The sequence below is a fragment of the Pholis gunnellus genome (genome assembly GCF_910591455.1).
Source record: "Pholis gunnellus genome assembly, chromosome: 14".
Taxonomy (NCBI): Eukaryota; Metazoa; Chordata; class Actinopteri; order Perciformes; family Pholidae; genus Pholis; species Pholis gunnellus.
The window spans coordinates 13299415-13429414 of NC_136541.1; the positions used below are offsets into that span (position 1 = coordinate 13299415).

General features: G+C 42.7%; 14 protein-coding genes across 16 annotated transcripts in view; 10 read left to right on the forward strand and 4 right to left on the reverse strand.

The window, feature by feature from the left end:
• LOC306706717 (calsyntenin-2-like) overlaps nucleotides 1-5341 on the reverse strand; it is a gene marked incomplete at both ends in the record, with an annotated part of 120730 nt that extends 115389 nt beyond the window's left edge. The window contains one exon of the mRNA XM_079173880.1: nucleotides 5269-5341. Coding sequence (XP_079030006.1) covers nucleotides 5269-5341 — 73 coding nt within the window. The remainder of the gene's footprint in view (nucleotides 1-5268) is intronic.
• Nucleotides 5342-8647: 3306 nt separating this feature from the next.
• nmnat3 (nicotinamide nucleotide adenylyltransferase 3) lies at nucleotides 8648-15592 on the forward strand. The gene is made up of 5 exons (XM_079173808.1): nucleotides 8648-8670; nucleotides 10052-10197; nucleotides 12354-12537; nucleotides 13847-13932; nucleotides 14940-15592. The coding sequence occupies exons 2-5, from the start codon at nucleotides 10086-10088 to the stop codon at nucleotides 15344-15346; spliced, it is 789 nt and encodes a 262-aa protein (XP_079029934.1). The 5' UTR covers nucleotides 8648-8670; nucleotides 10052-10085; the 3' UTR covers nucleotides 15347-15592.
• A 1557-nt stretch (nucleotides 15593-17149) lies between these two features.
• rbp1.1 (retinol binding protein 1, cellular, tandem duplicate 1) lies at nucleotides 17150-19635 on the forward strand (the record flags this gene model as incomplete). Its single annotated transcript, XM_079173936.1, has 4 exons — nucleotides 17150-17222; nucleotides 17644-17822; nucleotides 18451-18552; nucleotides 19585-19635. 4 exons carry the CDS (start codon nucleotides 17150-17152, stop codon nucleotides 19633-19635), a joined length of 405 nt encoding a protein of 134 aa, XP_079030062.1.
• A 2178-nt stretch (nucleotides 19636-21813) lies between these two features.
• On the forward strand, nucleotides 21814-23797 carry rbp2b (retinol binding protein 2b, cellular). Its single transcript, XM_079173935.1, has 4 exons — nucleotides 21814-21942; nucleotides 22458-22636; nucleotides 23273-23374; nucleotides 23525-23797. Exons 1-4 carry the CDS (start codon nucleotides 21870-21872, stop codon nucleotides 23576-23578), a joined length of 408 nt encoding a protein of 135 aa, XP_079030061.1. The 5' UTR covers nucleotides 21814-21869; the 3' UTR covers nucleotides 23579-23797.
• A 1288-nt stretch (nucleotides 23798-25085) lies between these two features.
• Nucleotides 25086-32318, forward strand: copb2 (COPI coat complex subunit beta 2). Of its 2 annotated transcripts, none has more exons than XM_079173457.1 (22): nucleotides 25086-25189; nucleotides 25667-25804; nucleotides 25915-26001; nucleotides 26287-26413; nucleotides 26577-26725; nucleotides 26943-27089; nucleotides 27326-27425; nucleotides 27525-27667; nucleotides 27885-28084; nucleotides 28270-28380; nucleotides 28475-28563; nucleotides 28660-28766; nucleotides 28892-29035; nucleotides 29232-29362; nucleotides 29607-29814; nucleotides 29940-30050; nucleotides 30246-30460; nucleotides 30543-30681; nucleotides 30888-31025; nucleotides 31128-31205; nucleotides 31360-31560; nucleotides 31858-32318. In XM_079173457.1, the coding sequence occupies exons 1-22, from the start codon at nucleotides 25187-25189 to the stop codon at nucleotides 31951-31953; spliced, it is 2862 nt and encodes a 953-aa protein (XP_079029583.1). In that variant the 5' UTR covers nucleotides 25086-25186; the 3' UTR covers nucleotides 31954-32318. The 2 variants fall into 2 exon arrangements, with proteins under 2 accessions (XP_079029583.1, XP_079029584.1); XM_079173458.1 differs by having other exon boundaries at nucleotides 31363-31560.
• Nucleotides 32319-34926: 2608 nt separating this feature from the next.
• LOC306706669 (segment polarity protein dishevelled homolog DVL-3-like) lies at nucleotides 34927-47825 on the forward strand. The gene is made up of 15 exons (XM_079173822.1): nucleotides 34927-35467; nucleotides 37159-37228; nucleotides 39595-39710; nucleotides 40363-40475; nucleotides 40835-40970; nucleotides 41622-41712; nucleotides 41829-41898; nucleotides 42126-42265; nucleotides 42789-42865; nucleotides 42996-43063; nucleotides 43155-43304; nucleotides 44326-44457; nucleotides 44745-44912; nucleotides 45027-45230; nucleotides 46550-47825. The coding sequence occupies exons 1-15, from the start codon at nucleotides 35307-35309 to the stop codon at nucleotides 46903-46905; spliced, it is 2052 nt and encodes a 683-aa protein (XP_079029948.1). The 5' UTR covers nucleotides 34927-35306; the 3' UTR covers nucleotides 46906-47825.
• A 764-nt stretch (nucleotides 47826-48589) lies between these two features.
• On the forward strand, nucleotides 48590-57986 carry LOC306706280 (AP-2 complex subunit mu-A). The gene is made up of 11 exons (XM_079173282.1): nucleotides 48590-48741; nucleotides 50137-50258; nucleotides 53316-53581; nucleotides 53760-53860; nucleotides 54134-54269; nucleotides 54474-54618; nucleotides 55453-55572; nucleotides 55801-55936; nucleotides 56112-56209; nucleotides 56401-56512; nucleotides 56863-57986. The coding sequence occupies exons 2-11, from the start codon at nucleotides 50185-50187 to the stop codon at nucleotides 56995-56997; spliced, it is 1323 nt and encodes a 440-aa protein (XP_079029408.1). The 5' UTR covers nucleotides 48590-48741; nucleotides 50137-50184; the 3' UTR covers nucleotides 56998-57986.
• A 264-nt stretch (nucleotides 57987-58250) lies between these two features.
• On the reverse strand, nucleotides 58251-65972 carry pcyt1aa (phosphate cytidylyltransferase 1A, choline a). Its single transcript, XM_079173095.1, has 9 exons — nucleotides 65638-65972; nucleotides 63361-63474; nucleotides 62948-63044; nucleotides 62616-62732; nucleotides 62366-62517; nucleotides 62074-62152; nucleotides 61703-61845; nucleotides 61387-61575; nucleotides 58251-60589 (listed from the first exon to the last, which is right to left on the reverse strand). Exons 2-9 carry the CDS (start codon nucleotides 63472-63474, stop codon nucleotides 60368-60370), a joined length of 1113 nt encoding a protein of 370 aa, XP_079029221.1. The 5' UTR covers nucleotides 65638-65972; the 3' UTR covers nucleotides 58251-60367.
• Nucleotides 65973-70275: 4303 nt separating this feature from the next.
• On the forward strand, nucleotides 70276-71914 carry LOC306706074 (uncharacterized protein; the record flags this gene model as incomplete). Its single annotated transcript, XM_079172984.1, has 4 exons — nucleotides 70276-70330; nucleotides 70536-70580; nucleotides 70991-71139; nucleotides 71249-71914. The coding sequence occupies 4 exons, from the start codon at nucleotides 70276-70278 to the stop codon at nucleotides 71912-71914; spliced, it is 915 nt and encodes a 304-aa protein (XP_079029110.1).
• Nucleotides 71915-72636: 722 nt separating this feature from the next.
• Nucleotides 72637-81309, forward strand: LOC306706427 (dynein, cytoplasmic 1, intermediate chain 2a-like). 2 transcript variants are annotated; one of them, XM_079173506.1, is made up of 16 exons: nucleotides 72637-72751; nucleotides 74683-74791; nucleotides 74882-75014; nucleotides 75483-75567; nucleotides 76229-76356; nucleotides 76457-76546; nucleotides 76774-76936; nucleotides 77036-77135; nucleotides 77260-77385; nucleotides 77601-77747; nucleotides 77914-78027; nucleotides 78120-78253; nucleotides 78392-78536; nucleotides 78639-78779; nucleotides 79009-79134; nucleotides 79248-81309. In XM_079173506.1, exons 2-16 carry the CDS (start codon nucleotides 74684-74686, stop codon nucleotides 79347-79349), a joined length of 1842 nt encoding a protein of 613 aa, XP_079029632.1. In that variant the 5' UTR covers nucleotides 72637-72751; nucleotide 74683; the 3' UTR covers nucleotides 79350-81309. The 2 variants fall into 2 exon arrangements, with proteins under 2 accessions (XP_079029632.1, XP_079029633.1); XM_079173507.1 differs by lacking the exons at nucleotides 72637-72751; nucleotides 74683-74791; nucleotides 74882-75014; nucleotides 75483-75567 and adding an exon at nucleotides 75955-76013.
• LOC306706428 (electrogenic aspartate/glutamate antiporter SLC25A12, mitochondrial-like) lies at nucleotides 80649-89340 on the reverse strand. The gene is given in 19 exon segments (XM_079173508.1): nucleotides 80649-81633; nucleotides 82040-82130; nucleotides 82224-82382; nucleotides 82608-82746; nucleotides 82939-83079; nucleotides 83550-83630; nucleotides 83957-84009; nucleotides 84182-84340; nucleotides 84460-84541; nucleotides 84645-84729; nucleotides 84835-84928; nucleotides 85086-85224; nucleotides 85993-86139; nucleotides 86292-86422; nucleotides 86425-86430; nucleotides 86707-86822; nucleotides 87179-87324; nucleotides 88570-88623; nucleotides 89287-89340. Coding segments are annotated over 19 exon segments (2043 nt in total). The 5' UTR covers nucleotides 89299-89340; the 3' UTR covers nucleotides 80649-81425.
• A 2407-nt stretch (nucleotides 89341-91747) lies between these two features.
• Nucleotides 91748-95876, forward strand: metap1d (methionyl aminopeptidase type 1D (mitochondrial)). Its single transcript, XM_079173051.1, has 10 exons — nucleotides 91748-91796; nucleotides 92395-92552; nucleotides 92648-92797; nucleotides 92880-93028; nucleotides 93701-93743; nucleotides 93828-93991; nucleotides 94083-94180; nucleotides 94542-94589; nucleotides 94676-94754; nucleotides 95013-95876. The coding sequence occupies exons 1-10, from the start codon at nucleotides 91754-91756 to the stop codon at nucleotides 95095-95097; spliced, it is 1017 nt and encodes a 338-aa protein (XP_079029177.1). The 5' UTR covers nucleotides 91748-91753; the 3' UTR covers nucleotides 95098-95876.
• A 10599-nt stretch (nucleotides 95877-106475) lies between these two features.
• Nucleotides 106476-119418, forward strand: LOC306706802 (integrin alpha-6-like). Its single transcript, XM_079174024.1, has 26 exons — nucleotides 106476-106719; nucleotides 111584-111711; nucleotides 111835-111914; nucleotides 112704-112965; nucleotides 113303-113434; nucleotides 113579-113786; nucleotides 113892-114085; nucleotides 114213-114310; nucleotides 114583-114707; nucleotides 114795-114884; nucleotides 114995-115056; nucleotides 115213-115376; nucleotides 115459-115599; nucleotides 115706-115818; nucleotides 115910-116063; nucleotides 116174-116257; nucleotides 116344-116423; nucleotides 116604-116678; nucleotides 116776-116878; nucleotides 117042-117212; nucleotides 117398-117496; nucleotides 117596-117706; nucleotides 118054-118149; nucleotides 118390-118515; nucleotides 118657-118737; nucleotides 119289-119418. The coding sequence occupies exons 1-25, from the start codon at nucleotides 106544-106546 to the stop codon at nucleotides 118720-118722; spliced, it is 3138 nt and encodes a 1045-aa protein (XP_079030150.1). The 5' UTR covers nucleotides 106476-106543; the 3' UTR covers nucleotides 118723-118737; nucleotides 119289-119418.
• Nucleotides 119419-120246: 828 nt separating this feature from the next.
• LOC306705775 (uncharacterized protein) lies at nucleotides 120247-129367 on the reverse strand (the record flags this gene model as incomplete). The annotated part of the gene is made up of 17 exons (XM_079172622.1): nucleotides 120247-120914; nucleotides 121614-121805; nucleotides 122267-122465; nucleotides 122607-122669; nucleotides 122883-123109; nucleotides 123202-123332; nucleotides 123598-123667; nucleotides 123756-123852; nucleotides 123976-124104; nucleotides 124319-124419; nucleotides 124859-124912; nucleotides 125144-125281; nucleotides 125379-125469; nucleotides 126180-126284; nucleotides 126359-126479; nucleotides 126809-126941; nucleotides 127574-129367. 17 exons carry the CDS (start codon nucleotides 129365-129367, stop codon nucleotides 120681-120683), a joined length of 3879 nt encoding a protein of 1292 aa, XP_079028748.1. The 3' UTR covers nucleotides 120247-120680.
• Between the last annotated feature and the right edge of the window lie 633 nt (nucleotides 129368-130000).

Here is a 130000-nt window from a genome sequence, read left to right on the forward strand (position 1 = left end):
GTGAGCAAAACCTCACACACTCGCTTTCTTGTCTGTTTTACAAACACACACACACACACACACACACACACACACACACACACACACACACACACACACACACACACGCACTTACACACACACACAGGTATGTTCATTCTCCTCTCAAGATATTCGTTTGTTGTGATTTGTTTTTCAATTTCCTTGTAGGCAAAGTATTAGAAAACTTAAAAGAATTCCCTTTGGCATGACTTTGCTGCAGGACCTGTGATGTTACACTCTGTAGTTTCACTTTGTAGCTTACCTCTCCAATATTCACGCAAACCTGTGGATGTTAAACATCTCCAGAATCATACCTCGTGACGGAAAAGTACATGGCTCTTTCATGATTGCTAGTTGACGGAATCAGAAGCAATGACAAAATATAAAGCCATTTCAAAGTGCATGTGAGGCTTTGGACTGCATAAGAGACTCACACAGGACAACTTGAAAGGGAGACGGAGTTGACTCAATGTGTGAGTGTGTGTATCTGTGAGTGTTTCATATCGTTGGCCGGGATTGAACACACGCTACAGTGTTAACACATTTCATTAGGTGTACAAATACACAGGCTAATAAGTTTGTATTGGAATTATAATTAAAACAGAGTGCGGTGGTGCATGTCTTCATAACTTCAGGCTTTATTGTGAGTCGCAACAGAGCACGGCCTACTGTTTAATAAAAGGATCGCTGGGCCTGTGCACATAGAGACCATAGATAACATTTCAATGACACCAGCTCTTGCTGCTGAACATTGCTCTATTCAGCCAAAGAACGACTGAGGACAAGCTGTTGTAAAAAATGTGAATGCTTATCTGAAGACTAAATAAATACCTCACAAGAAAAAAAGATTCCACTAACTACATGGAAGTTCAAGGGTACTCAGCCTCCTCCTTATTTGCCCTTGGATCGGCTCTTGCTGGCAACGCTAAGGCTATTTTTCAATGTTTTTGCATAATGTCAGTGAGAGCAAACGACGCTAAAACAAAAGAATCATTTGGCCTGATTTGATTTAGTTTTAGAAAAAGAGAGATTTTTAAGACAAGATGAGGAAATGTATAAGATTATACCTCGAACAATCACACTATTTAATAATCAAGAAAATCATCAGATGATTTATCATCAGAATCAATTTGCCATAACTTGTTTCATGTTTCCTTGGGCCTCACGCTCAAAACCCAAGGCTAAGAATATTTAGTAAATGAAGCCTTTCGTCAGTGAAAGAAATACCATTACCTGCACCCTGTTCTTTAAACATGGCTTAACTCATTCGGACTGTTCAGTCAGGAAGCGGCACAAACCTTACGACTGAGTAAATACACGAGACAACGCACTGAGCGACCGGCCAGTAACGACTGGAGTTCTGGCAGCAGACGACCTCGCAAATCCTGCAAAAAATGTCAATTGTTGTGTGTTCTTGAACCAAAACAAACATGGACGACAACTGGCAGCATTTGCGCACAACACAAGCGATGTTATCGGTCGCCGAAATCAGTCGCAAATAACAAACCTGTCTAAAACCATCTTTACGTCAAGAACTGGCGGCGACTGGATTCCCAGACCACAACAGACCAGCCCAGCTTGGTCCAATATTGTTGGGTTACATCAAATAACGTATTCATTAAATGTCTAACATTTTCTTACTGAACTGTGGACATGTTATTCATCCAGCACATGATTAGACCCTCTTTCTGATGGTAAATTGTGGGCAAGGAGGAGCTGAGCGAATCAATGTCAGAGTCACAAAAGCCAGAAATGTAGTAGTCGATACCGACAACAATGAAATTCCACATAACAATTCGATACCACCATAAAAAACTAAAGTAAAACAATAACTACCATGTACTTCTACATACATTCCCTTGTTACCATTTGCAACTCCCATTAACGTTAACTAGCTCTTGTCCTGCCGATTCAAACATGGATCTGTTGTTCACAATGGAGCATTGTCAGAGAACACTATTGGTGGTGGGCAACCATGTCATATAATGTGATATCTGTTTAAATAAAAGTGCTTGAGCCATCTCATGTGGCTTTGTCTTCTGAACAGTTAGCCATATGGTCCGTATGGCCCAGCCGTATATCTATCTTATTCTTTCTGTCCCATTCTCTCTGTTTCTAACTCCACATGCACAGCATGACTCTCCTTTTTTCTCTCTCTCTCTCTCCTCTAAAGCACCACTTCAGTCATTTAATGACAAGCTGCCACCTGGCGAAGGGGAAAATATGTCCGTCTTTATTAAGAAGTTTGAAAAAAAGTGTTCACTCAGACAGTTTTAAAAGTACAGGAGTGTCCGAGCGCGTGAATGTGTGTCGACGCATCAGTGAGAGAACAGGGCAGTGTGTGTGTGTGTGTGTGTGTGTGTGTGTGTGTGTGTGTGTGTGTGTCTGAGGGCGTCTTTCAGAAGTCAGCACTGCATGCAATGTTTATCCACCACATATGGAGCGGTGCTGACCAGAAAGCCCCACCGGGGCCATTGGACCAGCTGGTGTGATACTGGCAACCCCACACACAAAAACCCTCTCTCTCTCTCTCTCTCCCTCTCTCTCTCTCTCCCATAAACACAACAACCACACTCATTCTCTCATCGCCACACATACATCATCCTATGACAGCCCTTCCATTTCGCTCCTCTCCTCCACCTTACGCCTCATCAGACATATTATAATTAGCCGTGCTGAGTAATTAACATCCAAATTAGGACACTCATTTGCATATATGCCCTCATTTGCATATACTTTCAGCAGCACACAGACCTGACATTCCTCCAAACACACACTTATAAATGCCAGTACAAAGCAAGGGTACACAGTCAGTTTCAACACACTTGCCTAAATATCACAACTCATGGACACACCTATTTTTACTTATAGCAAACATGTTCTTTCTCTCCTTTTTGAGGCATTAGAGAACAAAAACTGGGGGTAGTAAAGGAGAGAGAAGGTTTGGAGGTGGAGAAACATTGAGAAAAGGTACAACGGGAGTAAAAGAAAGAGAAAATGTGGACAGGCTGGGAGAGAATACAAATGGGTTTGAGGAGGGCGTCGGTAGCAGAGGTACCCGGGATAGAGTGAGGATGTGACACTCTCCAGATGAGAAAATTCAAAGTAAGACAAAAAAGAAGACCGCCTCAACATTTACACAACTCACTTAAGCCCATAAAACTTTGGAATTGAATCCAAGGGCGGTGGAGAGAGTAAGAGCAGCAGCTCTGGACATCAGAAGGAAGGCTGCTCGAGCTTGGAAAAAGTAGTGAGAAGGAGAATGACGAAACACAGACAAACAAACAGTGAGAGAGTCAAAGGAAGAGAGAGAGAGAGAGAGAGACGAGAAACAGGGAGAAAAATACAGCTGAGGAAAGGAAGAAAATAGAAAAGGGAGTGAATGACAGTAAAGAGGAAAAGGGCGACAAGACGAGCAGAGCAGTTTCCACATTGTTTCAGGCATTGTTTCACCAGTCATTGCATAGAAGAGGAAAACCTGAGTTATGCTTCCACGTTCCATATCGCTTTCACGATTTATGTTCCGGTGAGGATAATGCAGCTAGACGGCTCTGTTGAAAAGAGCCCCATAAATCTGATCTTGTTTTTCTCCCTTTCTTTCTCTTTCAGCACCCCTCAAATCCTCTCAGTCTGTGTCATTTGGTATTCATGCTCTGGTCTATTTCCTGACTTCTTATGTAAAGGTTTTCAGCAGCAAGCCTTTGTCTCATGTATATACAGTACTGTGTATTCTGCTGAGCTCGTAAATGCAAAATCTACGCAAATGAAAAAACTCACTCTCTGTGTCTCTCTCTTATACATGCAGCTGCCTTAATATATTCCTTATCAAATGTTAAGAGGAAATGGCTTAATTTGAGAAAACAAAGGCTTATAAAATCTTACGAAATTATAATGATTTCATTAAAGGCATTATATAAAATGTTTGGCAACATGACATTTGGCCTCCAGACCAGATTACTGAACTGTGTGTGTGTGTGTGTGTGTGTGTGTGTACTGATATATATCTTCAGATATATATATATCCACATTCACCTTTTATTAAATGAGTGTCTCTACAGCAAACCTAGTTAACCTTCCCTCTGGCTCGCGGCCATATAGAGGTCTTTATATAAACAAGGAAAATAATGATAATGTTTGGTTGAGCACAGACAGACAGTCATCCCCGCGTTCTCACCCCAGAGACCCAATTAATACCACTGTAACCGCCGCTGCCCTTCATAGACAACGGCATGTGTGTGTGTGTGTGTGTGTGGGTGAGAGAGAGAGAGAGAGAGAGAGGCACATGTGAGAATATCACAGGGTAAGAATGTAACTGATTGCACCGCCCTGACCGTGCATGCCCTCCCTGAGTACTAATCGATTATCATAGTTAGAAATCATCTTCAGATCACTGGCTAACCAGCCAATCATGACAAGCAACAGAACTGCTGATATACTCAATAAATGTTGTGTTTATGGTGTTAATCATTTTTAAAAGCAACCTGGCATGTAAGGTTGCCTCCAAGACACAATGTTATGAGAAGAAGAGTTTCCCAGCAACCTCAAAGGGTTACATAAATGTGCTAAATAGCAATTATGATAGTATGTTCAGAATTATGTTTACCAGCAGAGCTGAATCGATTAGTCCGAATTTGTTAACAAGTCTTTTTTTTTTAATCTAACATACATACCATTCCCTATAGGTTTCTGATTTGTAAGTATTTGCTGCGTTTCGTTGTCTTATGTAACGTTAATGTATACATTGAATATATTTAGGATAAAACACGCCGTTATATTGGGTTATAAGAAATTATAATGGGTGATTTTCACTCTTGCCTACTACTGGGCAAATGATTAATCGATAATTAAAATACCCCCCCCCCCCCCCCCCCCCCCCCCCCCCCCCCCCACACACACACACACACACACACACACACACACACACACACGCAAAATAGGCTGCAACTTCCCACCAAACTGAACACCTGTCCCGTTCATTGCCCTGCCTGCCATTACATGAACTTTGAGTAACTAGTCAATAGTTGGCAAGAAAAAAAAAATGCATTAAGTGACTGAATATTCAGCAGAACTTATTAGAGAAAGCCAAATCGCCATACGTAAATGGTGACGAAGTTGCAGGACGGACGCTTGCTGCTTTCCTTGCCTAACGTTACTTGTGCAACTCAAAAGCGAAACAGCGATCAGACATTTCGAAGGCAAAATTTATATTATTTTTTTCCATCTTTTTCTTTCTCATGTTCCTCTTACCTTTTCCGCCGAGAGCGCCGGAGTGGCCCAAAATGAGCCAAAACAGCAAAAAAGGGAGACCAAGTATCTGCATGTTTGTCGAGCAGTGTGGGTGATGTCTCTCCGTCCTCTCCTCTTCCGAAATCCTGGATCACCTCCCAAGCGCGCAAGGATGTTTTCAACTGGTCGGTCGCGGGAGGGATAGTGGAAAGGTAAAGAGACAGTCATGGGCACTGTGGCCAGAGAGAGAGAGACACGCTGACGTTTAAACAGCGTCAATGGAACAAAGTTTCCGGTTTTTTTGTATTCAAAATAAAACACAATCAATTGTTAATCTTGAATAATGTCAAATACAGGTATCAAAACAAGGAAATATTTATAAACAGTCACAATTTTAATTTTCTAAAATGTATTTTCACACTCGAATGATTATGGGTGCTCTAAAAAAAGGTTTCCCCCAAGAATGACAAATTGTACACATTTATTTTGAAGAATAAAAGCGTACTTTCTGGGCAAAATATGCCTTTGTTGGGCGAGCTTGACGTAGCTGTTAATGAGACAGAAGGGGCTTGTGATAGAGAGGAGGGGATATGAGGAGGGGATCTGTCCGAGATGAGTGCGAGTGTGAATGTGTTGGTAGTTTGGTGTTGAGAGAGGAAGGGATTGGCTTGGACACGCAAGCAGAGGGCTGCTGTAACCGAGAATGTGCAGTCAGTGATTACATTCCTCAAGAATACAGCTACAGTTATTCAATCGATTCAATAAACCCTAAACTATGGCAAGGGATGCACCAGGCGCTTACCACAATCCCAGAAAATAAAGCAAAGGGTGATTTTCTTATGGGAGCTAGAGGATCACACAGGAAACATTAATTCTCTTGTGATTCACGCTTTACAACACATGAAACAGCTTTCAAATCAGTGTTTTCCAACCTTTGGCTTGCAATCCCTTAAAATTAAAGCAATGTCTGAAGAGGTTAAATTACAGTAATTCACAAGAGAAAAAAAGCAAAGACTATTCATCTCTTCATTATTTTGCGAACTAACATTTGTTTGAAATTTACTCATTATCATAATAATAAAAGATATAAGATTACATGATTACATTTGATTCTAGAATTTATGGAAAGCTCAGATTGTGTTTAATTTTACTTTAACTTCAGGGTCAAAGCAGCTCCTATAAAAGCTCCTGGATAATGTCGACCAATTCATATTCTTTACATAAAAGAAATATCAAATGACTTATGTGTATTGTGAAAGAGCTACACTGATGTCTGCTGATGTCCACTTGCTGGCAATTTTAGTATTTAGATTTTAGACTCAGCGACCAATTTGCATCCTTGACGCACATCCTCCATTCATGTCCGGTTTAAGTTAGGCTACATTTGGAAAACTGTAAAACAAAACACTTTAATTAAGAAGATGAACTGTGTATTTTTATTTTCTTACAGCGATACTCCTTTCATATTCAATTGAAGCAGCTGCTGCTGTGATGTTTTCCAGCTGTATCCTCCTAACAAGAGGCTGAGCAGCGCAGCCATACTCCCCACCGCAGATTTTAGTCTTTCAGTTTTCCCCCTGTGGCAGATTCACTGGTTTTCTGAAACGGCCGTATGTTCTTCAATTATTTTCCCATGCTTCTTTGTGTGTTGGGTGTGGGTGTGTGATCTGGGGATTAGAGAGAGAGAGAGAGAGAGAGGGGGAGAGAGAGAGAGAGGGCAGACCTCAAGTGAGTTAAGAGGATAACAAAGACAGAACAGACAAATACACACACACACACACTTGCAGACAAACACATGCAGGACCACATTAACGTGCGCACACAGTGACTAACACACACACATACTCCCAATTGGCTGTTTCCATGGGTAGTGCCAGCTAAGTTACAGCAGAGTAGTGACGGAAGAAAAGATTGTCCTTCTACCAAAGCCATCAGCTCAGCAATCATTCAGGACAGGTGACATACGGAGATATTCACTGTGGCATCACTGCTTGTTCTGTTTTTGACAAGTACACATCTTACTCTCAACATTTCCCACAAATGTGTCGGCTGTCTGCTTTTTTGACTTTCCACTTTTTCCAGCATCCGTATTCTCCAAAGTCCAAAACGTGTTTCGACTGATAAGTTACTCAACAGGTTATATCTGCTAAATTGTTGTTGTTAATAACAAATAGATGATTAATCCTCCCTCCTAAGAACTTTAATTTTGCCAAAAAATCTAGCAAAGAAATTACAAATGTTAACCCTGAAATAGTTGAAGCAGTATATGTGAACATGAAAATGTACAGTAGACGTAGTTGTCACACCAGTCTCACGTTTTATACTCAAAATGAACATCCGAGTTACATGCTACAGTATATTACCTCCCTAAACAATGCAAAGGAGACAATGTTCCTCCATCCCCAGAAAATAAATCTATGAGCTCTTCTCTTGTCTATCTGCACTAACTCTGGTGTGGCATCACATATTATTGGGTAAGACTAGCTCCTCTCTAGTGGTATGGAGGTAGTTGTGGATTTTAACTGATACAGACTGAGCAGTAGAATCAATAACAAGTTTTAGCCCTGAAATATAACAGTATTTGACTTCACATAGACAGAACGAGGCATGCATGCACAAATTTGTTTTGTACCTTAAAGTCTTAAGGAATAAAGGAATGTTATAATGAACCAAGGCCTCTGTAACCCATAGTTCATTGACGGGTTCAACTCTGACAATAACTGCACTTACAATACTATTAAATATGTGAAAAGGGGTGTTTGTGCATGCATACCCGGTATGCACGCATGTGCAATTCTTGCAGCCATAACTGTATTCACAGTTTACTGTATTTTCTAGTGGTGTCTACTAATGGTCTCTGAAATGAAATAGCACTTACTTGAACCATCGCATTCTTTCAATGTTATCCATGTACCTCTGCGACAAAGAAGAGTTATTGGAAAAGCCAATTGCCGTACAACCAGACAGTCAATTAGTGTTCAACAAAGTCGCTCCTTTCCATCTGACAAGCAGTGAGCAACAATGGAATGAAAGGTTACCAGGAGCAGATATAGCTGTTTGACGTTGCACTGCTGTAAAGGTCAGCTTATATGATTACAGAAGGTTTGTTATGAGAAGACGGTGTCCTTATCCACAGAGGCACAAGAACGTATCGAAATTCTGTACAACAATGGAATCCTGGTCGCAAATAAATAGCTAACGCGTGACAACAATGTCGGGCTATTCACTGCGTGTAATTTAAAAGACTTGTGCAGTGTATTTCAGCACCACGGAAAGCTCCGTCACTTTGCTCAGAACGCCCTTCTTCCACCAGGGGTCGCACTTCAGTCCGTTTTTCTCTGCGGAACTATCGAGCAACAGCCTCTCAGAACGGGGGAGTGAAAAGAGTGTGACACACTTACCAAACAGTCATGTGAAACGAAGGTAAACCTGCTATTTGTCATTCCTACCTTTGACCGTTGTGTGTTTGATTATATGACCGTTACGATGTACGACTTTTCAGCGTAATGTATCCGTTCACTTGGATGTGGGGCGTTCGCTTTGCACGTAGTTTGGTCTGCTAGGCTAATTAATGTTAGCTTCCAGTTCAATGGCAAGGCTCCGTTGACTGAGCGATGTGTTTGAGCTGTCCTCTGACTGGAATTGCGCTGTAACAGCTCCCTGAAACCACAGCAACCCATAGTTTACGTAAGTTAGGCGTCAAAGCAAAACAAGCGAGGGTCTCTTTCTCTGTTGCACATAGCATGCACCTGTCACAACCCTAGAGCAGAGAATGAACTAGTTTCACACAGGAACTTTGTGATTTTAAGTCACCAAAGAGAGTGAACACCGTGCACGTGCAACACTGCTTTTAGTATTGTCAGTTTGCGGTGTTGTCACACAAGGATAAAACTTAAAAAAAGCTTTTCTATGCAGTTTATTTAATGTCTGCCTTACACCGTTTGTATACAGTAGATGAGCAATGTTGCGAACAAATATACAAAATGTATTTTTGTTGACAACATTTTGAACAAGGAGCTCTTAAAAAATAAATTTCAACTAACACATTAAAGTGACACCATAGCATGAGACGTAAAGAGGACTTTAAATAAAAAACAAGGTATAGTAATAGACGTGGAAATCCAGCACACATCAAATATATTTAGTGGAAACATACAATCTGGTGGTTACATGACAGGGCTTTATGATGTGAATAGTATATCTAGTTGTCTCATAGGAAGACATCACTATAATAAATAGTTTTAAGGCATTATACAGTGTACGTCAAGTTAACCAGTTAGGTATCCAGCAGGCAAAGGATTGCTGGATACCTGCCAGAAAGGCTGGTTACAATAAACCATATTTCCAACTAATGTGTGTACAGTAGTTAATTTCCCTCTAGCCTCATGTCATGTTCGCATAAAAACAGGTGGTTCCCCTCCTCTGGTGTCTGACTACAGCAAAATGCCATCAGATGTATTCTTGCCAGGTTTCTAACTGCTTTGAGTGTCTCAATGATGAATGAGCAGAGGGTGCCGATGCGGTGGCACCTATAGAAACGCCTCTCTCATACATCGTAAGGTGCTTTGTGATTTAAAAACTCCCACCAAATGACAAATAGCTTGATGGAGTAAATGCAACTAAAGCAAAACTCTGCAAAATGACGTGTAGATGTGTGAGCTAAAGTTTTTCTGCACAGTGTCCTGCAGAAAGTTCTTGAAGAGGACACACTCTAATGCCCGGCCTTCTTCAGTCTTCTCACCTTTGCGTCCCATCCTCCGACTCCCCACAATGTTAATTACTCTTTCTTTTGCTCCCCCCAAAGGTTCTCTGACTGTGGTGCGAGGGGTAAACCAAAGATGGCCAGCCGCCGTGTTCCACTAGTCTTGCTCGCCTGCGGCTCCTTTAATCCCATCACCAACCAGCACATGAGGCTGTTTGAGCTGGCCAGAGACCACATGCACAGCACAGGTCAGATCCAGACATTAGCCATAAAAGAACACATTTGGTGGCATCGGGCCCATTGTAATGTCTCTATTCCATAATATCTTGATTATTACATCTCTTAATGAATTTGCCTGCCCGGTTGTAGACATGTAGTGAATTACTGTAAAGGAAAACGGGGCTTCTTCGTCTGTGAATAGCTATTTAGTATTTATAACCACACTTATTCCTGACTAGTCAGAACATAAGAATTAGGAATCATAAGACCTGATTTATTATTTTTAATTTATTTATTGACACCTTCATTATACGGTTTATCAAAACATGCCACCGTGATGGATTATGTTTTGTTTTACTAGAAACATGAATACACTCCTATTAAAATGAAATAGAATAGACATAAATAAATATGAAATAAACCAGCTTGTTCGTATACCGTATATTACTGCTGGAAGTTTCATTACATCATGTTTTATTTTTAAAACATGATTTGGGGCATGTGACATACATTTGCATAATTAGTCAATGGCAAAAAATACAAAAGTGTTCCAGGACATTTCAAACTGTAAACTTACATCATCATGCTCGCATTGTTTTGAAGCTGAAGCTGAGGCTAGTGGTCGCAAAATGTGCACGCATAGCGAATAGAAACCTGTTAATTAAAACCATTTATTATTTATCTAAATTTGATATAATAAAGTAGCCGGCTGGACTTAATGAGTAGTGGGCTGTTTGGTCGGCAGCCGGCACTTATGGAAAGCTCGGATTGTGTTTAATTTGACTTTAACTTCAGGGTCAAAGCAGCTCCTATAAAAAGTCCTGGATAATATCGACCACTTCATATTCCTTATATTAAAAAATGATCAAATTGCTTATTTCTATTGCAAGACAGGTATCTCGAAGGGATGAACCTGCAGAACTAGAAAGCTTTTTAGACTCTCGCTCATTGTTTTTCTTTTATGGTCCACAAGTTTATGGGTTCCCCACTTTCATCAGCCTTGTTACCAGCAGCAGCAGGCAGCTGTTTACAACCAACAGGCCTCGATAAACCTTCTGTCTGTGATCTATCCAGCACCAGACAGCAGACTTACAAAGTTAGAGACTAGCTGGGGAAGAAAGTTGAGCGCCTAGCAAGTTAAAGATGCAGATATTTGTCTCAGGAGTTGGTTCAAAGGAGAATAAGGTTGCCATACACAAGCTCTAAATGAATGCTAAATGTCTTCCTGATGTGACAGTCGTCTATTTTCTAGCACATTAACCGTAACAACTCTAAAAACAATAAGAGGGCTTTGTGTTTCAGCTTGTTGGGTAGCCCTTCTGTGGCCCAAATATCAATTAATGCAGCTTTAAACCCCCCACGTTCTTGTCTGTTTGAACAACAGACAACAAGAAATCAATAAAATCATTTCATTGATCGTTTACAAGTATAAAAATGATTATATATGTCTTTTTTTTATGATTTTGAAGGGCACTCCTTGTTCTCAGTCACCCTAAGCTGTGTTATTTCCATGTGATGCCATGCCATGTAACAACCATGTCAGCACACAGGTCCTCTTTCTATAAACCATATAAACCCATTTACCTCCAAAGCTGCACTGCATTAGAGTTTGTGGCCCGATCGCATTATTATACTGGTCCTAAGTCAGCTCTATTCAGAGTGCAGCATTTCAGAGGGCAGGAACCTAAGTAATGCTCTTACACTTTGACCCCTGACCTATAAGACATCAGCTGACTTGTTTTAGGGTAACCATCAGAAAATCACTGAAAGCTGCATACAAGAGCTGTTTTTATTCTCCTGTGAGTGTTTGTGCAACAGTTGCAAATACATCTGTTTTAAACTTTCTTTTCTTTATTAATTCAGTTTGCTTGTGTTCCCTCGTAACAGTTTGAATTTTCAAACTTTTTGTCTAACTCTCGTTGCTTAAGGCAGTTTCTAAACCCTTGAAATCGCTCACACAGTGAAATGAAATGCTCCATGATGCGATCAAGCGCCTTCATCACCCTGTTTTTAAAAAGATCAATTGTAGCAATTGCCTTCAAATGTGAGATCTGACGGGGGCGCTAATAATATTAACATCAGGATCTCAGAGATTTACTTAATCTTCTGATTTATATTCCATTTCTGTATCGGCTATCATGACCCAGAAAAAAAAAACTCTGTTAATCTTCTTCTCTCCCTTCAGGCCAGTACCAGGTGGTGGGTGGCATCGTGTCTCCAGTGAGTGACGGCTATGGGAAGCAAGGCCTGGTACTGGCTAAGCACCGAATTGCTATGGCAAAGCTGGCGCTCCGGAGCTCTAACTGGGTCACGGTTGATGAATGGGAGAGCCAGCAGCCAGACTGGACGGAGACTGCGGTCACCATGAGGTATTTAAAAAAAAAAAGGGTTGAAGCAACATTATTGCTTCTTTTGAAAAAGAAGGTTTCCATGCAAGATCATGTTAGAGACCATAGGGTGCTTTCAGCTTTTGGGCTGACACTGAAGGTACATTTTGTGTGCAGCTCGTCAAAGTATTGGGACCTTAATACCGAAAGGTTTCCTGTACCTTCATTTTGTTTCTGTTGACAGAACCAAGCACATCTTGTCCCAGTTCATATCCCACTCAGTAGCTGCTGTTGGTTTTCATTAGCTTTTAGTTTTACAGTCTGTTGTTACATCCTTTTTCATTCTCGGCGGCCGTAAAAGACAAATGTTTTTTCTTTGCTGACATGGCCTAGTTTTTACCGGAGCACCGGCCGAGCTCACATGGACGTGCTCTCCTCTGCTGCTCCTCTGCCCGCACTTCTTAATGCCAACTTCAACTGCTTGTGCAACCGTGTGTTGCCAGGTTCTGGTCTCTTTGGGGCTGCCAGACTAGACTGGAACCATGGCAGGACTGGGTTATGGATGAGGTGAAATCAGGGGCACCTGCTGTTAAATTCCCACAGAGTGGGAAAGGCTGTCTGGGACATGAGTACGAGTGAAGAGCGGCAGGCATAGGTGATTAGAATATGGTATGTCCAGGAATATTGGCCCACAACATATTGCAGTTTATTCTGCAGGAGTATGAAATGTATTTGCAGCTGGGCTTTGTCAAGGATTTGGCCAAAGGAAATTAATGTTTTAATGGAAAAAGTGTACTTTGCACTGTATGCCATGTGTTTATACACAACCTAGGCTTTTTACACTTGTATCATTGAACTTCTTCCATTTCATTCACTCTCCTTCTTCCCCGCTTTGCATTCCTCACAAATCCCCTCATGAGTATTTGCGCAACATGGGTGCTGATCAAGGTATGAAGTAGGCTGTTGTTATCCAGAGGCTGTGAGCAGGCCACGTCACAAGTCCTCTCTCACACACACACTCACACACACACACACACATGCAAATGACCTGGAACACTTTTTAAGAAGCTTTACTTACTTACTTAGTTTCCGTGATTAATCGATATTTCTCTTTTCCTAATCCGGTTCAGTTTGATGAGGCTTTATTGGCATGATGTTTGGATTAAATAACATGTTGGCTATGCTCATGCATGAACAGAGGAAATAATGAATTACGCAACTAGCTACTGGTGACAACAGAAGTTAAAGGGGGAGGATTACTAAAAATCAAAATAAGGAACAGTCAGTGTATGACCATTTCTTAAATTATAGAAATGTATTGTAAGTCTCTCTCTCATATCTTTGGTCGCAGGTATCATTATGGGCGTATTCTGAAGGAGTATGAGCAGAGCACAGGAACGCACAACGACTCCAGTGGAAACACCGTTGCCCTCTCAAGTAAGAACCTCTAACTGTTGGGAACTTGGGATCATTCAGAAACCCTTTGACTGTACTCAGGAATGCCATCTCTCTCATTTTGGGATGGCATGCGGTGTCGGTTGGTCAGTCCCCCATTTTGGTCCAAATATAATTAAAAAAATTATTCAAGTGAAGTGATTATCTCAACAACTGTTTGATTAACTTCCGTGACATTTTGTTCAGACATTCATTGTCCCCAGAGGATGAATCGTTCCTTCGGTGATCCCCTGACTTTTTCTTTAGCGCCACCAGCAGGTTAAAGGTTGTCTAGTACATTTTATTTATAATCAAAGATCTGCTAAACTAATGACACAGACTCAGCCTCAGACTCGCATTGTGTCAAGTGTTAAATAGCAAATATTAGCATTCAGACATGCTAAACTAAGATGGTGGACAGGGTAAACCTCATAAAACACACCGTCACCGGGTCACAAAATGCATACATGTAACATTTGTATTATTGGCATGTTAACATGCTAACTTTAGTGCAAGTACACTTGCACTAAAGGCTCTCTTCCATTGTTAAGTGCTTGATTTATCTTCAGCATATTACTCCATCACGCCTTTAACAAGCCCTCTAACAATGTTAGGGTTAAGGCTTTGCATCAATCCCTACTATTGTGCCTGTGCTTAGCACGTGCAGAGTGCTAGTGCAAAGCCTAACTGTGCTCTGTGGTCCTGAGTAAATGTGGTTCAAGAGTATTAGGGAGAGGTTTAATACTGTGAAGACTTTCAAATCCTGTCCAAGGATATTTGTTTGAGCCCTTCTGCATAAAGATCTGCGGTCGGCTGTGAGATCTACCAAAAATGAATCGGATAAAATTTGTATTTTTGAAACAACATAAAAGTTTTAGTTTCTCAAAATACATCATATCGAGCTGTAGCTCTGGCCCCTCACTGCATATCAACATATCTCTTCTCTTAATATTCAAAAATAGGATTAAGCAGTCGTCCTCCTTACTATCTTACTCCGCCTCTCCCCTCAGGCTCCTGTCCCCAGTTAAAGCTTCTGTGTGGAGCTGATTTCCTGGAAACCTTCAAGATCCCTGGCCTGTGGCAGGACGACCACGTGGAGGAGGTGGTCGCACATTTCGGCCTCGTCTGCGTCAGTCGAGGGGGGCTTGAGCCCGAGCGAGCCGTGCACGTGTCGGACACGCTCTCGCGCCACCGTGGAAACATTTTCCTTGTGAGGGAATGGGTGAGGAACGAGACGAGCGCCACAGAGGTCCGCCGGGCTCTGAGACGGGATCTGAGTGTGAAGTACCTGATCCCAGACTCTGTGATAGAATATATTCACCAGCACAACCTCTACACACAGGACAGCGAGAGGATAAATAAGGGCACAGTGCTCAGGCCGCTCGTCAAACAGGCTGTGGAGAGTCTGGATGACTGATGGGTGGACTGCTGCAGCTTAGAGCTGAACATTCACTCACAGATTGGTGCTTCTCTTCAGCGACTGGAAGCTCTCTTAACCTCCACTGAACTGCAGTGTGATAGAGGTTTGCACAACCTGAACACATACAGTTACGCTTGGAGTGTTGCAAATACTGAGCCTCATCTTTGTGTCACAGTGTCGATGAATATTTGTTCGCTAAAAGTTTTCATCCTTTTGTAGATTTGCACATTTCACATCATTGCAGAGCTGGATGAATGGAAATAAATATCCTGTATATTTGAAAATGAATTTGTCTGAGCGGTGTTTTTCCCTTGTTGCTGTCTAAATGTATGAAATAATAACCATGACCAGGATTTTACAATGAATGAGTTCAAGTCATCCCAACAACCCAAATTCCACCTGCAGAGACAAAGAAAGGAAATTACACAATAATCCTGGACTTTTTATCGTTTATCTGTTCTTGACACAGTTTACCAACCTTTTATTAAAACTGAAACATTTATTGTCTGACGTTAAGATATTTTAGAAAGTAAGAACTAAAGACCTTCAAAACCGAATCCTATGAGCAAATAATTGATTATATTTTCAGAAAGCAGCCAAAAATGAAATCATAGTTCAAGGTGCAAATATCCATTAATATGTTCAGGAGTTGTCGTGTTTTGAAAAAATTATTATTATTATTATTATAAAATGCTAACAATCTAAGAATCAGCCCGAACATTAGCGCCATGTGTGTTTGTGTGAGTAGATCGTATGTACTAGTTGGTGTTCATCCTCATCGCTAGGCTACCAGAACGCCACATTTGCACGTTTTTAATTGTAGAAATCTAAACTGGATCCTCTCTTGTGAAGATCATTGTTGGTGTCCCTGCTCTGCAGCAGCCTCTCAACAGCATTCCATTGTGGATCTGTTCATTTTCCCCATTATCATCCACACACACTGTCTGTGAGCCTCTATTTCATCCACCAAAGGATTTAAAGTAATCCTGACAGTTGCTCAGCTACAGGAGGTGTTTTCTCACTGAGGCCAGTGGCTGGAAGCGCCGCTGTGACTGATACTGACTAGCTGTGTGTGTGTGTGTGTGTGTGTGTGTGTGTGTGTGTGTGTGTGTGTGTGTGTGTGTGTGTGTGTGTGTGTGTGTGTGTGTGTGTGTGTGTGTGTGTGTGTGTGTGTGTGTGTGTGTGTCTTTGTCTGTGTCCCAGTCAGTAAAGGATTTAGACAGTGGGTTTGCTGCAAAAGAGAGATTATCAAATTAATTGAGTTATCCAGGCGAAACAAAAGATATGACAGTCCTGTTGTGCGACATTTAATTTTTCCTGCCAGATCATTTTAAGCTCAGGTGATTCTGCTTTTGTACTGTGCATATTATCCACACTTTGTGGTCCACTCTAGGGTGATTGTTGATGGCCCAGCATCATAATTATAACATGATTAAAATAACGTCAGAACCAGGCCAAATCTGCCACACGTAGAACTCCATATGAATGCACCTGTGTCAATTAATAAAGGAAGTGTATTCATCCTAATCCCGTATAGGCAGAGTAAGCCCTCTCCAACATAAGGCTATTCTACATTATGTATGCATGCCAGCATACAATATGTAGGAAAAGCATGGGGAGGCTTGAGCGGTTACGTGGAGTCGACCGAGGGAGGGAAGTGGGAGGTAATCGGATTAAAGTGAATTTGGTTCAAATTGGGGCTTTTGACAGCAGGTTCCGCACTCTGGCACAAGTAGCCGTCAACAGCGGACCTCTTCATCACTCACTGAGAGTTAGGAAAGCAACAGAGCAACCGCCAACATGCCAGCTGATCTGAACGGATATTGGAAAATGACTTCCAGTGATAACTTCGAGGAGTACCTGAAGGCTCTTGGTGAGTTTGTAGCAGGCGATAGTGGAGGACAGGCCTTGGGAAGGTAAAGGCTTTGGGGGGGATGACATATCATCATTAGAGCTCTCAATAGCAGCAAAAGTTGGCATTAATACCTGGAAATAATCCTCTACTATTTATAACAAACTCTAATATTTGAACTCCTGTGCAGTGATTGCAGCGAGAATGTTGTTTCATGTCTCACATTGTATCAGTACTATAATGAGAGGAGACCGAATTTGCTGTGATACTTATTGTTAGGAATATCAGCTATTTTAAACATTTTATCAAAACATATAAGCTTGATGGAAAAATATCATACAAACACTGCTGTATCTAACCGTTTGTAAATCTGTACATACATACATATGTCTGAAACTTTCTTCGCATTCATTTTCCACCTTCCTCTGTGTACCTGTTGCAGATGTCAATGTTGCCATCAGGAAAATCGCCACCTTGTTGAAGCCAGACAAGGACATCTCCCACGTTGGGGACCACATAGTCATCAAGACCCTCAGCACCTTCAAAAACTACAACATGGACTTCCATGTGGGCAAAGAGTTTGAGGAGGATCTGTCTGGAGTGGATGACAGGAAATGCATGGTGAGTATTTGCAGCCAGTGTCTCCAGGGGGGATTTAAATGAATGTACACATGATGTGATACTGTTTCAAACTTTTGAGAAACCTGTTAAACCTTCCCGATCTCCCATTGGTGTAAGTGTATATCTAACTTTTCTCCGTGGCAGCCCACCGTACTCAATGAGCATATAGTGTGGTCGGATTTTATACAAAACTTTCCTCAAACTTTTCACGCTTGTGTCAATGAATTGATGTAATGAAGAGCAGTGTCAAAATACTGCAGGAAAATAAGTGGGAGAGGCAGAGAACTACGTCAAGACTTTTTGAATCAGATTGCGTCCATGAATACTGAATAGGATCAAAGATTATATGTGGTCCCCCTTTAAAACGCCTTTTTTGTATGTTGATAGGCTGATTATAGATAAGCTATAAGCTGGAGGGGGACTGAGAGAAAAGGGTCACGTGTGACTGTATGTGCATATTTATGTCAGAATCATTGTTTTTAATAGGGTTGATGGAAGACTGAGCCTCTCACTCAGCATATATGTTTATATCCATATGTTCATGCATCCGCATTGTTAGATTTGAATAAATCCCGCACCTTCATGTATTATAAACCCACCGTCTCCCTGACCTGTGACCTCATGCCAGACCACCATCGCCTGGGAGGGAGACAAGCTGGTGTGTGTGCAGAAGGGAGAGATTGAAGGAAGAGGCTGGACCCACTGGGTGAACGGAGATGAGCTTCATCTGGTAAGAAAACATCAGCTCCTGCCATGAATATTAATGCATGCAATTTGGACATTTTAATCCAAATCCAAATTGCCTCTCAGCACTGTATGTGTGCTGTATTTTTTATGTGTAACTCTTGAATTGGCCCACCAGCTCTGGCAGCACTAACATTAGACTGCGTGAGGTGTATGTGTATGTAACTCATTCACTGCCAAGTAAATCATACTGTTTCTGCATAAGGAACTTCCTCTAAAGATACTGTTTTTAAGGGAAAAAATCTGACTTATATATGTTGGTTCTCAAGTGTCTGGTACTGCATTTACTTGTCAACGCCATGAACTGAGACCCACAGTACATAGCGCATAGCAATAACAGCCACCGCCATGTTATTATCTTGACTTTTCCAATCTAATTTCCATTAGAATAACTTCAATCACTTTTGTTTAAAAATCCACTCTGTGAAGTTCAAAGTGCGGCCCAGTGTGGCCTGTAATGAATCCATTAGCATCTGAAAAGATTTTAAAAGTAATGACTAGCACATTACCATTTTCATTAGCTCAGCATGATCAGATTTCCCTCTGTGTGATTACTGCTCTCAAAGCTAAGCAAAAATAATCTACCAAATTATTTGGTTGCAAATGATGCCGACAGATGTTTTCAATCAGCGGCCATGAAATTCGTTATTAGTTTGAAAATTCCACGAGCTGAAAGAGGGTTTGAATGTGAAGCAACAGTGGCCTCTGGTGGCAGAAAATACTTTGCAAGGTGGATGCTAGAAAATGTTCCACAAAAACTGTACCTGGCTTCTAGCGTGCCCTAAATGATAAAACATGTTAGCCATTCAATGTCTCCATGCATCCTTTACTAATGATTGACCCATCCTCAGGCCCTGCCACCCATATTTACTGTTGCTAAGTCAGACAAATTGTTATCTGACATTGTAGGCTATAATCTAGGGGAGACAGTAGGGATAAACCTCTGTCATCCGCCTGGTCATTCCCATTAGTCAAAATTAAAATCTAATAAATCCAAAATGTCTTTCGTTCTCTGCAGGAGCTGAGAGCTGCAGGAGTTGTTTGCCTGCAGATTTTCAAGAAGACCTAAGATGGCTTTTATTGAACGAGGCGGTGCCCCCTACTGACATCGGCTTACAGAGAGACACCAGACACATCCCACGCCTCTGACATACCATCCAACCCCGCTTTGGTCCATTCATACATCTCTCCATATGTCCGTCTACCCAATGTGTTTATTGTTATAAATGTAATTTATATTCCACCAAGACTGTTACCATCGTCTGCAGAAGCCAGTTGGCAGGGCAGTGTGTATATCATGTAACATCAACAAATGCAATACTGTGTATCTGTGTCAGGGTGGGAGCTCCTTTGATTAACAAGTTTAGATGTGTTGGACGCATGCACACTACTACTGTAGGTGTAGCTGATCTGATAGGTAAACCACATTGATAACGCGCTGACATGAGCAGTGGGAAGGCAGTGAAGACAAGAGAGCAGTGAGTTAATCCCATTTTAGTTCTCTGAATGACAATGCTGTGGATGGAAAAAGCTGAAAATCTGAGTGTGTTTGAAGGCTTTAAATTACTACTACTGATGCTTTGTCTCCCGAATGGATATCAGATATGATGTGTGTATTTATCCCTCCCAGCTCCTTTGAATGTGCCATTTATAGTAAAATCAATCAATAAATTTTTCTTTTTCTGAGCGGTTAAACCTGCAATTTCATTTGTTAATCAGACTTGTTGGAAAGAGGAAATGATGTGTTCGGCAGCTCAGTCACACAAACAGACAAAGCATTAAAATGGTTGGTTGCTGTTTACTGAAGTTTCACAGGCCAACAGATCAGCTGTTTGAAGCTCCTTTTATCTGAAAACGCCTTTCCAGACACAGCTTTTAAAAAATCCAAGGGGCCTCTACTTGAGAATTTCAGTGAGTGAAGTGAAGCCCGCGGAGCTCCGGCCAAACATCTTGAGCCACGCTGTGCTCTGAATCAGCTAATCTGTCAGCTCACTTTGTGCATTTCCATGAAGCCTACCAATTGGGAAGTCGGCATTAACTGTCCAACTTACTTGCTCATTCTTTGCCACTGGTGCTGCTGCTCGCCCTGCTGTTCAGCCTCCCGCCGGTGCCTACCTGCAGGCTCTGTTTATTTATGTTATTGATCTCTCCCTGCTCTTGCTCTGAGTGGTTCAGAAAAATTATGGACTCAGGGAGGGGTTGAAACAGAGTCGTGGCGCCAGGGCGAAATCTGCTTTTGCATTTATTCTTAATGAAAACGTTTCTACTAAGTGCAAGGGTGGTCTGCAACTCAACTCTTATTTGGATCAGCAATCAACAGGCAAACAGCTCAATACAGGAGAGGATTTTTGAACCACTGCTTAATTTTGAAATCCCCCTTTGGTCAAAGTGCTGTGCAGAATGGTTTATTAGCAGAATTGACACATGGGAGACACATTGACCTGCTGAAGGAGGAACACTTCTCTGTGCTCACAGAGAATGGAAGGCGAAGTAGGAGACATCTTGTGTCCAGTCGTAAAAGTTGTATGTCCTGGTTGATTTGGAAACACCTGTGGTCACTGGTGGTAATACGAAACATTTTATAACACAAGTCCCTGAGCTCCTTCAGATAGGACCTGTTTATCGATCACTGGGAGTACAAGATGCCCTTTGAGCAGTTGCATGCATGGTTTCCTGTCAATCTCTTGTGCATATATCGGAACGGCGGACTCCGCCACTGACAATGCAAAGTTTTTTCAGAAAGGGACAAGGAGAGGATAATTTCGAACTAGTTAATTAAACTTTTTTGAGGAAATCCACAACAGAAATTATTATTCAGAGCAGACTTTGTAGACGTATAAATGAAGTCCAAAATTAGTCACAAATGCTGAGCTTTTAAAACCTCAAAACCTGTTGAACTTTATTGACCTTCATGCTAAAAGTTTGTGTATTCTGAACAAATAAAGAGCACACACTGTGGGCAGATGTTGCAAAATAGCTTCTCCTGTCTGTACATTGACCATCTTTGCAGTATCTGCATATGTGTGTGTGTGTGTGTGTGTGTGTGTACGTGTGTGTGAGTGGGGGGCAACCTCCTCCAATGACTGTGTAAAGGCTGAAAGAAAAGGGTGAATCTTCCCCCTCCCCCCTTCAAAACAAATTGCCCCTGCCAATCCCCTTCAAGCTATAAACTCACTTATCAATAGTTGTCTGCCCTCATGCCCTCTGACGTATATATAAGCAGATGGACACTGCACCTGCACCTTTCCCCTCCATACACTGTCTAAAGTCTACACACACACATCAGCGTCACCAGCTGCCACCATGCCTGCAAACTTCAGTGGGAAATGGATACTGGAAACCAATGACAAATTTGAGGAGTATTTGAAAGCGTTGAGTAAGAAACTTTTAATTTTGGTGGGCTTCATTTGGCATGAGATGTTATGTGTTAAACTAGTGTTTCAAGGTGATGTTACAGGTTGGAAATGCTGCACAAGTATAACAAACACACAATTTCTAATTTTTTGTTAAGAGTGTTCGTGTTATTTTTAAATCCAATCTGTAGCTAATGCAAACATGTTTTTTTCGGGCAATTATTTCGCCACAGATTATTTCGCATACAACAACTATGATGCCAAATACTAAAATGATTCAGATTAAAAAATAAATAAACATACATATCTTCATGTAACATTATTCATGGTCACGAGGTCTTGATTTCTGTATCATGGACAGAAATCCAGACCTTAACTAACTTGGGACAAACACAGAAGTGAGGGAATTCTCCACATTACTTTATCTATTCCTGTAAAAAATTAAATGTATATGTGTGTGTGTGTGTATATATATATATATACTAGAATCTAGCTGTTCTGAAAAGGTGTTATAATCAAGTCTCTATTCTGGCCCTAGATATTGACTTTGCCACAAGGAAAATTGCTATCTCCCTATCTCAGACCAAAGTGGTAACCCAAGATGGAGACAAGTTTAACTTCAAAACGCTGAGCACCTTCAGGAATTATGAGCTCGCCTTCACTGTAGGGGTTGAGTTTGATGAGCACACCAAAGGACTAGACAACAGAAACATCAAGGTGGGTTGATCTCTCATATATAAAGTCCTTAAAGTGAAGAGAGTCAGTCTACACCTTAAGCCTCTCATAATATCCCTGACATCTAATGACTTTGTTGCACCAAATGACATGACAACGGTACACCTGATACCTGCAGGCATTTAGCCATTCCCTTTTCATTATCAAGCCATTACTATTTTCTTATAGTAAAAAAGATTTGTTTTTAATTAAATTCATCAAATAACTGGAGGTATCATGGGAAAAAAACAAAGCATTTTATTTTCCATAAGCCAGTAAAATATATTAAACTGTTTTTTTGATGATAGTGTTCAGTTATAATTTCTCCACAGAGGCCCACTGACATTTAGTACATTTCCTTGCCAAAAGAAGAGCAACTATAATAGGTCTACACTAGAAGCTGGTTCTATTCAATGCTAATTGAACTTCAAGATGAAAGTAATCCTAATTTGGTGAGTCTTCATAAACCTTCAGGTTAGAAAAGTGAGCCTGGTAAAAGTAGTCATGTAAGAGGTGAAAGCAGGGATTTTTTGTGAGGAAATTATCTGACATGGTTTAGGTAAAAGATACTTTAAATGTGCATTAGATAATGACTTACGTCCGTTTGTTAATGAATGTACTACATGTGGTGTCTTGTAGTGTCTGGTGACCTGGGAGGGGGACAAGCTGGTGTGCACTCAGAAAGGAGAGAAGGCCAACCGTGGCTGGAAACACTGGATCGAAGGAGAAAAACTCTACCTGGTGGGTTGACAGTATCTGTCATGATAGTTGGATTTGTATTTAAATATTTGAACCAGAACATGGGCTGATGGATAAAGAGAGGAATGTGTTAGAACACTGTTATTGATTTGCTCGTGTTTTTTATAATGACCTCTTTATTTCCTCCCATAGGAGCTGACGTGTGAAGATGTAGTTTGTGTCCAGATGTTCAAGAGAAAAGAATAAAAGGCAAATGTATGTTTTTATTTTCATTTACTGTTTGCTCCACAATAACATGTTTTCCCAAACATAAGACATATGAACAAAATGTTGTGTAGGAATAAACATGGTACTTTATTCAACTTCAAATGTGTGTTTACAATGGGTCTAACATCAGGAGAGAATGAAAGGATTCCCTTATACAAGGTGGCTGCTGAACAGCCAAACTAATATTAAACTCATGAACTGACTAATGAACTGACTAATGAACTGACTTTTGGAAGAGTTGTAACTTCACATTGTTCTATCTGCTACACATTACATTGAACACATCTTACAGTGTACTACAGAGGGGTATATTATAAACTAAAGGTTAAACTGCCATCTGCTGGGGAAACATGGTAGTATCTTGGGGGTGAGATGAGATTATATTATAAATATTATTATTACGTTATATATAACAATAGAACAAAAAGATCTAAGCCTCAGATATTACAACTTTCAACTTCAAGTAGTGTGAGACTTTCTGTGTCTGGAAAAGTTGATACAACTGATGATTATGATTATAGAATACTATTACTGATAAACAAACTCAATAAACAAACGCGATAATTGAAAGCGACACAGGTAATGATTGTGTTTATTCTAAAGTTAATTTCTAAATGGTTCAATTAAAGTCATGGCTTGTAAGGAAACTAGTTGGTAGATCAGAATCAGAATCAGAATCAGCTTTATTGGCGTACGCATATGGAATTTGACTACGGTTTTCACATTTATCTCAACGTACATACATAGAATATACAAATAAACAAGAAAAATACAAAAACAAGGACATTAAAGACAACAAATTAGAACAGAGAAACTAAGCATAACAACTATGTACAATATAAAGATGGTTAAGTATATTCAATAATTCCCTCCCCTCTTTACTCGCTATCATCAGTTTGACTGTCCACTTACAGGTATACTACATAGATGTTTTGTAAAGGACTGAATGACAGACATTTGTAATCAGGCCAATTGTGCTTTGATACCGCACAGTCGGGTTATAATATGGCCTAATTAATGCATGTGTATATTGTTTTTTTGTTTTTCTTCTTACAAGAAAGCCTTCTTACTCATGATTAACAACACTTAATATGTGTTGGTATCTGTAGCTATAATGACAAAAAAAGTTAAGAGAAAGGGAAGAAAAAAAGAGAAAGAACATCTTTCAACAAAATCAAGGCCATGTCAGGGATCTCAGTCATCTAGTGCCATTAATGGAATTCAATCAATTAAAGTAAAAATATGAATTTGATGTGCCACCAAGGTTCTATTGCTCAGTACATCTCAGACAAGTGCGAAGTAGAGCAAATTAGTAATATGAAATGATCACGGTATAATGGCACCGCAAAGTCATATAGCAAACCATGCAGGTTTGTTTCCTGTCACCGTGACACCCATCAGACCCATCGACTGCCGAGCAGACCTTCATGTCACGTCACCACTTCCAGAGCACAACTCACGCGAGATTGAAATTGAGGAAGTTCCACGTCAGTAGTGCTCTGTTCACCAGTCGTAGCAGCCGGACCCCTATTGTAACTGCTCCCATCTCCTTTAACTGATTTTATTGTGACAACACGGGGATAAAACATGGTAAGAGACATTTAATATAGTCCCCAGCATGTTTCGTTTCCGTACAGGTCATCGGCGTGTTCTTGTTCATGTTTAAAAGGACAGTGGAATTGTCAAATAGAAATGTATCATTGTAAATAGCTTAGCGGCTAACTAGCTTGAGCTAGCAGGATAACTTGTGGCTAACTGCTATTTATATTGTTAAACAACGGTTGTTTGTAAGCTTAAGTTATATGTGGTTGCATTTGTTTTGAGTCAGTTGTCGAATTAATTTTGATGGGGTGTAGCTATACATTTAGGATGATTGGAATCATTGAAATATATATATGGCTTAATGTTAACATGCTAACGGTTATTTGGCTACCTGTCATTATTGTGAGCCTTTACTCGGAAGCTACCGAGTATCATCAGCTAAATGACCCTGTAATGGCACTCGTGTTGAGAGTTTGAACGGCGGAGGAACAAGGAAAAGACCCAGATGTCCTCTTGTGTTTTCAGCCTCTGAGGCTGGACATCAAGCGGAGGCTGACAGCTCGGTCCGACCGAGTGAAGAGTGTGGACCTTCACCCAACCGAGCCATGGATGCTTGCCAGTCTGTACAACGGCAGTGTCTGTGTGTGGAACCACGAAACACAGGTGGGATCACTGATCGATGGGCCACCCATACAAAGCTGCATAACGAAACTCGGATTAACACTAAGTATGATGATGTTGCACACTGATTCAGCACTATTCTTTGTTTCCAGACTCTCGTCAAGACCTTTGAAGTATGTGACCTCCCGGTCAGAGCCTCTAAGTTTGTGGCAAGGAAGAACTGGGTCATTACGGGAGCGGTGAGTTTCATGACTCTGACAGTTGTCATCCTTAACACCAGCAGTTATACAAGCTAGTAGTATAAACATGAGAGTGTGAGTTTAACTGGTGTGGTATGTATGTTGTGTGGGCATGTGCAGTAAACCCTTGAGCAGTGGTGTCACATCAGTGTTTTACATCTGGTGGTTTTGTGTTACATTTGTTGTTTATATCGGAATTTATTTTACTCTTGTCTATCTATGTGTTCATTAACTTAATGAGCAGTGTATTCAGCTAATATTCCAATTGTTTTTCTCCCTGAGCAGGATGACATGCAGATCCGAGTGTTCAACTACAACACCTTGGAGCGTGTCCACATGTTTGAGGCCCACTCTGACTACATCCGTTGCATCGCCGTCCATCCGACCCAGCCCTATATCCTCACCAGCAGTGGTAAGCCCATACAACTTATATATATATATATATATATATCATATATTGATGGGTAGCATCCTCTTCTGACATAATGATTAAAAAACTCAAAGGTCTCTTTATACCACTGTCCTCCAATGCATTTGTTTTGAGTGCACACGAGCATGAATGTATTTCTGTGCAGATGACATGTTGATCAAGCTGTGGGACTGGGAGAAGAAGTGGTCATGCAGCCAGGTGTTCGAGGGCCACACTCACTATGTCATGCAGATTGTCATCAACCCCAAGGACAACAACCAGTTTGCCAGTGCCTCCCTGGACAGGACGATTAAGGTAGGGGCCGCTTGCTGATGTCTTTTCTGCTGCTAATTTGATCTTGTCCTTGGGACCGTGGGACACCCAGATCCTTCTGCCTTACAGAGATATAATTACTATAAATTTAGCACATTCTTGCCTTTTAATTATAGACATATCATTATGATGTACTTATAATTAAAGGTCTTTGAAGTGCATTCATTGATTTTCTGCTATGTCCTCTGGATTGTTTCAGGTTTGGCAGCTAGGCTCGTCATCTCCCAATTTTACTCTGGAGGGTCATGAGAAAGGGGTCAATTGTATTGACTACTATAGTGGAGGAGACAAGCCCTACCTCATCTCAGGGGCTGATGACCGCCAAGTAAAGATCTGGGACTACCAGGTAAAAAGAAAAACGTCATTCACGAGAAGGTGAAAGTAAGCCACAGAACATGAATCATGGAACTAAAAAAGTGGAACATCTTTCCCTTTCTTACATTATAAAAAATAAACAATTATAACTTGCTGAAAGAGTTGAATGCATATTTCCATCATTGATCAGCTACATCATTTCTGTGAGCATCCTTTAACATTGTGTCTATATATACATGTTTAACTTTCTTCCTCTGTGTGTTGTAGAACAAGACCTGTGTCCAGACTCTGGAGGGCCACGCCCAGAACGTCTCCTGTGTCAGCTTCCACCCCGAGCTGCCCATCATCATCACTGGATCAGAGGACGGTGAGCAGGAATCACACTCATCCTCAACTCTGTGCGAAAACACCCCCACAATGCATCTCACCTCATGGCCTGATTGATCATTGCTTTATGCAACTTTAGGTACGGTGCGTATCTGGCACTCAAGCACTTACCGCCTGGAGAGTACTCTGAACTATGGCATGGAGAGAGTGTGGTGTGTGTGCGGCCTCAGAGGCTCCAACAATGTGGCGCTGGGCTACGATGAAGGCAGCATCATTATCAAGGTGAGCAGAAGAGAGGGATTCTTACAAATGTTGAAGAAGTGTTGAAAATAAACTCTTATTATATGCCCTTACATACTGCTAAATAGTAATATAGAAGAAAAATGAGTTTTGCAGGAAAAAAAACAAGTGGCTTACAAAGGAAGTGTATCTTTAAAGACATCAAGATGAATTATATTGTGTACACAATCAAATATCTCTGTCGATGTCCGCTGTGTAGGTGGGTCGGGAGGAGCCAGCGATGTCTATGGATGCGAACGGAAAAATCATCTGGGCTAAACACAGTGAGGTACAGCAAGCCAACCTGAAGGCCATGGGGGACGCTGAGATCAAGGACGGAGAGAGGCTGCCGTTGGCTGTCAAAGACATGGGAAGCTGTGAGATTTACCCCCAAACTATTCAGCACAACCCTAATGGAAGGTATGCATACACTCAACCCGGGTCCTTTGGCTGGTTATGAGTATTTCAGAACCAGGCAAACATGAGCACCCCCACCACCGTTATGAAAGTGAAGGATCTTTGAATATGTTTATTTTTGTCTCCCACATTACAGGTGAATTTGAAATAATGTTTGTCACTCGTTTATGCATTTTTGTGTGCACCAGGTTTGTTGTGGTGTGCGGAGATGGAGAGTATATCATCTATACTGCCATGGCTTTGAGGAACAAGAGCTTCGGCTCAGCACAGGAGTTTGCCTGGGCACACGACTCATCTGAGTAAGTATGCTGTTGGAAATAGGTGCGATACTTCCCTGCTGTACACCTCTGTATCAGAGAGTTAACGGCTACACGTTTTTTTTTTCTGTAACAGATATGCCATCAGAGAAAGCAACAGTATTGTGAAAATCTTCAAAAATTTCAAAGAAAAGAAATCTTTTAAGCCTGACTTTGGAGCTGAAGGTAATGTGAACATTGTTATATAGTAAACTGGTGGTTTTTGAAGTGGATGGTTCCCACTGTCTTCCTCACTGGACGTGTTCCCATTCTTCCCTGCAGGGATCTATGGAGGTTTCTTGCTTGGGGTGAGGTCAGTGAATGGCCTGGCATTTTATGACTGGGAGAACACCGAGCTGGTCCGCCGCATTGAGATCCAGCCCAAACACGTAAGACTTGTATACAAAAATGTCAATAATTTATAAAAGGCCTAGAAGGGCTCTTGTCCAGTCATGTTAGTAACTCTGTTTCTTTCTCATTCTCCCTTTTCTCCTCTTTTTCATAATCAACCCAGATCTTCTGGTCAGACTCTGGTGAACTGGTCTGCATCGCTACAGAGGAGTCCTTTTTCATTCTGCGCTATATGTCAGAGAAAGTAGCTGCTTCTCAAGAGAACAATGAAGGAGTGACCGAGGATGGTATTGAAGATGCCTTTGAGGTGGGTGCTTTTAACCTTCAGTGATAAAAAAATACTCCTAAGTCTTAATCAATCTGGGTTGTACCCACAGAGTTCTATCCCATAGCATAGCTTCAACTCAATGCTTTATATTCAGAGTGAAGGAGTGTTTTCTTCACTTTAAACTATACCTTACATTCACCACCTTTTTGTGTGATTTTATTTATTTTATGTCCAGGTCCAGGGAGAAATCCAGGAGATAGTGAAGACTGGACTTTGGGTAGGAGACTGCTTCATCTACACCAGCTCCGTGAACAGACTCAACTACTATGTAGGAGGAGAGATCGTCACGATTGCTCACCTCGACAGGTACAAATACAGACGGTTTAGCTTGAATTTAAGTAGTAAGTAATAAAATGTAATACCTGCCTCTTAAAAGACACTGCGTGTATCTCTCAAGCTACTTGTAAACTTTATGCTCATAAGAATAATACGGTACATTTATCACAGTTGCATAGAATGTCTAGAAAGATAACGGCTAAGCTGTAAATGTTTATTTCATTGCTGTTAAGGATGCTGAATCTTTCATGCCAACTGCTTTCTCTCCCTGCAGAACCATGTACCTGCTGGGTTACATCCCAAAAGACGACCGTCTGTACCTTGGAGACAAGGAGCTCAACATTGTGAGCTACTCCCTGCTGGTCTCCGTCCTGGAGTACCAGACTGCCGTCATGAGGAGGGACTTTGGAATGGCTGACAAGGTGCTTCCCACAATCCCTAAAGAGCAGCGGACCAGGGTCGCACATTTCCTGGAGAAACAGGTAAGGAAATGCATTAGGAGTCTATTTCCTTATTTAATTCAAGTCAGTTTAATTGCAATACATATTTCTTAATAGCAGTCTGTGCTTGTAAGATGCTAATGGGTTTTGTTTGTTTGTCTCTTCAGGGCTTCAAGCAGCAGGCGCTGGCTGTGTCCACAGACTCGGAACACCGGTTTGAGCTGGCGTTGCAGCTGGGAGAGTTGAAGATCGCCTACCAGCTGGCTGTGGAGGCAGAGGTAGGAGCAGAGTAGTTGCCTCTTGAAACTCAGTCGAGCTCTATGACGTATCACAAGGCGAGAGCCTTCTTAAAAACATTACCACACAATTCACAATGGCTCACAACAGTTTGGCTACTGCTGTCATTTCATGCCATCACTGGTCAGGTTCTCTGTCCAGTACGTTTCTGAAATTTGTCATTTTGACCCCTGCAGTCGGAGCAGAAGTGGAAGCAGCTAGCGGAGCTGGCTATCAGTAAGTGCCAATTCGGCCTGGCCCAGGAGTGCCTGCACCACGCTCAGGATTACGGTGGCCTGCTGCTCCTCGCAACAGCCTCCGGTAACGCTACAATGGTGGGCAAGCTGGCTGAGGGGGCAGAGAAAGACGGCAAGAACAACGTGGCCTTCATGACCTACTTCCTTCAGGGGAAGTGAGTACCAGATGAGTGTGACATTGGTGGACACATTACAGAATAGATATGTGTTGTTCTACATATCGTCTTTTCTCCACAGTCTGGATCAGTGTTTGGAGCTTCTGATCAGAACAAACCGACTGCCCGAAGCTGCCTTCCTGGCTCGCACCTACCTGCCCAGTCAGGTGTCCCGTGTGGTCAAATTATGGAGGGAGAACCTGGCTAAAGTCAACACGAAGGTCAGTTCTGTTATCACGATTATCGTTTATTTGAAGAAATATTGACACAGCAAAGAACTTTAAAACTAGGCTCAAGAAAACAATCGGCACCAATCTAGGTGTCGAAAAAATAGGATTTACATGAACAGGATTTTAGATTCTTAAGAGTTCAAATACCTGGATATTTCCTCTTGACCGTGACACATTGTACTGGCCCGTCATTACAGGCGGCCGAGTCTCTAGCAGACCCCACAGAGTACGAGAATCTGTTCCCCGGGCTGAAAGAAGCCTTTGCAGCTGAGCATTACCTCCGAGAGTCCTGCTTGGGCACCTCTAGGCCTGCCAAAGATTATCCTCTCGTCACGGTGAGTTGCACAAGTTTTAAATTGACAAATGAGGTTGTGGGCCGACAATATTTCTAAAGCTTTATCTCAATCCTATCTCCTCCTATTTTACACATTTTTCAGCTCAATGAAGACAGGAATATTCTTGAGGAGGCTCAGGGATACGAGCCCAAAGGAACCTTCATTCCTACTGTCGCCAAGGTTTGTCTGCAGTATCCAATGTTTTCTTTTGAGCCAACTTTTTTTTTTTATGTAATAGTTATCAGTCAAAATGGGATTTTACAAAAGGTTCACTACAAACTAGAGGAACCAATGGGCAGTAATACTCAAACTTTATTTGACTCCCTTTTTCCAGCAGACACAGAACAGTGAGGAGTCAGTGGCAGTCACTCCAGTCGCTGCAGCAGTAGCAGCTGTGACATCTTCACAGCCTGAACCTGCTGCTCCTCCAGCAGCGGACAAAGAAGAAGAAGAAGAGGAGGAGGAGGAGGAAGAAGAGGAAGAGGAGGAGGAGGAGGAGGAAGAAGAGGAGGAAATCCCTGAGTCACAAAAAGAGGTTGGTCTTGTATTTTTTCTCTTTCTATCATTGTTTGTTTCTCACAATTAAAAAAATATATTGATCATACGATGGTTACTGCTATTTAATCCAAATAAATTAATGCTCAATCCAATATTGTTTTAGTGATTAAAATAGAAAAACATTTGGCAGTTGTGTTAATGTATTTTTCATATAAGAAATACAGTTCCCAAGTGTTTCACATCAAATCTAAAAAGAAACGGGATTGAGGGATAAAATATGAATAAATAAATAATTCTAATTGAAAGAAATGATCCTTTGTGTGTCTTTATGTAGATTCTGGATGAGCTGGAAGTGGACCTGGACAACATGGAGCTGGAAGACATCGACACCACAGACGTGAACCTTGATGATGACTTTCTGGATGACTGAGACCTGACACCACTCTGTCACCCCGCACTCTTCAGAGCTTATTTAAAGAAAACAAAAGAAAGAGACCAAACTCCCTTTCCCCCTTTTTTGTATTTGTACGTAAAAATATTATATTGTCATGTCCGCCTACTGCAGTGGCAGGATTTAAGTAGATGATGAAGGTGGAGATGATATCGGTAATGTTTTATTCTCAGAAGAGCAGTAGACACATATTCAGACTTTCCTCCATTTTGTACACCACGTATTGATTGTTTGAGAAACTTTCACTAACTGTCCATTGAGTGATACGGTATATTTACGCTTTGCTTTGTGTTGTCTGTAATGGCAAATCAAAATACATTCAGTCCAATAAACTTCGGTTGCTGTACATATTCCCATTTGACTTGAGTGTTCTGTACGAGATGGAAAAACACGGTGATACCAGTCTCATAGGTTCAATATGTAGCCGTGGGACCGATCCTTTTGATTAAAGGGGAATAAATGTAACATCTTCCAGTTAACAGGATGTTAACATGTTACTAGTTGTGTCATGCCATCCACCTAATGTTACTAGTTATAGCTGCATGGACAGAAATGTATCTGCAGACATGAATTAGTTTGGTAATATGTGCAATTTAGTCAATTGTTGTGACAGCAACAATAACTACAACAGGATTTTCCAACCAGCGGTTATAACATTAATGACGTGGAGATAGAAGCGCTGTCTGTCCCGACCTGTAGACTTGTAGGCCTACGATACTGAAGGCCTTTCCTTTACACTGGTGACTCTGTACAGCCATCTGCAGCTATGTTTTATCATGTTTATGGGAATTGACATGAAATGTAATATTACATTAATTTTTTTTGACACTTCAATCCACATTCCATCTGCTGTGTATTTTTATATCTTTGCTGTTCCAATACTGTTTTTGGTCTGACACTATCAGTCATATACTGTGTATTTAAGTCCCTTTTGTACCCTTTGTAATTGTGTCTATTGTTCTTCAGGAGTAATAGAAGTGTTCAGTTATTAACATTTATTGAAGTTTGTTTTCATTACCGTTAGAGAAATGCAAGATTATCACTTCGTTACAGTCGGTGACTTTTAATAGCTTTGATTAGTTACACTGACATTCTGTGACTGTTCTTCCTTTTTGTGGGGTTCACCAGAGCTTTGTGTACATTATATAGCCCAAACCTGAATGCTCTGCTACACCAAATTGTGAGAAAACGGAAAATCCAGAAAAAGTATTTCCTATATTTTAAATACAAAATACATGTATTGTATTTGGTTACATTTTCTGGCACCAGTATTTTATTTTAATACATTTATTTGAGGGGTATTTTGTATTTTGTATCAAAATCCATTTTGATGTATTTTTGCCCATCTCTGACCACAGGCTGTAATGCTAATGCTAATGCTGTATTTGTATCCACAGTGGTCATAAAAGAGTCCACGCTTCTTACTGATGTTCAGTACAGCTTAATGTACAAACAACAAAAAAACATTATTTTACTACATACATGTAAAGTATATTTTTTCCTTGAAAGTGACAAAAATGTGGGTAATATGGATTGAAGTGTCAAAAAAAAAGAATGTAATACTACATTTTCATGTCAATTCCCATAAACATGATAAAACGTAATTGCAACAAAACAGCGATCCAAACTGAAAAGCTTTCTATAATGATAGAGTTCACAGTGCTTTGCTTATGATAGGAAATTAACTGCTAAGCAGAGCTATCACATCCCAATTTGACGGTAAAACTTGGCTGTGTCTCACATTCAGGTATGTACAAGCTAATCTGGGAATCCGCGAAGAAACAGCATACCAGGGGCATTTGTATGCTTGGTCCAGGTTCATACACTGTAGGGCAAAAAATTACTTGGACTGCTGACAACGACCCGTTTTGTATTTCAGTCGGTAACAGGAAGCTGTGATTATGCTCACAAATTAGATTGGTTTGACAGGCTTCCCCCTCTCCACACGACACCAGTGCCTGTTTAAACATTGCTGGTGAAGATTTAACAAGACCTATGAACAAAGTAAACCAATATTAATACAAGTCAACAGCTGTTTGTTTTTCTATGTTTGTCATACAGGTCGCCACGTTCTTAATTTAGTTTGAAGTGATATCTATGAAGTCAGTGCATTTTATGAGTATGCCTTCTGTGACATTACCCTCAACCCACCCCAGGAATTTAAAAAAAAAAAGTTGAGCAGCCAAATTCATGTATGTTGATTAATCACACTTAGTTCACTTCAAAAGTGTGTAAACATCCTTGAAAAGTAGCATCAGCTCTGGATAAAATTGTCAATCAGCAAGTTCCCTTTTTTCCATCAAAAGTGTCCCTGAAACTGATTCCTAAGATGGCACATGCTGTTGAGGGTGAACCATTTATTTGTCAGCTTGTGTAATTGTTTTTGCACAAATACCAAAATGAGCTGCGTTTGTCTGCACTTGCCGTTGCAAGAAAGCTGAAAAAAGACTGAAACGTCAGCCTGAATACCTGAAGATGTCGTAATAAGATAATACCTGTGTGGGTCTACCAACTGTATTTGTCTTGGATGTGCCTCCTACATTTCAGTGACAATTCCATTTTTAAGATGCTATTGTGTAAATCTAAATATTGAAAATAATAAATTACTGAAGACACTCAACCCAAATTCTACAAGGAATTGTAGAATTCTGTGACCAGAGTGTGTATAGAAGAAAGGAAGGAACATTAGTTTTTTAAAACTATTCCCGAGCCTTTAATCCCACATCATAAAATATCCTGTCCCTAAGAAGTGTGGCCCCTCTGACTGTAGGGGCCTAATGTCCCTGTCCGTGTGACCGCCTCTGTCGGCTCATGCACTGCGGTGACTTTACAGGGAATTCATGTCCAACGCTGTCACTCTCCTCCTCTCCTGTGGATGGCGCCCGTCCTAGACAGGCTTGGACGATTTTGAGCAGTTTCGTGTGCAACAAAGTACTGAGCTTGGCAGCTAGCGAGAAGGAAAAACCCCGACCCTTCACAGACTGTTTATCTTTACTGCGTTTTCAAACTGTTTTTCATTTATTTCTAAGCTTTTATCGGCACATTGGAAGTTGGATACAAACGGGAACTAACGCAATTCAAACCTTCGGACGTTGGTAGGAAGCTTTGTGGAAGAGCAAGGTGCTTCTTCTTCTTCTTTTTTTATAGAGGCAGGCATACGGTTAGCTAGCTGCCGTGGAGAAGAGAACCAGGGCTACGCAGCGAGTAACGTTAGGTCAACAAGGGAGAGCCGGGACCACCACCATCGCCACGGGGAGTCGGGGCCCGAGAGGGAGCCTGCCAGGCCCGCGGCTTGATGCACCCTGCCTGCTTCGCCTTAGCCGCAGTCCGAGATGGGGGAGACCAAAATTATCTACCACCTCGACGACCAAGAGACGCCGTATCTGGTGAAACTGTCGGTGCCGGCGGACAAAGTCACTCTAGCGGACTTCAAAAATGTCCTCAAGAAACCAAATTACAAATTCTTCTTCAAATCTATGGATGATGACTTCGGGTAACTTGTTTTAAAGGGTTTATTGTGTTTAACATGGGACCAGCGCAACACCCCCCCCCTCCTCAGTTTTTTTTTTGTTTTACGTTAGTGCAGCTAGATTTACGTTAACTTAGTTGTTACTTCTCTCCGCTGGCTTGCCGTCAGCTTTAACGTTACCTGGCTGCCGATCGTTAGCTAGCTTCTTGCATTGCAGTTCCTTTGTTAGCTAGCTTAGCTGCTAGCGACGAGCTCGCGGCGTTAGCGGATCTGTTCAGCGTCCCGACCCCGTTTGTTTACATTGCTCGTGTGGCTAGCCTGTGCCTCGACATTGTGTGACCAAGTTTGGTCTTTGTCAGTTTCACGAACCCCAGTGAAAGTCCCAACTGGCATGTAAAGGGATCTTAGGTAAAGTGGTCACAGGGGTAGTTGATAACACTGATAATAACCGTTTAATGCTGTCAGTGGGTGGTTAGTGTATGGTACTTTTCTGCTAATGTCAGGATGTAAACGGCCAGTTTCAGTTAGTCGGTGAGTCCAGCAGGCCCCCGCTGTTGTTGTCTATTAGCCTGAGGAATGCAGAGTTGGACACAGGAATGCCCTGTTCATCACCCTGGCAGCTTTATGAGCACGTCCTTTTGTGTTAAAACATAAGTGGAAAAGTAGACGTTTTATGTTCCTCCAGACAGTGCCTTCTACAGAGCTAAAAGAGGGGGTACTATTTAATAGAAAAGATCAGCCAGACTTCCAAAGTTGTTTTTGGCTAAACTCAAACTAGGGTGGGGCAAGAACTTCTTAACATTTGCAAGTGGGGAAGACCCTCAGCTATTCATGCTGTGAAGAGGGAAGGGTTATTCTGTAAATAGACTTTACTCCAAACGGTGGTAGAGATGGACCAACCGGTCAGACTGGAATAGAGACCGGTGCACATATTTACCAAGACTGTCTCACTGACCATCACTATTCACTCTGGTCTGAAAGGCACCGCTAACCATCACCGGTCATCTGAGGCACTGGTTAATAAATGCATGCCTGGTTTGTTCTTGGTTCTTTCAAGCAAACAGTCTGTTGAAGAATGATTAACTGGAAAAGTTTGCAAAAAAAAAAAAAAAAATCCAGTTGGAATTGGTTAAAAACACACAGGAAGAACCATGTTTGTACAGGAAATATTTTTTATGTTTTGTTAATTTCAGTGCCAGCAGCTTTTCCTTTTTTTGTATCAGGCTTTGATGTATAGACAGACACTTCTTTTATATATAATGCCTGAACAAATTGCCTTCCTTTGACGTGACTGTCCTCCTGAGATTTTGTTAAGCAGTGCTAAAGTGTACGGTAACATGTTGCTCGTATGCTTTCCTTGATTCCTCAACTTGTTTATATATTACCATCAGGTTAATGCTGACATCAGCAACAACGTATGAAGGAACAAGTTATCTTTGCAGAAAGGTTTAGGGGATGCATTTGAGTTGTTGACCTGCCTTTATTACACAATAATCAGCTCTGACATTTTACCGTGGCATTAGGCAATATTGTAAATCTCTGGCTGGATGTGTGTAACAACAGTGTACAGAGTGGACCATTAAATCAGCTTTGGTTTTCCCAGTTGTCAGTCCGTCCTGACAGAAGTGTTGCCCACCCCCTGCCTCGTGTTTATTGCCCCGAGAGTGCTATTGTGTTGGTTACGGTTTACTGAAACCTCTTTGTTCTCTTTACAGGGTGGTAAAGGAGGAAATATCTGACGACAACGCTAAACTGCCCTGTTTTAATGGACGTGTGGTGTCATGGGTAGGTTCGAAATGGGATTCATTTTCATTCAATTTGTCATTTTCTGGTTTGTTGTTGTTATGCACTTGTCTGCGTTGTCTGTATTTGTGTGGTTAAGTGGCTGCGTGGCAACTGTTTGCGTGCGTGTATAACAATGAATCCCATCTGTTGGCCAGTGACCACGTTGATACTTGGTCTCTAGGGAGATGCCCCATTCGTCTGGGTGATAATATCATTACCATATAATGACCCCACGAGCAACAGACACATGCAAACACTCTTTTTATCTCCTTGTGTGTTTAAAGCACCTTGAGAGAAAGTGAGCTGCAATCATTTTAAAGTAATTTCATATAAGTCCTCACCTATGCTAGTAACGGCACGCAACACATGCCTACTTGCATACATGTACTTGCGTGCAGTATCTCATTTAGAGGCTCTGAGCAGTAATTCTCCTGTCTCCACAACACAAGAGACATCTGGTGCTGCTTCTCCATTCCTCTCCCCTCCACTTTGAAATTAGGTTAAAACAAGTGAAATCACAGGATAGGCAACAAATAGCCCATAACAAAGAGCCCCACTGCAAGTCCTCTAATAAGAAGATTGAGTCCCACAAGCTGGGGGAAATACAGTTGAGAGAGTGCTCTGGTTATTGATGTGAACGGCTAATGCATTTGGTTAATTTACTACAGTGTGGTTATAATTAGGTTTTATTTGAGAGTCATCAACACAGGGTTATCATTAGATGTTTGAGTTCCCTCTGTTGTGGTGATTTTCATTCCACTATGTGAAGTTTGGTTGACTGGTTCAAAGCGCGTGTGTGTGTGTGTGTGTGTGTGTGTGTGTGTGTGTGTGTGTGTGTGTGTGTGTGTGTGTGTGTGTGTGTGTGTGTGTGTGTGTGTGTGTGTGTGTGTGTGTGTGTGTGTGTGTGTGTGTGTGTGTGTGTGTGTGTGTGTGTTGAAATGTTCCATGTACAATGAAACGTTATCTCTGCTGCAGTGTGTCCATTTGTTTGTCTCCACCGTTCATCTGTTGTTTCAACGATGTGATTGATTGTTCTCTGGGGTCCAAGGGCCTGGCTCACTATCGTCACATCATCACCCTCAATCTGGCCTGTTGTACGTTACAGTCAGCTGACAACCAGATTTTGTCTATCACATTATTATCAACTGTCCTGCAGTAACTACACTTCTGCCCTTCCTGCACACCAACATGTTTTCCCTATAACCTGAAAAAAATAAATGGAACAAACACAATTAATGTATAAACTGGATAAAAGGCTACCTCTATGTCCGGACAAGTCAAAACAGTTGCTTTGGTGTAGCAATTAAAATGCAACATTTCATGGCTCTAGCTTCTCAAATGTGATTTTATTTCTCTTTGATGGACAGTCTAGTAAATCAAACATCTTTGTGTTTTGCCTTTGGCCGGACAAAAAGAATAGATATTTGCAGATATTCCGGGGCACTTTTTTACAATCATCTGACTTTTCATAGTCCAAATCATTTATTATTTATGAAAACAAACATGAATTAACCTGCCCTAATGTGTGTTATGGCCAAACACAATGGATAAAGTAGACAATGTGTAATTAACATGATGGATGTGGTGACGCTGACATGACATAACCTGGGCATGCTGCGTATACAATTGAAATGAACCAGTGAACTCCACTTCAAACGTCTGTTTTCTTTTCTGCTCATTACACTGAAGAAACAGTGTACTTGTTCAAATAGTAAAGAAGAATTATAGTCATAGCTGTGACATAAACAGCAAGCAAATGTGAGCTTCTTACCCAACTGTGTAGGCTGCTAATAGTGGGGACAGTTTCCCACTGATCTAATGTCAGCTTTACGCTTGTTCATGCTTGCATATCATACAAGTATACGCTTCATTTCTAATATGGACAAGATCCAAGATGCCAAAGAATACAGATCTATGGCAGAATGTCGAAAAAGATATCGAATGAGCCGGACTAATATTCGCTGGAATGTGCTACAAGTAAAAGAGAAGACGGTGGTAGTGTTGAAGGCCGAATATTCTAATGTTAAAATCTATTGCTCATGTAATCTCCCCTGAAAACTCGGTCATGGTCCATCGGATCCCACTCTTTACACACTTTGGTTACTTGGGCAACACTGTCGGGTAGACAAATAACAACTCAGCAGGAAATTAGTCGACAACAAATAGATTTCTACATTAGTCCCTAAAGGTCCATAATGACTGCCGAGGCCTTTAGGCAGTGACGATATACCACCCAGTGCTTGAACATGGTGTAGTGTAAACACACTCCGGCGTGGGTCTGCTGCCCACTTGTCTTTCAGTGTTTTCTTTCCCCTGAGTGTTTGTCTCAGTCCTCTGACTGACCTGACTCTCTCGCCTGTTGACAGTTGGTCTCTGGAGACGGGGCCCACACAGATGCCGGCTCCGTGGCAGACAGTACAGAGGCGGCTCTGCCTTTGGAGAGGACCGGGGGCATCGGAGATTCCAGACCACCCTCTTATCAGTCAGTATATTCAGAGAGTGTGTGTGTGTGTGTGTGTGTGTGAGAGAGAAAGATGCCATGCATACTTTATGTTTGGCTCTGTGCGTGAATGAGCCCTGTGTATCCTAATAACAACGGTAACGGAGGAAATGGCAAATTTGAGAAAGTATGACATCTTGTGACTGCCCAGGAGGAAATCAAATCTACCTGTTTTTTTTCTTTTACCCTTTTATCATCAGATTATCTTCATTCTGGAATGTAGAGCACTGGTGTCTGTTATTCATGCTTCCTGTTGCCAGTCTTTTAGTTGTTGAATATGTTTCCTAAAACGTGTATTTTTCACATTTGTAAGCGCAGTCTGGTTCGTCTGCAAATAAAGCAAAGTGTGTAGAAGACACATGATAGAAGTGAAAAAGAAACCAGACTGAAATAAGTCAAGCAATGCAACAATTCCCACCAAATATTCAACCTCACAATGCAACCCTAACTACACTGAGTGAGCGAAGGCTTTATACTCAACGCAGTTTGTAATGTGTTTATAACAAGAAGCGTTTGATACAAACATTTGTTTAAGTTGCTGTTAAATGAGCTCAACGTTCTGGATAATGACGTAGTGTGATTCTCTCTCTTTTTAACACCAACTCTGACATCTGTGCACCGTCTCTGTCTGAAGTGGGGTAGCAGCCAGCGGTCGGGACAGTCTGGACAATGACACGGAGACCGGCTCCATCGTGTCGCAAAGGAGAGAGCGGGAGAAGCCGCGACGGAAACACACTAACGACCACGGTCAGAGAGATGTCCGCCTCCTAGTGTTTTATCTTTTTCTCATCGTACTGCATTGTATCTCACAACTCACCGATGTATCTATCTATCTTATCTGGTGGGGGGAAATTCAAGGGTTTTACCGTGCACGGAGTGGTTTGCATCAGTAAAACGTGTTGCCACAAATGAAAAGCTTTGACTTGAACTTTCATTAGATACTGATCAATAAGGAACACGCAGGGTGGAAGAGTTATTTTGTGACAAGTTTAGATAAGCCTAAAGAGAAGAATCTGACACGCTAAGCCCTTATCTTTTGAAACATATGTATATTTTCATGTCGTGTATACATGCGTCATCCTGACCCTAAGGCTGTCCCACTGCAGGTGGAAGGCAGAACGGCTACTCGTCGCGTTCGATTGGACGCGGGGGCCCCGAATACGACAGCTGCTCGTCCTTCATGAGCAGCGAGCTGGAGTCTACTTCCTGTTTTGACTCAGAAGATGACGACGCAACCAGCAGGTCAGACGTTCTGTGTAGCCGTCCAGCTTGTTGTTCAGTTCCCAGTGAGAAAAAGAAATCCTTTTGGCTCGAGCAATGTGTCTGCAATTACATATGATGGGTTTTGGCAGAGATTAGCACAGTCTAATTGTCTGGTGGTTTTTGTGGTTACCCCCCCCCCCCCCCCCCCCCCCCTTCGGGTTCTCCTCCAGGAGTCGTTGAAATATCTGCAACCCACTTTAAAGACTCTGCTGTTCTCAGTCTTAAGGCATCTACCAGGATGTTTATTTCCCCCCTGTTGATGCAGATCTGGAGAACAGCTTCGTCAGTATATGTGATTCTCTCCAACACAGAAAGACATTTCTGGATATTGATGCCACTGATAATACATCTGTCAGGATATAACTTGTAAATGATGTGGGTTGGATGCCGTCGTACAGTTAAAGCTGTTCCTGACTCCCGGCAAGCACCACTTTCATCATGGAAACGGGGTTTAAAGGGCTTTTTATTGATGTAGGTAACATTGAATTTGATGCTTAGACCAGTTAAATGGGGGAAACTGTCTCTACAGTTTCTCGACAGGTATTTGTAGCGATACATATTTGGTCATATAGTACAACCCTTTCCATGTGTGTGATTAGCCTCTAAAACAATTAGTTTTCTTGTGTTCAGATTTAGCAGCTCCACAGAGCAGAGCTCCTCTCGTCTAATGAGACGACACCGACGCCGCCGACGGAAACCCAAGGCCTCAAACATCGACAGGGTGAGACGGCACACTTGGGACGTACAGGACTGCACATTCACCCCAGTTTGTGACTTTTGATTCGTCTTCTCATATTTGATGTCTTTCCTCCTAATTTCCATCATTCGTCTCTCCAGTCTTCGTCGTTCAGCAGCATCACGGACTCCACCATGTCTCTGAACATCATCACTGTCACTCTCAACATGGGTAAGTCACACAGAATGCAACTAGATTTGTCGGGATGAATAGAGAGTGCATTTCTTCAGAATAACGCCTCCTTTTATAGTCACACCCTTGGCCCGAGTTAAAACATTTCTTTCACAAGATGGGGAAATATGCAAATGTAGGTGATTACTTCCATATTGATGACCTCTGTCTTTACTTCTTCCACTTCCCTCTTTAATACACATTGTCTGTTCCTCTCCTTTTCACAGAGAAGTACAACTTTCTGGGCATCAGTATTGTGGGTCAGAGTAATGAGAGGGGAGATGGAGGAATCTACATTGGCTCTATCATGAAGGGAGGAGCTGTGGCTGCAGATGGACGTATAGAGCCCGGGGACATGCTGTTGCAGGTGTGTGTCTGTATGTATGTGTGTGTGAAAGACAAAGAGAGAGCGAGCGACAGGTGTGTGTCTGTGCATGCCTGTAGATCCATGTTGTTTTTTGTGTTTATTGCTAGCGCCACCTGCCCGACATTTTTTTACTCAGATGGATAAAAAAACATACTGCATGTGTTAGTATATTGTTACCATTCCTCTTTTCCCATCAGTCTTCTTCCCACGTATGATGTCATTTCAATCACATTATCCTAATCTGAATAAGCGTCTTATTCTAGATGTGTCAGTCAGCTGTGTTTATGGCTTTAATGATCATTTTACATGTTTACTATTTGCAAAGCCACGTCCATATTTGAATGTGGTTGTGTCGTGAGAATCATTGGAATAACTGTAACTCTGTGAACGTTTTATACCTCGTTCTATGGGAATATAGCATGTTGGTGAACTCAAGCCTGTCCTTTGTTCACATTATGATGTTACAATTGTATGTTTACAACCTTTGAGAGATTGTCTTTCTGTCTTTTTTTTATCGCCGTAGGTGAACGACATAAACTTCGAGAACATGAGCAATGACGATGCGGTTCGAGTACTGAGGGACATCGTGCACAAACCAGGGTAAGACACCACACATGATACACGCGTATGGCACACAGAATATAGACAGAAGATGCAAAACATGACTGAATTCTAGTAAAGTTGAATCTGAGACCATTCTTTGTGTGTCTGTTTTTTTTTTTTTGAGCAGTCCCATTACTCTGACCGTGGCCAAGTGCTGGGACCCAAACCCTCGGGGTTGCTTTGCTCTCCCCAGAAGTGAGTATTTGTCTCCTCTTATCCCCATTTGTCCTTTTCATTTCAAAGAATGAATACATGCGAACTGCTTATCCTACGTTTAATTCAACAGGTGAGCCAATCCGGCCCATTGACCCAGCTGCGTGGGTGTCCCACACGGCGGCCATGACCGGGGTCTACCCTGCGTATGGCATGAGCCCTTCTATGAGCACCGTCACCTCCACCAGCTCCTCCATCAGCAGCTCGATCCCCGAGACTGAACGTGAGTCACATGACCCGCTGCAGCTGCCTGTTATTGCTTCTTATCAAGGCACTGTTAGTCAAAACAGCTTACATCCCACCATAACTCTTAGTCACAGTTTTTGAAGTTGCAATGCACGTATTCTGCCGTTTTATGTTTTCTCTTGGCTTTTTGTTGGATACGGTTGACTGTTCAATCTACTATGATAGGAGGCATTAAGTCCTCCAGCACATTCAGGATTTTACTTTATGATCATTCCGCTCTCATTCTGGAGCCCCCACCCTCTGTCCTCCAAAAAGTGCAGCTGTATCAGTATCTTCCTCAGACGTGTTAGTAAATCTGTGTTAAGCGTGGCCCTGCCCTCTCACTGCATTCCTGCGACTACTCTCCGTTCCAGCTTTTACTGTGCACAGCTTCCATCTGCTCAATAACTCTTGTCAAAACTGAGCCATAACTCACGACTTTCATCTTCCCTGTAATCTTTGGAAGAGCGGGGATGTTTCCTCTTTTCTCTCAGGAGAAACAGCTTTCCTCTCTCGACACACTTTCTTGACCAAAATGATATCATTCACGTTTCTGGAGATTCCCCCCCCCCCCCCCCCCCCCCCCCCCCCCCCCCCCCCCCAAGTGATCACATGTTTGTTTATTTCTGGCTACAATTTCTGGTTTACTGTTGCATTTTTTATATACTCTGCATAATGGGCCAACTGTATTGGTGCCAGAAGTTATTTAAAGTGTTCTATGGAGGACATTTCATTTATTATGATCAGGCTTTTGTTTTGTGAAGACCAGTTCAGTTGTAGTCCAATTCAAACAAAGATCCAGCCTCCTCAGTCTGATTCATGATCGATCGCATTACAGTCCAGACCACAGGAAACCAAATATTATCCCGGGCAAATTCAAACAGAAGAAAATTTTTTTGGAATTGTCAGAGATACAGTAACGGCACGCAGCTGTGCTCTCTTTAATTTAGTAGGAAACGCAACAAAATACACCAGCAGTTTTGAGCTCCCGTGATAACGTGTCTTCTGATCTTTCTCAGGATTCGATGACTTCCACCTCTCCATCCACAGCGATATGGCAACGGTTGCGAAGGCCATGGCCTGCCCAGAGTCGGGTCTGGAGGTGCGGGACAGGATGTGGCTCAAGATCACCATCGCGAATGCCTTTATCGGTATGTCTGTCAAAGCAGAGGGGCGTGATCACTGAAAACCTCTCATAGCAATTTTCTTTTATTGCTCCAAGTTGCACATCACAGCAGCAGTATCTTCTTCATTTCATCCAGAAAAAAAATGTGGCTTTGTTGCTGACGAAAACAGTTCAAGAGCACCTGTGGACGGATAAATGTCACATAAATATAGATGATTCAAATCATCTTGGATATAATTCTATATCATTAAATAGTCACTGAATGAGAGGAGCAGAAACTGTACCTAAAGTGTGTGTCTTTTGTGTCCTCAGGTTCTGATGTGGTGGACTGGCTCTTCCATCACGTGGAAGGGTTCTCAGATCGCAGAGAGGCCCGCAAATACGCCAGCAACCTGCTGAAGGCCGGCTACATCCGGCACACCGTCAACAAGATCACCTTCTCTGAACAGTGCTACTACGTCTTTGGAGACCTCTGCGGCAGTAAGTGGCTGCTCGGATCTGCTTTGAGTGTTGGCATTAAAAGCAAGTCTCCATCTATAGGTGGGGTGGTACTGTGGAAGTCTAAATCACTTCTTCTTTCTCTCTCTCTCTCAGACATGACCCATCTGTCTCTCCATGAACACGATGGTTCCAGCGGGGGTGCCTCAGACCAGGACACTGTCCCCCCTCTGCCTCACCCCGGGGCAGCGCCCTGGCCCATGACTATGCCCTACCAGTTCCCCATTCTACACCCATACGACATGCAACAGCCCTTCCATGGTGGACCAGGCGCTGGCAGTGCAGGAAGCCAGCACAGCGGTGAGTGCCGTTAGAACATACTGACTCCACCCGTATGGAAGAGCAAGCGGTGGGGTATTGGTGGAAAACTACAGGAATGCCATATTAATGTTGTACCACCTCCTATAGACTTGAAATGTGTCCGTTTTCAGTTTGCTTCTTCACAAAGATGATGAAAAATAATCACAATATCCAGTGTCCAATTCCTGGAGATTCATCTTCTCCATCATCCATGTGCATGCTGCAAGCACCATGTTGCACAGTATGTTGCCAAAACATATCTTAAGTATGACGCTTCCGGCAGAGCTCACAGGAGGCTAACACAGAAACAGTAAAAAGATGTTACAGTCTGTAACTGACATGAATTCATGCTAGCTACCGCTGCATTTCTTGTAATGGTGCAAACTACAAAGTGTCACTTTGCACAGATAAATTTAACGTTAAACATTTTGCTGTGTTTAACATCTGGTTTGAGGTCTTATCCAAAAAGGAAAATCAACATAAACTTGATCGCTGCACTTTCTTTTCAGCTCTAGGTCCAGTGCATGTTTCGATTAGCTTACTTCAAAGACATGAAGGGAAGAACCTAGTTCTTTCAAGAGTGAAAAACATTCCACCCACCAGCTCCAAAGCTGCCGGGTTTACATGTTTGTTTTGTGTATTTAACATGTGTAGAAATAGAAAACCAGACATTGTGGTTTTAGGAACAGTTTGCTTACGCAATGAATATATTTACTGACCAACAACAGCTGGACCCACTTTCTGCAAAAACATCTTAGATGTCCCGTCCTCATTTATTTGGTTGCACACCAACATTGAATGTACTGCTAATGGTTAACCAGGTTACAAGATACAACGTGGATTTTGTAGTTGCTATCCGGTTATTTTATTGCTTTTTATTCTCTAGCCTTCACAGTTGGTGCTCAGCTAGTCCCGTCTAAAAGACACAGAGAAATAACATGTACCTTTGCATCTGTCTTTGGAATGTTCCTTTAAGCATAGAAGCAGTTATGTTTTTGAATTTGTCAGTCTGAAGAACTCTCCTCTAAAGCGAGCAGCCTGTTTGTGGTAATAAAATGAAAACATGTAATTGCCTTCAGTAATGGCTGAGCTCTCTGGCCTGTGAAAGGCAGTGGATGCTCCATTCGCATGTCTACATTAGTCATGCAGCTCTCCTGAGAGTCTCCCACAAACTGGGTCACGTCTGCCTGCGTCACTTCACTGGCACCCAGATGGGAGTGAGTGGCTCAAATAGGTCACTCGGATTGAATTAACAAAACGTGCTGTTGGTGTGTTTTTTAACGCTTGGATACTAATCATATCTTCTACTCCATCCACAGGAAGCAGCGGCTCCAACTGCAGTAAAAACGAGGGGCGGAAGTCCGGCGGCAGTGGCAGCGAAACCGAGGTCAGGAGCCACCGAGCTCCAAGTGAGCGCTCGGTGGCTCCCCCTAGTGAACGAAGCATCCGTAGCTCTGTCAGCCACCGCAGTGCCAACTCCCACTCGATAGCCTACAGTCCGGGGCTCGTCTATGGCCCCCCCGGCCTGCCCCCCCAGCCCCCGCTGTCGACCGCCGCACCCGGCGCCCCACCAGGCAGAGAGCTCACCTCTGTGCCCCCCGAGCTCACCGCCTCGCGCCAGTCCCTGCGCATGGCGGTGGGCAATGCCGGGGAATTCTTTGTTGATGTGATGTAACACAGGTGTCGTAGGCCAATAACAAAGTAGCAGATGGGGCTTTATCTGAGAAGGACAGCATGACAGGATACGGGGGAGGGAAGATTGCAACAAAAAACCAACAACCAAGGCCTTGATTCCACTCTCCTAAAAGCAGAAATGGAACCAACCCTGTTGTGTCTGTTGAGAGAAAATGTTCCTCCTTCTTTGTGCTTTTCTTCCTCGTAGTACTAGTGGCCATACTTTCTTCAGTGAAGAAACCCCCCCCTCGCTCAAGACGGAACCAAAGCGCCTTTTCTCGGTTTCCGCTCCTCGGTGGGGCAGAGTTTGCATAAGGACAAAGAGCAAAGAGAGGGAGTGAGACGGTGTAAATGGACAACTGGGGGAAGATGACGCAGCATTTTTCTACACGGATGTTTTTCATTTGTTCTTCTCTTCGCTCTACCTCCCTTATCTTAACACTCTCTGTCCTCCCCCTCCGCTGTTCACATCAAAACTGAGAGCAAGAAGCCTCTTTCCTTCCTTCTGTTCTTTCAATTCCAACTCACTGACCTCTTAACAAGAAAAAAAAAAATAACCTGAAATGAACACTAACTGTTAACCTTATTCAGACTTTTTAAATGTTTGCTTGACTTAAGAGAGAAAGAAATGGAACAAATGTGTATGTAGTGCAAGAGAGAGACAGTCCTTCTTACTGTAAGAATGCATTTGATTTATTATATATGTAGTTGGTCACAACTAGTTTCATTTTTAAACGCTAAACAGGAGCATCCAGCTTCAAGAGTCATTTTTACAATACATAACTGCATTTTCATCTGTTGACCAGAGCATTTTCAGACTCTGTCTTGTGATAATGTATAGTGGGGAAACAAATTCTTACCATGTCTTTCACACTACTCTTTTATCAAGGAAAAAAATGTCTTTTTATTTATAAATATAGTTTTATGACTTAACATTGCTGCTGTGTGTTGTGTTTTTATTTGAGCGTGTGCATGGGTTTGTGAAGCCATCGTTTGCAATTTCGGGTTTATTTCTTTTTGTTTGTTTTTTCATGGTCCGTGGGGTCATGTTTGCATTTAAAGGCAGTGGAATTCAGACTGTCCAAGATCAGGAATGTGAAGGTTAGGCAATCTGCTGCACAGATGTGTGTGTGTGTGTGTGTGTGTGTGCGCAAGAGATCAGCCTGTGTTCATTTAGATTTGCTTCACAACTGAATGACCTTATGCAAAAATGTCCCCTGTGGTTTGGGGGGAGACTCTTGTAGAGAGGTGGTTTGATTCAACTTGGACAAAAAAAGTAGAGTTGGATCAGATGGACCCTGCATGGCAGAATAAAAAAAGACCACCCACACAACCATTTTCTTTAAAGAAAAACAAATTTCCTGTTTCCTAATTCCATTCAGTGAAGGTGTGAGTTAAAGAACAGCTGTCCGGGGAGCTAAAGAGGAATATACCGCTGTGTTACTCAAGAACATTTAACGAAGCAAGTTGAATACATGCCAACCCGGTCAATTTTATAAAAGGGACTATCCCACCGTGCTTGCCCTGTACAACGTTAGTTATCACAAACATAACCATTAATGAACTACCATAGAAGAAATAATTGACCCGTTGGCTTTACAGCTTATCATAACATGGCCTGGGTGCGGTTTACACATCGCTCCAGCCGCGCCTTTTCCTGTCACAGCGGAACGGCTGTGCGTAAGGACGGCGGGTCAGCTGACAGCTACCAGAGGAAGAGGGGGAAGGAGCGGAATTAGCGGGTGTGTGAACCGGGAACCTACTGGATCTTGACATAAAACTAGACCCGAGTCCAAACGCGGAGCATCACACTGGTGGCGTTCGTGAGAGAACTAGGGTAAGTTCACCAAGGTCGAGACGAGTACATGTTTCTCGTCAAAAATGATCAAATGTATCCCGAGAACCGTTTCGGAAAGCCGGCGCAAACTGTTACAATCGGTGGGCGATACTAGCATTAGCAACGTTAGCTGCCGCTGCGTCAGCTAACGTCAAGCTAGCAGCGGAAAGTTGTATCACGAACTAGAGACGGGTTTTCTCCTACAAAATAAAAGCATACAGTTTGTAATTTCTGCAATTTATAAACGATTTGCTGTTATTGGGGACGGTCCGTGCTCTAATTTTAAATGTGTAAATTGTCTAATTATTATCGTAAGTGTTGCATGTTAAATGGACGTCAAACGGTCTGCTTTTTATTTTCTCCGGAAGTCGGTGTAACATCTCGCACGACTCGACGCCAGTTGGCTGGACATCGCCGTCAGCTAGCCTGCTATCTTAAGCTAAATTAGCTAGCTACCTCTCACTCGGTCTATTCTCCATCACTCTGATCTTAGCTGAAGGTCGAGCCTCCATCAATGTTATCGCCACTAACGGTCCTTCTTAAAAGTGTTTCAAGCCAACATGTTACTAACCAGTCGAGGAAAATATGAAAAATGTATGAACGTTAGGACATGGCCCGAGTGAGCAGACATCTTGACTTCGGCCAATAAAAGGGCGATTTAACTCGCTCCGGTCTTGTGCACGGTGTATGCGGTCACGACCCGGATAAATTGTTTTAGTGCTCTTGAACGTATGCTTGTGTGGTACACTTCCTCTGGGCACCGTGTGTATTCGAGTTGTCTGGCCTCTGTCTTCGAGGAATTTGAAGCACGTCCTTCATCCCCTGGTTTCCAGAAGCTTCATTTTTGAATGAGAGGAAATTGCTATGATTTGTTTGTCTAAGACAGCAGCACCGCCTCTAAATGAATTATGCTGTCTTTAGGTTTTAATCTGACTTTGGATTTCATGCTTTAGTCCAACCAGATCCAGGCTGCACCTCGTAGTAAAGTGCAACCCAGCGAGAACAGATTTGTAGCTGGCTACTTGATGGTGTGCTGCTTCAACCTGGGGGCTGCTAATCTGCTGCTAATCTTACTATGGAAGGAAACCAGGATTTCACTGTGGTGAGGGTGCTGGTAGTGGAGTCTCTTCAGCCTGTATTGGAGTGATTTTTCTCTGTGTATGCACATGCACGTAACAAAAATGAGTCACCACAGTGGGGCAGCTGCAGGGTATATTCAATTGGCAATAGAGTGGTGTGTGTGTGCGCGTGAGAAAGGGAGTCGGAGAAAGCGGATGTGAAGGACAAGCGCTTCCCTGTGCTGGTGGTCACTCTCTCACTGCCTTCACTTCTCTATCACCCCTTCTTCTTTTTTGCTTTCCCTGTTTCCTTCCTGCTATCTCGTGCTCTTCTCAGGCGGGGTTTGGTTTCACCATGGCCAGCTGGGACTGAGAAGCAGCCACAATGATCGGAGGATTGTTCATCTACAACCACAAGGGGGAGGTCCTCATCTCCCGGGTCTACCGAGATGACATCGGGTACGTTTCACTGAAGCAACGCTGCAACACTGCTTAGTTATGAGGAACCTCATGTCAGTGAGAGGGGCCTGATCCAACAGGGGGGGGGGGGGGGGGGGGGATTAATTCTGAAGGGATGAGAGGGGATTTTGTCCCTCTTCCTGGCTAAGTAGTTTACATTTGTCTGTTTAGTCATCTCCTGTAAAATGTGTTCAAAAAATAGCTAAACCAGGGTTATGTTTAGGACAAGGTTACCAGCCCGTCGACGAAGAACACAGGTTAGTATGATATAGAATAAATTGTATTTATTTACAGATACCAAAACATGAAGCGATGATGCAATTATTCTCCCAATAAATAAATAATAAAACGCACAATACAAAAGTACCATTATACACAACCTGCTCATTCAATATGTTTCATGTTATATGAGGTAATGATGCTGTTCACTTTCATTCGTGCTTATCGAACCACACCTTCTCCTTTATGTAAAAGATTAGGTGCAGAGGATTGTTTTTATCTGTCCCATATGGAAATGAGATGCTGATAGAAAGCACCTCTTTCTTCTCCATAAAGAAAATCCTATTCCTAGGGTTGGCATGGATGGATCCGGAATGAATCATTGCCTGGTTGGGAAAAAAACAAGTTAAAATAGCTTAAAAATAATAAATCAGGAGTTAAAACTGATGAGGCTTGAGTGTTTGGTAAAGAGGAAGTTGTTCCCGCTGCCTAAGACTAAACAAAGCTTTAATAGACTACATACTGTGACGATCTGACTTTTACACTGTGTCTGTCTTCCTTTCCTCTTCCTTGTTTGTTTTTTGTTTTTGACACATTGTTAATGTGATTCACTTTTAACGGACATACCAGGCCTCCATGCTTACACCCTCTTATCACATCCTGTTTCGTGTGAACCACATTCAGGGATTGAGTCGAGTACAGACACCAGGCCAGGGCCTTGTAGATGTGCACAGTGAGGGTTGGCAAGGTGCAGAGAGGGCACAATCAGTTATGGTCACCGCAGCAGCAGCAGCAGCAGCAGTGCTGGGGTCAGTAGGTTGTTTGTGCAGACCCTTAAGGCATTTCTAATCCTTTAACATCTTGCTGTAGTTATCGTAAGGATAGAGGCACAGAGGAGATAGTGGATAAGCACAGAAACAGAATGGTATGTTTAACACGTTTCGTCAGCAGACTGAGCCACTAAGATGCCATTTAATACTCTATCTTGTCAGCAATGTAAATGTGGTTGCTTTTTATTTCTTTTCAGCAGTAGCACAACTGCTGTGCGGCTGCTTTCCTCTCTGTTGCTGCAGCAGCACAGAGTAAACCAGACGTATTGTGTCGTTGCGGTGTCTGTGCCGTAATGTTGTGTCGACATCCATGGCCTCACCTGTTTTATATTGCAACAGATATAGATTCAAGAGCATTATAGTGCTGCTGACTTGTTCCCAACGTATTCAGTCCCAATGATGGCGTCGTAATAAACACCATGTTACTCACTCTGTCTGTGTACATGATGCACGAAAATGTCTTTGTGCATTTTTGTCTCTTTCCTCTCCTCTTTTACTTCATCCTTTTTTCCCCTCTCTATCCTCTGTATCACCATTTTCCTCCATCTGTCCATCTTGGCCCCTGTAGGAATAGGTAAGAGATGCTCCAGCCTATCAAGCATGCCCCCCCCCCCCCCCCCCCCCCCCCCCTCTCATGGCCACCGATCAATGACCCCCCCCACTGAAACCCCCGACTGCATGCCCATCGATTCCACAGGTCAACGTCCCGATACTTCCTCTAAGCATGAGTCACCTGTCATGACGTTTACAGTGGTGAATACGCCACCCGATACTGAGATCCAACAGACGGAGCCGCTACATTCAGCCACTACCGGAGTCCTTCCATGAGTCCCGGTGCTCACAAACAGCCCCACTAGAGCCTCAGCATGTAGTCTTGAGCATGGGGTATGATGGTTAGTTCAGTCCTTTTGATCCTCGGATTCCTCTCCGGTCTTTCGTAAAGAAGTTGAGAGACTGTATCGGTCATTCTAGGTTCATTTTACTGGGTGTGTTTTGTAGAGGTGGGTCTTGAATTGGGTAATATCTGCTGCAGTCAACTAGGAGTTTGGGTGTGGTGAAAATGTTGATGTTTATTACAATTCAAAGAAAAATAATTTTTGGAAGGTGTTAATACTTGCAGGCAGACATCATGGCAGCCTCTTAGACCGACATTAATGTATTATTCTTTGTTCTCATTCAAAAGTTGACGCATTGAATTCCTCAACTTGCAGATGTTGACATTTTGATGTAGAAACTATCTTTTAAACGTATGCGAGTTCAACCAAGAAGGCTGCCACCTGTATGTCTCTAGTCCATTTAAAACTGGAGCAATCAGTAAGAGGGCGGCTACATGTTTAACCCGCAGGCTTGGTTCGTTTTAACATTAATAATATTAAGATAAAAGTAGTCTTGAATATCTCTAAGATCGACAGTTTGGACCTCTCGGAGTTCTCAGGAGGATTTAGTGTTCCTGTGAGAACACGCTGCATCCTCTGCCCTGTTATTCATAAATCCACATGAATCAGGGCACTACGGTGTTCTTTAAGGTAAACATGATCAAAACTGAGTATAAATGTAGCCTGTCAAACGTTTTATAAACAAAAATAGCCTATCTTGAATCACATTTGGACAATACATTGTCGCACCTTATTTTTGTTCCCATGGAGTCCATGTAATTATGACGCTGTATGCTGGGTGTCCCTCTCCCTCCTGGTAATTATCCCCATTTACACAAAACAGCACTCATTGTCTCGTCTAAACGCACCAACTCAAGGTGTCCTCCTCCAATCGTTTTGATAATGGCTCATTCCCTGACATGGGTGGATATGCTGTTGAGGTCTGAAGGGGTTATTTACTCTGAGTCCAGTGCAGAACTGGACATCAAACTTCAAAGCAAATATTTCCCCAGGGTGGGAGAGTGTTGACAGTCTCACTGTTGTGTAAAATCCTGAAACGATTCTCTCAACTCCCGACTCAAACGTCCGCCTCTCTGTGTCTCTCCCCCTCCCCCTCCCCTCCCCCCTCTCAGGCGTAACGCGGTGGACGCGTTCCGCGTGAACGTGATTCACGCCCGGCAGCAGGTTCGATCCCCGGTGACCAACATTGCCCGAACCAGCTTCTTCCACGTCAAGCGCTCCAACATCTGGTTGGCGGCGGTCACCAAGCAAAATGTCAACGCCGCCATGGTGTTCGAGTTCCTTTACAAGATGTGCGACGTCATGACGGCCTACTTTGGCAAGATCAGCGAGGAGAACATCAAGAACAACTTTGTACTCATCTACGAGCTGCTGGATGGTAAAAAAAGATGAGAATTGACATTATATATATTAAAGAGATATTAATAGTGATGCTTTTTTGTGTTTGTCCTCCCAGTGAAAGTTGTATTAATATAATATCTCACTCAGTGGACTCTCTGTTTTTTCTCTTGCCCGTCTTATCACTCACCGGCGGTTATCTGTTTGTGTTCACACAGAGATCTTGGACTTTGGATACCCCCAGAACTCAGAGACTGGAGCTCTGAAGACCTTCATCACCCAGCAGGGCATTAAGGGACAGGTCAGTGAGTTTAGTCTCGTACTAGAACCGCCATGAAGGTTGGAATGCCGGCATTTTGGCATCATCGTCTAAATTGAACTGGTAAACATGTTTCTGTTTTTCTCTCCTTGTTTCCCCTGAACTCTGATCTTGGACTCTTCCTAATTCAGCACCAGGTAATAACCAACGATCCATCTGCTCCACGTATGGAGCCCTGTAGCGCTAATGATCCCTCCTCATCGCCCTCGTTCCATTTGTCAGCCGTCTCCTCTTTGTTGGTAGTGATACAGTTTCTCTCTCCCTGCCTGCCAGACAAAAGAGGAGCAGTCTCAGATCACCAGCCAGGTGACGGGGCAGATCGGCTGGCGTCGCGAAGGCATCAAGTATCGCCGCAATGAGCTGTTCCTGGACGTGCTGGAGAGCGTCAACCTGCTCATGTCCCCACAAGGTCCGTTTATAAGGCCTCGCCTTTGTGAATATGGGTTTGGAGGGAGCTTCAGATGGAGAAAATTGTTTTTCTCAGCTAAGAATATTTAGAAGGCCAGACCTTTTTTTTTTTAAATTTATTTATTTATTTTTTTGTCTTGTGTTTTTAAGTCCCCGAAACAACAAAATAGAGATAAATATGATTCTTATTTCCCGTCGTGTCCAGGCCAGGTCCTCAGTGCCCACGTGTCGGGCCGAGTAGTGATGAAGAGCTACCTGAGCGGAATGCCGGAGTGCAAATTCGGCATGAACGACAAGATTGTCATCGACAAGCAGGGCAAGGGAGCCACAACTGAAGACGCAGGGAAGAGGTGAGTGAGCCAACAAGCAGACGGCACGTTGAATATCTGAAACCATATTCTGATAAGCAATTCTGATTCTTTGAGTATGGTGCTTTTTTTTTTAATATTCTTTCCATCTTGGAAACCCTTGACAGTGAAAATTCATTGTTGAGTGAAACTTTAAGAAGACCACCTTGTCTGTTAGCCCCTTGTCTTTGTTATGAGTGTTGTCTTGCTGTTTTACAACAAGGCGGGCTGTGCAATTTATTTTTTGATTTTTCTTTCCTTTGGATGCATCTCTCCTTTCTTTCCCTCTCTTTCTTTTCTATGTGCTGTACCTCAGTGATTTAGGGGGAGGAAGGTACTGTACTGACAAGTGTCCTCACCTTCTGCCACCTCCACACACACACACACACACACACACACACACACACACACACACACACACACACACACACACACACACACACACCTGTCTTGTCTAAGCCCTTCAGCACATTAAGAATCATCTCATTGCACAAATCAAACAATACCTCGTTAACGCTTCAGTGTTGTGTCCTTATTTTGTGGAATGGTTAGTTTTGTTTTATTACCCCATCTAACATCTAACAGGGACTGTGATTTGTGTTACTGCAACTTCCACCAGGTTTTAATGTCTTGATACTAGCAGTCGTGTTCCCATGTGTACTTCTTTGTTTTAAATTATGGTCATTAATTGAGGGAGAGTAATGGTTTTATCTTTTGGAGGATTGGTATCATAATCATTAGATATAGTTTAATAGTGATAAACAAGTCAACTAATGTTCCATCGTCTCTCTTTTTTGTGTGTGTGTGTGTGTGTCTGATGTATTTTTCTCCCGGCAGTGGGAAGCAGTCCATAGCCATCGACGACTGCACTTTCCACCAGTGTGTGCGTCTCAGTAAGTTTGACTCGGAGCGCAGCATCAGCTTCATCCCCCCCGATGGAGAGTATGAGCTCATGAGGTCAGTGGATGGATTTTTATTTTTATTATTATTAAATTGTCCAGATAAGAGGGGGAGGTCACAGGCCATGAGTGAGACTGATATTTAAAGTAACATATGCTAGTTTGTGTCCTCATGGTATTTTGAGAAAGGCACCGAAACAACCGAAGGAAATCCTTTTATGAAACCAAAATAATTTTGTAACATGAAGCACTTTTCTCCTCTCCTCCTTTTTTCTTTTTTTTTCAGGTATCGCACCACTAAAGACATCATCCTGCCGTTTCGAGTAATTCCTCTTGTCCGGGAGGTTGGGCGCACCAAACTGGAGGTTAAGGTGGTCATCAAGTCCAACTTCAAACCCTCGCTGCTGGCCCAAAAGATCGAGGTGAGCTCTTATCAAAGTCCAGATGCTAATGAATGCTAACAACCCTTAGCAGCACACAGAGCTACATTTCTACTCACAGCGCAAACATGAACAAATGTGATCGGCGATTGACGCGTGACGTTTGATTGCCGTAATGTGTTAAACGTTTTGCTCCTCTTCGTTATCCACTCCTCAGGTGCGTATCCCGACACCCCTCAACACGAGCGGCGTGCAGGTGATTTGTATGAAGGGAAAAGCCAAGTACAAGGCCAGTGAGAACGCCATAGTATGGAAGTGAGTAGTGACCCTACCCACATAAGATCCAACCAAACTCTCCGTGTCCGGTTAATGATTAACAGCTGCTCTTTGGTGTCTGTTTGTTTACCCGTTGTGTACTTCTCGTGAGAGTTTTTAAAATTGGGTTTGTTGTTGCTGAAACCTGTACAACACTTACAAAGCTTGTGCGTGTGTTTGTGTGTTTATAGGATCAAACGCATGGCTGGGATGAAGGAGTCTCAGATCAGCGCTGAGATCGAGCTGCTGCCGACCAACGATAAGAAGAAATGGGCCAGGCCTCCCATCTCTATGAACTTTGAGGTCAGAACACATAATGTGTCGAATTTGAAACTGAAGTTGTTGAACAGTTTTGATAATTAGGCTTTAATGCCTGATTTAAATATGAGAGATTCGTATTTGCTTACTGCATCGCTGAATTTTGTACTTAGGGAGTTGGCAACCAAACGGATGGACTATGCAATAAATGTAATCCCAGTACCATTCATGCAAATCACAACCTGCTTACTGTTACCTAACACAGACACACACACACACTTCCTGCTCAGAGCTCACTTGATGATCACGCCCAGAGTAAGAACCAGCGACCTGTGTGGCCTACAGCTCCCAGCATGCCCAGGCACGTCTTAGCCTCTCTCTTCTCTCCTCTGCAGGTTCCCTTTGCTCCCTCTGGTCTGAAGGTGCGCTACTTGAAGGTCTTTGAGTCCAAGCTCAACTACAGTGACCATGACGTCATCAAATGGGTGCGGTACATCGGCCGCTCCGGCATCTACGAAACGCGCTGCTAAAGTTTCGCCCACTCCAGGCAGCGCAGTGACCACTTTTCCTCCCGTCGATCCTGTTAACATCCTTTTTTCCTTCTCCTGCCCCGCCCCCTACTTTGTCTCTCTTGTCCCCCGCAATCCTTATAGCTTCTCTCATACACCCACCCCCACCCATCTCCACCCTCACCCCTTCCTAACTAAGTGTTGGAGATTGAATTACATCGTTTAAAAAATACATTTAAAAAAAAAAAGTAAATATGATATGATGCACAGATATATGCAAAATGTGAACCATTGTATCGTATATATCTCGTAGTGATGAGTAAACCTGTAAACCAAACTGGTGTCTGAAAGCAAAGAGACGAGTGAGGCAGATGGGGACCAGGGGGAGAGGACTGGAGACGCTCTCTCGTGTTTAAGTGTTATTATTCCACTATCTACTCTCCAGTCACTTTAGAAGTCCCACAAGTCCTAGAGGTGATCCCTTGTAAGATGATTTGTAGCTGTTGTGGTTTAAATGAATCCCGATATTGTTCTTGTGAATGAACCTCTGTCTCGGTAGAGTCTGCCCCTTTCAAATTGAGATGTCCGATTCTGTGTTGTGGACTCAAACGTCCCGACTGAAAGTCTCTTCTGGGTAGTTAGAAAGCAGAAGGAGTTGATAGTGACCGAAGCTGTTTTTTTGTATTTTCTGGAGTGTATTGGTTCTTCCCCTTGCTGTTTTTTTTCCACTGCTAGTTTTACCAGCATCCGGCGAGTAACGTTAAAGCATAGAGGTCTGACCATCATCCCTATAAGCTAGTTTGTGACCCAATCTTCCTGTTTCTGAAGCACCGAGATCAACTCTGCCACACTGTTTTGGTTGAAAGATGCTTTTGGGGGGATTGTGACAGTGGGAGTGTGTTTGCAGTGAGGTGAAGTCTCCCCCTGGTGTTTGCCTCGTCACTGTCTGCTTCTTCATGTTTGTAGCCCTGGTGACCGTTCTGTCCAATAAAATCTGACTATGTAACCAAGCACGCCTCCCCTCTGTGTGTGTTTTCTTTCCTGATGTCTGAAATAAGGGAGGGGCTGGTGTAGGAACAACAGATTTGGGGCGATATTGGTTACAGCATAGCTCCGGTTAGTCCAGTTTTCATCCTGTCAACTCATTTGAGAAACATTGGCTCACCACCACTTTTTTTTTTTTTTTCACATTTTTAAGGGAAACAAAGCTGATTTGAATAAACTCAGAATATGTAATCCAGGAAATCAATTCCATAAAACCACAGGAGACAAAATAATTGGTCAAATGCTTTGGCCAACATGTTTTAATACATTGTTCCTGTCTTGCCCTTCCTCTACATCCAGGACATTAAACAAAATAAGCCCAAAGAGTAAAATAACATGATTAAAACGCTGTTAAAAACATTTACATTTGTATCTAGCAGTAGTGGCTGTTATTGGCCTCGTGGACATGCTCTGACCGAGACGCTCACGCTGATTCCACAAGAATCGAGACGAGGGTTCCCAAAAGTAGCTTAGCACCAAAATCTCGGCTGGATTTGTGAACTTTTAATAGAAGTAGGAATTGATAGCCGCGTGCAAACCTTTGAGTTGCTTCCACCAATCTTAAATCTGATTTCCGTGCACAAGAATAGAGGCGGTCTGTGTGACTGCAGCAGAAATTGATTTAAGTTGATTTTGGGAAACCAAGCCTAGAACAGATCAACCCAACATCTATATTAGTCATCACGACAGTATTGCATTACATCTTCAGATCACCTGTGATGTTGACATTTTCCGGTAACATAGGAGACACAACACATGCATTAATCACTGGAGATGCAGGACGCACACGCACACGCACACGCACACACACACACACACAAAGAGGCTGGAAAATCTCATCTTCGACCCAGTCGCATTGCTTCAGTGCTGCAACAACGGTTCAGAAAGGAAAAGTTAATGCTCGTACTTTGTGCTCATCTCAGGAATCAGTTGAGGGAAAGAGGAGGTAGCTACATGAACTTTGATCTGACACAGAAACCTAAGCCCCTCCCACCACCGCGTGACACACTCCAGTCTGACAAAAGGCATCTTTAAACTGATGTTGGAAAAACACCCCAGAAGCCCCGAATGTTTTGGACGGCCTTGTGTATCCCACCACGTACGTGTGCTACTAACGACGAGGCCATGATCAGAAAAGTGTGCTTATGACTTCAACTAAACAAAAGATGTCATTTGTTATGAGGATTGGGGCATTGGTACAGTTCTCAGGTCTGCTTTCATGTATGAAAACATCTTACTTTGTAAAGTTTTCACACGGATCAGATGAAAGTTATTACTTCCCTACAGGCCCAGGTGATCTGCATTAGAAAAAGAATCATATCTATGTATATACTTATATATAACTTGCTCATGTTGATTCATTGCTCAAGGGGTCAACGCACCTCTAAACAAAGTAGAATAATAATATCTGTACAGAGGATGAAAGGAAAGATGAAATCTACAAAAATAAGTAGCAACTACATCAACATTTAAATGCGTCCAGTTATAACTAGTCTTCTAAAGACCGATTCTTGTCAGCAGACAAAAAAACAACTTTAAAAATGAAATTTACGACTAAATACAGTAAAGTCAAAGCTGAATCTGTCTACAGATGGTTGACAGAAGACATGTGAGCATGCTGACGTAAGAGCTGGCAAGCAAAAACATCACATGCACACACACGCACGCACACACACACACACACGCACACGCACACACGCACGCACACACACACAGTTAGGGGGAAAAGTTGCTGTTTAGAAGACTCAGAACACTCGACTCTCAGGTTCAGCTCAGATTTGACATAATCTGGAATTTCCCCGTTAATGAAAAAAAAAAAAAGGTTTTGTTGTTAGCATAATCAGAATATGCTCCACATGAGCCGACCATTTAAATGTCCAGTTTTTCAGACCTGCTCTGAAAAACGTCCCCCGGAGATGTTCAACAGCGTCTCCGGCACTAGATGTGCCGTTCCAGTGAACTCTAAACCTGCGAGCCCTCCCGCTAAAGCATGACAAACACAACCCCCTACCTCACTACGACGCCTACCTTAAGAACACCGTCACAGATGGAGCAGTAACCCTCGCAAACATTCCTAAGTGACAGTGAGTGACTATTGAACTCGACATCAGAAGCGATAAATGAGACTTTTACTGACCATTGCACAAAAACAGGAAAACAAGGACAAAACTGGCAGTTAAAAACAAATGCCGTGCACAAAACCGCCTGTTAACGTGACACTGAAGTGTTTAAAAAAAAAAAGTAAAATCTTAAAGAAAAAGAAATGGAAGCAGGAGCTCGATGAGAAACCGCTCAGGTATCTAGTAGCGACTGTGGCCCCGACCACGGCGAAGGATTCGAACGCGCTCTAGTTTTCGTCTTCTTCTTCGTCGTCGTCCTCGCTGATGAGGTACCCGCGGGCCCCGCTGTGGTGGGGGGGAGGCGAGGGAGGCGGGGAGGTCTTGGTGAAGAAGGGGAGACGGAAGGTGGGAGAGGGGGAGCGCTCCTCGCGGGTGGGGCTGCTGTTGGGGCTCTGTCTCGGGCTGATGGCCTGGAGCATGCGGCCCTTCCCTTCCTTCAGCATGTGCTTCTGTGGATGTGACACAGAAACACAAAGAGATCGTCCGTTATACCAACCGAGCATACAAGCGGTTCAATGCCAGCAGGAGGCGGGAACACGGGATGGATTAAGGACTAAAAACCTGCCGTCAGAAGGCAACGGTTCTGTGTCTATACACTATTTGGTTTGTGATGATTTTATATTCATTTTTGACTTTGTCCTTTATAATTTAGCAACATTATATAAGACAGACTAACTATATAAGTATGATAAGTATATTTCCCAAAATGTCAAACTATTCCTTTAAGGAGTTTGAATGTATGAATAGAATAAGACAAACAACATGTTGGGTCATTGGCATGAAATCTTATCTTAGTAGAAGTTACAGTTACGTGCACAGTGCTTGGCGTGTTCTGTGAACATACTAAAGGTTTTTAGGTCGATGAATGTTGTTCATACTTTATGCAGTCAGTGGTTCAGGTCATACCAGTACAGAGTATGCCTCAAGCTGTGGCTGTGAGGTCAAGTTCACGTCCTTTATGTTTCAAGAGCTTAAAAAAAAGTAATTCTGGGCACTTCTGTCATTTTAAAATGTATATTAAACGTAAAGCAGTATAGTTGTTTACTAAAATAATGAAGGCTTTCCAAAACGTGTATTTATTACCATCAAAGAAACATAATAGCAAAATGATCAGGTGTGCCTTAGTATGTTATTACGTGTCACTGAGTTGATAAAAGTCTTCCTTCTCCCAGCACATCAACAGTGTTCTCAGTCCCACTGCCGGATTAAACGGTTAATAGAGACCAAACTAAACCAACATCCTCACCAGAGCTCCCTCGGGGCCAAACATCTGCAGGAAGTTGCCAATGAACTCCCTGGATTTCTCCTCCCACTTCTGGATGAGGTCGATGCTCTTCTCCTCCACCTTCTGGACGAACTCTTTGCTCTTCTCCTCCACGTCGCGTACCTTCTTCTTCACCTTGTCCACGCGCTCCTGCAGGTGGTACTTCTTCTCCTGATGAAGAGCGGACACGGCAAAGGTGTGTAACTGCCACATATTCAACAGAAATGACACGCAAGCGACTGCCTTCACATCTCATGCTCCGACCCTCACACCGTTAAACCGAAGCAGAGTTTCGTACATTAATGAAGCTGACGTTGAGTTCCTTCGCTGTGTATCCTCTCTGCAGATTGCGTCTGACGTACACGTCGTAGTCACGCACTATGCGTGTGATGATGTCGGAGGTGGAGATGCCCTCTGTCCGCTGGGTGGGAGCGAACATACCTGTGGAGGGCAGAGGGGGATGAAAAGGTGGACCAGATACAGATGTATCAATAGTTAGCCCTTCCTTTATATGCGTGTCTGCATGCATGGATTCATGTTCTTTATACTGCACAAGGTTTGAGCAAACTATTACACAGTAGCAGTAAATTACAGTAGTAGTAAATAATGAACTGTATCCTGCAATTACTTGCTTACCACACCACCACCTTTGGTTACTTTGCCACTCACCAGCTTCCTTGATGTGCTTGTAGACGTCATCACTGCCTGCAGAGCTGTACGGGATGTCGTCATGGGCCACGAAGTCAATCTGGAGAGGTCATCACAACACACATCAACACAGCAGATTCACGTCTACAAATTGTGCAAAATACACAAAGAAATAGCAGGCGAAAGGTGACAGAGGATCAGGGGTAGTTTTTGGTCTCACAGCTCAAGATGTCAATGAATGAAACAGACCGAGTGTCTCTATTTGTGTCGTTTTGTCTTTTAACTCAGCTGTTTCTCAGTCTCGTCCACTCACGCGATGTTTTTTGAGGAACTCGGGCGATAGCGTCCAGGGGGCGTTTCGCACCACTTCATCAACATAGCGGCAATGTCTGATGGCGTCGTATCGCTCGTCCTCATTCATCACCGTGAAGCCCTTGTATTTGTGGGTCAGGTCATCGCTGCACACTTTGAATAGTCAAAAAGAAAATACAGACATTATTGTTTGAAATTGTTTAAAGCTGATAAGGGGTGTGCTGTTGTGAGACAGACATTCACAGACTTACCTCCTACGATGAGGTGTGTATTTGGGAAGAGGCATTTAGCCTGCATGAGTGCTCTGGCGTGACCCGAGTGGAAAACATCAAAGATGCCGTCTGCATACACCCGCACCGGTCTGTTAGCTGCACAGAGAGAGACGAGACATATTTATTCTGGACAGAGACGAGACATATTTATTCTGGACAGAGTGAGTCAAAAATGGCACTTGTTTGTTCAGATGTACTCTGTGACTGAGAAGAAGCTTACCGATAAAGAAACAGAAAAGCAGAATGTGTAAGAAATATGAGAGGAAAGAAAAGAAAGACATCAACGGGCAGACTGGAAGAATGGGACTCACGCTGTGTTCCCCTCTTAGCCTCCTCCATGCTGACTCTCTCGTAGGGTTTACCGTCCGGCACCAGCTCATCTGCGAAAGGTGCAGGGTGCTTCAATCCCTAGAGGACCCAAGATTTTAGAGATCAAGGAAGCGTTCTCATCTATTCATACAAAAAGTTTTAGGACGTACACCATAGTTTTCCCTGGTTGGATGAAATAGAATTGTGTTGCACGGCGGATTACTTTTTTTTTTTAAGCAAACATAAGGTCTGACACACAGCAGATAAAAGTTCTGCGGAGAAAACTTAACTTTTCACCCTGCAGTTGATAAATCAAGCCATGCATTCATATAGAAAACAGCGCATGCACGGAGCCTTCAGGAACAGCTGGACAAACACGCTGCTCAATGGCGGCCAAAGAACACAGCTGACTCACCACAGTACATCTGGGGATTTTCACAAGCCTCTCTCCCTCCTCGGTCTCCCGGTTGGAGCTCTCTCTTCTCCTTTTTCTGGACAGCAGCATTTCGCTGGAGCTTTGGGCCTCCATCTGTGTCAAATGCCAAGACAAATGCAATGAAACACAGTCGCATACTTCACATACAGCACGCACTGCTTGGATTAGAAAGGGACACACAGATACCAATAACAGAGGGAGAACACAGTGTGTGCCTCCGCTCAATGAACCAGGAAGCATTGTATCAATAAATAGCGGCTTTCACTGACACACATGAAGGTCAAGTGGAGAATAAAATAGCCTGTTCCCTCAACATAGAACGTGTTGTTCCTAAACAGAGAAAATCAAACATGTCGAGTCTTCTGTGATTCTGCTGATATTCCCACAAATCAAGAGTCATGGAGATAAAGTTTGGCATCAGGAGATCCTTCACCACAGTCAGCAGTCCACCACATGTGGGCAAACTTGTTCTGTAGACCACATAACAGTCCGCCGGATGACTTTCCAGTGACTTCACACACTGGTTTATTTAAGGCTACTTTGCCGTTTAGTGAATCGTGTTTTGAAGAAAAAGTTTTGAGGAAGATCGTATGTATAGAATGTCAACAAACTCAACATCCTGGGTGTCTGTTCTAGATATCATAATGAAGGGTTGAAAATAACCTTAATCTGCTGATTATTTTCTCAATTACTCTGTGAATCTTTTAGTCTATAAAGAAAAATCTGAAAACAGTAAAAAAAAAAAAAATAATTAGCCCAAGGTCATTGTCTTGAAATAACTTGTTTTGTCCAAATAACACTCAAAACCCAACGATATTTTATATGACTTAAATGATAAATTATGCATCAAAATAGTTGCAGATTTGACAATTTTCTTGCAATTTCTGACAACCTACACAGAACCAAATAAACCTGGAAGACTCTAAGTTCAACAGCCGGAGTTAATCCAGTCAATAACTGTCCTTTGTATCCTGGTAGAACAGGACTGAGATCTAAAATAGTCTTTTAATTTTAACATGACATTAAGTTCTCTAAACAAAGTTTCAAACACCTTCAAAGACCTCTTCCACAATGATGATGGGACATCCACCCTATCAGGTATTTGGTGCAACAATAGCAACTCCTGTTGATATCCAATCACAAGGGCTCCTGTGTTATTGGTTAAGACTCTCTGACTCATTCCACACATTCCATCACGCTACCAAAAAATGAAGCCACAGTTCACCAGGGAGGGGTTCATCATTTTGACATGTTTAGCCTTGTCACTTCTTTAACTTGCTATTACGACTTAATAACCCTTGGCTGGACTGTTGCTGCGGTTCAATTACGAAAGAGTGACTCAGATGTAGCAGTACACATTCTCACAGACCTGATCCAACAGCTGAGAGTGAGAAGCCCTGCAGGGCTCTCACACAGTGACAGAGAAGATTTACATGACCAGCACATGTGATCATAACTGAACAGGCTGCTATAAAAAGAAAGCAACAACGACATGCAGTGCCAAGCCTCAACCACATGCTTTGCTACAGAGGTCCATGATAGCCCCTGCAAACTTATTTAGTAAGGAAAAGAGATTTTTTTTTTAAGTGAATAAGACTTATATTTACAGTAGGCACCTGTGACCAGGGCTATGACTACTACATATGTTGAGAAGGTGGAATTAGAGATTGGCATTTTTCTTGATAAAAGAATCAAATGGTTCATCGATGATCAAAACAGCTCTAAGATTACTCACTCTTAGCTGTATATATTGCCATTGCTTGGCACAACAGTGTGGACATGGAGCTCCATTAAAAAGTCAATGTTGTAATCTGTTATTGTACTTTCAGAAAAGTAAAAATGCAGAAATCAACTGTCAATTTTGCATAAGGGCCACTGGAATCCGGGCTCCTGATGGTTCCCGGACCACAGATTGAAAACCACAGGCTTCAACTGCGTTTCACACAATGTTCCCGATGCCTGGCTTCTCGCTTCTGTTAATATGTCACTTAACTTACCGTCACACAGTGATGCCAGAAGTGAACTTGAGTTAGCATGATACACACACGGATCCTTAAACTAATGACAGTTAGTTGTTTTACTCATAGAATGAACTAAGTTGCGCTGGTGCCACCGGTTGTGCAGCTTCTGTCAAATCCTGGCTTACTGGACGCTTTCGCCTATTACACAAAATCTTAAAATCAATATGCTAACTACCCCCAATAGCAATGTTAGCTTACGTTTAACAACTTTAGGTTACTGCTTAACGTTACTTACTGTTCACTCTTTTGTCCGGAATGCTGCTTTGCTGGAGTGGGCGGCTTCGTACTGCAGGTTAGCTAACTAACAGCAAAAAAAAAAAAGCTAGCTGACGCTGCTACTGTCGGATGCTAGGTAGCAAGCTAGCTGTAAAGCTAGTCGGCTTGTTAGCTAACTTTAGCCGTTAGCTCGCTGGTTAGCTGACACCAGCAATAACGATAAATACGTTACGAACAACCCTGTGGGTCCGACTCACTGAGGCTCCTTGTGTTATTGGCCGAACATACCACTATGTGAAGGACAGAAAAAGTATCAGCAGTGACAGCTTGTACTACAACGCTGACAGGTCAACAACCCAGGAACTACAAAACTTCGACATCCTTAAAGGAACTGATATAACGAGTCGGACATTTCCGGTGTTGTCTCGCGCTGCCACCTAGTGAACAGTGGAGGTTCTGTATGCTGCAGAAGGACCTTCAGTCTATGTGAAGGACACAAATACAATGTCCTTCGTTTAATAATCAAGTAACGGATGCTACTAAGGTAGTTATCGAATAAAATGAGACATGCAGTCTGTTTATGGATAATCCAAATCTCTCGTGTAGCCTTTAAACCATTTTTGAAAATGTACACATTCCTCACACATTCAAATAGGTACCGTGCAAAAATGGTACACCACTATAGGCTACAGTCATTTTAGTTTAGAAATAGGATGCTTTGATCTATGTTTTCTTTTGTGTAAGCAGAGCTATTGCACCATTTATTTAATTGTTTTATTTTTTCCCATGAATATGATCATTTATGCCTGTACTTTTCCTGAAATGGCCTGTAATACAGTTTTTGAAATATATATTTAAAGCACTTATGTAGATTTTAGCATGTTTTTTTAAAAATCTGTAACTGTTGCGCACTTAAGACAAGTGATTCTATAAATACAAATCTATACAGCCTTGATTATAAGAATGATTTTTCCTTATTTGTTGAATTTAAATGGATTTTTATTAGGATTTTATGTAATGGGTCATGCATATGTTTTACCCTTTTTGCTATGAAACCTCTAAATAAAATCTGATGTGAACAATTACCTTCAGATGTCACATAATTAGTTAAATTAAGTTCACCTGTGTGCGATCAAAATCTGATTAGGCATTAATCAGATAGGCAACAAAGAGACCAAAGATAACCCTGAAGGAGATGGACAGCTCCACTGCAGAGTTTGGAGTATCTGTCCTGTAGGACCGCTTTAAGCCGCACACTCCACAGAGTTGGGCTTTTTGGAAAAGTTGCCAGAAAAATAGTAATTTCTTGAAGGAATATAGTTTGGTGTTCCCCACATGTATTTTGGGGAAATCCAAACGTGTTGTCTTACTTTTTTTCGTCTGTCTTTCTTTTGTGGTGCCATATTTGTTATCGTGTTATAATGGTGGATTTTATGGTGCTCTGTGGCATGTTCCTGATAAATACTGAAATTACGTGAGATTGTGTGCAATCTCACGTAATTGAGGCGGGCTTTATTTAACTAATTATGAGATTTCTGAAAATTGGTGGCACCAGATCTTGTTTAGGGCCTGCATAAAAGGGTGTGAATACTTACGCATGCACCACTTTTCTTTTTTTAGAAAATGTAAACAATTATTTGGCCACATGGGGGAAGCAACACACCGGCTAGATCATCAACACTCGCACGTTAGAAACAGTAGCTGTAAAAGTAACAAGAGCAAAAGGAGAAAGGGCCACATGTGTTTTGTTTTTAATTAAACGACACTATTCCAGCTTTTGATTCAGTTAATTAGAATAACATTTTACAGTTTGATATCAAGTTTTCTCTAACTGATTCACTTCGTAGCCATAACAGTAAAACACTGACCATTTATTTGCAGAATGAGTTTTTTGATACTTACATCATTTTTATTAAGTGAATTATTTTCTTTTTTTTCTTCCTTTCTTCTGCAGCAAGCAAGAGAGGAGTTTCATTTAAATATCTGCAATGTTACAAGATTTTAGAAGAGGAAAGCGGAGCACTGACCTTTAACGTGCATGGTGGTAATCTGGTTAAGGCGCAGAGGAAGTGAAGCTGTGGAATGAAGGGTCAAGAGCTGAACACATTACTCTCGAGCTGATCCTCTCGTGTCCTGCAGAGAGCTCCAGGACAAGGTGTAATTTCACTCGAAGATCATAAGGGCACACATTAAAATAATTGATACCCTGGAGGTGGTGGTAAAGTTGTGCAACAAAATCTGCTGTACTTTGCAGTTATGCAACTATTCTGTGGTCCTCTTCGTTATCAGTTTGACTTGAAATGAAGAACAGATAATAATAATGTGATTCACTGCTATTAAGAAGTGTTTAATGCCAATTAGGAGAATAACTTCTGTTTAAATGTGTTGTGATAGAGGATCTAACCCAGATGTTAGATCCTTGCAACATATTTTAATTTTTCCATCACAAAACAATGTAGGTAATATTTACAATCTCATTCAACATTGTAAACCCTGTGTAACATGCACTGTTTTATCATTTCTTTTTAATTCTTCAGGGAGTTTATCTCATCAGTTTACTTTGAAATTTCCAGATGGTTCATCCAGATAAACTTGATCCTACAAATGGCTCAAATTGTTTGTGAAATATTGGCAATATATGGAAATAATATGCAAGCGTTACTCTGACAAGACAGCAACAATATTGAAAGAAAATGTCAGATTCTTGGGGGCATTACATGTTGTTGTTTGTTTGCCCTGTTTACTTTTTTGAAACGAGTTGATTTATTTTGTGAGGCGGCTGTTTGTCTCAGCATACAGGTCAAATAAATGTATATCATTTCAAAGTAACAGGTACCCTTACCCTTCCATTTTTGACATGTGTACAGCGCAATTACAGTATGATCTTCACCATTAGCCACCTGGCAGAGCTGCTATAGACTCCCTGTCTCTTCTTGCACTCTTTGATCGTCGCCTCACCTGCTGGTTTGAAGGATAGCACTTGCTTCACTGTTGAAATGACAAACACAGAGCAGGCATGCAAACCCCCGAGGAAAATGAAAATGAAGGAAGTTAAGATAACCTGAGAATGTGATGAAGCAAAATCAGTCGGCTGACTGATTCACTCTGTCTTTGATTCAGTCAAAGGGCTTTAGACCTGATTTGACAGAGCATTTGGTCGGCTGAAACAAACACACGCAGAAAGCTTCTCATGGGTTACATCATCATTTACTACTATCAGCAAACCCCTAATGTTCACACTTATAATAATGTGTGGTTTTTTATACAACATGGGATTTCACAGGCCTCGCCACTATATATTCTGGATCACATCTAATTGTTCTACACTTGAACCAAAACTGACTGTTTCAACACATTTATTGAAACAGTAACTTTATAACTTATTTTGTGCATTTTTGTGTATTTGTGCTATCTAGCAATTCAGCAATATGTCTATCAATGTGGAAACTAATATAAGTGGCGTTTTGAGAACTCTAAACAACAGTTTCCCAGGCAGTGTTACTTGGTGACTTGGTGTTTGGACAAGCTATAGCCCATAATTCTTGCATATTTCTTGGGTGACTTAAACAGCAGTTGACTGCGCTCGCCCCCTATTTTTTGACTGGCCAAAGTTAAAAGGACGTATCCAGCTGTTTTGGGACGGAGGGTTAATTTTTACCTTCCAGGCATGTTTTGTCAAGAATTTGGCTACGATGTAACGATGTGTGTCGCCATGTTTAGCAAATTGGGTCCATAAAACAAAACAGAAAATGTTGTGTGTTTGTTTGACAGCTATAGATTTAGGAAAACATAATGCTTTTGAATGTGTGGCGGGGTTTTAGGGGGGAAATGAGGGAACCAACAACGCCACCTGGGGAATTACACCTCAGGAAATATAAGCTTAACAATTCTAAAAACCAATATCTTAAGGAATGCATAACTTCCACCTCCACTGATGACTTCATCAAGGACTATGACTCCAGACACTGGACTGCCTGTGCCACCAGTAGGAGCCCTGCTGTCACAGCACAGCACCTATTTTGTTTGAAGTTGGCCTTTTATCTCTGGCTCATGCTCAGTGTCCTAATGAGCTCTTCCACGTCTCAACAGAAAATGCACGAGGGGGTGGAGTTAGGACTTCTTGCAGCTCAGTGGCCAATGGAAAGGCCCCAGTATTAACGACAGTATTTATGAACAGTTATGTTGTGCAGCAGATTAGATCTGGACTGGGGAGATGCAACAACAGGTGAGTCGTTTTCTTATTCACTCTAGTAGTCAAGTTTAAAAGTAGAGCTATACATATAAGGCAACCTTTGCTTTGCAATGTTTATGTTGTGTTGTAAATGCCCACTGAGAATAATGTTAAGCCAAATTCTCTGACAAATGTTTAAAAGAGAATCTTTGTGATTGGTAAATGAAGATCAGACGGCTACTATAATTAAACCAAAAAAACATGGAAGATCTAATAGTAACGTTACAGGAGATTGTATCTTATTTGTAGGTACATTTTTTTGCTTTTCAGCAGCTGTCTTCATCTGGTGGATACTTTTGAGTGTCACACTTTCAATATGCATTTGCTTGCATATACTTATTTAATAGGCTTTTGTGAATAACAGCATGCGACAGAATGCAAAACAATCTAGGTTTTTTCTTGATATTGCAATTGCAGATGTCCAGGATGATTTCCCAGGTGTCCCTGTTGAGGACGCTTTGCTACGTGCTGTTAATGGCAGGTTTGTCTAAATAAAATGCATGAAATGATTCTTCTTTACGTAGGAGTTAAAACCACACCAGTAAAAAGTTGAATTGTATCTGTTGATAGCACTGTTCATATAGTCACAAGTCGAGCGTCCCTTTAATTGCTGTGTATTGCTTTGCGGAGTGAAGTGTTTCCTTGTTTATGGTGTCGAATACTGTATATTCTCTGCCTCCCTCCAGGTTTTCTAGAAGCGGCATCTCTGATGAAAGTAAAGAATCCTGGAGGTAATTAATCCACCACTTTCTTGCAGATTATAATCATGTTGTGATCCAAGTCTATTTTTGTATTAAAGTTATTATTTAAGTTTACTGAACTCAATATATAAGTGAATGTACCTACAATTATGAAGTTTAAATGAAACCATTTCTGAAAGGATACTGGCACTCTGCTTTTAATACTATTATACCGGCAGTAACTTTCTTCATACAAATAATTGTTATCCTGTAAACTGTGCAAATAATCAATAATACTTGAACTTATATTTCTATAGGATTTTAAATGGCCCTGTTGATCCTAAGATTTGAAAACCTTACATACATTTTTTCAATGATTACTAACATAATGCCTTGCAAATTGGAATTTAAATTGCAATTCTTTCCCCCCTTATAATTCCTGATTTTGTGTTCTTCCACAGGGAATCCAGTTAACATCGGCTCTGATCAGGCACATGATTTCTTTGCCAATTCTCGACCCAAGAGGAACATTGATCCAAAGTGGTACAGAGGCACGCCTGATTTCCAGTCCTACTACCGCTTCTACAACAGTATCGGACACATTGAAGGAGTAAGTTGAGGTTGATTTCAGATTCTTATATAAATGGTTGTACTTGTATTACACTATTCAGCTGAAAGAAACTTGTTTTCATTTCCTCTCTGATATGTTTCTCTATCAGCTCTATGAGATCGACAGGATCAGAATGTTGTATCAGCAGATGCGTCACTTGGAGGTAACCTATGGCCCAGATGCCTCCAGTTACCAAAATGTAATGGGTGTGCTGACTACCACCGCACCACCAACTACTACCACTCAGCCCCCTCCACCACCAACCACCCCTGCCCCTACACCAGACCCTCTGGAGAATGCTCAGAGGATCTATCTGTGTAACCCCAAAGACCCACTGTGCAAACCTCAGATCGTCTACCTGCCAACAGGGGCTGTTGCAGTGCTGTGTGACCCACGAGTCAACCCTGCCTGCAGGCCCAAAACGGAGGAGGAGATAAAAGCTGTTACTCCTCTCCAACCACCCCCAGCTCCTCTGGCTCCCAAAAAGTCTGTGCAAACTCCCCCTCCTCCGACTGTCAAAGGTATGGAGTATGACTGTGATCCATACTGGGACCCTGACTGCCTCATCGATCACCCTCCCCGCCCCATCCAGGAAACATCTGCACCAGAGGCACCCGCTGAAGAGAAAGTGGAGAAAGAGGAAGTAGCAGAAGCCAAGGAAAGTGTTACTGAAGAACCAGCCATCCAGAAAAGCCCTTACTTCGACCCTTATGATTTCAAACGTGAACTTTACGACCCCTTGCTTTATGCCGATCCAGCTCCTGAACCACAGTAAAAACAAATAAATACCGTAGAAATGATGGCCTTCCATACAGTGTAAGACTACAATATTAAATCTCAAGACCAAACCAGGGCAGGACTGTGAGCAAATCCACTTTAAAAACAAAGCTTAATATTAATATCATGCAAATCATCAAATGTTGTACAGGACAGACATGTAGACAATGCCTTCACTGTGTTCACAGTTTTCCACATGACAACCCACACTGACTGATTTGTATGAGTGTTCATAAGAAATGCAGAAAAACTTTTGTATGGAATAAAAACATAGAAAAATAATAATAAAAAATGATTGACAAATGTTAATAAATATGTGTGGTTTTTTTAATAGTTTGGACTAAACAACCAAACAGTATGTAAAGTAGCTAAAATTGTCTCAATTTCAGGAAGCTACAACATTAAAATGCTGCTTACATGTTAATCGGCAGGTATAATAATCATATATTATAATCGTTCTTTTTTAATTTAAGACTCTGGAATTGGACATTCTACTTCTACTTTTATTTCAATACCTTTATACGTAATTTATTGATTTTGTGGCAGTGATAATTTTAGTTAAATAAAGGTTCTGAATACTTCTTTCACTACTGCTGCCAACAAACTGAAATTCTTCAGGAAAATATCGCGTCCGCCAGTAGGGAGCAGTAATGTTCTACTTTAACAGTTGTGCGGCCAACCACCGAAGAAGAAGACCGCAGCGGCGTTAATTAGCTAACTGCCTCTCTTCCAGCATCATCAGTCTCCACCATCACTTCTCTTCTCTTCAGGCTTAACGCACGCGAAACAGGATTCTGTTGTCATCTATCTACGTAAATCTAATATCTGATACCAGGTATTTGATCACGCCTTCATAACCGTGTTGTTTTTATACGTGTCAGTAAACGGGACAGTACGGCAGAGACGCTCGGGCGTTGGTCTGCGATGCTACCGTTATATTCGCTCATTGTGACAGTAGGCCCTACTGGCTGCCATGGAGATTAGCATGCTAACACAGCTAAACTACACGTCTGTGCCGACAGTGTAGCCGTTAATTAGATTATAATAATGTTCGAGCCAGAAGGAAGCCTCCGTAACATAACGCATTCAGTAAATACGCGATTTGTGATGAATAAACAAACGATGAAATGGACACAATAGCGAGTTTACATTGTTATCTGCAGATTTGTGAGGGCGGTTGTTGGTGTTGGAGCATCTCGGTTGTCCAGCTGGACACTCCCGATACAAACACATCATAATACGATCAGCGTTAGGTCATGAATGTGACCTGATGATGAATGATTATTTTAGCTGGTGTATCTACATGCTGTGTATGAATAAAGCCACACCAACACTAAAACGCTGCTAGCTCTGACTTTTAACATTTGTGTAAGAGTGTAATGTACTAATAATATTTATTTGTAAACATAACCGGGGTATTTTATAATTACCTAGCCTTTACAGATTTAGTATGTATATTTTGGGGGAATAATCCACCCTCTCAGTCGTTTCATTTCATCAGGAGAAAACAGATAAAGGGAACCTTGTTATGAACAGCTGGCTGGTGTTCACATGTCACCAGTATGACCGGCCCAGGGCTAACGGGTAATTGATGCAGCACTGATACGTTACTAATGCAAACAACACAATCTGGATATTGCTGCACTGAAATGTGTAGTTTGCACCCTGGAAAAGCTGAATTACTGGTGCTAATGTTTCATGAATTACTTTGAATGTATCTGTCTCACTCAGCTCAGCATCCACCTTTTTGAAGTGTTTTTTTTTTTTACCAACTTTGCCTCAGTCTAGAATAAGCAAGCCATGGTACTTGAAGACAGGTACCCATCATTATTTTATTTATCAATATGTCTATTAATCATTTTGTCCAAAATCGCATTACCTGTTGCAACACTCCAATACTCATGTCATACTTAGTCTACTACCATGTTTACTACCATGACAATCTTCAGCTTTGAGAAGCTTAGAATATTTGGTATTCTTTGCTTGAAAAATGACTAAACCGTTGATCGATAATCAAAACAGCTGACAATTTGTTTCATCAATTTATCAACGAATCATTTCCGCTCTAAAATAGATCTGCAGTGTAGTTTTGAAGCGTTTGCAATTAGACCGTCTTGGTCTGAACCGTCTCGGTGCTCAGGGTTCATACATAAATTAGTGTTGGTTGGTAGATGCACCTCAGTGCTCACATGAACTAACAGGGCAATTAGGAGTGATGAAATCCTTATACTAAGATCATAATAATGTCCCTGAAAAGAGATTTCCTTTCGCCTTCACACAAGGTCATTTTTAAGTCACAGTACAGGATGTACAGACTCTGTGTTACTCAGGGTGATGTCTGATGTTGTTCACACTGAAGCTTTCACTCTGGTCCTCCACTTGAATGTCAGTCTCCGGTCTCCCTGCTTAGCCTAAACATTAGGGCTGAAGTGATGAGTCAACGATTAGTTGTTTGATAACTGATTAATCAATTAAGTTTTTTTTTTTTTTTTTATGGTTCCAGCGGATAACTTGCTGCTTTTTTTGTCTGTAATAATAGTCATCTCACTACCAATATTTGACTACCTTATTTAGTTGCAGTCCTACTAGACACGCTGTGAGCCTAGTATTTCATTTGCTGATATTTAGTTGAGGATCCTGGACAGGGCTCATTATCAGTGAAGCAAATTACTCATAAGAATTCAAAGAGAGAGAAAAAAAAAGGGTTTGAAGTATTTCTTGAAGAGTCTCTATGTCGCCCTGTAACATCCTCTCGTCCTCCTGCAGTATGTCTGACAAGAGCGAGCTGAAGGCTGAACTGGAGAGGAAGAAGCAACGGATCGCCCAGATTCGAGAGGAGAAGAAGAGAAAAGAGGAGGAGAAGAAAAAGAAGGACGTAAGTGGTAGAAACCCGAGCTTCAACTAGAGTCACTTGAAGAACCTGCTTGGCTGCTGCTTTGTGTTTAGCCCGTTCTGTACTCTGTAGGGAGACTCCAAGCGAGGAGCTGAGGCGGGTGGTGGGTCCTCGGGTGGTCATGAAGACTCTGACCTGGAGAGGAAGAGGAGGGAGGCGGAGGCGCTGCTGCAGAGTGTCGGCATCACCCCTGACATACACCACGGTAAACACACGATGTCTGCATGCTTCTATTGCTACCTTTCACCCCCACTTACCTGCCACTGATTTCTGGTTTGCTTGTTGCAGTTGCAGTGTTTATAAAAGTCCCGTCTAACTTTGTGGTCTGGCTTGGTTTCTGTCACTGCCCCCACCCCCCCACCCTCCCCACCCCCCTCACACAATATCTATGTTTCTGCATGACACCTAAAACCTGCCTGCCATTTATTTTCATTCTCTCTTCTCTCCCCTCTGTGTGTCCTTTTTTGTTTTGTTTTGTCCTCCTTACTGCATGCAAACTCACTCCCTCACTCACTCCCTCACTCACTCGCTCCCTCACACACTTCTTCCATACCTTACTCCCTCACTCCCTCCCTCCCTCACTCACTCATCCATTCATTGACTTACAAACACACACTCACAGCTCAGCCCCTGAGGGTAGTAACAGAAGATACGTGTCTGTTTCACTACCTAGTCCCCGCCCCCATGTCTCCCTCCAACAAATCAGTGGGCAGCGATGCAGGAAGCCAAGATTCTGGGGATGGAAACGCAGGACCAAGGTCTGTGTATGTGCCAGTGTGTGTATGAATATGAGAGACGGAGATAGAGATTGGTTGTTTAAGGTCATTTTAATGTCATTTTGGGTTGTACCTGCATGCCAAGTGTGTGTGTATCAACATGTTGAATATACTTGATGAGTTCTGACCTCCTCTCCTCTTTGCCTTTTCACCGGCACGCTGACATTTCTCAATTAACACGCACTTCGTTCTTCTTCTCTCTCTCTCTCTGTCGTTCCTCTTCTCTGTGTTCTGTCTTTCACATTTCTTAATTGGCTTACCTTTCTGCCTGTCCTTTTGCGTTTGGTTTCATCCTCTTGTTTTCCTTTTTCTTTCTGTCTGTCCCGTCTTCCTCTGACTAACACCGTCTGGTGGTTTGGCTGTAGGACATTGCATTGGGACCCTGACCCCTCTACTCTGCAACTGCACTCCGACTCTGAGCTGATGGGGTACTGCTCCTCCTCTCTCCTTTAGCTTGTCTTCCGACTTTATTCAGTTTGCGTGGTTTCACCTTAGATTTGTCTAAATGTGTTAGTATTATGTCTGTACATCGTTATTTATGTCTCTACATGTACAATTTTCATTCCGTTCTGCCTTGCATTGCAAACCTTTGTATGCGTGACCTTATTTCCACCATGGTGTGTGTGTGTGTGTGTGTGTGTAGACGTGGAGCCGTGAGGCTGGGCATGTCCAAATTGACCCAGGTCGACTTTGCCCCGAAGGAATTAGTAGCCTACTCCAAAGAAACACAGACGCCCACCGAGGCCCTGACGCACACCGATCAAAAAGCAGGTAAACGGACATATACACCAAAAAAGAGTGTTGTCCCAACTTTATACCTTGGTTTAATCAACCTTCAATAAGAACTAAATCAAATCTGTTTGTTGTCCAGATGAGGAGGAGGATGAGGAGATAACTGCTCCCCCAAATGCAGAGGATGCCCAGGAGGACAAAGGTGAACATGGCGATCAGCAAGACGAGGGTAAGTTTGTAACACGTAAACTCTCAAAGTGTGCGCTGGTTCTTGATGACATCTTAATTATTAATACCTATAACTGTGGCAGGAAATCCACTGTGCTTCATTAATGCTGATTAATAGGGAAAAAAAACAGTCATTTCTATCCATCCAGCAACATGTTACCGGTAACCAAGCACTTTTCTTCTATTTATTTTCTCCTATCTTTGTTGAACTCTCATTCGTGTGTACAGACACTCCCAAAGAGCTGACAGAAGAAGAGAAGCTGCAAGTCCTGCACTCCGAGGAATTCCTCTCATTTTTCGAACGAGGCAGCAGAATCGTGGAGAGAGCTCTTGCTGAGCATGTGGACGTCTGCTTCGACTACAGCGGCAGAGACCTCGAGGACAAGGAAGGGTGAGGCACATATAAAGTAAAGTAAATAAATAGTTAAGATAGAAGTTTAATGATGGACAGGCAGACTTGATAATAATTCTTTGTTATTGCCCCTCGCAGTGATTTGCAAGCAGGTGCAAAGCTGGTTCTCAACAGACAGTTTGCAGATGAGCGCTGGACTAAAAACAGAGTGGTCACCTGTCTCGACTGGTCACCTCAGGTGGGTTGTATTTGTTATTGATCCCCACAGAGAAATTCATCCTATTACAAGTCCAAACCTGCACACCTGGCAGAGGGTCAGTGACAGAAGACTCCTATGTAGATTAATGCTGTGTTCCTCTCAGTATCCAGAGCTGCTGGTGGCCTCGTATAACAACAATGAGGATGCTCCCCATGAGCCGGATGGAGTGGCACTGGTCTGGAACCTGAAGTACAAGAAGAACACACCCGAGTACATCTTCCACTGCCAGGTAAGGAAGTAATTCACCATGAAAACAGTATCGTTAAGAGAGGTCACATGGGGCGCCTGCGTAGCCCTGTGGTTACAGTGCATGTTACCGCAATGTGCCAGGTTCAATTCCAGACTTCAAGAGTCAAAATGAATCGTTTTTAAGCCTAATACAACCAGATACCCAGGCAGAAGCAAATATACTGTTTATAACACATTTTTTTTTTCTTCCTCTAGTCAGAGGTGATGTCAGCCGGGTTCGCAAAGTTCCACCCTAACCTGGTGGTGGGTGGGACATACTCCGGACAGATCGTCTTGTGGGACAACAGGAGCAACAAGCGCACCCCTGTTCAGAGAACTCCTCTGTCTGCAGCTGCACACACAGTAATGCACTGGAGCGCACACACCTTTATGTCTACACACTCTCACAAACTATTTCGTTGAAGGCCTTTTGAAATGATCGACCCAACTGTGTGTTTTTGTGATTCAGCCAATCCAGCTTTAGTGTGTGTGTTGTTCTACTCCTCTAACTGTGCTCTGCTCTGTTCAGCACCCGGTTTACTGTGTGAACGTGGTAGGAACCCAAAATGCTAACAACCTGATCAGCATTTCCACCGACGGCAAGATGTGCTCCTGGAGCCTCGACATGCTCTCCCAGCCACAGGTACGCTGAACTCGTATGGACGGATTAATGACACGCTGTCGTGAATCTCAGATGGGAGAGTCTGACCCTGTGCGCGTTTGTTTTCCCTGCAGGACAGTCTGGAGCTGGTCTTCAAACAGAGCAAAGCGGTGGCTGTCACCTCCATGGCCTTCCCTCTGGGCGACGTCAACAACTTTGTGGTGGGGAGCGAGGACGGCTCGGTCTACACAGCCTGTCGCCACGGGAGGTGTGTGATCTTTGACCTCTGTCCTCATTAGCACCAAAGGAGCGGTTGCGACTTCCAACAAATTGTGAAAAAAAAGCCTTGAGGGGGAAGGAAGGTAATTAGCAGAACCTTTCACGATTGTTTTTATGTGCGTTACAGTAAGGCGGGCATCACCGAGGTGTTTGAGGGCCATCATGGTCCGGTGACCGGGCTGAGCTGTCACAGTGCTGGAGGACCCGTTGACTTCTCTCATCTCTTCATCTCCGCCTCTTTTGACTGGACTGTCAAACTCTGGAGCACTAAGGTGAGACGTTCACGCTGTCACTGGAAAAGCTGGTTTTTTAAAATCCACTTTCAGTCACGATACCTAACGTTAATCCAACTCTCCCTCTGTTCTTCTGTGCAGAGCACCCGCCCGTTGTACTCGTTCGAAGACAGTTGTGACTACGTCTATGACGCCATGTGGTCTCCAACACACCCGGCTCTGTTTGCTTGTGTGGACCTGGCCGGACGCCTGGACCTGTGGAACCTCAATAATGATACCGAGGTACGCACACACACAATTCACTGAGGAAGACCTTTAATTTCACCCCCATAGCTTGACATTTTGGGAAACACGCCTTTTTTTTGTTACGGTATCAATGTTCTCATCTGACTTGATTAAGCGTATTTCCTAATATTCTTCCGTGAGCCACATCTGCATGTGGCTGTCTAAGAACGTGGGGAACACTGATGACCATACATGAATCTGTAAGCTGCTATGTGTGTTTTTTAAGGTTCCCACTGCCAGCGTGTACGTGGAGGGCGCTCCAGCACTGAACCGCGTTAGATGGGCTCACTCCGGCAAAGAGATTGCCACCGGGGACTCGGAGGGGCAGGTGCAGGTCTACGACGTAGGGGAGGTGAGATGTCATGTCATCTGTCCTTTTGTTCGGCGTCACTCTCTCCAGCTTTTTCTCTTTACATGCTGATTACATGTGTTGTCCTTCGTCTCTCTCTCTCTCTCTCTCTGCAGCAAATATGCGTGCCTAAGGCCGACGAGTGGACGCGCTTCGTCAGGACGCTGGCTGAGATCAACGAGAGCCGAGACGAAGCCGAGGAACTGGCCAACGTCTGATGCTGCAAACGCCGCACCGACGACCGCTCATACATTTCTCCCTAGTACACTACGCCACCTATAGCACACTACCCGACACTGCCGGAGGAGCAGCGCTCTCCTCTCTCTGGCTTCCAGCTTTTTCCGCCTACTACTACTACATGGATTGGCCTGAGGAGATTTGCAGAGCTAGAATGGATAGAAAAGACCCGTTTTTGATGTGCTTTTGAATGTGAGAGTTTTAGAGTACGTTTGTAGGGACGGTGGATGTCATGTGTAGCAGTAGTAGTACAGCAACCACAGTTTAAGGGGTTGGAAGTTAAACTGGCAAAGGAATACAGGGAAGTGATTCTCAGCACAGATGTGACTTCTAGCTTTGAGAACATCCTCAGGGTTTTCAGAAACTGCTCTTCTCCTCAGGCCTCAACCAACTCAGCCCTTTTTTAAATATGCAAACCTTTGTACTTGCACCTTTTTATTACCATTTGAGTGTTTTTACATGTTTTAATATTTTCGGGACACGCTTGTGCACATGGCTGTCTAAGTAATTCAGCAGAGCTAAAAGAAAGAAAAGCTGAGATATCTCTATCAGATCCTCTTTATCCTCAGCAGCACTTGAATTTGATGACTTGACACAGCTAATGTGCTCACACATGCGACCTCTGGCCTGTGCGGAAGTGTGTCGTTCCTACATTTCAACCACTACAATATTTAATATTTATATTTATTCTGGTGGTTGCACTTATTTAAATATTTTGTGTATTGTTTTAAAAAAATGCTGCTTTGTACTAAATGCTTTAGTACATTACTAAGATTAGCACTGCAAGCTTTTTACCAGGCAAAAATCTGTTACTATACTTGCCTCGACTCTATTGACACTAGTATCATTTAAAGGTGATTTCTGTACCAAAGGTTATTGTTTTATACTCTGTACCTGTGTAATGAGTAGTAGAACAGTTTCCTGACTTGTCCTCTTTATGAGGATCCAAATAAACTACATTTAGATTTAACAGGAGGTGCAAAGCTGAGGTTGGAAACCAGTTTACCCTTTACCACAGAACATGAATGAGTTTTATTCTTTTCCTTTTCCATCCAATCGTTAACTCCCTCCAGGATGCAGCAGTCCGACCTCAGCAGACTCAAACGCTTTCTCTTTAATGTTTAAAATGAGCTAGAAAATGCACTGTTGCAACCATATTTGATATAACATGAAGATCAGTATTCTGCATATACTTATTGTACTGTATGCTTTCCTGTTGCTGTTCCTGATACAGTTAATGGTTGCACTTTTCCATTGGAATAAAACTCAAACTCAGTTGGTAAAATTAAAACCATATGGATGATTTATTTCAATAAAATACAGTGAATCAATTGATACATTTAATTTATTATTATCTAATTCTTATCTCATGTTTCTTGTTTTATCAAGAAAACACTTTGATTGAAAAGTTCTGTACATCAGTAAGAGTGATTCTCCCCCCACATTTCCATAACATTAGTTACTGTATAACGACGCAGACCGAACGTTACGGACCTTTGTCACTTTCCTTCCCGTCAATGAGCCGCCTCACCACACTTATACAATATGTACAGTATCTAGCCTCCTGTGGAAGGACCAATCGAGAGGGAAACCCAACACCATGCTCAACAATCTTAATATTTGCTATGCCCGCTGCCCAAGAAGAGAAAAGTCCTGCTCGCACTGAGTATCAGACGGAAAACAGAATGAAAATCAAATCAGCTAGTCATGAGAGAGAAAGGGAGAGGAGTGCTCGAGGCTCCGATTCATACGAATGCTGGAGAGAAGAACACAAAAGATGGGAGACGCCAGGAGCCTCCAGCCACTGAAGATACAACACAGTCAGTGCTCTGATCCCGTCGGCGTCTGCTCGGTCACATCCACAGCTGCAGCCAGCTCTCCTCCTCCACTCCTGGCTGGGGACCAGTGGAGCACACCGTCACCTGGTGTTGTGTTGTTTTGTTTTTAAAGGAGTGCGTTTTCAACCGTGTGCGTGTTTTTGTTTGTGTATCTATCAAAGTGTCTGGCTCCTGGTGGAGGAGGAGAGGGATGGCAAAGTGATATGGCGGTTCAGACCTCTATGGGGCCGGCGCGGCGGCGACTGGCTCTGGGTGATGTATGGAAACCACGCCGGATGACTTGAATTTGGGAAGGTGGAGGCCAAATTTGTTCTCCACGCCGGCAAAGGTGGCTGCGGCCAGGCGGTAGCCTCCGACGTGGTCGGCGTTGATGGGAGGAAGCTCTGAGATACGAGACCTGGGTGTGGGATCAGATCCTGCCGGGCGACTGTAGAGAGGAGAGAGAGGGTGGGGGTGGGGGGGAGAGAGTGATCACTGTACAAACAAACGCATTTCTGATATATAGATGAAAATAATCCAATCATGTAAGAGTCTATGGAGTGGGATGTGAGAGGGGTACGATGACAGGTACTACAAATTATATTTTTTAACTGAAATTTAAGAGAAGAAAGGAAGCAATCAAGCATCAAAAGTCATATAGAGTCATATGTACTCCCTCTAAAACTATGTTCTGTATTTTCGTGCTGGCCATGAATCCTACAAGCGCATGATGCATCCTCACACGTGCTTCCCGAGCGTCCCTCCCTGTCAACCTAACAGCCGTCTACATTTTTAAAAAGGCTACATAACTGACTTCACTGCTCACTCTCCTGTTAACAAAAAGATCAACTTACTGTCCTCCAAAATCAACGTATAACCACCGCTGCAAGAGCTCATAAGTCACCAGTGTGACACCAAACTGAGGAGAAGACCGGCACATACGAGCTGGAGAAAAGAGACAAAACAAGTCAACACGGTTCAATTGCAAAAACCAGACATGCATTGTGTCTATGCATGTACACAAACACAAACACACACCTCCAGCTCCCTTCCACAGAGCCCTGAACCCCTCCTCTTTCATTATCTTCCTGAAGCAATCGATGACTCCCGTGTACGTGGTCTGTCCTGCCCTCGCTGCCACTTGCAGACGAGTCTTGATGACATCGGCAGGCGTCACGAGGGAGGCTGCAGGGATACCTGGGAAATAGAGTTACAAAGACGACAGATGACGCATTTTCTTCAAACCTGTGTAAAATGTGGTCTCCATGACTTAAAGGGCAGTAAAAAGTCAGTCGTAATGAATAACTTATAAATAATAGCTTATTTCTGCTTGCAGCTAAGGATTCATTTGAATGGCATTCATTTCTCTATTGGAGTATTTCATAAAATACAGCGATGTTTTATGTCATAATCTGAGGATACCTGCAATGGCTCCAGCAGTGAGAAGCTGCAGAGCTCCCAGCCTGCCTTGTTCGTCAGCAAACTGGGTCTTGAGGTGGGCGTACGCGGGGAAATAGATGGCAGAGAAGGGGATGTCTCTCAGGAAACATGCTTTAGCACCCTAGAGAGACACACAAAGAGCAGACAGATGTATGAGACGGTGCTTGAGAGCAGACTATGAAAGAGGGAGGCAAAGAGGAAGAGTGCATACATGCCAGACAGAGGGAGTGCCATTACATGAAATACAGTGACGCTGTTTGCACTCCTGTCAACCACACAAGCAAACATCACGGGGCGGCCTGAGACACATTACCTTGTAGAGGCCGAAGAAGCCCAGCTCACGAACCACGTTGACCGCACTGACCCGAGGTCCGGTGGTGATCTCGCCTGCCACCTGCAGCCGAATCTTCACAATCTCCAGAGGGTTGGTAAAGATCACCTGAGAGCCTCCAGCCTGGAAGAGAAGGCGGAGTTTGTTCACGCATTATATTAAAAAAAAGGATTACTGCTCCTGCATCTCACACGTACGCAGCCGAGGGAGTCTTTGCTCATGAAATGTATCAAAAGTAAAAAATTAAATCCTGATCAATCATTTACTTTGCCATTTCCTCGGACGGTAAGGTGTGCAGGGCCAATGTGTGTAAGGATGAACAACGCTATCAAAAACAAAAACAGAAGAAAACAAAAACACGTTGCATTGGACGATGGCAATTTCACTCTGGGTGCAGCTTAGCATTGCTGTTTGATGTTAGATGTTAGGAGCTCTGCAAGACGGTTAATACAACAGATAAAACAGACTCCATGCATGAGTTACTTTTTGAATGGCCTTAACAACTAACAAACACCTGACTGCATTTGTTCCCATCTAGTGTTCATGGATGCATTCACAGACAGACACAAAAGTGTTTGGGATATGGTACTTACACAAGCACCAGACAAAACCTCAGCCAAAAAAGGAATGGTGTTGTCCTTGTTGGTGAACTTGTCTCTTACCAAGTCATTCACCTGTGAGACACAAACACAAGCAAAGACCATTCAGAGTAATGCTAAAAATCACTCCCTCATTTTCATCTTGCCTTTGTAGATTCCCCTAAAGTCATACTTTTCATCCTATTAAATTTCAATTTCCTTCATTTCAATTTGATATTACATTTTTACTTAATTTAACTTCTCACCGTATTGGTCATTTTATGGACCCCTTTTGTTTGATGTTGTTTAAATCCTTACATTTTCAAGCTCATTAATAAATCATTTTTACCAATGTAACAGTGTGCATGCAAAGTGAAATTTAAGTGCAGGAGGGTTGTGCGTTGTGTTGGTGAGGTACTCACTGTGAGTTTGATAGCTTTCTCGGGCGCTACACCTATAAGCTGAGGGACCAGACCTGTAGAGCATCAGGGCTCATTAGTATTACTGTGCAGACAGTAGCAAGAGAGGAGAAATCCAAAATAAATAGGAAGGACTTGAGGTCACAAACATAATAAAAGACACTAAAGGGGAAATCCCTGGTGGTGTGACTCCACAAGGGGGACACCACAGGTGCCTTTCTGGCTTACCTCTATAGAAGCCGAAGAAGCCCTCATAGCGAAGCACCTTCTTAGCACAGTCAAAGCTGTTCTTGTACATCAGCTCTCCAACAAAGGATCCAGTGGACCTCTGGTTCTGCATACGGGTCTTTACCAAGTCGATGGGGTACACTGCCGTCGCTCCCGTAGCTGTGATAAACGCACACAAAGTCAGACTTAATTAATAACATCCGATATGAATTAGACATATCAGACGTGGCTGTGTGTCTATCAGGCTGCATTCTGCCTCTGGCCACAGGATAACTCACCTCCGGCGACGGCGCCGAGGGAGAACCTGTAGGCAGACTCTGCAACCTGGAGCCAAATAGGCCTGGAACTGTCCCCATGGGCCTGATGGGAAGAAAATAAAATTAAAAAAAAAAAAGTCAGACAATTACATCAATTTTATTGCAAATTAGGAGTTTCACATAACCGACTGCCACAATCATCCTACCTGTTTTTGGGTTTCAACCAGGTGATGAGGCAGACATCCTTCCTCTAGTGGAGCAATCCTCTCAATGTCAGCAAGATTCAGGCGCCTGATACACATGGGTTTATTTCCTGTTATTTGCATCACTTGTCATCATAATATCCTTCAATAATTGTCAGCAAAGCATCTAACTGAGTATCGGAGTGAGTGTTACCCGGAGGGGGAGTGCAGGGCTGACAACTGGTAGAGGATGTCAATTTCCATGGGAGTGATCTGACCAAACCTGTTGGCAGCATGAACAAACTCCTCTGCAGAGAGAGAGAGAGAGAGAGAGAGAGAGAGAGAGAGAGAGAGCAGATTAATCTTTTACAATAACACATTCCTGACACAACCATGCAACATCTTTGGCTGGAAGTCAAAGACACAACGTGACAATAACGTGAGCACAGTAAACGATCTGTGCACCTTTGGTCAGGAGCGTGTCGTTCCGCGTGCCAGCCAGCGTGCTGTAGATCTTGCGAATCAGCTCCATGTTGTTCAGGAGGGCGTTGAAGGCGTTGAAGTAGGAGAAGCTGACCAAGTGAGAGGTATTGCCACCCGCAGCCTGGCAGAAGAAAGGCACAGGTACTGGTTTCACTATAAACAATACGTTTTGGTTTCTTATATTCTACTCTTAATGAGAACGCAAGATCCACAGTTTCATATATGACTCAATATTGCCATATTTCAATTTAAACTGTACCGTGTTTTTTCTTTTATTGCGAGGGCTAAGGAGTAAACTGTACTCCTTTACTTTAGTGGTCATATTGTACTGAACATTTCTTTTACTATAGCCTGGGCTTCAGGTTTAATAGCTCAGCATTAACCAGCACATGTAGCCCTGTCAAGACGTGTGGGAATGTATGGACGCACCTATTGCAAGAGAACAATGAAGAGCCTGAGCTAAGCATATTATTAGAATTAGAAATGCAGCAGAAGTAAGTTGAAAGTGACCAGTATTATCCTTTAAGGCTCTTAACCCAACACGCAAAGCAGAGGATGATTTACTGTTGAGTGTGTTCATTTGCAGAACCCAACAGGTCAGAGCGGATTATATTAACACTAGCCAGTGAACAAAACACAAGTATTTTTTTTAAAGGTTGGTTACATTTAAAAACGTTACGTCACTGTTCGCCTTGAAAACAGTTTGCCACTCAGTAAAGATGAATGAACTTCCAATTATAAAAAAGGAATTTAGAACAACCAGAGCTGTGTTTATCTGAAAATAACAATCCTCCTCAAGTCGATCAGAACGGAATATTTTACGGCCTCAGGGAAAAGTGTTCAAATTACTGTCAGAAAGCTCTCCATGCACACACAAACACACACTCACAGAAACAAGGTTCTCCTCCACAAACGGTGTGAGCATGTGGTGTCTGATGGTGGCCATAATGTCACTGAAGTCCATGGCGGAGATGACGCCATTCTTCCCTTTGTCCTTCTGGGCAAACGCCTGGCGCGCATGCTCCAACTGCAGCTCCTAAAAACATGACACGGCAACACTGTGTGTAAATATAGTATGTAGTAAAACTTGGAAAAGACAAATAAAGTAAGGAAAGTAGAGAAAAAGCAATCAAACTCTGATCAGTGTGTGTGAGTGTGTGTGTGTGGGTGTGTGTGTAATCAGCACACCTGCAGGAATTGGGTGAACTCCAGGTAGCTGAGGCGTTTCTTGCGGTCGTGCCCAAAGTGCAGGCGGATGAACTCACATTCCCAGTTGAAGGGGATGTGGTGGTGCACTGTGGTCTGGCTGAAGATGTCCGGACATTCTCTGCAGCAAAAGCACAATAATTCATCATCCGGACAAATTTTGAGACAACAACAATCATATCATATAATCTCAATACCATAACATAAAGCGCTGTGTGTGTGAGTGTGTGTGTAATGACTTAGACTGAGGAGTAATCTGGTGAACAATGCCATGTTAATAGCTGAAAACATTCCTCACAGTGTACAGTGCTATATATATATATATATATATATATATGTTTTGATTCATTGAAATCATGTGGATTGAACTCAAAGCCCACGTAGAGAAGACTCATACCAAAGGAAATGTTTCCGGTTCCAGTCTTGTCAAACAGCTGGAAGGCTGTTATGAAGAGCGTGTCGGGCGCACACAACACCGACTCAAATGCTACAAACTCCTGGAACGAGATCAGCCTGCCATTGTACATGTGGTGGAGGAGGGGAAAAACATTGTATGTATTGTTAAACAAAACACATCAAAGATGAATGAAGCAAAGATCAGATCATACCGTGTTAGTTCACAGTGGACTAGTTCACAGAACACATAAAAACATTTTCACTGTACAGATCTACACACTACGTCACTTAATCGGTTGAATGTGTGCACATACCTGCATGCACAATCAATCTGGGAAATGAGAGTCATTGGGAGTTTTATCTTATCTTTAAATGGAAATAATGGCAAGTACATATCAGACATGGCTCAATAAGATGTCAATTAGTCGTGATAATCTGTGTTTAACGGTGTGCGTGTGTGTGTCAGTACATACCCGTCCTTTGTGGTGTCGGCAACAGCAGCGATGAGCTGTACAGTTTTGGGGTTGTGGTGGATCTGCGTGTGTAGTCCTAGATACCTCTGGACGAAGTCTCCTGGGGTCATAAACCTCTCTCCATCACTGTCTGCTACACTGGCATACTGAGGGGACCGAAGACAACACCAGCATCAATACCTAACCCCGACTATATTTAATAAACAACTACAACAACTGTTCCTTTTACCCAGTTAAATAACTACTCAGCTGTTTGGTCAAAGGCACGAGGGTTGAGTATGACATGTACGTACTGTAGCGTCACAAGCTGTGTGAACGCCATACAACACTATAAGGTGCATGTTTTACTCGCTACAACACACTCACTTCTCCTCGCTAATTATTAACGAAAGTGTTGAAAGAGGAAGATTGTTTCGATTGGTGGCTCACAAAAATATCAGCTCTGGTCATTGGTCGTTTTGCAGGCCACTCGAGCTGCACCTGAATAACAAAGGTCAGCGATATTTCAGTTGTGGGGTGGCGTGTCAAGAGTTACACACTGAGCAGGAACACTCTGGTGTTTTTAGCCTGAGGGCTATTTGATCCATCGGGGTACCTAACTGCTGGCACACTCTCACCACACAGTGGAGCAGAGTGAAGGTTAACCAATCGATCACATGACATCTCATAGTCATACACAAGAGTACTCTGAGTTTGTCTCCTCTGACATTACTAAATATGTATATACACAGCATGAGTGACGCTGTGCTCTCTGATCAGACAAGTACAACATTCAGGTCCTTACTTGTGCTGTTCTAGAAGCAGCGGAACTGACATTTCAGCCTGAACAGGGACTTGAACCCTGGGCCCTCTGATTAAAAGTACTACCTCGTGTGTGTATAGAGCATTGGCCTTTGCCTCGAAAAGACTGCAACACAAATCCCTTCACATGTCATAAAGATTGTAGCAAGCAAATTGAAATTGAGAAAAGCAGCGATTCTGAACCCAAAACTCCTCTCACAGCTGCTGCTGACTCATCAACTGTGAAGCACAACCATGTTTATGCTTCCTTAATCTCCCGTCTGACAACTAACTGATGACTAAAAACACAGAAACTATTCGGTTACAGCTATGTGTGCTGTAATGTAACAACAGGCGTCTGTGCTGGACTTTTAACTGTGTGGCTAATGCTGTAATTCAAACCCCATGACAGACCTACAAGCTCATTTCACCCAAAGTGAACACAGTCCTGGGTGAGCCGTTTGCTACACAGAGAGCTCACAAATACATCTGATGACGTTCATGATGAGCACACACACATATATATATATACACACACACATATATGCGTAATCTGACATTGACCAAAGAAACATTTGACTTTGATAGGATCAAATCTGTGCAGACCTTACCTTCTGGAAGATTGATTTCAGCTCACTTGGGTCCCCACGTTTGGTAGATTGCACCTAAAACAATAAATGGCATTATTTTTTTACATCCCCACAAATAAGGCTTGTATTCAAAGCAAGTCCTGCAGGGCGGTGTGTACTGCACATAAAATGAACCAAAACAAGCTAGCCGCTTTGGGTTCCTGTCTCCTTGAAACGTCCACTGTCGTGAAGGAGAAACAAAACAACTGACACAATCAGAGTTAAACGACTACAGCCGGACTAAAGACTCGTTGAGCAAGTTAGACAGCAAGCGAAACCACCGACCCAGCTGCTTCAAGCTCAGACTAATGTTACATTTGGGTAGCCGGCTAGCGATCACACACTACTCGTATGAAGAGGACACAACGCGATGCAATGACATCTGCAGTGAAAAGATGCCACGTTAAGCTGGCGTTTTGTGGTCGTATCGCGGCAGTAACGACAATCTGACAGCGGTTTAGCATTATCTCGCTAACTTCGAGGTTGTGGGTGTCTCATCAAGGCCAGCCGGGGCGAACAGCTAGCCCGGTGATGCTACAGCCACGGAGGAGGACACCGCGCCAGAGACACCCTGCCTCGGACTGCACCGGCAGGACTAGCTTTGGGTCATTCACACACACGCACAAAGACGAGCGAAAGACACGCAGACACGTTAAAGCAGAGGGTTGAAAATCGCAGAGAGAGCGATGCCGAAGTCACCTTGACCGCCATGCTGATTCGACGTCACGCACAGTGAGGGCAGACGTAACGCCCTCGGACGCGTCGTGTAACGTGAAGCTGCGTTCACACCAAACGCGATGAACGCGCCAGAAAGGGGGCGTATCGACCTGGAAGCCAACTGTCCGCTATTTCTTTCCGTTATTTCTTTCCGCAATCAACCATGAAAGGAATAAGGACAATTGCGGCTTTGTACTTGTTGTGAAAGTCCCTCAAACGTTCGCGGTACAGATATGAGGACGTATCATAGAGCTCAGGGATGCCACAAACCGCGACTGTCAGCTTGTCCTCCATTTTTTTGGATTTATCAACGGCAGGACTTCACTGATGACGGGGTGAGCAACTCAACGCTGATTGGCTATCGCGCTGGAGCGTCACGCGATTTTTCCGCAGAAGTTCAAATATTTCAACTTCTGCGTTTGGGGCGTTTCGGCGTTTTGACGCGTCAAACGCGCCGCGCCATCGCGTCCATCGCGTCTGTACATAGACTTTGTATGTAATCGCGCCGCGTTCATCGCGTTCATCGCGTTTGGTGTGAACGCAGCTTGAGTAGTCACGAACACGGAGCACGACTGCATCCTAGTACCGTGCGCGCATTCTCTCTCTCTCTCTCTCTCTCTCTCTCTCTCTCTCTCTCTCTCTCTCTCTCTCTCTCTCTCTCTCTCTCTCTCTCTCTCTCTCTCTCTCTCTCTCTCTCTCTCTCTCTCTCTCTCTCTCTCTCTCTCTCTCTCTCTCTCGTCTCTCTCTCTCTCTCTCTCTCTCTCTCACGCACTGAAGCTGTAACCGTGTTTGCACTGATGTGAAATTATAGATTCACTAATTTTAGTTTGGAACCTGCAAGCTCTCTTCTCACCACTTCTCTATGGATGATAGTATTATTACTACTACTGTTACTACCTGTGGTGGAAGGAGTACAACATACTGCTGGGTAGCTTAATCTGTATTATACATCATAATGTATTAGTTGACTAGTACAAGTAACTAAATCTTAACTACTACTACGACTACTACTTATGCAGCTAATACAACATTTTAATTTGCTAATACTGTCATACTATTACTACTATTTCTACTGCTGCCACTAGTAGTACACAAATAAACAATACACTATCTCATTGACCTGCGCTATCCAGATGTCAACAGTGTTGGTTGTCACTGATAAGGCTGTGACCTATTGAGTCTCCACTACCTGCACTACAGCTCTAGCCATGTGTTGTTATGTGATTTTTAAAATCACTGTGAAGTCACCTGCTGTAAGAGGTATTGTATTCTGAGTATTTCCTTCACCACTGGACCCCATACTAATACTAATAATTAGGGCTGTGAAATGATTAACAATTGTAATCAAATTAATCACAGGTTTCTGTGGATTAATCATGATTAATCACATATTACCGATTTTTGTCATTATTGTGCGTCTTTGCGGTGCTTTGATGCTCGAGTTCCCCGTTGCCACTCGCAAAACTTCCCCTCGACCTCAACAATATGAATCGGTCTACAGCTTTTTTGCAATCCATTTGGCAACTGTGCTAGTCAACTTGTCACAGGCAGACTTAGTGAAGGAACTCCGTTGTTCAGTGAGGGTGGTTTGGCGCATTCCACTTAAACTCACCGACGAACGCATGCGTCGCGTGGAGATGGTACTTTAGGCTGGTAGTGCTACGGTGAAACGATAACGTCTTCCCGTTTACGTTTACGCCCCTTTTCCTAGAGGCGGGAATTGCCCCCTCTCTATGGCAACGCTGATGGGACATATCTTCAACACCAGAAAGGACAAACATGAGACAGTCTGTTACATTAGTTTGTTTGGATAGCAGCTAACGTCTGACTGCATTAGAGATGTTTTGATTGAGACCTGTATGCTTTTGCTTCGATTATTGTTGTGTCACCTTCGTGATCTTAATGTTTTGGATATATCCTTCCACTGCATATTGCAGTCCCTTTTGCCTTGATCCGGAGAATATCGCGGAGATATTACTCCAAAAAGTATCACTGACCCTGACAGATATAGCGCTGGTCTCCGTCTTCGCCATGCTTTTGGGTTGACAGTCCTGGGAGTTTTGTCGACGTAGCAACAGTAACTAAGGGGGCGAACGGTCAATTGTGGATATATTGGAAGCTCATTCTGCGCATACGTTAAATGCGTTAAAAAATAATAACGAATTAATCCTGTAATTTAATCATAACGTGTTAACGCGTTATTTTTCACAGCTCTACTAATAATACAACACAATACAATAGAAATTAACAGCAGCAGAAGCATACTGAAAGATGACTAAGCTCGATAGTCTATAAAACCTGTGCAAGCACTTTAAATCAGATTGTGAATGTGCAAGACAAGACACTTTATATTTGTTGTGAATGTAGCTTTTGTAGTAATAATTGTGAGTCATGCATCACGTGGTATCTACACCACCATCGGTGGTCACGTGACCACCAATAAAGGAACATGGCGGCCCACTGTTCCGTGGGACTGGCAACAAGATCAGCAGGTACTAACCTAAAACACTCTCCACACTCAGATAGACAGCTGTGATAAGCGGCAGCTCGGACCACCCTTGCTCTCGTCTAACGTAAAAACAAACTACGTATTTAAAAAGTGTATTGAAACATAATGTTTTGTACATGACGAGGCTGTATTTTGACATCTGTTAGCTTGCTAGGTATAGCTACATTAGGCTAATCTGTGGGGACTGCTTTTGTGTGTATCTTTGTGCCTGTAGGTCTGACCTGTAGTAACATATATTATTATTTTATTTTATTCCCATATCGTTTTGTGCCTTTATTGGATAGTGAAAGAGAGGGATTGAATGCTAAGTGAATGCAAAGTTCACTGTGCAGACTCAAACTGGGAATGATGGGGCCACCAGGACACCCCATGTAGTTACACATGTGTTGTTACATATTCTCATCAGCCTTGGTTGGATACACATTTTCATTGTTGTTCAGTTGAACTGAAAAGAGAGCACTGGGTGAGGGGGGCTGGGGCTCAGCATAAGAATGACCTTTCTGCCATTTATTCTTCGCAAAAACAGTTCCGTGACAGAGAACGCGCTCTCCTTCATTCTGTTGCTCTCCTTTTTTCACCAGGACTGGGGGGTTTCCTGCGGAGAGTTTGTTCTTTAAGAAGCTGCGGTCCCCCAAAAGCCCTACTGTGTCCGCAACATCGCCACTTCTTCTGGAGGAAGTGGAAAAGTTCTCACATAGTTCGCCCAGCTACTGTTAAGCCTGCCTATGCAGTACCCACGGTACAGTACCTCATACTCAGATTGTATATGAAGCCTTGGGACAACAATATGAGCCACCCTTCTTATTCTGTCTTTCCTCTCTTCCCTGACTGTAGCACATTGTGCGGCCTGACTATGTAAGCACTAGACTGATCCCAGAATGGCCAAACTACATAGAGATCAAAAGCCAAGAGCAGATCGACGGCCTCGCCAGAGCCTGTCAGCTAGCCAGACATGTACTGCTGCTAGCTGGACGCTGTCTGAGGGTAAGCGCCTCATCACTACATGTAATGTTTGTGCTTACGTGTCATCAAAAACAACATGTCAATTTTGACCTGCGACTTCCAGGTGGGTATGACAACGGATGAAATAGACTTCATCGTGCACCAAGAGACAATCAAGCACAATGCCTACCCATCCCCTCTCAGATACGGGGGTTTCCCCAAGTCAGTCTGCACATCTGTGAACAACGTGGTCTGCCATGGCATCCCCGACAGGTAAATGTGCATCTGTCTCATACATACATGACTTTTAGATGATGGGTGGCACAACTTTTCACGTCAGGGGCCACATGGAGACAAACGTTTTGTCCTGTGTCGTGAGCCTTTCAATTTCATAAATAGTGAGTTTTAAGCACTATGTGCTGTACACAATGGGAACTGCATTTTAATACAGTCAGCGGGCCAAATATCATTTAATATAAAAAGTAACTCACAAGCCATATATAACTAGGATGCACACACAATTTTTTTTACAGTTTTGTTAAATGTTTTCTCTTTGTTTTCTGCCAAAATTACATATACAATAACATGGCCACTGAGATAATAACTTTTATCTCAAAAGTAAAACACATTCAACAACATTGTAACAAACTGTTGCAACTTAAATCTTTAAATGTTGGACCTTTTTATAGAAACCTTTGATGATGAACTTGGTTGAGAAGTTTGTAAACTGTTTCTTATCGTCCAATTAATTCATGATTGGACCATTTGTCGTCTTAGATAAATGTAATAAATACAAAATATAGGTATATACTGTATGTTTAAAAGGTAAGGTGCTATGTTGTCGCCCAGCATTAATGGTATTATTACGCAAAAGTACATTAATTGAAAATGTAAGGGGTTCTCTGTGTATGCAGCATTAATTTGTTATATGCCGATGTCCTGCAGTCGGCAACTTGAAGACGGAGATATCGTCAACGTTGATGTCACTGTGAGTTGTTGCCGACACACAAACGAACTCACCGGTCAGAACAATGCTGCGCCCGTGACTGACCCTTTGCCCTATTCACGATAGGTGTATTTAGACGGTTACCATGGCGACACTTCAGAAACCTTCCTGATTGGCCAGGTGGATGAGGTCGGCCAGCGATTGGTGGAAACTGCCAGGCGCTGCCGAGATGAGGCCATCGCTGCCTGCAAGCCGGGTGCACAGCTCTGTGTTATAGGAAACACTATCAGGTACACACACACACACATAATTACATACATGTAAAAAAACATACAAACCATATAATAGTTGCCAACTAATATTTTTTTGTTCTTCTGGCAGTGAAATCGCCCACGCCAGTGGCTTTCAAGTGTGTCCGTATTTCATTGGACATGGAATAGGTTCTTGCTTCCACTGCCATCCTGAGATCTGGCACCACGGTACGTTTGGCTCTGTGGTCAGCAGAGACGGGGACAGGAGCACCTGCCCCTGTGTGCATCACACGTGTGTTTGTGTGCTTGTATACTATGCGTTTGTCAATACTTTCTGAGGGATCGTTTGGCTTCCTTATAATCAAGTATGGACTGTCTTGATATAATGTCTATGGCATACTGCAATAGTCATTATACTGTAAATCTTAATGGGCTCTGGGGTATTGATAGCTTTGTGAGCAGAAGAGACTCACAAGACTAGTTAAGTTTGTGAGACAAGGATACTGAAAACTGAGATGGAAACCATGGCCATGTGATAAAGGGTCTTTGTAATTAATGAAGAAAATTCTCTTTTTCTCTTTATTTTCAGCTAACGACAATGACATGACCATGGATGAAGGGATGTCTTTCACAATAGGCAAGTTCACTTTTTCACGTTTTTGCACGCACATTAAGATGCCACTGTGTATGAACGTGGGGCTGATATTGTCTGTTGATTTGTAGAGCCCATACTGATGGAGGGGTCTGCAGAGTTTAGGATCCTGAGGGACAAGTGGACCGCAGTGTCTGCAGACGATAAGCGGTATGTGCTGGACAAACAGAAATATCTCGTCTTTTATCCGACCCAACGGTTTCCCATCTGGCATCAAGTAAAAGCCCATAAAACCACACATAGTTGTTTTTACATTACTGTTTTTGTGTGTATTTTAACCAAATTAGACACAACGTGGATGTATTTTCTAATCTCACACGCTCAAAAGAGCGAATCAGCATATTTCCCCACATGTTGAACTAATCCTTAAAAATCTTACGTGTGTTTTCTTAATTGACATTCATGCAGGTCCGCTCAGTTTGAACACACTGTGGTCATCACATCTGACGGAGTGGATATTCTCACTAAACTGCCAGAAGAGAGCAATCTGTGACCTGAAGGAATCTAACTGATGTCCAGCTGTTAGAAATCTCTTTACCTCAAACTACCCGAGATAACAAACACTGTTCCAAGAACTTGAGTAGTGATTCACCTGGAGATATTCAAAACGAGCGCGTCGTTTCTACCTGTAAAGTGTATTAAAAGACTGAGGTGCACATATACGGAGGAAAAAGTGGCTGCTGGTGCATCTATTTGCTGAAGTAGAGATCTATGCATGTTGTGAGCGTTTATATTGTCATTATAAGAGATCCCAATATTCTTCAAATCTCAGTCTGTTCTTTTGCTAACCTATCAGCTGTTTTTTTTGTTTTGAGTGAACACTTAATGACGGTTATGACCGCTTTAATGAAGCCCATGATAGCTAAATGTGATTTATACCAATCAAGAGACTTAAAAGAGTTAAATGGGAGCAACACAAGTAAGACCTTGGCAAGGATTTTAGAAATACTGAGGTCATGAGCCCAAATGTAATTAATTTAGCTGTTTGATTATATTTATCTCCCTTCATCATTGTTTGAATGTTTCATAGCCTTCTCTACACTACAAGGTATTTAATTGTGCTGTAAAATTCCAAGTCCTTTTTATTTTCTTTCACATTTTTAGATTTGGGACCTACTACATCTTTTCTTGCATGCTAAATAGTATGGTAGTGTGGGTATTGGAACGCACAGCTATGTCCTAATACATAAATGCAGAATGCCAAAGATATCAGAATGTCCTCTTGCTGTTTCAGAATGCATGCCAGCTAGCTTTTCTGATCCACAATCCTCTGAGCAGAGGTTATATGAGCAAGAGGGTCTAAGTTCAAGCTGTAATGTTATGACGAAGACGTGTGTACCAAAATACATGCTTACTGTATGCAACAGTGCGCACTCTGTAAGGGCAGCTGACTGCAGTGTAGGTCAATTAGGTCAGTGGAGAAGTGACTCTTGGAAAGTGACTGTCATCAAGTATAGCCAGTAGATGGCAGCACACACTAATACATTTGACCTTGTAGCAAGCACAGGCTCCACATCCTCCCTCATGTCACTCATAACGGGCTGCAGCACAACACACCGCATCTGACCATCTCTAATCTGTTTATGGCCCATAACCATAAGTGGAAAACACATTTAGGTTAATCTAAACCAAGTATCAATAATGAATTGAACTGAGGCCAACTTGATTATAAACTGCCCAACGTGACGAGGGCTTTTCACACTACCGCCAGACTTAGTTTACCAAGCATGACCGAGTGATTCAGTACAGCTTACATGCTGAACAATAACATCTGCACAAACTAGAGGACAGAAATGCTGCGTGGGGGTTGTAAATTCCACTCAGCATCACCCTTTTGGTCTATTATTCCTATTCCTCTTAATTATATATTGTGTCCACAAGTGGATTTGATAAAGAAGATCCAGCAATCCACTATCTCACAAAGCTCTTTCTCACCTCCTTTTTGATTTTTTAAAGTAACACATTTGCACCTTACCTGACACTTAGAGCTCAAATTACTGGCTTGTTAATTTACATTAAAGTTAGATTACAGTGTGCAGTACGTGAGTGATCAAATTCTTCTCCTACAACCTTTATCAAGTCCTTTAAGAGTTCTGTCCACAGTGCTGTGTGGAGAAATGTAAACTTGATGTTTGTGTAATAATACTCCTTAATGCATGTCTGTAACTGAGTATGGTGAAGTGAAGGTGTTTCAGAGGGAAAAAAATGCTTAGGCGGAGAAATTGGATTCCAGCCTACTGGGTGTGTTTTCACTTCCTGCCAATATACTCTCTGAGTGTGTGTGTGTGTGTGTGTGTGCGCTCAAGCCAGTGCCAGTTTGTGGGTGAAGCAGGAAGGATTAGACAAATAAAGGTGGATGGGTTACTCAGGAGCCTGGTCATGTCCAGCCAGGAAATGATTCACATATATTTATTTGATGCAATACATATGATGATAAGGCTTCAGCTTTTATTAAACTTGAGGGACAAAGTCAAAATTTAAAACCGTAAAAAAAGACCTTCTTAAATCCCAAAATAAGTGTCTTTTTTTTGTATTTTGTTGAAGCAATGCATTACTCCCCATTTCATTTTAGGGCAGGGTGTGGCATATGTGTGTGTGTGTGAAGGAGTGGGTGTTTCTTGTGGATCAGGACAGGAGTAATGTAAAATAAATCTGAAAAGACAGAAGAGGTTTTGTCAGCAAGAAGGAGAGAAAGTGAAGATAGAGCAGAAGCTAGGGAGAGTAGAGGTGGTAAGAGTCTTAGGGAGGAGCAGGGAGTGGCGGGGTGAGGTGTTGGATTGTAGTCATGAACCTTCTCTCCTGCCTCTCCTTCTTTTCTGCATGTTGGGACTCATTCCTGCTCTCCTGTAAATCCTCGTCTGTTCTTTGGTATTTGATTTTCAAATAACACAGCCACCATTTAAAACATATCACACGCTTCTATTGCTCATGATTGTGGATTATCATTGCTTCTGCTAAAGAAGGTTATGTTTTTGGCTGTTAGTTAGCAGGATATCTTCATAACTATTCAAATGACGGGTAAAAAGCCATCATGGGACACTTCACGCCTTTTTATAACATTCAGAATTGATTGCAAAACGACTTTTTCACGATTCATTCCGACAATAGTAATATAATCTTTACCAGATTGTCTTTACCAACACACACTTCTGCACCCCTGATGCTGACGTTCATATCTGCCATCTGCATTCCTCATTCATTCCAGCATGTTTGAGGACACTTCTGTGTGTGTGTGTGTTTGTTAACATATTTACTGTCTATGTGGTCAGTTGTTCTCTAACTACTGGATGAGTAGATTAATGTGTTCCCACATTCCAGGTGTGCACACCTACATCCCTGTGTGTGTGAGACGGAGACTGTGATATATCACACTTAGCTGGTATCTCACTGAGGAGCTCCACAGGAATTCTTGCTTTTCCTTGGTGACCTGTAAGATTGTGGCATTAGTAAAGCAAAGTATTGCTTTCAGACTTGTAGAGGCAGATTCCTCTGACACACATGTACTGAATTTAACCGAGTAACCCTCTCTGCACTGAGTCAAAGCACCTGAAGGCCAAGCAAAAACAGCTAAGATTGCGTTATGGGATCAAACATGCACTGTGCCGGGACAAGCAGCTACAGGGTGATGACGAGTGAGTCAACACCTTCATGGAAATCCTTGCGTTGATGTTTTATTTTTTTCATCATAGACCTGCAGGAAATGAGGGAAACAACAGAAAAATCACTTTAATATTACTACACACAACTTTTCACCTGGTCAAGATCGTGGTCTGAACGCAACTGGTCATGTTCTCTACCTTCTTAACGTCCTTTCATTTTGTTTATTCATGTTTGTTATTTCATTATCCACTCTTTTTTTAGTTGCCAAACTCTGCGTGTAACACGACTACAGGCATGCTAGCCTGTGAGTCAGTGTGTAGCTGTGGTGCTTTGTGCTAAATGCTTATTTCAGCATGCTAACACTCACAATGGCAACGCTAATGACAATACTAATATTTGGCAGGTATAATGTTAACCATGTTTACTATCTTAGTTTAACATATTGCCACATTTCAGTCTGGACCAAAGTGATGCACATTGGAGTCATCCTTATGTTCCCAGGATCCTTCCTTCTCCAGCTACATCCCCTCAACATAACAATAATACACACGTAACATCTGTCTTCTTGGATTTTAAAACGATTTACACGCACACACACACACACAATCTGTTTTTTGCATTCAAGTAGCCTATGCTATTCTATTGTCTGCATTTTATCTGTACTTGTAGTAATCAGTGCATATAAAGGTAAGAGATAACGGTAAATTGAACCTCAATGACGTCCTTACAAAGTTGTTCTGTTGCTCTTCTGTTTTGAGTCTGCTGTTGGATTTTGCACATGTGTCTATTGATATGAAGTAACATGTAAGATATTGATAAAGGGTATATTTACAGTTCAAATAGCAAAAGAATAAAGGGGGTTTGACATTTCAAATGCAGTTTGAATAATAAAAACAGAAAATAAATCTGTTCAGCTGCTGTGGAGATAGCAATGTTTAAAAAAACAACCTTTCTTACCTGGTGCAGGTTTCAAGAAGTATTACAATAGTAGGCTTTTGGCTGTAGGTCGGTGTTTTCAACATACTGACTGGGAAACATACACAGAACCTTTGACTGACAGGGGAAAAACATAGCTGAGAACAAATAAAACCTTAAAGGTGTCCTTTATGTGTCATATTAAGAGGATATTAAACTGGGGAACATAGGACCCTGGGAACACATTTTGGTGTCAAATTAGGCCACATAGAGTATGTGTGTCACAAGTTACAGTTAATGTGCAAGAATGCGTGTGTGTGTGTGTGTGTGTGTGTGTGTGTGTGTGTGTGTGTGTGTGACAGAAGAAGTCAGTTGTAAACTCGAGTCACCAGACTGGTGCAGGGAGGGTTCCCTCTTGATTGACACTTACAAGGCGGAAACTTTCTCGTTTGACCTCTTGAGTCTTTCACTGCGAGGAATGTTTTTTTTTGTCTTTTTAACACTGTGGAAATATTTTGGGGGAGTGTTTTGGTGCTCCCAGACCACAGATAAGGATGCTATCCACTTATCCCAGTGTGGAGCTTTGTTTTCTGTATGTATCTCTTTGGCTTCTGTGTGTCTCTTTGTTCCTTTGACAACCTTCCTGACTCTAAACAACTGCAGAATAAGAGCAGAGGTGCTGTGTGTGTGTGTGTGTGTGTGTGTGTGTGTGTGTGTGTGTGTGTGTGTGTGTGTGTGTGTGTGTGTGGTGTGTGTGTGTGTGTGTGTGAGTGTAGATGGTAAACATCACCCGAGGCATCTCTAAAAGGTCAATGATAAATGGACTGTCTGCCTCTGTTGTGTTGTGAGATTCCCACACACTGCTCACACACACACTGCTCACACACACACTGCTCTCTGCCTGGCACAATTTCCTCTCTTGCAGTGCTTGGACCAGAGGAAAACTGGTTATGCAGCTCAGAACAATACCCTTTTAGCCGTGTGTGTGTGTGTGTGTGAGAGAGAGTTATTTGTTTAGGATCAGATAAGCTTTATTCCTCAAACAAAGCCCTCCCTCATTTCTTTGATCTATTTCAGAAAGGTTTCACCACAACAAAGACTTGCAGTGCCGATGATATTAATGTCATTGTCATTGATAGACAATCCTTTCATTTGATATGTGATATTGATGTAAGTCTCCTGTCTTGATGAGAGGACAAAAAGTTGATGAGCGACAGACATCACATTTAGCTTTCCTGCTTTGACTATGTTCCTTCCTACAGACCAAAGATATGTTCAACAATAGTAACTGAGCTCTCTGTATGTGTGTGTGTGTGTGTGTGTGTGTGTGTGTGTGTGTGTGTGTATCTGAATTAACAATTAGTCCCACCCAATAATGTATAGCTCTCCGTGGCCACCAAAACAAGGCATTATGGTGGAAACGGATTTGTTGTGCTGCCAGCTTTGAGTTATAGACAATGGGGTACTGGTGTGTGTACAGCGTGTGTGTCTGTGTGTGTGTGTGTGTCTGTGTGTGTGTGTGTGTGTGTGTGTGTGTGTGTGTGTGTGTGTGTGTGTGTGTGTGTGTGTGTGTGTGTGTGTGTGCACATTCTCCATAGTAGAGTTGTGGTAGATTTATTGTAATATTTCCTTATTATACTGTATTGTTTCTGCTATATTTTGATTATGATATTTTGGATGTATTCACTCTTTTGTTTCTCGAAAATAACGATATATATTTTTTGACCAACAAATAATTTAAGATTTTAACAATTAAGTATCACACTGAAAAAAGGAAGATATGTGTAGTATAATTGATCAGTATTTCTGTTAAATTAATGACATTAAATTCCCTGTGAAAAGGTTGCCTTCTCCCGTTTCACTAAGCCCTGTTCCAACATTAACAGTTTGTGTCTGCTTGATTACTTTCAGTCCAATGTTTTGGTTTACTTGATACATTATCCATTAAGGCGTATAAATCACACAAGCATCTTTAGTTTGTCTGTTCTATTCGCTGTTTTGACTGGGATGTTGCAGTAAATCAGCTTCTCAGCAGCTTAATCAAGCGATGTGCCAACAGGTTGGCCTCGTTATGTCTTCTTAGCAGGGAGGGGCTGGGCACTAACATGTAAGACGACAGGTAAGATAGATCTGCAGGTAATGAGATTCTGTTATATTTGGTTTGCTCATTGCTATGTAATGAGTGCCCATAGATAGATTGTGATGTCAGCAGTAACTTAGAGATCTTGTATTAATGGTGTGTCCATTATTATATTCCGTGTGAATTTGGATGCTTGCTCGGTTTAGCTCGCCCTGTATTCACCTGAGCAGGTGGTAGGTTCCAATTAGGTGAGACTGAGAAGGTAAAATGTCATTCACTGGAGTAAGGCCTTGTGGTGGCACAAGTCAGGGGATCCCCAAAGTCATTCATCCTCTGTTTGCACACAATTCAAAAGCAACCCTTCCAACAGCTGTTGAGATGTTCCAGTCTGGATTGAGTGGTGGACACAACAATACAACTTTGTGAGATAAAAGTGAATCAAAAACAGCAAGCAAGCATTTTAGTCTTCCTGTATTCATTCACGGTTGGCAATCAGGTTGTGTCGGCACCTCCTTGTTTAATTTTCCAGCTGCTGCACACTGACGTGGGCGCTACACAAGTCGCAGTATTTTACTGTTTGCCACTGAGACCACTTTACTGCAGCAATTTGGACTTTACTGTCTTTCTCAAAAGAGAGGGGAGAGACTTACAACCCTTCCCATATTTTGTATTATAGCCTGGTCACCATGGCTTTTAAAAAATATATATCATCAAATAAACGTTACAGTTTCACTACTGTCAGAGAGAGATATGGGTGTGTGTGGTGGGAGTTAAACTGTGACTTCAATGTGTCAGATATTTATGGCTAAAAGCTAAATGAAAGGTTCTCAAGATGATTTTCAGAGCATGAGAGCAGCAAACTACCATTTGTGGAGTAATGTTGTTTGCACTGTTAGCGCTGTCAGTCGCCATGTTGAGAGCCATGCGGAGGCAATAGAAATGCTCTCAACAATGTATTGGGAACCTTTAAGGGTTGAAGACACACAATTCAAAATGCATGATATCATTAGAGTTGAGAAGAGAGGAAAAACAATAAAACTATACAGAGCACCTGATTTCAATGGAATGTGGCACATTCCCTTACAAGTGAAAACCTGTAAGAATGATGTTGTATGTGGTGAGACAAACATCCACCACCAACATGAATCTGTCAGGGGAAACTTTCACTGTGCACCTCCCTCAGGTTAGCTTACATCTCTTTGTAGCACACCTGGACCCAGCAACACCGGGACCCCTCTCACAACTCCTGCCATCTCACATTACATCCTCTGGCCAGGGCTGGCCTGACACACACACACACACACACCTACACACACACACACACACACACACAACCCTAACTCAGGAGGTAAATGTACAAAGGGGGGTTGCAATTGTCCCGAAGGTGTTACAGCACTGCTTGGCAAGAGAAGACATCAATTACACCTTATTGACTGTAATCAATACACTCTTCAAGAAGGGTAAAGGATTTGTTACAGCATATGTGTGTGTGTGTGTGTGTGTGTGTCTTTATGGTTTAACCATGAGTATAAGTTCTACTGAGACATAGGATCAATACTGTGAATATGAGATACCACATAGGGGATGTAAATTAGACATCTGTCACAACAATGTCCCTTGCTTGCTTACTGATAGCTTTGCTTTCTTTCTGTTTTGCAGGACATTGTCCTCACCACGCTTATATGTCCTCAATGTTATCAACAACGTCTTTGTCTGAGGGCAGCTACTCAGAAATTAAAGCATTCAAATTGTGGGTTTTATGGGTATTAATATGCATTAGACCAGGAAGTCTCTTTGTTTGTTTTGTATTATTTCAACATTATCGGGTCATGTAGATTCCGTTGTGCAACTTATGTTTTTTCATGATTGCCTGAAAAAAAGATATTTCAAAAATACCTTTGAATTACAACTGTGAGCTGTGAGTTCAGGAATGTACTTTTAATGTCCACCTGGTGGGAATAGTATGAGGTTTTGGGTCTTATTTTCTTTCTTGCAGAGAGTTAGATGGCAAGCTTAACACCCTCATGTCTGTGTGGTAATATGCAGCTATAGCCAGCAGCAAGTTAGCTTAGCTTAGCATACAAACTAGAAACCGGAGGAAACAACTAGCTTGACTCGGTGCCAAGGTGTGAAAATCAGCCTACCATCACTTTTACATGTTCTGTTGGATCCATACAAAAACTATCAACAGTTAAGTATTAAATAACTAGGGAGCTGTCCCCCCCTGCATCCAGTCTTTATGCTAAGCTAACTGCCTACTGGCTGTAGCTTCATATTAACTGTACAGATATGAGAAAGGTATCAAACTCCTGGCAAAATGTCCCAACTGGCCTGCTGTTTGTTGAGAAAAGCTGCCTCAGCACTCATTCCTCCTCTGTCCTCTGTTTTGGTTGAAGGCACTCATTTCTCTAAACTGATTCTGAATCAGCCATAAACTAACTCATTCTCCTCTGAACATATCTACAGGCTTACACAAGTGCTCAGGGAAAATGCATTGATGTCTTGCGGCAGTGAAAGATCTCCGGTTTGGAGTTCAATATGATTGTGAAACTGATCGTGTGTGTGTGTGTGTGTGTGTGTGTGTGTGTGTGTATTTATCAGTATCCCAAGGCTACGTGTTTCTACAGTGTCATAAAAACACACACACACCCTACCACTCAGCTCATTCCGCCACACCCTCAGGTGAGTGTGCGTTTGTTATCCCTTAGTGTACCTGGAACTTTAAGAACAAATACAGGAAGGGATGTGGCTCGGGCGAGTCTAGGCGCTGAATTTTAGATGTGTGTGTGTGTGTATGTGTGTGTCAGAGAACATTGCTTTCACTGTCATTCCTCTACTTTAGCACCCAAGGCGAGGTCTGTGCTCCTCTGCTGTCGTAATACTGAACATGCTGTACACGGAGCACACACACACATGACTCAGTTCTTGATTCTGGTTAGAGGTAATTAAAATAATTGCAGTGTGTGCGTGCATGTATAATGTTTTATCAGAATTCTTGTTTGTTGAAGATAAACTAAAACTCTTTAAAATAAGCAGTCACCGATAGTCGCTAATATGTATGTATGCAACTAATGATTAGTTATGCTTGTGTGCCATTCAGCTCCTGACTCAGAGTTAATCAGCAGTGATTCATTTATAAAGTGATCAGGAAGCCAATTTCCACATATGCATCTAAGCAATCATTCGATGGTGGTTCATTTAACAGTCTGCCCTCAAGAATCTTGGCAATATAAACTATGTTTTTGTTTATTCAATGTTGGGAACTACTTGCGTACTTTTTCTTTCATTCCGATCTGTTCTTTGGCATCTGTGTGCCTTTACACTAAATCCATGACTGAATATCAACAGATAGATGGAACTGCAGTGGTCTTTCAGTCTGTTTAAGTGTAAGATGTGTGGCCTTTCTTTCCCGAGAGGAGAAGAGAGGAGAAGAAGAAAATGAGGTTTAATGATGTTGACAGGCTGTGGTGTTGAGGACAGACGATTGAAAAAATAACATGAACACAATAAAGAATGTTGTTTTTTCTGTGATTAAGTGTCATATGTCCGTTAATTAATTGGTGGTCCTTCAGTCGTCACTGTGTCAATATGTTACCATAAATACACTCACACACACACACACATAAACTTTGGGTATGGGAGTTTATTGTGAAAGAACAAACACACCTCACCTCACTTTACAAACTGTGGTTCTTATCGGTGATACGGTCGATTCCTGTTTCTGAGCCTCTGCAGACAGAGACAAAATCCACTGGTGATTGTCCAGCAGGCTGCCGCTCTTACCTGGAACAATCTCCAAACTAGACGGGAAACACTTTAACACAGATGCAAAAATAAAGTCAACAAGCAGATGGTCACATGATTTAGGAATTCATCTACTTCAAAGTGGGACATTTTAAGATAAGAGTAATTCTTATTAGATACGTGACCGACCAGAAAATGTTTTGAACCTCTGATTCAATTAGCCTTTCCTTGAGTTCCAATATATATCAAATGCACCAATTGTTTCCTGTTAATTTAAAATCTAATATAAAAGTAAGGTTGATTCAGCTGATCCTCACTGGAGATCAGGAAGACTTAAGTAGATAGCAGACCTGCACATTGAACCACATTCTTCCCCTCTCTGCATTCCCCTCTTCCACCATTATTTGTGCCTTTTATACTGTGTGCGGGCAGTTAGTTTCTCCCTCTCCCTTTCTGTCAGCCCTCATTCTCAATGTGCAGACAAAGCCGGCGTTGTCCGCTGAAATGCTGTGTTGCGGGGACAGGCTTTGGGTCAGCGTCTCATGGAATGCCTTGAAAACCGTCAAGTGAGGGAGTGTGTTAAATGTTCAGGTCTGTGCCCAGTCTAGTTTTTGGGTCCTTCTGGCTCTGTGACTCATCCAATGAGTCATTACAGAAGACACAGGTCCTGTGGTGATATCATGTAACGATCAGAGTGAGAACGCAGACAGGATTGTAACTCTAAATTCAGACTAATTTCTATAGTTCTGGATTTCTGGGCCGCAGTTTGGAGAAGCCAGCTACTGTATAGCAAACACACTGCTGCATATCTCTATCTCTTCAATTCCTTTGGTCAAAAAGTGTATCTTTATCTGTTTCCATATGTTCATCCCACTCTAGGCCACGCTGCTATTGTTGTCTGTTATCCAAAGCCAAAAAGGAATATTGGTGTTTCTGTCTAAATTACTATACTGACTAACTACTCTGCTAGATTCGCCCTCTTCTCTCTCCCAGCCTGTTGACTCTGCTTAACAGCAAGGATGTCAGTAAACACAATTTACTGTGAGAACGTGAAGCAAGTGTCCAGATAGCACTCTCATGTCACGCAGGTATTGTTGACAATATTTTCCTTCTGTGGGACTTTGCGCATGCTTTGATTGCGCCTTTGTCCAAGTTGAACAGAAGTCTTTATTACACTGTTATACTTAGAGACCTACCGCCAGAGGATGACAGTGTAACTTGAAGCACCATGTTATTGCTGCAAATGTGCTTTGACAAAGCCTCAGGCATCACTGGCCTGGTTAGCGTACACAGCGTTGATCTGCTGCAAACGAAAAACAGACAAACAAGGTGTGGATCTTTTCCAAGATATCCAAGCATTCCAACACAAAAATGTACTTGACAATATGAATCTGATTAAAAAGCAATCTCATGTGAGGTACAGTGGGATGGTGTGTGTGTGTGTGTGTGTGTGTGCTTGTCCAGTGGGAGGGGCGGCTGCAAGTAAAGTGCACAAACATTCAACCCCCTCCAGCAGTCAGTCGCGCTCTGCACCTCCTTCAGCGAGGACCCACCTTTCCCCGGTCAAGTGGATTTTTTTTTGTGTATTCGAGTGTATCTCATGGAGGGCAGGGTCACCTGTGGACTGTGGGTGGTCGTCCTTCTCTTGGGATGTGGACGACTGTCGGCGTTCAACCTGGACGAAGAGAATGTCCAGCGGAAGGACGGGGACAAAGGCAGTTTGTTCGGCTTCTCTCTCGCCATGCACTGGCAGCTTGCCCCGGAAAATAAGAGAATGTAAGTTTGGTCCTCCCAGCCTGGGAAGCAGGCTTTATGTGTTAATGAAACAACTTCATGTAACCATGCAATTCAAATGTCACCGCTATGCCGACGACTAGTAAGTTTATTTAGGAGTGTGTGGAGCTGCCACAGGAGATGAAGAAACCATTCTAAACCATTCACGTTTAAGTCACGAGTGCTAAATGCTGCGGAATGATATGAGCTCAGGTAGGTCGCAGGTAGTTTCAAAGGATTAAGCTGTTAAACTGTTTTTTTTTCTCCCGGAAAAGTTGAGCAAATAGTTCGTTGAGCTTCTTAACAGAACGTGCTGTACTGTAAACACCTGTAACCATAGCCCTGCCCTTTGTTAATCTTTCCTTCCAGGTTACCTATTTGTGTTATTGGACCGCCACGCGAGATTTCTTTTGCCCACTTGCGCGCCCACACACATCTCTCTCTCTCTCTCTCTCTCTCTCTCTCTCTCTCTCTCTCTCTCTCTCTCTCTCTCTCTCTCTCTCTCTCTTTTTTTGTTTTTGCAGACTTTCTCCCAGATTTGTCTTAGGTGACACCGAGCTTTGGCTTGTAGCGCCAAAACATCTCATTGAATCACTGATGGCATTTTTATGGGCATGCATTCAGAGGGGTTTGTCATTCTGCATAAAGGCTAACTGCCATCAAGTGGTCACTGGTTTCAATAGAACTGAACGTTAACTGCCAGTGGGATTCTGTAATCTGGGAGTCTGTTTGACTATAATGGACCAGCCAGAAATAAATATACACGGTTGTCTGTGTTTGTGATTAAAGGGCTTTTGCTGCTCCATAATTAGTAGTGGAGGAAGTATTCAGATTACAAGTAGCAATGTCACACTGTAAAATACTGAAGTAAAAGTCCTGAATTGCAAAATGATGTACTTAAACTGCCAAAAGTAAAAGTAGATAATGCAGAAAAAGTATTTAATTGTATTATTATTGGTGCATGGATGTGTAAATATTTTAACTGCTTAAATGTATATGGTTTGGTAGTTTAATCTATAACGAGGCATTGTATTTATAAGCTTATCATATGTTTTGTATGTTATATATTTATTAAATTCAGTTAAGTAACTGTATTATATATATAGTATTGAAGTAAATTCCACCACTGTCCCATATACAGCACAAGATGCAGTTTTTTAGATCGTGTCATTTAAAGTTCCTCACAGGACCAGCGCCAGCATGAGAGCATAGCGATCTCAATCTTATCCTGGTAATGACAATGTCAACTATTTGTGCTGCTATTAACTGGATTTTTACACAGAAATTATAAATTTTTTCTACCCTGTAATTGGTCAGGGGATTGGGTGAAACTGTGCTCCAAATAGCATTTTGTATTTGTACAGCTAATGCCTCAAGGTCACCACAGCGTGTACCACTGGAAGATACTGTGAGGTATTATGGCCCTTATTATGCAGTTGTTACACATTACCAAATCTTTACCCTTCTCCACAGAGGTTAAACGTAGTTCTTAGACCTATTTACACACTTTTACAACTGCTTGTACATGCGCACACACACACACACACGCACACACAGTGGCAGTGTGTGTCCTAGTTTCAGGCTGTCTAGATGAAAGACACATGGTGATAAGCACAAGACCAAACAAAGCCACCGCAAAGTCCCCGTGCTTCATGGTGTTAAGTTAAGCAACAGATATCAGTGTAGATAATGCACACTAAGTTGTCAGTGGAGGTGTAAACTACTGAAACAACTAGGCGATTACAGTAACCGAGTAGTAGATAGACAGACATTTTGTTATCAACAATTGTGTCTCTGGGAAATTGTGACGGGTATTATGTTGTCAAAAAACAATTATATTACACATAGTTGAATAGTTTGTGTAACATCTTGGTATGCTCTCATCCGATGAGCTTGATCCCTCAGCAGCATGTCGCTGTTACATGATAACAAAAATGTGTGTGTGTGTGTGTGTGTGCATGTTCGAGCAGGAGGCCGTGTTTGTTTTTCGCAAGCGTCGCCGCTCCTACTGCTGCTATAGAGGCGGAATGTGCTCTCCCTGTCGACCGTGTATTTGGGTGTATACGGCAGGCACATGCATTGGTGTGCTGCCTGTGGATGCATGTGTGAGTTTGTGCATGTTTGTGAGTGCCTGTTCGGTGTGCTTAACTGTACCGCTGCTGATGCATGCTGCGGCTGAGCACTGAGGCGTTGCCTTGTTGTCAGTCACTTGGAAGAGTGTTAGAGAGCTCAATGTGTTGGCTGAAACATCCCTAACCTGAGGCAATAGAGTAGAGACAGTGAGAATGGAAATTAGAGATAGATAGATAGTTAGATAGATAGATAGATAGATAGATAGATAGATAGATAGATAGATAGATAGATAGATAGATGGATAGATAGATAGATAGATAGATAGATAGATAGATAGATAGATAGATTAGAATTCAAAACCATCTGCTGGGTGTGGATAGTGCGTCATAATCCTTTGCCAGCCATGCATGCCAACTTTTATTCCGTTTTATATATTCCAGTACCTTTCATGCCCCACAGGGATGAGTCGTACATGTACATGCAAGAGGACAGGAGCCAATGGGATCGTGTATATGCATGTGTGCACGTGTCAGCGTGTGCGTTGCATTCCGTGGTCTGTCATAATTGCCAGATGGAGCTGTCTGTGTAATAAAATCAAGAATGGAGAGAGGAGGGAGAAGGAGACCGAGTGAGAGGTTAGGGAAGTTCTAAGAGTTTGGATCGAGTTTGAGAAATGTGTGTTTTCCGAGAAACAGAACTTGCTCCGGAGAAACGAAGGTGTAGCGAGAAGAGTAAAGGGTGCAGGGACACACACTGTGACGAAGACGAAAAGCAAGACACGCAGGCGTGTTAACTAGTAATGTCTAGATCGTAGAAATGGACGATGAAGATCTGGGAAGAGTTTAGTATTTCAGTCAACTTTGTGTGTGAGAGTGTACGGTCCGTGTACAAGTATGAGAGTCAGATTTAGCCCCCCCTCCACCCACACACACACACACACACACACACACACACACACCCTTCCCTTCAGGTTAGTTGAGGATATCCAACATCAAAGAGAGAAAGAAAAGAGCTGAAGGAAAGAGAGAGTCGATGGCTGAAAGAATGCTGCGAGGAACATAAATCAGTGTTACATCTGGACCACCGAATATCAGCTGTTACTCAGACTCAGCGGGCTCGATCCTGGCAGACGGGTGCAGAGAGAAGTTGGATGCCACTGCCTCACACACACACACACACACTTGTCTTTGTCCTTCCTGCAGAGCCTGTGTATTGGGGCTTCCTCTGTTGGTGGTGCACGATCAGATAAACAGCGGGTCAACCTTATCGCGGTGCCAGTCCCTGATCCATCATGTCAGCGCTTCACTCCTCAATGTGTAGCAACAATGATAATATGTGTCTTATTGAGATTGGTCTCCAATTTAGATTTAAACATTTTTTTTAAATGTGCATCATATGTAAAGCACTGCTCTAAGTTCCTGCTGTCTATAATATTTGATGAATCAGTCACAAAATCTTGATGTGATGCTGTTTGTGTCCTGTTGTTTGTTGCATTTACCCCAAAGGAAACAGGGGAATGAGACACTGAAATGAGCATCACAGTGTGTTTTTCTGTTTGCTACTGCAGTGCACGTAGAGGTGGAGAGTTGACTTCTGTGTCAAGTGTCGTTCCCACCCCTAGTAGTTTAAAAAAGCCCGGATTGGACACTTACTGGGTGGGATAAAGGCACAAATTATAGTGCTCTGGTTTTTTGAAACAAGGCCAAACCAATCCAGTGGTTCAAATTGGGTAAACAGTGTGTGAGTTTGTTTCCATTTTGACGTTTCTTCATACTTTCTCAATATTTCCCATCGAACCCATTTCAATCCACCTCATCACTGCAGCTTCATAAGACCGTAGAGAGCATCGTAAACACTTTTACCCAGCCTTATTTTTCAATTTCATACAAATTGATTTATTAGCTGATTGCTAATCCCCATCATGCATCGCTGAAGTCAATATTCACAATCATTTACGCTGTCACGCTTCATATTTTGACGTCTTCTCCCACATGCAGCCAGCGTTTGCGGTGTTGACTGGCGGAGGTCTACGCTGCAAACATGCCGATCACATTAAGCTCCAGCTCTTCACTCTGACTCTATCTCTGTAGATTCCTTCCCAGATGGGGGATCTGAGAATGCTTTGTGTTCCAGCTAAAAAAAAAGGCTTTGCTCAATCTCATCTGGTGAAAACAATGTGCTGTCCAACATTAACTCTGGAGGTCGTCGGACAGACAAAGCAAACCAGAGAGAGCTCCTGGATCATACTGAGACACACAAAGAGAGAAGAGAGAGAGAGAGACGGGCGCATTGAAAATGTAAACGTCCCCAAAGCGTCAGTTCAAAAGATGACATCCTTGAGTTGTTTGATTCACTCTGCAGGAAACCCTGGAAACTGGATGCCCATCGTCAAGACTTGGATGTGGCATTTGCTCTTGTCCTTTGTTCACAATGGCAGCCTCTGTGTGTGTGTGTGTGTGTGTGTGGAGAGATAGAAAGCCTGGTTCAATCAACCACAGCAGGCGTTTGAAAGGGGTCTTTGACTCAGCTGGACCGTGAGGACATGGAACATCATGTCAGTGGCGGATGTTTGTGCGAGTGTGTGTGTGTGTGTGTGTGTGTGTGCACATGGCTGCTGCGTGACACAGTAGACTGGTATGTGTGATAACATGATGTGCAAGTGGAAGAAATGCCAGAATGCTTCTCATTCTGAGTGCTTGACAAAAATGAGTGCCACAGCTGGAGCCTTCTTTCACAATGTGCGTTCGATCGAGCTGCATATGCTTCAACGGATTCATCTGTGTGTCTGCCGCAGGCTGCTGGTCGGTGCCCCCAGAGCAAAAAAATGGAGGAATCAGAAATCTGAGGTGACGGGAGGACTGTACAACTGTGACATGACCTCCTCCTCAACTAGTTGCACCAGAGTTGTGTTTGATGACGACGGTGAGATATCTGCTGACATCTGTGCAGTTCTCTAATATGGTTTACGCTATTTGACACACTCACACCCCCCCCCCCCCCCCCCCCCCTTCCTCTCCTCATGTCTATTTCTGTCCGTCTTTGCAGAGGATCTAGCGAGAGAAAGCAAAGCGTCCCAGTGGATGGGAGTGTCAGTCAACAGTCAGGGCCCAGGAGGCAAGATTGTGGTAAGACTGTCTGCCTTTGTTTCTGACCACAACATTGACATTGAATGACTTCAATTTGATATTACAAACTCAGATGTTAGAACTGAAACTATTAGTTGATCTAATCGATTTGTCGATCAACAGAAAATGAATGAGCAACTATTTTGATAATCGATTAATCATTTCAGTCATTTATTAGGCAAAAGTGGCAAAAACGTCTCTGGTTTCAGCTTTTCCATTGTGAGGATTTTTTCTTTTTCTGTGTTTTTTATAGTTATAAATATATTGGAATGTTGATTGGATGAAAATAAGACATTTAAAGGTGGCATTAGACTCTGGGAAAATGTAACAGGCATTTTTCACTATTTTAAGATATTTTATAGACTTCACAGTCAGGTCGATTCATTGATAATGAAAATCATCCGGTTCAGCCCTTTTGAAAAAAAACAACATTTCTTTAGATTGTTTGTTTGTCTCTACATTAAAATGTTGCAGAGCCCAAGGAGATGTTTTCAAATTGCTTGTTTTGTCCAACCAACAATTCTAAACTCAATTCTTTCAATTTACAATTATATAAAACAAAGAAAAGCAGCATAAAAGTTTTGGCCCTTCAAAATATATACTATGTCAAATATACGATGTTTGGCTTATCTGGCTTTGAAAATACTTCAGGTGAAAATTTATGGGAATTGGAGTTCAAATGGTTAATCACTGTAGCATCGACACTCTTAATTAGTCATTTCAACATAAGCATTTTGTGTTTGATCGACATTACCTCAACTTGAACGTGTGTTTTTGTTTCCCCGGTAGACCTGTGCCCATCGCTACCAGGTGCGGGCTAATGTGGGCAAAAACCTGGAGTCCCGTGACATTATCGGCCGCTGCTACATGTTGAGTCAGTCCTTGACTATTGATACCGGAACGGGGGATGAGGGAGGCAGCTGGCATTTCTGTGCGCACCGGAACAGAGGCCACGAGATGTTCGGCTCCTGCCAGCAGGGCATGTCTGCCACATTCGACAAGGAGTACCACTACCTCATCTTTGGGGCTCCTGGAGCCTACAACTGGAGAGGTAGTCTAATGTGTGTGTGTATGTGTGTGTGTGTGTGTGTGTGTGTGTGTTTGTGTGTGTGTGTCCTAGCTAGCAGCTTGCAGTTAGTAAGTAAGCTATGAAAGATTTACTGTAAGAAAACTTAACTGCACATGTCCTTCATTATCAATCTATTCCATATGATTTATGATGTTCGCTTTTTATTACAAAGGAATTTGCCTGTGATGACTTTTTTCTATCACGTGTTCAACATTACTGCTAATTAAGATGATTGTGTAATGGGTTTTGCATCCCTGTATTACAAGCCAGATCTCTCCCGTCTCAACCTGTCTTCTCCTCTCCTCTCATTTTCTTCCAGGTGTGGTACGCTTGGAACAAAAGAACGATTCCTTGCTAGAAATCGGCATCTATGACGACGGCCCTTTTGAGACTGGAGATGAGAAGGAAAAGGACCCTACTCTGTACGATGTCCCTGACAACAGCTACCTCGGTAAAATGCAACTCGCTCTCTTAATCCATTCATTGCCAATCTAACCCCGTTGCTTCATTTGCTCCATCGTCACAAAGAAGCTTATTCAAGTACCTGACTACCTCTGACTATGTAAGCAAGTATTCCTTTGTCTCGGTGTCCCAGGCTTCTCTCTGGACTCGGGGATGGGTCTGACCAAGAAGGACCAGCTCACAGTGGTGGCAGGGGCTCCCAGAGCGTACTACAGTGGAGCTGTGGTGCTGCTGAAGAAAGACACAGCCAACGGCTTGAAAGACGAGCTCACCCTGAAAGGGGAAGGGCTGGCCTCGTCTTTCGGCTACGATCTGACCGTGCTGGATCTCAATAGCGACGGGTGAGTTGCGCAGGGCGATGCACACAACCGGGTAACTTCTGTTTTGGAAAGAGCGATCAACTGTTTCTGCATGCTCACTAACAAAACAATGCCCTTGTTTGTTAGTTGGCTGGACATAGTGGTGGGAGCACCTCAGTACTTTGAGAAAGACAAGACAATAGGAGGAGCCGTCTATGTCTACGTCAACAAAGCCGGAAAGTTGGGGGAAGTCACCCCCATCAAAATAGAAGGACCTCAGGACTCCATGTTTGGCCAGGCTGTGGAAAACCTGGGGGACATCAATCAGGATGGTTTCCATGGTAAGGCTGCAATGTGTTTGTGTGTGCATATGTATACTACCGTCTGCTGGTCTTTCTTGAATCCCTGGTTGAATCTGTGTTCCTGTATAACCACACTGTAAGTCACCGGTGTCCTTCTTGCGGTCAGATTTTGCAGTAGCAGCTCCTTATGCGAATGATGAGGCAGGGGCTGTATACATCTACCACGGAGCAGCCAAGGATCTCAGCTTTAAAAAAGAATCACAGGTATGAAATAAACGGGTTCTTTTTGCATTTTCCACAATAGACATTCTATATACATTTTGTCCAAATGTTTAACGCTTTAGTCACATCATGCTTGAGCACTAAAAGCTTCTAAATAAAATGAATTTCGGGAAAATGTGTGACTATTGTCCAGCATACTGCTACTTTTGCGTTATGACAGTTGTTTTTTTGATCGGATGCTCGGCACGAATTCTGATGAATACATACTCTACAGTAAGTGGCTGTTTTGAAAATGTGTGTTTCTTTTGCTTCAGCTTTTGTCCGGCCCGCCAAGAGTGAGATCGTTTGGCTACTCTTTGGCAGGAAACATGGACCTGGATATGAACACCTACCCTGACTTGGCTGTGGGATCGCTCTCTGACTCTGTCTTTGTCTTCAAGTGAATGACCAGGCACATTGTTCTCACTGTACATCTCTCAATGTGGTTATAGTCAGCGTTTGCTGACGTGAGTTCTGTTCTCCCCAGAGCCCGCCCAGTTATTAACATCGCGAAGGAAGTCAGCTTCTCGCCAAAGGAAATCGACCTCACCAAGAAGAACTGTGGCAGCCATGTCTGGTTTGTTTATCTTTTTTTCTGTAGGTGCTTCGATCAACTTATGAGGATAAACCATTTAACACTATGCCAATACTGTGTCTGATTGTAAATACACTGCATTGTGTCCCCAGCTTGGAGGTTGTGGCATGCTTCACCTACACTGCCAACCCCAAGGACTATGCTCCCAGTCTGAGTAAGCTATCTATTTCTAATTAAAGCAACATGTCATCTTTATAGTGTTTTTTGCTGCTCACCATCAGAGATCAAACAGGGAGAAACCATACGTAGTCATTTTAATGTCATATTTACCTGTCATTCTTTACCCTCCTCTTGTCTCTGTCCCATCTAGCCGTGGAGTACACCCTCGAGGCAGACGCTGACCACATGCAGAAAGGTCTTAAACCCAGGGCGACCTTCACTGACGCCTCTGAAAATGCCTACCAGTCCAAAGGGACCGTCATCATGGACACCAAAGGAAAGAAAAAGTGCATTAAGCGTCAGCTTAAACTACAGGTAATAGCTAACTCTGGAAATGTTCTTTCTCCTCTCTTCATCAAAGTGCATTGTGGGTGGTGAGTAATGTGTCATTCTACAGGAAAATATTCAAGACAAGCTGAACGGGATCACCGTCGAAGTGTCGGCGAACATCCAGGGCAGCAAACGTAAACGCAGACAGAGCTCACCTCAAATTCTACCTGTCCTGGACCCCAATGAGATATTGCCAGATATGTCACAGGTGCTGATGCATGAAAGATAGATTATATAGCCATGTAGTCGATTTGATGTTCCTGCTGTATCTACATAATCTTTTTTTTTTCGTGTGTGTGTGAATGCGATTGTAGGTGCATTTCCTGAAGGAAGGGTGTGGCACGGACAATGTTTGTCAGAGCAACTTGCAGGTGACACATCGCTACGGCCACATGCCTACCGGTGGCCCATTCACTCCATTAGAACTGTAAGAGGATACACACACCTATTTGTCTCAAGAGCATCGTGTTTATTTCTTCCGTCGCATACGAGCTCATAACTTGTGTGTGTGTCTGAAGGGTGGGCGGCTTGCCGGAGATCACGCTCAGTGACCAGAAGGACATTGCCTTGGAGGTCACAGTGTCCAATAAAAATGGAGATGATGCATACGAAGCCGCTGTGACCACCTCCTTCCCGCCCTTCCTTACCTACTCTACTTTCAGCGCTGCACCTGTGAGTCTTCTTTTCTCAATCACTCTCTCTCTCTCTCGCTCTCTCCTTCACACACGCACATGAACACACATTCCAATGTGGTTCTGATTGGAACTTGTTATTGATTTCAGGAGTTGCAGATAAGCTGTACAGCCAATGCAAATGGTTCTCAGCCAAAGTGTGACCTCGGAAACCCCTTCAGAAGTAACTCAGAGGTGAGAGAAAATCAACTTTTGGACAATGTCCTCTGCAGAAGGTGCACTGCTAATACGTATTAATGTGTATGTGTTTGTGCATATAGTCGATCTTCTACATTATTCTGGGTACATCAGGCTTCCCTGTAACTACTACTGAACTGGAGATTGATCTTCAGCTAGAAACGTAAGTAAATCTAAGCTTGCAACAGTATCAAGGAATACTTCAAACGAATAAATAAGACTATAGATACAGGAAATACATTCCTGGACCGCAATGCATTCACCTTAATTATGCAGTAACATTTGTAGTAGGCCTACATTAGGAGTTTCTGACTTGGCCTGTGTGTAACCTCTCATCCGACAGGACAAGCGAGCAGGAAATAGTCCCTGTTAAAGCAAAGGCAAAGGTGGTCATGATGTTGGAGCTGTCTCTATCAGGGTAAGACACTCACACACACACACACATGCAGCTGATATCCCAAAACACACAGTATGCACAGATTCATGCTACTCACTGATTTTGACTGTCTCCCCAGACAAGCCCACCCGTCTCAGGTCTACTTTTCAGGAAAGGCCAAAGGTGAGTCGGCTATGAAGAAAGAAAGCGACATTGGCAGTGCCATCGCATACCAGTTCAGAGTGAGTACAGGACGGCCACTAGATCAGAAGTGGCTAGTTCTCATTTATCCCTCTATCTCATTGAAATGTGTATTACTCCAGCATTCTGCATGAACGTGTTCTTTAATACGATAATACTACTACATCATCTGAGGTGGGACACTGATCCTTTCTTGATTTGCAGATACTCAATCTAGGAAAGTCCTTGAAAGACTTCGTCACCGCCAGTCTTCATATCCAATGGCCACAAGAGACAGCGGCCAAGAAGTGGCTGCTCTACCTGACGAGTATCACCTCCACTGGAGTGGAGCGCATAGAGTGCTCTCCTAAAACGGCGATCAACCCTCGTGACCTGGTCAGTGAAAACATCACATTAACATGTGTCGGTCACTCAGCTTGCACGTGTACTTTTTCACTTGGTGTCTCTTTTTGAATTGCAGTAGTGGTAGTACGTGGTTATAGATGTATATTTATTTGATCAAATAAAGAGGCTTTCATTGAATCAAATATTCGAATATACGTATTCTTCTCTGCTTGAAGGAACTACATAACAACAGGAAGAGAAGAGCAGCAGAAAACACCCAGGGAAAGGAGGAGGGCACTTTGTCACGTTTACTTGACAAGAAATCTAAAATTCTGGTAACCGCACACAAGTTCTATTATGAGTTTTTAATGCATATTTGCAACCAGTAGTAGAGGAAACGATTGGTAACTTTGAGCTCCTTTCTTTGTTGACAGTCCTGTGACGACGGGGCACATTGTGTGACGATAACGTGCCCCCTACGGGGCCTGGACAGTAATGCAGTCGTCACTCTCAACTCTCGCCTTTGGAACCCCACCTTCATAGAGGTAACAAAAGAGACTGCAGGAAAAGGTTTTTTACACAGTTTTTATGTGAGAAACTTTAAGGTATTGAGAATTAGCCTCACTGTTCTGACTGACTGAAATTCAAATTTAAAAACAGGAGTTATTATTTTCTTGATTGTTTTGTAGTTTCGGGTTTACGATGTTAAACCCGAAACTACAAAACTAAACTAAAGACTAATTACACAAACGTTATGTTTTTAGTAATATCAATTGCATTATTGGCTTATTATTACTTATTAACTCTTTTTTTAATTCAAGGGAAACAGGTTATTGCGGCAAATTAGTAATGTGTATTTAACTTGATCTTCTCTTATTTTTTTTTTAAACAGGATTTTCCCAAGCTCCATCATGTGACGGTAATAGTGAAGGCCTCTCTGCATATCAATAACACAGAGAAAATAGTGTTAAAAAGCCAAACGTCAGAGGTAATTAAACACAACAGAAAATAAATGATTTGCAATATGCTCTGGGTGCAAGAAGGGGACGTGATTATTGCATGACATGGTAGTTTCATACAACAGGCCTTAAATGCTGATGTCAGTGTAGCACATGGACATTAAAAACCTGAGCTTGTGTACTATAGTGTATAGTACACAAGCTATATAGTGAGAATAAAAAAAAGAGATGTTAATACAGATGTTCTGCCACTGTATTGTTTTCCCCAGGTGAGACTGACGGTGTTCCCAAAGAGGGTTGAAGCCCAGGCCGGAGGAGTGCCATGGTGGATCATCGTGCTGTCCGTCCTGTTCGGGCTGCTGCTGTTGGCCCTGTTGGCTTTCCTTCTGTGGAAGGTAGGACTGAAGGACAGCTAATAAAAACGCACACAGCACACCAACAATTTCATGACTTACGAAGACCTAGCAGTCTGTAAAGTACTGTAGGTATCCAGAACAGCCAATACACACAATTTCTAACAATTTTCCTCTCCTCAGTGTGGAGTCTTTCAGAAAAAGAATAAAGAGGACCCGACAGAAAAAGAGAAACTGACAAATGCATAAATCGAGAGAGAGAGGGTAAAATTACCCGGCCTGCCATGAATGAGTGAAACTTTCTCTCTCGCTCCTTTTTTGCTCTAAAAGCGTTGCTTCCTGGTATTAGGCAGGCAGTGGGCAATTCTCACACTGTGACATGAATGTCAGCTGACTGATTATTTCTGCAAAGAGTTTATGCCGAATAGATTTTCACACATGATTATGTGTGAATGATTACGGCTTACCTGCATGGCCACGGGAGGTGATGAGGAACTACACCATGGGAGCTTATCTGCATCTCTTTGATTTTTCTCACTTCCTCTTATTTCTGCTTTCTTTTGTTGCTATCGCACATGCAGTCACTTGGTCTGAAGATTTCTTTCTCTAAATTTGCAAAAATGTTTCCTTTCTTTAAGAGGAGTGCAGATGGCTTGACTACACCTCTCAATGGATTCACTGCATCTTGGCTCTCGTCTGTCGAACAGACCGATGACTTTAAATGTCTCAACCTTCTTTTGCTTTCTCTGAATTCTTTTAAATCGCATTTGCCCCAAACAAAATATTGATTTTTGTTTTCCCCGTCTTCTCCACAGTGTGGCTTTTTTAAGCGTGCCAAATATGAAGACAAGGTTCCCAGTTACAACGCTGTTCGCATCAAACGGGAGGAGAGAGCAATAAACCCCAAGAATGGGAACTGGGAAAACCTGGAAAAGAAGCCCTGGATGACAACCTGGCATGACAAGGAACATTATTCTTAACAGCCAATGAGAATGTGACACCACACAGATTTCCTGTCGCTTACTGATGAACTCCCAATTTCACAGATTTTTTTTTTCCTGCCTCGTCTCTGCACAGTGTGGACTGTAAATATATATTAGAAAAAAAGAAAATCATTCGTAGAAAAAAAAAAAAGGAAAAAAAAAAAAAGTTGTAGGACTAAATCCAACATTGTGCTTCAGGGGCTGAATTGATCTTGGGTAAAGTCTTTATGAATCACTGGAAGGAGAGTAGCAGTGTGGGAGATGGTCCTGCACATTTACTGTCTGTCAGAGCTTCGTTGTACGTTTACTACATTCACAGTGTTGACTGGGGGAGGAAGGGGGGGGAGGGTTATTTCTAGAGCTTTTGTACATTTGTTTGAAAGGTTTGCAGAATTGTTTTGTATTTATTCGTCATGAGGAGTACTTCATGTTACGTGCCCTACAGGCCAAAGAGTCAACAAATTGCATACAGGGCCATCTTTATTATTTCCATTTTTAACCAAAATGTGCCATTTCCCCAATGTAAAAGTGGATATTTTTTTAGCATTTCTACTGTAACTGTTGATCAATCAGTTGTAGTTTATGAATGAATTGCAACTTCTCACAGTGATCGAGCACTCTGTTTTTAAATATACTGCCAAGCCTCTGCTGAATTGACCTTTTATTCACTGGCTGTAAAAAATAAAGAGCGAACAAAGTTTCTTTAATAAAATTTTAAACGTCATATCCATGTCTTACATGTGTGATTATTGGAGGTCAAAGGAATGATTTAAATGCAAAAGGAGGCGGTTTAAAGAGTTATTTATTAATACATAAAAAAAAGCATTTACAGCAAATACCTGAGTGCTAAAAGCAGCACGTCGTTAAATATTAAAATCATTTTCAGGATAATTTAAGGTTCATGATAAAAAAAGAAATACATCACTTTAAGACAGTAGTATGTCACACACTTTACAACAGACACATAGTGAGAGACATACATTTGCTGCGAGTGTGACCTTTGGGGCTGGACCTCTGCTCTGGTCCAAAGATCTTTCCATCAATTAAAATCAACCAGTGTCGTGTATCCTAAATAATCGATATTAAGATGTGAACAACAACGGTGTGCAGTACATCTAGCGGTTTCTATTGACTAAGTAGAAATTAGTTCAAGTGTATTTTTGTGCGCGTTGTGCTGCAAACACGCCCTCATGCTGGTGGTGTATCTCCTCTCTTTTTTTTTTTTTATAAGAGTGACTCAGTTCTTACAGTTGTGCTGCCGCCTCTGGCATCTTTTACAGACTTCTCCATCATCATCGTCCTAGCTTTCTCTTTGTCTTCGCCCTCCTTATCCAAAACGGTGGTCTTCTTTTCCAGCTTCTTCTCTCCTTTCCTCTGTCCTTTTTCCTCCCTTTTCTTTATCTCCTTCAGCTTCCTCTTGAGGGCAGACCGGTCGCTTTGACTGCACACCCCCAGAGCCTGACAGCAGAGAAAAGACAGAGAAACAGGGCATGTAAATATAAACAGAAGATACTCTACAGGTTCAGCTCAATGACCCTCAAACTAAACCAGATTTCATTGTTAAATAGGCAACGAGAGTGACTTAAACTCAATAAAGGGGACAGAGGCAGTTTCACTTAAAAAGGTAGTTATAACCAGTAGAGCCTTGCCAATACATCAGCATGGCCTACTGTATATTAGCTCACAGGAAAGTATCACCATGTACAAAATGAATACGACATTGCTGCACAGATATATTAAAGATACGTTTGAGGTTATTGAGGAACACTAACAAGCTGAAATATTCCGCTCAGTATGTATCTTTGTAACAATTCTTTGAATAACCAGTTTCAAGGTGATGTTTATCTTACATACTTATTATGTTCTCCCGATATATCTGCATCGGATTTTTATTAACCTACTAAATATTTATACTGGCCAGTTTTATTTCTCAACTTTATTTACTGAATTTAACAGAAAATAGATAACAAGTAGCATTCAGACTTTAAATTCAGATCGTACATAAATGTTTAAAAATAAAAGATACGAACTAGAAAAACAAAACTCAATATACATCAGAATGCAATATTCCGGAATGGGTTCTTTAATGTGATCAGTGTACCTGCCTACCACATTTGATAAATCATTGTTTCCCTCACCTTCACCTGAACCACTCACCTTGAGTTTCTCACCGTCCATGTTGAGCAGCTGTGTCCCATCCACACCTCTGGCAGCGAACTCAGACACGTACTCGTCCATGTTCATGGCAATTAACCACAGACACACCTGCATGTTGTCCCACTCCAACATGGGTCGACTTTGCCACTGGTGGTTGTTGTTATTGGTGGGAACTGGGTCATCGTCCAACGTCTGACAGAACACCAGAGACAATACGCAGACAGAGTAAGGAGAAGTGAAGGACAGAGACGAGACAAAACGGTAATTTAAAAAAAGAAAAAAAAAAGGAGAGCGCAGGCTCGGGGAGACAAAATGATTGGACAATGAGTGCTCCATGGGAAAGGAGTAAGAAAAAAGTAGAAGGGAAGGACAGACTCACCTCGGTGGAGGAAAAGGTGAAAGCAGGAGAGTGTCCAGAGAGGGAGAGATCAGAGACATGACCCACCATGCTGGAGCAGCCCACTGGAGAGCCAATACTCTGGAACCAAGAGAAGACCTAGGCTGCCTGCACATTCTGGTTCATATCTGTTGCATGCTATTTTAAAAACTGATAAGAGAAACTTTACGAGAGATATCTACAGCCGTACTGAGATCAGATGGCTCAGACAGAAGAGGAGGATGGCATGCAGGGGAAGCGGTCCATCTTTTCTTACCTGGTCTCTACCTGTGGTGGTCATGTACGGTAAGCTGCTGCTGGACACAGACCGAAGTCTCTCCCTGCCTCTCTCACCGGCCACTTCTTTTTCTCTCCCTCGCTCTCCAAACCAGGGGAAGGGCAGGCAGGAAGGCATGGAGGTTACTGAAGCTGATGGAGAAACTTCAGCAGGCCCATCCACCAGGTCAAACGAACCCCTGGTTAAAAAAACACAACAACAATATTTACATTTCAATTAAAAATGTGAAAAATGCGTTTTAAGCAAATTTCTGAAATTTCAGCAATTCAATAAAAGTTATCCAGTACTAGACAGAAACCCATTTATCCCGTTATCCAACCTGTTCATGGACCTTTTGAAGTGTTTCTCACTTCTCCTTTTGCTAAGAGACTTGCGAAGGCCACTGAAAGAAGAAACGGACTATAGTTATTAAAAAAAGCATCAGGAACAAGCATACCAACAGCAAACTGCTCAGTGTCCCTTCTCAACCAGCTACTGTGGCAAGTAACATGACATTTGCGATGGCTGAACGGGAGAGTGCAAACGACTGTGGCTTTGAAACCAGGAACTATGACCCCGAGATCTAAGACAAAAGAAAGCGACAGAGACCCTGCACCTGAAGTCTGGAAATTTCTTTTTGGACTTTCTGGATGCGGAAGATTTGGATGGTGAGGGAGTGACGTCAGTGATGTAGGTAGGAGGAGTGAAGACGGAGCTGTTGGGAGGTTGAGGGCTGAGGGCTGGGAAAGACGAGGTACTGGACACGTCACTCCTGCTGCTCCTGTGCGTCGCTGTGGGAGCAGACAGCGATTGGCTCTCCTGTGACTTCTGAATGTCACATTTCTAAAAGCAACAGATAACGTGCGTGTGTGAGTTTCACGGTCAAAAAACGGCTAATAAAGAGACGTCACATTTTTAGACCTCCCGTCTCCTACCTTTTTTCTAAAGCTCTCTCTGAGTTTGTCTCGAGAGGGCGGGTGGCGCTTGGATTTCTGGGCCAGCTGAGCTCTGGCTTTGTGAGCGCTGGAGTCCAGAAGTCCCGTATCAGGAAGTGGAATATACCAGTCTGGACCCGAGACAAAACACAATTCCTTTTGCTCCGTCAAAAAAAAAAAATATGTTTTTATCCCAGAGGTTTCATTTTCTCTCTTTGATTACATTGTTTGAATGCCACAAAAAGCTTTGAATTGTCCCGGTTCTGAAGCCATACACATAATTAAAAGGTCAAAACATTAAATAGTGGTTTTACTTGCCAGCAGCTACACAAAGTCAAAAAGACAGACAGCCACATAAACAGTCCGCTTTACAGTGACTGTAATTCAGCTGCTTACCTGTGACTGAAGTGTCCACAGAGTGGTTCTGTCTTTCAGGTGAAGCCTCTTTTCTCTCTAGCTGTGCCATCTGTGATAAGCAGTGTGAAACAATGACTACAGAGAAATGGCACGCTCAGCAAAGTAAATCCATACAGGACTGAGCAATCTCCTCTCACCTGGATTTGTAGTCTTTCAACTGTCTCTCTGTGCAGCTTATCTCTCTCCACCATTTCTCTTATCAACTCTGCTTCTCTCTTCTCTCTGTCCTCTTCTCTGGAAAAAAAAAACATTTGAAAAGGTGCAATTAAACTAGCTCACAAAATACATCCCAGTCATTTTAGAATGTTATTCCATATTGTCAAGAGAAATAAACTGGATTGGATGGATTATGAATACCTGCTCTGGTACTCTCTGACCAGTCTCTTGGCTTTGCTGTATTTGATCTCCAAGCTTTCTGATTGGCTCTGGGCATCAGCCAGTCGCTGGCTCACAACCCTGCACAGTGTCTGGGCCTCCTGCCAATACCTGATAAATAGAGTGAGGGGGGCTTTAACCATTATCATCATCTTCATCATAATTGTTCTTAACATTACATTACTTTTGCAAGCTTTAGGCTCCCATCAAGTCTTTAACCTGGATCTGTATATACTTATAAATGATCCATTATCGTGGCAAACACACCTCTAATGACATATGCTGTAGTAAAATGGTCACAAGCATAGAGTCGGTAACGTCATACTTCTCTAGTTTCACAGCTTTCTCCTCTCCATCCTCCACTCCATGCTCCAGCTCAATCTTCTGGCTCTCCCAATCGACGTGCTGCCCCTCCCATGCCTTTAACTTGGTAGACAGAGTGAAAAGAATAGATTATGTATGATTTTATGAATGTCTGTGAGAGCAGTCATATGCACAAAGGGAAGGAAAAAAATGAGTACTATACTTATACACTTCTTAAATCCTCTTACTTTAAAGAGGTTTTGATATAACAAACGAAGAACTCACTGATCTACCACAGTTGGGTAGAAGACAGACAGATTTTCTACTAAATGGCTAAAGTCTGCCAACCCAATTATGTCACAGCGGTGATTACTTCAAGGCAAAGGCAGAAAAAGCAGTGTTGGAACACGGCCCGTGTCCTAGTAACTCCACACCGAGCCATCTCATACACACTTAAATGGGTCAGACTGTTCCAAATGTGGAAAAAAACAAAAAAAGTAGTAAAGTGAGACCAGTAATTGGTTTGTGTGAGAGAGATCTCAATCTCAGATGAGTGACCTACCTTTTCTCGAGCATGTTGAAGTTGGGCTGCTTTGCTCCGTAGTTTTGACTGAAGCTATAAAGACAGAAAGGGTGAAAATGTGATTATACTACAATTTATATGAGAGGATATACAATGTTACTAGTTTTACACACCTCTTGTGTGTCAGTATTTGTGTTTTCGTTTTTTTTCTCTGATTCAAAGCCCTCTTTTAATTTAGTATTGACCCGATATCCAACTGAAGGCTTGGTGTATACATCTGATTTATAAATGTTAATCAATGAACTCATGTTGATTGTTACGTACCTGCTGGTATTTGAGGCAGAGCTGGGAATTGTCCAGACTGGAAATAACAGACATGTCTTCCTCTTCATCTTCCTCCTCGGCCTCTGACTTCTCTGAAAGGCTACCATCATTATCCTCGTCCCCGCTTGCGCTTCCGCTCTTCATATAGAAAAACACACGCAGAAAAACAGTACAATCAACCCACATAGAACCTGTAAACACGACTGAAGCTCCGCTCTTCTTTTAGAAAACACACCTCTCTGGGTGTTTTATCCATTTCCAGGCTTTCATTGATCAGCCGTGCCACCTCGCTCTCCACCCCCTCCTTCTCTCTCCCAATCAAAAACCTGCAGCCGAACAGAGAAATCAGTCACAGCTGTGAGCAATCACCACATCCAGGTAAAGCACAGGTGTTGCAAATAACATTAATTAACACCCCCCCCCCCCCTGAAACTGAAGCAGTCATATTATAATGTATACTTTTGCTTTTCCTACTAACACCTCAGTGAAAAATATAAACACTAATGTTGGTGATATTAAAATGTTGGAGGTGGCTGAAAAGCATCTCATTCACAAGTTGATGGATGTTTTGAAGAGGAAACGTTAACATGGTCACTTCTGGCATCAACAGCTTTGATTGGCTGGCCTCCTGATCTGTACTCTCAGGTGTTAAAGCAGTCTTGAAAATGCCACTAAGAGTTATTTGTAAGTACCTGAAAGGCTGGCAGACGGTTTGAACACGGTGACATGCTTAAGAATGGTTGGCAGGAATGTTAAGTGAATATCATGTGTAGTCGATACGCTAAAACATCCTGGATGTCGTGTTTAAAAAGACGAGTGTGGCACTTTAAAAAGAGCTAGGTGGAGAAAAATTATATTTATCTTGCTACTGTTTCATCTTTAAATAACTTCAATTATGTAGCAAACATTTAGAAGTCTGACTGTCAGTTTTTTTTTTAACTCTAAAAATAAAATACACTAATACATAGCCTCCGAATCACCAATCTCTAGCCATGTATACAAATAGGGAGAACGGTACTGAAACATGATAACTTACTTGACAAGGCCTGACGTATTCTTGAGGACTGTGGCTGCAAACAGCTGGGAGACCCCGACCAAACTCACCCCATCCACCTCCACTATCTGGTCATTCACCTGAATCCTAGAAAGAAAATCTCCTTGATATTAGAGCCAAACTCAATTCCCAGCACACAAGAGACGGGCGTTGAAATGTACCTTCCATCCTTCTGTGTTGCTCCTCCTTCAGTGACCGTCTTGACAAAGATTCCCAGTTTTTCCAGTCCCTGGTCAGCTCCTACACCCATTCCTATTATACTAATGCCCAGACCCTCATCTCCTGGAAGGAACACATATAATATCAGGAAGTTATCCTCATAAAACAACATTAGTCAGGGAGAGACTGTTGCACCATCAAAAGTAACTCTCAGGAAAAACCTGGTTCTTTGAATAAGGTGAGAATATTGTGATAAGTCTGTTATTCAACCCATTATACGTCAGCCTTGTAACCTTTTTCTTTTAGTTAAACTAACCCAATTTACCACCAGACACAACCATCTGCATGATTTCTTACCTCCCTTCTGGGTCCTAATGTGGAAACACACATGGACACTAAAAATACATTAAAAACAAAAAGGAAGACAGATGTGTGAAAGAGCAACTACACACCCTTCTCTATGTCCACAGGTAAGACATCCATGCTGTCCACTCTCTTCTCCAGCTCGAACTCAGCTGAGGCGGCCACCGGGTCAACGTCTTCATTGCGTCTGTCGTACTCGACATTAGAATAAGTGATGTACACCTAAAAGACAGCAGTCAATATACGGTTTAAGTCACTGCGACAGCCTTGACCCATGTCAAATCTTGGCCTACTGAAAATATTGTTTTATGCATCGATAGCTTGTACATGTGTTCACCACTGAGCAGATTGTAAAGAGGGCCATCTGCAGCTATTGACACAACAAGACACTGTTTATGTTGGCAAATCTGCCAGAGTGCGAGAGAGGGAGAGAACCAGGAAGTGCAGACGACACAAACTGTACATCCATGACAATTTCAAATAATATCAATGCGCACATACAACTTCTAGTCGCTGACACTACACAGACCGCTACTCCAATAGTTTGCGATGCCCTATAAATGCCATACACACCCACAGGAATGTTTCCTGTGCTTTTTTATGTCGAGGCACCTCTGAGCGGAGTGCTGACAGAACGAAGCATGAGGGATCTTGCCTTTCCTTCCCTCTAATAGATTAGAAACATGGCTTGGGGCGAACGCTTCTCTCGGATGGATTGAAACTCCAGCCGGAACTCACAGTAACACAAATCTACCATACAGAGCTTGCGTAAAAGCAAGTGACACCCTGCAGCTGTCAATTAAGTGAATAATACATTCAAAAAGCCTGCATTCTTCAAAAAGGGTTTCCCTTACCTTGATTGGTTCTGAGGTGAACCTGACCCTTCTCCTCTGCTGTTCTTCTGCTGCATCCTCGACATCCTCCTCCTCCAGTTCAGGCACACCAGGAATTTCCTCATAATGCAATAAAAGCTGATTATCATGTACAGAGTTTTCCCATTCCTGTCCTAAATGTTCTGGGTGAGAGTGAGATTCCTGCTCATACACAAAAGCCTTGTTCTCAATCCCACCGATTACTGCAGGTCCTGTCTGGTCCTCTTGGCCTCCTCCTCCTCCGACATCTTTTCCTTCTCTGCCCTCCTCACGCTTGACCTCCTCTTGCAGCTCGGACGTTGAACCTTCTTCTTTCTCAGTTCTTTTCGTCTCTTGACCGTGTGTCTTAACTTCCTCGTCATTGTCCTCCTCTTGCATCATGCCTCTCTCGGCCCTTCCACAACTTTCTCCCACAACAGTCTTTTTCTCCCCCGTGTCCCCGTTTTCTCTCGACTTCTCAGCCAAAAACTGTTTGGTCTGCCCCTCCCTTTCACCCTCCCATTCTTCCTTCACCTGCTGATACTTGTCTCTTCCCCCTTCACTATCATCATGGGTCTCTCTTTTCCGTGACATGCTGGTTGATAACTCCTTCTTGTGGTCGTCTGAGGGAACAACTGGCCTACCTCCTCTCGCTCTCAGCTCCACTCCGTTTTCCAACACATAGGTTGATGTTTCCATGCTGGGCTTTTCCAAAACATCATCAACTTGCACAGTCTCTGCTGCAACTTCGTCCATGTACTTTACCCCCTCATCCTTAAGACAGATTTTGCCCTCTTTCCGCTCCTTTTCATCTTCATTCTCGTCACTTTCTGATGACCCGTTCTTCACGTCAACTAGTTCTGCCCTCACTGGCTCCTCAGGGGTCAAGAAGAGGCTTGTCGTCTTTTTTTCTTCCGTTTGTGATCCCATGGTTCGACCATGTTTGCCAAGATAGGAGGGAGATCTGTTGGATGATATAGGGCCATCCGCTACGGGAGATTTATGGTGACTTGTCAGCGAGGCCTGTGCAGTAGGCTTTGGCAAGGGAATATTTATGATGGGTAGGTTTATGGATTTGTCTTTATTAAAGCTATCCTCTTCGGTGTGATTCCTTTTCTCACTCTCGTCTTCCTCCATCTCTTCCCCTTCTCCTTTCCCACCTGCCGCCCCCTTGCTTCCCCAGCCAGCGATACTTTTTGAAACCTGCCCTCCACCGCCTCCAACCTTCACCCCCTTGGTCTCAAACAACCTCCGCGTTACAGAGAACTTCTGAGCCAGAGCAGCTCTGTCAATATCCACAATCTCCTCCGATCTGGATGATTTATCTTGCAGAGAAGATTCTGGAGTTGAAATGCTGGCCGCAGCGTTCAGAACAGACGAGGAACTGAGGACTGAGCATCTGGATGCAGAGAAAGGTGAAGTTTGGAGCTGTAGAGTGGGATTGTGGGGAGTAAGGAGGGTTGTGGAGCCAGAACTCTGCACTGGATCAACATCTTTTTTCAGCTGCTGGTTGTCCATTTGTAGGAAGATGTTGTCTCTGATCTTGGTCCCCCTGGTGCTGTGGACTCTCCCTCTGCTGCCTGTGCTGGCAATGGTGCTGGTGTGGGACATTATGGGATCCGAAAGGCTGGATGGCAGCCTGGCCGGGTGCACAGCAGAGTGCTGGGCAGAAGCAGTCTTGGTTCCTGGTTGTAGACTGGTCGCAGTGTCAAATGAACATTTGATGGCATGGAAGTCAGACTTATAGGTTATCCTGTGAGGGGAGGCGCTTCGGCCTTTGCTGTCTGTCCGCATCATCTGGGAATGGAGGTTCTCTGAAGAAGTGAGAAAAAAAAACTCTGGGAGGAGCTTTTTATAGCTAAAAGCTAAATGTTGAGCAGGTAGATAATGTTTGACGATTTGCTGGTACAGTGGAAAGGTAGCAATAAGGCAAGGAATGTGCTGGAATATGTGTTTTAAGAAGTTCAAGTGTGTTTTAAGAGGTTATACTGCATTTGTTTGATGACAGCAGGGGACAAAGGCAGGCTCTTGGAATGGAAACTTCATTGTCATCAGGGAATCTTTAGATATTGATTTACCATCACCACCTCAGCAAGAGTCTCCTGGAAGAGTGGTTTGAGAAAAGGTAAAGTGCAACACATTCATTGAGGTGAACTGGCCCTAAAAAGCATTAATGCAAATGACTGCCTAGACAAACAATTTAAGTGGCTCACTCATAACTTGCAGCTCAATGCAAAAATTAAAATCAACATTCACATTTTCAGTCACACTTACGAAATTGGATGATTAAGGATTGTGAGCACCGTCAAAAACGCCAAACGTCACCATCAGGATTTCTTGTCACACACCTACTTACAATTAACTTGTTCGGACCGTGGAGCAGCAATGAAGTGCTGTGGACAACCGCTGCTTTCGAGGGCGGTCGGAAAT

What these genes read in the sequence shown, in the direction of transcription:
- nmnat3 (XM_079173808.1), top strand. Translation starts at nt 10,086, where the DNA reads ATGGCCAGCCGCCGTGTTCCACTAGTCTTGCTCGCCTGCGGCTCCTTT. An exon ending in AGACCACATGCACAGCACAG is followed by an intron (nt 10,198 to 12,353) that starts GTCAGATCCAGA and finishes CTCTCCCTTCAG; the next exon opens with GCCAGTACCAGGTGGTGGGT. An exon ending in AAACACCGTTGCCCTCTCAA is followed by an intron (nt 13,933 to 14,939) that starts GTAAGAACCTCT and finishes CTCTCCCCTCAG; the next exon opens with GCTCCTGTCCCCAGTTAAAG.
- rbp2b (XM_079173935.1), top strand. Translation starts at nt 21,870, where the DNA reads ATGCCTGCAAACTTCAGTGGGAAATGGATACTGGAAACCAATGACAAA. An exon ending in GGAGTATTTGAAAGCGTTGA is followed by an intron (nt 21,943 to 22,457) that starts GTAAGAAACTTT and finishes TTCTGGCCCTAG; the next exon opens with ATATTGACTTTGCCACAAGG. An exon ending in AAGGAGAAAAACTCTACCTG is followed by an intron (nt 23,375 to 23,524) that starts GTGGGTTGACAG and finishes TTCCTCCCATAG; the next exon opens with GAGCTGACGTGTGAAGATGT.
- copb2 (XM_079173457.1), top strand. An exon ending in CCCTGGACAGGACGATTAAG is followed by an intron (nt 26,726 to 26,942) that starts GTAGGGGCCGCT and finishes GGATTGTTTCAG; the next exon opens with GTTTGGCAGCTAGGCTCGTC. An exon ending in ACCTACTTCCTTCAGGGGAA is followed by an intron (nt 30,461 to 30,542) that starts GTGAGTACCAGA and finishes TTTTCTCCACAG; the next exon opens with TCTGGATCAGTGTTTGGAGC.
- LOC306706669 (XM_079173822.1), top strand. Translation starts at nt 35,307, where the DNA reads ATGGGGGAGACCAAAATTATCTACCACCTCGACGACCAAGAGACGCCG. An exon ending in CCGGGGACATGCTGTTGCAG is followed by an intron (nt 42,266 to 42,788) that starts GTGTGTGTCTGT and finishes TTATCGCCGTAG; the next exon opens with GTGAACGACATAAACTTCGA. An exon ending in CATCGCGAATGCCTTTATCG is followed by an intron (nt 44,458 to 44,744) that starts GTATGTCTGTCA and finishes TTGTGTCCTCAG; the next exon opens with GTTCTGATGTGGTGGACTGG.
- LOC306706280 (XM_079173282.1), top strand. Translation starts at nt 50,185, where the DNA reads ATGATCGGAGGATTGTTCATCTACAACCACAAGGGGGAGGTCCTCATC. An exon ending in AGGTCAGTGAGTTTAGTCTC is followed by an intron (nt 53,861 to 54,133) that starts GTACTAGAACCG and finishes CCTGCCTGCCAG; the next exon opens with ACAAAAGAGGAGCAGTCTCA. An exon ending in CCATCTCTATGAACTTTGAG is followed by an intron (nt 56,513 to 56,862) that starts GTCAGAACACAT and finishes TCTCCTCTGCAG; the next exon opens with GTTCCCTTTGCTCCCTCTGG.
- pcyt1aa (XM_079173095.1), bottom strand. Translation starts at nt 63,474, where the DNA reads ATGGAGGCCCAAAGCTCCAGCGAAATGCTGCTGTCCAGAAAAAGGAGA. An exon ending in AGTTCCTCAAAAAACATCGC is followed by an intron (nt 62,153 to 62,365) that starts GTGAGTGGACGA and finishes TGACCTCTCCAG; the next exon opens with ATTGACTTCGTGGCCCATGA. An exon ending in TCAACGTCAGCTTCATTAAT is followed by an intron (nt 61,576 to 61,702) that starts GTACGAAACTCT and finishes GCTCTTCATCAG; the next exon opens with GAGAAGAAGTACCACCTGCA.
- LOC306706427 (XM_079173506.1), top strand. Translation starts at nt 74,684, where the DNA reads ATGTCTGACAAGAGCGAGCTGAAGGCTGAACTGGAGAGGAAGAAGCAA. An exon ending in GCACACCGATCAAAAAGCAG is followed by an intron (nt 76,357 to 76,456) that starts GTAAACGGACAT and finishes TTTGTTGTCCAG; the next exon opens with ATGAGGAGGAGGATGAGGAG. An exon ending in GTCTCGACTGGTCACCTCAG is followed by an intron (nt 77,136 to 77,259) that starts GTGGGTTGTATT and finishes TGTTCCTCTCAG; the next exon opens with TATCCAGAGCTGCTGGTGGC.
- metap1d (XM_079173051.1), top strand. Translation starts at nt 91,754, where the DNA reads ATGGCGGCCCACTGTTCCGTGGGACTGGCAACAAGATCAGCAG. An exon ending in ACTGGCAACAAGATCAGCAG is followed by an intron (nt 91,797 to 92,394) that starts GTACTAACCTAA and finishes TTTTTTCACCAG; the next exon opens with GACTGGGGGGTTTCCTGCGG. An exon ending in TAGCTGGACGCTGTCTGAGG is followed by an intron (nt 92,798 to 92,879) that starts GTAAGCGCCTCA and finishes TGCGACTTCCAG; the next exon opens with GTGGGTATGACAACGGATGA.
- LOC306706802 (XM_079174024.1), top strand. Translation starts at nt 106,544, where the DNA reads ATGGAGGGCAGGGTCACCTGTGGACTGTGGGTGGTCGTCCTTCTCTTG. An exon ending in GGACTATGCTCCCAGTCTGA is followed by an intron (nt 115,057 to 115,212) that starts GTAAGCTATCTA and finishes TGTCCCATCTAG; the next exon opens with CCGTGGAGTACACCCTCGAG. An exon ending in CCATCGCATACCAGTTCAGA is followed by an intron (nt 116,879 to 117,041) that starts GTGAGTACAGGA and finishes CTTGATTTGCAG; the next exon opens with ATACTCAATCTAGGAAAGTC.